The sequence below is a fragment of the Muscardinus avellanarius genome, assembly GCF_963383645.1.
Source record: "Muscardinus avellanarius genome assembly, chromosome: 3".
In the NCBI taxonomy this organism is placed as follows: domain Eukaryota; kingdom Metazoa; phylum Chordata; class Mammalia; order Rodentia; family Gliridae; genus Muscardinus; species Muscardinus avellanarius.
In genome coordinates this window covers 110,616,814-110,750,000 of record NC_137788.1, presented here as the reverse complement: position 1 = coordinate 110,750,000, position 133,187 = coordinate 110,616,814, and the positions used below count along the sequence as shown (strand labels likewise).

Genomic DNA, 133,187 nt, shown 5'->3' with positions numbered 1-133,187 from the left:
GCACATTAGAGTCCTTTAAAACACAATCCCCTCTGTAACAGGCAACGCCATCCCAGAGAGTTACACCAAGGGACAGGACACCCCAGAAGCGTAAGCGGGCAAAACTTAAAGACAGTGGTTGAAGTTGTTGCAGGCGGCCCGGCAACATAGCATGCCCGTCTCGACCGCCCAGACACCTAGAACAACAGGCTCACCTCACAAACTGGTCTCGCCCGCCCACCGCGAACTGGTGGGTGTTAGCGGGGTTCACGTAGATGGTGTATAGCCCCACCTTCTTCTCCTTCTCTTTGGTCACCACCAGTTTCCTGAAAGATCAGAAAAGACGTGTGTTCTGTTTATCTGAACATGGCAAGAAGAAAAGGCAAATAAACTGACCTTATGCCAAAACCCAGCAACTGTGAGGTCAAGTCATCTCCTCGTGTTCCCTAGACCATGTAGGGTAAAGGTACGTGAATGTACTGCCTCTCAGGAAGCCCGTCAGCTGCAGCCCAGCCAGGTACCAACCCACTGCTTTCTCTGTAAGTGGGAAGTGAACCGAGTGCACCTCCAGCTGCACTCCCAATGCTCTTTAAACCTCTGAAACAGTGTCTCATTAAACGCTGAGGATCTCACTCAGGTTGCTCAGACTGGCCTCAGTCTCCCAAGTCCTGGGAATACAGGCGTGTATGATCGCACAAAGCACAGCCTACCACTAAGAGACAACCCTGCCCACGTCTTCTCACCCTTTCTAAGTAGCGCACATCTTCCCTATCCCCTAGAAACAAGGAGAAGGTGGAGAATGAGTCGTGGGAACCATGAGCTACAAGACCTTTAGGTCAGTCTTCCTCACACACTCCAGAAAGCGTCACTTAAAACTGAGCGCCAGCCGGGCATGGCGCACGCTTGTCATCCCAGCATCTGGGAGGCTGAGATAGGAAGATCACAGTTCGCAGACAGCCTCAGCAACTCAGTGAGTCCCTCTGCAACTCAGTGAGGCCCTGTTTCAAAATAAAGAACAATTTCCTATTTATTGGGGGGTAAAGGACAGAGACAGAGTGCCCTTGGGTTTCATCTCCACTGGGGGGGAAAAAAAAAAGCTGCAGCAGTAGCTGTAGTTTTCTGGCACAGAAGCAATCCCAAAGCAAACAGCAAGCCGGGCAAGTGCGGCAGCGCACGCCTGCAGTCCTAGTACTCGGGAGGCTGAGGCAGAGCATTGCAGGTTTGCAGCTAGCCCCAGCTGCTCAGTGAGGTACTCTGCAACTTAGTGAGATCCTGTGTCAAAATGAATGAGTGAAATTGGGCTGGGGTGCAGCTTACAGGCAGAATGCCCTTGCCTTGGGGGCCCTAGCGCCAGGCAAAACAAAGTGGCATTCTTGCTTCGCGTGGCGGCGCATTCCCGCAACCCCAGTACTTAGGGAGACCTGGTTTAAAGTAAAATATAGAAATGGCTGGGGATGCAGCTCAGAGTAGAACACTCTTGGGTTCAATCTCCAGTTTTCCCCACTTCCCACCCAAAAAAGCAAGAAAAAAAAGCATTATTTCTCCCTTATCTGAAGAAGCAAATCAGAAGCGAGGGCTCTTATGAAGACAGCTGTTCATAAGCCTGAAAAAGGGTTTCTACATTCTCCTGGCTTAATGCTTCTTAGCAAGCCATAGGGCCCTGAGGAAACACCAAAAAAATAAAAAAAATTGAAGCTCAGCCTGAGAACTCTGGCTGAATAAGCACAATTTATGTAGCTTAAGACTTATCTCTCTACAAATAAATGGCGCTCATGCAACTGACCACCCCAAAGGACACTCTCCCTGGACCCGAGTGTTCGGCCACACTGACATCACGAGGACGAGCCAGGCGTGCAGAAACGTGAAGGCACCACAGAAGGGGAGGCTTGGCTTTGCTCTTTGAGGTCTTACTCACTGATGCTGCTATGGAAACAGAAGGAAGCTACAACAAGTTTCTTTATAAGGAAACAATTTTAGCATCCTCTCTGCTGGTCACTCTAGCCTGGAACTGCTCTAGGCCAAGTAGAAAGACGGTGATTTAAAGTCTCTGCAGATTTCCACAAAGAGAAAGGAGTACGAGGTCACTGAAAACAAATGTCCGTAGGGAGAAAGCCCACACGCTCACCTCAGGCACGTGCTGACAGAGCTGTGGCGGCCACCAACGCCAGGCTGGCCAGGCCGGCCAGCCGAGGGCTGGGACTGGCCCCGTGGGAGACGGCCGCCGGACTCAGGGACTGTCAGACGTGAAGCTCAGGGGTGGAAACAAATGGAGACCAAGGGGCGATCAGGAGGCGCTCAGCCTGCTGTGGCACAGCCTGGCAAGGAGCTCGCCTTCCGTGGCTCAAGGTGCTCCCCCAGAAGAACCGAGGGGCTGTCCGCTGAGCACCTGCCCAGAGCACTTGACCGTGGAGCACCAGAGTGCTGGCCAGCACGGGAAGCACCCGAAACCACGCCCTCACCAGACTGCGCCATCAAATCCCAAGTCAAACTCCTTCCCGTGAGCCTCAAATGCATATACAAACGAGCGCTGGCACAATAAGCCCTGCTACTGCTCTGACAGCGGCCAGTGCTCCTGTCCAGCACTTATCATTCGCTTGTGCCTATGTGTGACTGAAGATGCGCAGGGCCACGCCTCTGAGCTGGCTCGCAGAGAAACGCGCCTGTGCTAAGGGAAGGCACCTAAGTACCGGAGAGAGACTTAAAATCAAGCTACTGACTCCTGTGCAGAGAGCGGCCCGGGACACAGGCCTGGAATCCTAGTGCTTAGGAGGCAGAGGCAGGAAGAGCGCAGGTTCAAGGCCAGCCTCAGTGCTTAGCAATGCCCTATTTCTTTTTTTCTTTCTTGCTTTTTTTTTTTTTTGCAGGTCTGGGGATGGAACTCAGGGGCATTCAACCTCCGAACTACACCCCCAGCCCTATTTTTTATTCTTTATTTTGAAACAGGGTCTGAGTTGCAGAGGGCCTCACTAAGTAGCTGAGGCTGCTGCGAACCGCGATCCTTCGGTCTCAGCCTCCCGAATTGCTGGGATTACTTACAAACGAGCCCCACCACACCCAGCTTGCCCTATTTCAAAATAAAAAATAAAAAGGGCTGGGGGTATAGCTCAGAGGTAGTAGGCTCCTGAGTTCAATCCCCAGTACCACACCAAAACAAAAAAAACAACAACAAAAAAAACAACCCCCCCCCAAATCGACCTTGTTTGAGAAATGAAGGCAGACTGGTATTTCACCAACTGAGAAAGGCAGGGAAGTGGGGGAGCCCAGCACCTTCAAAGCCCTCACAGGCTCGAGCACAAGGTGCTGGGCCTGAGAGGTGGCCGCTCCCGAGGCCCAGGCCCAGGTGGAGCACTGAGGCCTGCGCTGCACTTACGAAGCTGGCCGGTCCTGTCTCAGGTCAATGGTGAAGACAACCGCATCTTCGCCTGCAGACAGGAACGTGCAGGGAGAGTCTGGTTCCAGAGCCAGCTGGAGAGAGACAGGGCACAGTGAACGCGGTCTAGGTCCTCCCCCGCCCCGCATGAAGGACTGCACCGAAATGTCTCAGCCAAAGAAAACGGCGACCTCTCTGTTGTAGAACCCCGGGAAGGGAAATGACTGAAGCCTCCGCTGATTCTGTGTGAACTATTCCTAGCCTAGCCTAGTCAGAACAGATGCTGTGCTCTTCTAAGTCCTGATGGGGTGTGGACAGAGACACTGCAGGAAAAACATGGCCCATTCAGCGATCGTTCTCAGCCAGGCAGTGGCCCACACCAATGACTCCAGTGCTTGGGGAGGCTGAGATGGGAGGAGCACACGTTCAAGAACAGCCTCAGCAACTGAGGAAGATTCTCCGCAACCTAGCAAAACCCTGTCTCAAAACAAATAAAAAAGGGGTGGGGGTGTAGAATGCCTCTGGGTTCAACTTCCAGTACTACTAAAACAAACAAGCAAACAAACAAACGCCAGAAAGCCAGGCCTGGTGATATAGGCTTATGATCCCAGCGCTTGGGAGTCTGGGACAGGAGGATCACAAAGGTTCAAAGCCACCCTCAGCTACTTAGTGAGGCTCTCAGCAACTTGGTGAGACCCTGTTTCCAAATAAAGTATAAAATAGGTCTGGGAGTGGAACCTAGAGGTCCATCCCCACTACAATTAAAAAAAAAAAAAGAAAAGAGAAAGTTTGTTCTCAAAAAAAATGGCCCCACGCTCCCGGGCACGGCGAGGCACCTCCTTGGCCTTGCTCCTGAGCCACAGTCCTGAGGCCTGGCTTACGAGTCAGAGGTGGGCTCACTTTCCCGAGCCACCAGGAAAGGGCACTGCCACTGTCCTAGGGCCTGGAGTGAGCGCCCTCCCCTGTGATGGCACGGAGACACAACATAGCACCTCCAGAGCCAGTGTGGCGGCGAGGCTGGCGCTCTCACATGGAAGAGATCCAGCCAGCAGCTCCTTGGACTGTGAGGCCACTCTAGAAACAATCAGAGGGCACTTCAGGGTTGGGAAGGTGTGGCAGGCACAGCTCCCTGGGCCAGCACAGCAGCTGACTCTGAGCACGTGACCTGGGTCCTCCCAAATACCAGGCTGCTGCCTGCATCTCTTTAACTACAAGTCTTAGGACTGAAAGAGGTGAGGCGGGTGGCCACAGCAAAGGGGACTCAACAGCCGGAGAGGGATGTGATGCTGGCTGAAGTCCATACAAACTGTTTTTGCTTTTATTGAGGTACCAGGGATGGAACCCTGGGCATTCTACCTCTGAGCTACACACCCAGTCCGATTTTTTTAAAAATTCTTTATTTTGAAACAGGGCCTACTAAGTAGCTAATGTTGGCTACAAACTTGCGCTCCTCCTGTCTCAACCTCTCAACTACTGGAATCCCGGGTATGTGCCACCCACCTGGCTTCCACAGAGGATTTAAACTCCAAACCATTGTGAGGTTCTTGTTGCTGTCTCTGCAGTGCTGAGGATAAAACCTAATAGCCAAGTGCTCTGCCCCTGAGCTGTGCCCCTCCTGTTTTATTTGGAGACAGGGCCTCGCTAGGCCGCGTACCTTGTGGGACGCGCCCTTATGCTGGGCCACCCGCTTGGTATTCTTGCAGCACTGCGTGGCAGACAGCTCCGCGACCCGCACCTGCCCGTCGCGGGCGCACATGGCGAGGGTGGAGTCACCGCTGTTGGGAAGGAACTTGGCCTGGTGCAGAGTGGACACAGAAGCACACAGCAAAGAGTGAGCGAGGCGAGAGCACAGCTGTGGATGGGGGCAACGAGGGGCGGAGAAGCAGCTCCTCTGATGGACAGAGGAGCCGGTGCTGCATGGCAGGGAGCTCGGCAGTGAGAACCGAGCCTCACGGGGAGAAAGTAAAGAGCAAAGGCTGACCTATTGTGACTCAGGAAGCAAACCCAGATTTCTCACAGAGGAAAAAACCAGGAGGAACGTTGGGGAAGGAAAGAGAACATGCCTAGGGACGACAATGTGCAGGACGGGGCCGAGGAGCAGCATCCCCCCGGAACCACAGCCCTGGCTGACTTCTATCAGATGGTAGGAAGCGCCGGCCATGGCTCTAAGTGCCCCGTGTCCCCTGGCTTGGCTGCCACTGTCTGTGCAGGGCTGGAGATGGAGCCCGAGGCTTACACAATGGAAGCCAGCACTCCACCATCACGCTGCACTCAGCCTATCCGGCTACTCAGTCCTCATAACTGTGTGTCCTAAGTCCTGTATTAGACACAGAAACGGAGAATACAGGGCATGTGACACACCAAGCTCCCTAAGCTACTAGGGTGCAGGATTTGATTGTAGACAGATTTGTCCAAGGGCCTGTGCTCCTGGTCGGGAGTGGGGCAAATACCTGTAATCCCAGCACTCAGGAGGCCGAGACAGGAAGACTGAAGGCAACCTCAAACCTTAGTGAGATGGTATTTCAAAACAAAGAATAAAAAGGACAAGAGCACAGCCATGGGCAGAAGGCCCGGCTCCGTCTCCAGCACCACAGAGAGGGAGACAGACAAGAGCCTATGCTAGCAGCTCTGCACCGTGCGCGGCAGGACAGCTACACCACCTCCCGGGCAGGTCCAGGCACTGTGTCCACGGTGAGCCTCCCAATGTGCTTATGTGCAAGGCAGCAGGCTGGCGGGTGCCTGAGCATGCCGCTGGGGCTGGGGGTCTCGCCTGGCGCCTGCTCGCCCACCCCCGGAGCCTCACCTGGAAGACGTTGCTCTTATGACCACTCTCAAAGTCCAGCACCGGCTGCCGCCGCACCCAGTCCCACACCACCACCTTGAGGTCGTCGCTGCCGCTGGCCAGCCAGGTGCCGCGCTGGTTGAAGTGCAGGGTGTTCACGCAGCCAGTGTGGCCCTCCAGCCCGTGCTGCAGGCGGAAGCGCTGAACGAAGACGCGGGCCCCGCAGGCCTCGTGCACAAAGCGTGTGCTCGAGCCCAGCTCCCGCTCCCGCAGCGCGGGCAGCGCCTGCCAGCGAGGCCGGGGCAAGGCTGTGGTCTCGGAGGACACCCAGTCCTCCAGGGCCCGCTCGTCGTCTGACGAGTCCTGCTCACGGTTGGCCCGCTTGCGCTGCACCCGACGGGCCCGGGGCTGCTGTTCCTCCTCGTCGTCCTCCTCGTCGTCGTCGTCGTCCTCCTCCTCCTCCGAGCGGTCATGCACGCGGCTCTCCTCATTGATCGAGTAATGGCCAGTGTCCTCCATGCTGTCTGAGTCCTTCTCTTCCCCAGAGCTTTCCGAGTCTGTGCCGCGACTCTCTGCGCTGGTGCGATTGGGGCCGCCGTCCTCGCCGGTCAAGCTCAGACTCAGGTCAGAGGCCTCCACCTCAATGCCCGAGGACGTCTCCCGCCCCTCCTCAGCTCCAGACATCTCCTCTGGACTGCTGGACAGGCTTCCTGCAACGAGTGGAGAAGGGGCAGGAGAGGAAATACGGAAATGGGATTCGGAGAGCAGCCCAACGGCAATTTCCCACCACAGCTAAGAGACGGTCACATCAGAAGACCCAGCAGCACATTTCCAAGTGCTTCTGAGAGGAAATCACGTACAGAACAAGAAATTGAAAAAGACCGAAGGCACACACAGTAAGTACACTTCAGTCACAATGAAGCCACCGGACAAGCGAGGGTTACGGGAAATTCTCAAAGGCTGGGCACTGGCTTGCTTCTGCTTGATGGACATCTTCTCACCGCAAGAAAATTTCTAGCAAGAGCCAGGTGTGGTAGCACATGCCCGTAATCCCAGGACTTGGGAGGCTGAGAGGGAAGGATCACAGGTTCAAGAACAGCCTCAGTAAGTAGTGAGACTCTTACCAACTCTTATCTAACAAGACCACTCTTATCAACTCTTATCTAACAAGACCTTATTTCAAAATAAAAAAATAAAATAGGGCCAGAGCCGAGCATAGTGGCACAGGCTTGTGATCCCAGCATTCGGGAGGCTGAGACAGGAGGATCATGGCTCGCAGGCAGCCTCAGCTACTTAGTGAGGCCCTTTGCAATTTAGTGAGACCCTATTTCAAAATAAAGAATAAGAAACTAGGACTGGGGATGGAGCTCGGAAGTAGAATGCCCCTGGGTTCCATCCCTACCAGAAAAAAAAAAAAAAATAGGGCTGTAATCGTAGCTTGGAAGTTGAACACCCCTGGGTTCAATCGGAAGAGAGGAAGGGAGGGTAGGAGCAAGGGATGGAGGAGTAAGGAAAAATAAAGAGGAAAGAGGAGGGAGGGGAGAAAAGGAAAACAGATGTGCGTGCCCTCTAACTACTACAGTCCTTCCCAAGTTCCCAAAATCCATTAAGAAAGGGAGCTAAGCCGGGTGTGATGGCGCACGCGCTTGGGAGGTGGAGACAGGAGGATCTCGGTTAGCGAACAGCCTCAGCTATTTAGTGAGGCCCTTTTCAACTCAGTGAGACCCGGTTTCAAAATAAAGAATAAAAAATAGGGCTGGGGGTGTAGCTTGGAGGTAGAATGCCCCTGGGTTCCATCCCCAGTACTGCAAAAGTAAATAAAATTAAAATAAAAAGTGTTAGGGATGTAGCTCAGTGGTAGAATACCCTTGGGTTCAATTCTCATAGAGTTCAATTCCCAGCACTGCAGAACAAAAATGAGGGAGGGAGGAAGGGAGGGAGAGAGACACGGAGGGAGGGAGGGAAAGGGAGGGATTGGAGGGGGGAAAGGAGGAGAAAATGAGAGAAAAGAAAGTCAACCTGCCTGAGCTTGGGTGGAAGATGGGATAAAAACACCACACCCAACAGGTCTGTGGGAGAAGAAATACAATGTAAAAACTGCTAGGAATTATTATTAAGATTCTGATTAAGCCGGGCGTGGTGCGCAAGCTTGTAATCCCTGCATTTGGGAGGCTGAGACAGGAGGATCATGATTCGCAGCCAGCCTCAGCTATTTAGTGAGGCCCTCTACAACTCAGTGAGACTGTTTCAAAATAAAGAATAAAAAGTAGGGCAGGGAGTGTAGCTCAGAGGTCTTATGCCCCTGGGTTCCAGCCCCAGGACCCCCCCCCCAAAAAAAAGATTCTGATGAACAAATTCAGACTTCAGAGGCCCTGCCACATTAACACCCAACAAGGATCAAGACCTGGCTCAGGGATGGGCCAGTGTTTTGAAGGGGCAGAGTAAGGCTTGGCAGACCACAGGCCACTCTCAGAACTATTCAGCCCATTAGAAGAGAAGCAAGCCAGACACTACATAAGTGAAAGTGTATCACTGTGCTCCAACTAAACTTTCAAACAGCGGGTGGCAGCCTGGTGTGCTGGTGCACGCCTGTAATCCAGCACTAGAGAGGCAGAGATAAGAGGATGCAGGTTCCAGGACAGCCTCAGCAAGTACTAAGAGTCTCCATCAACCTAGCAGAGGCCCTGTTTTAAAATAAAACAGGGCCGAGAGTGTAAGTCAGTAAAATGCCCCTGGATTCAACACCCCCATACAAGAAACAAACAAAAACAGGCTAGCAGGCTGGCTCTGGCTGGCAGGTTTTCTCTCTTAACCCTGATCTAAGCTAGGCCAGCCTCCAAGTTAACAGCGTATTTATGTTGCTCTAGAACTCTGTGCCTGTCTACCAAGCCCCATGAAAAGGAGAGGGGAGCTGGCGTGGGAGCACACGTGTAATCCCCGTGCTTGGGGGCAGAGACATGAGGATCGCGCAGGGTCGAAGCCAGCCTCAGCTACTGAGTGAGGCTCTCAGCAACTTAGTGAGACCCTGCTTCCAAACAAAGTATAAAATAGGTCTGGGAGTGTAGCCTAGAGGTAGAAAAGCCCCTGGGTTAAAAAAAAAAAAGTGTGCATGGCACTAGGGATGGACGTGCGGCTTCTCAGTGCTGAGCGTGTACCCCTGAACTGGGCTTTAACTAGCGGAGTCCCTTCATCTCTTACCTGCTATCTCCACCAAACTATTATCGAGCATGGAAACAGACCTTAGTCGACCTGGCTCACCATCTTCTCCCAAACGCCGTCCCCACCCCAACTGCATCTTCCTTTTCTTCCTGAATACAAGATATTTTCTAGGCTCAGCCACCTTAACATCCCTTCAGAGTCCCAGATGCCTGACTTCTCAGGAGAACATCTCTGCTAGTGACCTTCTGGACCTTCTGAGAATGGCAGAGGCATTGGAAGAGCACGAGGACCAGACAATCCTAGCCTGAAAATGCCGCAGCCCAGGCGTTCCTCCCCTAAGACCCAGCGCTGAGGGAGGGAGGGCCTCCGCGGATGAGGACAGCTTCGCAGAATTCCTGCCTTACCGTTGGCCAGGTCTGTCCTGCCATCTGTGCAGCTCCCTTTGCTGGACATCTTGAGGGATGTCTGCTACAGCCAGCCTGGATCTGGGAAAGAAAGAAAATGAGATCATTAAAAACAACCTTGGAACAATGGCAGAAGGACAAGAAGGTCAACAACGTGCGGCCCTGTCTTTCTGTAAAACAGTCTTTGGGCATCACTGACAGGGCTCCTCAGTCACTGGGAAGCACGGCAGACCTCTCCTCCCACCTTGAACTCCGCAAAGGGCACACCTGGGCGGACAACTGCCTCTCTACCTGGTTCTCCGAGTAGCTGGCAGCGGTCTTTGAGACGTCTGGAAAGGAGGAACACAACAGCGCTGGGACCACAGGCGCGCATCCAGAGACAGGACGGAAGCAGGGAGCCCTCCAGAAAGCGAGGAGCTGCAGGGCCGGCAGCACCTTTCCTCCCGCAGCCACACGCTCTACCAGATGTTTGCAACTCAGTGAGACCCTGTTTCAAAAATAAAGAATAAAAAGTAGGACTGTAACAAAGTGAGACTGCTGTTTCAAAATAAAAAGAATAAAAAATAGGGCCGGGCGTGTAACTTGGAGGTCGAATGCCCTGGGTTTCATCCCCAGACCCGCAAAAAAAAAAAAAAAAAAAAAAAAGAGAGAGAGAAAAAATAAAAAGATTGGAGGGCATTTTGGTGGTAGAACACCCTTAGGTTCAATCTTGAGTAACACATACACGAGCCAGACTCCAACTCTTGGTAATCACTGACCTTGGGCTTTCTGTCCACTCAGGTCCTAGCCTCATCACAGGCACATTCACTAAGAGCCTAGGAAGCAGAGCTGAGCTTGAACGCAAGAGCACAGAGCCCTAAGGAAGGACCTTCGGTCTCATTTCTCCCTCGGCCTCACTCTTAGGACTGAGAGTCAGCCAAGGGCCATTTCCATGAGAACGAGACGTCTCCGCTCACATTGTATAAGGGCAAACAGTATTTTACTGAACTGGGGTATCTAGCTTACTTCTTTTATGTCATAGAGCACCTTCACTAAGTTATTGATTTTTCAGAGCCCTCCCTGCCACCTCCAGCAAATTCCAAAGAGCACAGAATAATATTATTCAGACCAGAATTTTGTTAAGGCCTTTCACTCCGTGGACAAAGGCACTGGTGAAAGACAAAGTATGATTATGCGCCCTGTCCTCGCACCCGGGCACACTGGCCCCGGATCCCTCAAGGGCCCTTTCATTCCCACAACAATCATCCCAGGAGCAGCCCCACCCTTCCATTACCCTGCTCTCCTGCACAGAGTGCCCTCTGTCAGGAACCAGCTGCCCAAGACCCTGGGCCACGGTGGCAGAGCACACCCGGAGCAGGCTTGGTGGAGCGGAGCAGGGACGCCTGGAAGGGGCGACGCAAGACAAGAGCAGCGGAAAGCCATGAGTGAAACCACAGAAAGAAAAAGAGCCGGGCATGCGCTCCTAGTGCTTGGGAGGCTAGACGGGGCATGGCAGGTTCGAGGCCAACCTCAGCAAGTGCTGAGACTCCCCACAACCGAGGGAGACCTGTTTCAAAACAAAAATAAAATAGGGGCTGGGGTGCAGCTCAGAGGTAGACATCACCAGTGCCACAAAAATAGAGATGATGAGAGAGACAGACAGCAGCAAAGAGCTGCCCGAAAGCAGTCTGCTTCCCTCTCACTGCCATGCCGGAGGGGGGCACTTCTCTACAGCATCCCTCACACACCTGCTTTTCCCTGTTAAGAGTCCCTGCTGGCCGGGCGTGGGGGCGCACGCTTGTCACCCCAGCATTCAGGAGGCTGAGACCGGAGGATGGCGGTTCGCAGACAGCCTCAGCTACTTAGTGAGGCCTCTGCAACTCAGTGAGACCCTGTTTCAAAATAAAGAATAAAAAATAGGGCAGGGGTGTAGCTCAGAGGTAGAATGCCCCCTGGGTTCCATCCCCAGACCCGCCATAAAAAAAAAAAAGCCCCTACTTATATTCTTTAACATTTTAGCAATATCTTCCCCCTCGTGTAGGGATGTTAATTAATTATATTAGCTGCAAGATGATTGCACTACTTTGCTATTAAAACTAAAGTTATGTCTGGTGTGGTGGCACATGTTTGTAATCCCAGTACTTGGGAAGCTGAGTTAGGAGCATCGCAGGTTCACAGCCAGCCTCAGCTACTTAGTAAGGCCCTCTGCTACTTAGTGAGACCCTGTTTCAACATGAAGAATAAAAAATAGGGCAGGGTGTAGCCCAGAATGCTCCTGGGTTCACCCCCAGCCCTGAAATAAATAAATGAGTGCATACATACATACACAGGTCAGAAGCAGACCACTGTATCTGCTATTTCCCCACCTCCAGAATAGAAACTGCCTGCCTTACCGTACTTCTCACCCACTACCCACCCAGATAAGAACAGAAGCTCTGACAACCTTTCTCCAAATTACTATCAGCTGCGCCCGCCTGCACTCCACAAACCAGCGCTCTGCAACACTCATCTGTGCCTCCAGACCAGGACCAAAAGCCCGGGGACCAGCTCGGCACGGAAAAGGAGCCCGGGCCTCGGCTCATCCCTAGACCCCCAAGAGGAGTCTTTTGGGGAAACTGGCTTAAGGTCCCTTCAAAGGATCTTCTCTTTGAGGAAAACAGGTGACAGAATTTATTGCTAAATTTAGAAACAAAATCCTGGGAATGCTTATGTCAGCCTGTCTAGCCCTGAGTTAAGAGGCAGAAGCTTCCAGGTCATATGCGGAGACATGGGGCCTGGCAAAATCAGTCCTACACTGAAGACTACAAGCTCAGGGTCGTACGCCAAGCCACTGGCAGACTTCACCTCGGAGGAGCTACTTAACCTCTTGCAGCTTTATCTATAGAATAAAAGGCTTAACTGCTCCAGTATCTGAAACCTTCTGATCGTTGACATGTTCACAGCACTTCAGATGTTCCTATTAGAGATACTCAACCAGGAAAGCCTAAGCAAGTATCCCAAGAGGCAAAGAGCTCTTGACATGGAAGCTCTTCCGGCCCCAGGCCTTTCAGAAGAGACTCAAGCCGTACCAGGTGAGGAGCTGCAGCTTGTGCGGAAGGGCCCTCTGAGCAGTTGCCTCTGCGCTGATCACGAACCTCTCCGTGAAACACTGGCATAGACCTCCAATATTCATTGACTAACACATGTAACTGAGTCACATTAAATACTAATGCGTTCTGTGGTACTGGGGTTGAGCCCGGGGCATTCTGCCTCTGGGCTCCACCCTCAGCCCTATTTTTTTAATTTGAAACAGGGTCTCACTAAGTTGCAGAATGCCTCACTAAGCTGCGGGGGCCGGCTTCAAACCTGTGAACTCACAAGAACTGGGATTTCAGGGATGCACCACCATTCCCAGCATGGCGGGTACACACTTAAGAAGAGATTTCATCTGACTGAATGAGAAGTTAAAAGTTTAGATGGAGGTGCTGGGATGGAGCTCAGTGGTAGAGCCACAGTTTAGCATATCCCAGGCCCAGAACTCAATCCCCAGCACTATAAAAAACAAAACAACTTAGACACAGAAGGAGATCAAAGAGCCAGGCGCGGTGGCGCACCCTTGTCATCCCAGCATTGGGAGGCTGATATGGGAAGATCATGGTTTGCGACCAGCCTCAGCTACTTAGTGAGGCCCTCTGCAACTTAGTGAGACCCTGTTTCAAAATAAAGAATAAAAAATAGGGCAGGGATGTAGCTCAGAGGTAGAATGCTCCTGGGTTCCATCCCCAGTACCAGGAAAAAAAAAAAAAAAAGACCAATCACTCTTATGTGTGTGATACTAGGGACCGAACCCAGAGGCATTCTACCTCTAAGTTCCAGCCCTATTTTACTTATTTTGAAACAGGGTCCAAGTCGTGGAGTCTCAGGTAAATTGCTGATCCCTGAACCTGGGATCCTCTTGTCTCAACTTCCCAAGAGCTAGGATTACGGGTGCGCCCACCACACCCAGCTCCAAGCAACTTTAATCTTAAGATTTCTAGCCTTTAGAACTATGAGAAAATAGATTTCTGCTAAGACACTGATCCAGCTTAGCAGGTGGAGAGGCTAGGACTGTGCCCTACAGCTAGTCTAGATTCTCCTCCAGTCACCAACGAATACAATTTTATCTTATAATCTGAAATTACGAGTGTGACGCAAACCCAATCTATATGTATATATTTGGTACTGGGGAATAGTTCACAACCCTTGTTATTATAATTATTTATTTTATAGTGAGTATCAAACTCAAACCCAGAGACATTCTTTCATACCTCTATCTTGTTTTATTATTTTTATATTTATTATTACTTTTTGTGTGTGTGGTACTGGGGTTCCTGGAAACCCTTCTACCTCCAGGCTACACTCCCAGACACCTATTTTTTATATTTTTATTTGGAAACAGGGTCTCCTAAGCCAGCACGGCTGGCTTCGAACCTGCGTGACCCTCCTGTTTCTACCTCCCAAGTGTGGGGATTACAAGCGTGCGCCACCACGCCCGGCACTTATTATTACTATTGTGTGTGGTACTGGGGATGGGACCAAGGGGTCTTCTACCTCTGGGCTACACCCCCGACCTATTTTACATTTTATTGGCAAACAGGTCTCACTGAGTAGCTGAGGCTGGCTGTGAACCTGTGCATCCTCCTGTCTCAGCCTCCCAAGTGCTGGGTACAACATGGCACCAAGCTGGGGTGTGTTTGTTTTTTGGCAGTGCTGAGGACTGAGCCCAAGAGTGCTCTATCACTCAGCCCCATCCCTAGCCCTCTTAAATTTTATCTTGAAACAGAGTCTCCTTAAGTCGCCCAGCTGGCCTCACACTGGCAATCCTCCTGCCAGAGCCTCGCGTCTTTCTTCCAGGCACTGCATACCAACAAGCCCACTGTTTTGACTCTGATAAGCTCCCACAGAAGTGGAAGCACAGGCCAGAGGCGCCACGCTGGGATCAGGAGAGTGGTGGCTAGGGAGGGGATGGACCTAACCACAGCCCTGGCCCCTGCCTAACTGAAGGTAAAAGAGGGCAGGGAACCCAGGTCATCACTGCCACCCAAGAAACCCCAGGGACCCGCTTTAGGCCTAATTGTAGTCAACTATCTGATAAAAGAGTAACTAAAAGCCAACCCAAAGAGTTGAGAGGCTGGGATAGGACAACTCTGGAGAATAAGCACCAAGCATCTCTGGTTTCAAATCACCAGACTGGCCGGCCATGGTGACGCACGCTTGCAGTCCCAGCTCTTGGAAGGCTGAGACAGGAGGATTGCACAGGTTCCAAGCCAGCCTCAGCTACTCAGCGAGGATCTCAGCAACCTAGAGAGATCCTGTTTCCAAATCAAGTATAAAATAGGTCTGGAAGTGTAGCCTGGAGGTAGAAAGCCCCTGGGTTCCACCCCTAGTAACACACACACACACACACACACACACATCACCAGACTGGTTTTTTTTTTTCACCTAATACCGATGAAAGAGCTATACAAACTATGTATACTAGAAAACTGTCTATGCAAGCCGGGCGTGGTGGGCATGCTTGCAATCTCAGCATTCGGGAGGCTGAGACAGAGGATCGCTGTTCACTGACAGCCTCAGCTACTTAGTGAGGCCCTCTGCAACTCAGTGAGACCCTGTTTCAAAATAAAGAATAAAAAATAGGGCAGAGGGTGTAGCTCGGAGGTCAAATGCCCCTGGGTTCCATCCCCAGACCCCCCCCCCAAAAAAAAACTGTCTATGCCCAAACAAACTATTAGAATGATTAAAAATTTTAAATAACTAACATTTGCCTTATATCAAATGCTAACAACAACCAGAACTTCCATACCCTGCTGGCAGAGATGCAAAATGGTACAGTCTATTTGGGAAACATTTTGGCAGTTTTCTATTGAGTAAAATATCAACTTACCATACAACCCTGGAATCCCACCCCAGGTATACACCTCCCTCCCCCAGAAAAAGTAAATGTCCACCCACAAAATTAAAAAACAACAACAACAACAACAACAACAACTACTGGGCATGGTGGCGCACATTTGTTTTGTGGTACTGGGGATGGAACCCAGATAAGTTGCCAAGAGCCTCACTAAGTAGCTGAGGCTGGCTTCGAACCTGAGCGATCCTCCTGTCTCAGCCGCTTAGTGAGGCCCTTCAAAACTTAGAGCCTATTTCAAAACAGAGTTAAAAATAGGGAAAAGGGTACAGCTTGGACGTAGGATACTCCTGAGATCAAACCCAGGTATTACAAAAGAACAAAACAAAACTTATAGGCAAATATTTTGGTAGTTCTATTTAGACTGAATTAAAAACCGGAAAAAGCTGGGTGTGGTGGTCACACTTGTAATCCCAGCCTTTGGGAGGCTGAGACCTGAGGATCACGGTTCGCGGACAGCCTCAGCTGCTTAGTGAGGCCCTCTGCAACTTAGTGAGACCCTGTTTCAAAAAAGAAAAAATCGGGCAGGGGGTGTGGCTCAGAGGTCAAATGCCTCTGGGTTCCATCCCCAAACCCACACACACACACACAAAAAAAAAAAAACCACAGAAAAAGCCGGGCGTGGTGCTGCATGTGCTTGTCATCCCAGCATTTGGGAGGCTAAGACAGGAGGATCATGGTTCGAGGCCAGCCTCAGCTATTTAGTGAGACCCGGTTGCAGCTCAGTGAGACCCGGTTTCAAAATAAAGAACAAAAAATTGGGATGGGGTGGAGCTCTGAGGTAGAATGCCCCTGGGTTCCATCCCCAGTACTACAAAAAGAAAAAAAGAAAAAACAAAACAAAACTGGAAATAATCAAATATTCTCCAGCTGGGTCATAAATCAACACACAATGCCATTACAGTGCCATTGCACATAATGGAATACAACCAACTGATAAGAACGACTCACAAAGCTGGCGTGGTGGCGCAGGCTTGTAATCCCCGCGCTTGGGTACTGAGACAGGAGGATTTCAGGTTCGAAGCCAGCCTCAGCTACTTAGTGAGGCTCTCAGCAACTAGTGAGACCCTGTTTCCAAATAAAATATAAAATAGGTCTGGGAGTGTAGCCCGGAGGTAGAAAGCCCCTGGGTTCCACCCCCAATACCACAAAAGCAAAACAAAAAGAAGTTAGCCTCCAGCAGCTAGACAAGTGAGTCCAGTCCCCTTCAGCCCTCTGAAAGGCAGAGCCACAGGGCGGAGAGCAGGGTGGCTGCCTGCGGGGCTGTGGGTGGGGACGGAGCTGAAGGGCAGGGATCTGTCTTATCACAGTGATAGGTCTGTCTTAACACAGTGATAACGCTCAAAAGCCCACAGTTCTGGTGATCACTAAAACAGCAGCTTAAGGGAGCTCAAAGTATTCCTACCAAATCTACTATTGATTCGTATGTTTATTTACTGACTTATCTTTTGGTGCTGGAGATAAAACCCAGGGCCCTGCACATTGTAAACACATGTTCTAGCTGGGCTGTCTACTGTCACAGCATCTATGTGCTTATGACTTCTTAAAAAAGATTTCTCTCAAGTTTATTTGAAATCTTTTGCTGAATAGAGCCTATAAGAACTGGTCTGATCACTCCTGTCTTACCTTGCACCAGACAGAAACAGCAACATATAAGAAACAGGCTGTCCCGTCTTTATCCCTTTCCTGAGTCGCAGACTCGGGCTCCTGGCAGACCCGATCCCAGCGTCCCTCAGGCCGGCCTCTCAACCACCCAGGTCCCGGACACAAACACCCCTTGGAAACAAAACGAGGCTGTGGGGTCTCCTCTGGACCTGAAATGTGACTGCACACACAGTGCGACTCTAGCAAGCAGACGCTGAGCACCCGGAGCCGGTGCTCGGGGGCAGACGTCCTTCCCTCCCTCCCACTCAGCTGAGCAGCTGTCCGGGCTGACCAACCCAAGTGCAGATTTGCTCTTCTCTGCCACAGGCCATCTGCTGTCGACTCCGCCTACTTCCCTCAGGTCCAGTTTTTGTTTTCAAGCTGAAATGGCTGGGTTTAAACCAACATCCTTACCTCAGTACTTTCCTGCTTCACAGCAAACACTTCTCCAGGCCGACTTCCTACTCCACTGCCAGCATACCTAACAGTGCAGTGTCTACTAGTCAGACAGCTCTGGCCCTGGCGTTCGAGGGCTAGCCCTCGGAGGCTGGAACGCTACCGTGTAAAACACATTTATGGCAGGCAGGACTTTCGGCTGTTTCCTATGAAGTACTGCAGGGGTTAGATATCTGAAACTGTCTCTTCTGGTAGGCTGGATGGAGGAGAAACAAACTCTGGATATTTCTGGATCAGGGAACCTAATCTCCATTCCTACTGTGCAAAAGATTTGACAGCACAAGGCACCCTGATGGTCCAAAGGCTGAGATTGCCCAGACTGTAGCCTCTGGCGCCACCTAGTGGCTGGACACATACACGCCGGCACCAACTCCAAAACGGGGTACAAATACAATACAGCCACAGAGCTGCAGCAGCCAGTTGAACAATTAGAAAAGATGAGAATATAATGCCCGCCACGGCCACGACGCTTGGGAGGCTGGGACAGGAGGATCGCACAGGTTCGAAGCCAGCCTCAGCTACAGAGTGAGGCTCGGAGGTAGAAAGCCTCTGGGTCCCACCCCCAGTACCACCACCAACAACAACAAAAAGGTGACTTTATAGTTAGAATATAAGAGATATAAGCATCAAAAATTTTTAAAAAGATAAAAATGTTACAGTTGAACAGAGAAAATGATTGTTTATATTTAGTTTCAGGGAGAAATAAAACAAATGGAAAATTAGTGTGTTGTGCTTTTTCTTTTTTTTATACTAGGGATCGAGCCCTTGGGAGTTCTACTTCTGAGCTACACCCAAACCCTATTTGACTTTTTAATTTAAAAGAGGATCTCACTAAATTGCTGAAGGCCTCTCTAAACTGGGGAACCGAACCTCAAACCTGCAATCCCATTTCACAGCCTCCCAACTACTGGAATTACAGGCATGCACGATGTCTGGAAAAATCAGCTTTATTTATTTATTTATTTATTTTGGTGGTACTGGGGTTCCTGGAAACCCTTCTACCTCCGGGCTACACTCCCAGACCTATTTTTATACTTTTTTATTTGGAAATAGGGTCTCTTAAACCAGAGAGCCTGGCTTCGAACCTGCGCGATCCTCCTGTCTCTGCCTCCCAAGCGCGAGGATTACAAGCGTGCGCCACCATGCCCAGCTGGAAAAATCAGCTTTGAAAATGAGTTTTGGCTGGGTGTGGTGGTGCATGCCTTTAGTCTCAGTACTTAGGAGGGCTAGACAGGAGGATCACAGGTTCAAGGAAAGCCTCAGCAACCATTGATATGTGAGACCATTTCAAAAATTAAAAAAAACTGGGCATGGGGCGCACACTTGTCATCCCAGCATTCGGTAGGCTGAGACCTGAGGATCGCGGTTCACGGAGAGCCTCAGCTACTTAGTGAGACCTCTGCAACTTAGTGAGACTGAGACCGTTTCCAAATAAAATACAAAATAGGTCTGAGAGTATAGCCCACAGGTAAAAAGCCCCTGGCTTCCACCCCCCTGTACTACAAAAAAAAAAAAAAAAAAAGGGGGAGGAGGTGTAGCTCGGAGGTCAAACCCACGCCTCCCGTCTCAGAGGATCAGGCCAGTGTATGCAGGCTGCGGCTGCTGGTCATCTGTATCCTCGCGCATTCCATCTTTGTCGGTCTCTGCTAGCAGACCGTTTCTCAGAGGCCTGGGTTTCTTTGCACCTTGGCAACGCTCCTCCAAACACCTCACAACTTCGTGTATTTCCAAGTCTGTGAAACCTGCGTACGGCTTTCGCTGGCCTCTGCAGGAGCCAGAAAGCTCTGGTGGAAAGCTCTTTTGCGCATCTTATGTTTGTGAACAGCGACCCACAACATAAACCCCTCTCTTGAAGCTCCACCTCTCAGAGGTCCTGAGGATACCCAAGATGGGACTGTGAAGCAGTCAATAGCTACAGGTAAGGAAGTCCTCCCTCAACCCAACGAGACTTCATCGTCTTCAGATGAACGCCCCATGTTTACAGCTCACTGGCTTTAATTCTAGTGACAATATCTCAGAGTATGTTAGGAATGTACCCAGCCCTTGGATGCTGCTCTCCAGCAGCAGCTAGGGAGACTTCTATAACATGCAAGCCCACTCATCTCCACTTACATTTTCTAAGGATATCTATTTCCATTAGTTTCCATCACGATTTTCCTTTACCATCAGAATTCAGCCCCCACTGCCAGTTTGTGGCATTCATACTTCAAATTTTTCTTAAATCACTGGAAAGGGCCAGGCGTGGTGGCGCACACTTGTAATCTCAGCATTTGGGAGGCAGAGACGGGAGGTCGCAGACAGCCTCAGCTACTTAGTGAGGCCCTTTGCAACCCAGTGAGACCCTGTTTCAAAGGAATAAAAAATAGGGCTGTGGGTGTAGCTCGGGGGCAGAATGCCCCTGGGTTCCTCCCCCAGTACTGCAAAAAAAAAAAAAAAAAATCAAAAAACAAAAGACAAAACACTGTTTCATTAATCAGATGCTAGCTTTGTCATGTTAACCACTACCCAATGCCCTCAGCAAACTCAGGCTCAGTTCAACACTTTATGCGAACATATTCCTGGGGGGGGGGGGACGTAGTTCCTGAGAAACTAGGCTTCTGCCAGACACTGTGTCCCACAGTGACAGAGACAGTCAGAAGTGGGGATGGAGCTCCGCGGCAGGGTGCCGAGCATGCACAAAGCCGAGTCCAATCCCAAGAAACGAACAATCAAAACAGAGTAAGAAGTGAGCAATTCCTAAGACTCATCTCGCGCTCTCTTTGGAAAGGGCTAGGAACGGGTTCCGGGGGCCACACACCAACACACTTCAGCACTGAGCTGAGACACAGCCCCCACACTGGCTTCCGAGAGCGCTCCAGGACTTTCTTCTCACTCCGAGTATGGCTAACTAGCAGACCAGACGAGAGTAGGGAACCCTTTCCTGATGAGCTGTAATGGCAGCTGAGTTTCTTAGTTACATCAATTAAATGAAAGGTGAAGAGCCAAGCGTGGTGGCACACACCTGTCATCCCAGCACTTGGGAGGCTGAGACAGGAGGATCGTGCAGGTTCAAAGCCAGCTTCAGCTACTTAGTGAGACCCTGTTTCCAAATAAAGTATAAAATAGGTGTGGGTAGAAAGCCTCTGGGTTCCATCCGAGTAACACACACACACACACACACACACACACACACACACACACACACACACATCTGGCTGGGGTATAGCTTCGTGTAGAATGTGCCTGGGTTCATTCCTGGAACCACACACACAAGCCCCTTACTGCTCTATGATGTAACAGCTCGGCCTGGGACTGTCCCCTTTTCCCTGAGCTCGGCCTGGGACTGTCCCCTTTTCCCTGAGGAGTCCAGAATGCTCACCTCTCACTGGACTACCTGCAGCTACTCTCTGGCACATCTAAACTCCAACAGCACTGCTCGCACTTCGGGGCACTTCCTATATAAATGAGGATGCCAGAGATGGGCTCTGCGCTGCCATGGCAGACGTCAGGTAAGACATACCAACTACTCACAACTGTTACTTCTGAGTTTTTCCAGGGGAGCGGGGGGTGGGGGGTGGGGGGGATAAACATCAGGTTTTCCTGACTCACTGGTAATCAGCTTAAAAACAAAGCAACCCAGTGCAATGGTGCACACCTGCTATCCTAGTACTTGGGAGGTTGAGATAGGACTGCAGGTTTGAGGCCAACCACAGCAATTCATAAAGACCCTGTTTCAAAACAAAACAAAAAACCCCTGTGGAGACACACGCTTGTAATCCCAACACTTGGGAAGCAGACACAGGATTACAAGGTTAAAGGACAGCCTCTGCAGGTAGTGACTCTAGTCAACCTAGCGAGGCCCTGTTTTAAAGTAGAAATAAAATACAGTAGAGCTGGGGGTACAGCTCAGAAGTAGAATGCCTGTGGATTTGATCCCCAGTTCGTCCTCCCTCCCCGACCTTCTCCCCCCACCCCAACCAGGCATGAGGTGTGATGGCATGCACTTGTAATCCCAGTACTTGGGAGGCTGAGACAAAGGCTTACAGGTTTCAAGGCCAGACTCCAACAACTTAGCGAGACCCCCTTTCAAAATAAAATAGGGCTACATCAACTAGTGAGGCCCTGTTTCCAAATAAAATACAAAATAGGTCTGGGAGTATAGTCCAGAGGTAGAAAGCCTCTGGGTTCCACCCCCAGTACCACCAAAAAATAAATAAATAAATAAATAATAAATAAAATAGGGCTAGGGGTCTAGCTCAGTGGTAGAACATTCCTGAGTTCAAGCCACAATGCAAAAAAAAAAAAAAAAAAAAAAAAAGGAGGTAGGGGGCTGTAGGTATAGTTCCGAGGTAAAGTGCAACTGGGTTCAATCCCTAGTACCAAAGACACAAAAACACACACATGCCAGCCACACTGGCTTAAGAGACCCTGTTTCCAAATAAAGTATAAAAATAGGTCTGGGAGTGTAGCCTGGAGGTAGAAGGGGTTTCCAGGTACCCCAGTACCACCCCCCCCAAAAAAAGAAAAATCATAAAAAATAAAAATAAAAAATATAAAAAACCCCAGAAAAAAGTAAAAGTAATATAAATGTTAAAACAATGGGCCAGCGTGGTAAAATCCCAGCAACTGGGAGGCAGAGACCAGAGGATCAAGGTTCAACAGAGATCAAGGTTCAGGTTCAGCAGAGGATCAAGGTTTGTGGACAGCCTCAGCTATTTAGTGAGGTCCCTTGCAACTCAGTGAGATCCTGTTTCAAAATAAAGAATAAAAAATTAGGGCTGGGGGTGTCACTCAGAGGTAAAATGCCCTTGGGTTCCATCCCCAGGACTGCAAATAATAATAATAACAACAACAACAACAACAACAACAACAACAACAACAAAACAACCAAATAAATAAAATAAAATCAAAACAATGAACTTGCCAGGCTTGGTGGCGCAAGCTTTTAAATTCCAGTACTCAGGAGGCTGAGATAGGAGGATCGTGGGTTCGCAGCCAGCCTCAGCTTCTTAATGATGCCCTCCACAATTTAGTGAGACTCTGTTTCAAAATTTAAAAAAGTAAACTAGGTCTAGGGGTGTCACTCAGAGGTAAAATGTCCATGGGTTCAATCCCCAGTACCGCAAAATAAATAATAAAAACAAAAGAACTCTAACACACAGTAAGATTGAACCCAGGTCATTCTATCTCCAAGTTACGCCCCCAGCCCAATTTTATTTGTTTTTGAAACAGGGTATCACTAGGTTGCCAAGGCTGGTCTTGAACCTGCAATCCTCCTGTCTTAGCTTGCCAAGTACTGGGATTACAAGCATGAGCCACCATACTCGGCTTTGAAAGCAGAGTTTAATTAGTCACTTCATGGTCTTAAAAGCCTGTGTATCACCTGATAGGAAACAGGATTTCGAGCATAAAACTCCAAAGGGCTGTCTTCCACAGAGTTCTGCCCTACACAATGTCTCCCCTTACAGTCTGCTTCTGAATGCCAAGATGCTTCTAAACTGGCAACACATGGGCACTCCTCGAACTGTCTCTGAAGACTGGTCTCTGCCTTAGGCTGGTCCCAGTCAACACCAAGCCCACGTCAATGAGACCGATTCCCACCCACTTAAACAGTGTGTGCTACCAAAGGCCTGCCGGGGGGAAGGGGAAACCAAGAGGTCACAGGCCGACCCGCTCTCCCATCCCAGCCATCCTGGGAAATGCTTCCTGCTAAGATGTCACACTGCTTAGGGAATACCTAAGACCACAAAATGTAGAAACGTCTTCAGAAAGGTAAGTTCTACAGCTATGATTCACAGGCTAAGGATACTGATTCACTGCCTATCGGATGTCATCTAGAACATAAAACACGGAACCCTTCCTGAGGTTGGGCAGGGGATCCTATCCAGCGCACCTGGCAATAAACGACAAAATTAATCTTTTTGTAATGTGTTTCCTTTCCTCCTCCCATCCTCTCCTTCCCAAGAGAGGTCTCTAGATGTCTAAAAACAGTGTCATCAGGCACGGTGGCGCACACCTGTAATCCCAGTAATCCCAATCTCAGGGAGGCTGAGACATGAAGATCACAGGTTGCAGAACAGCCTCAGCAATTTAGCAAGCCCCTCTACAACTCAGCTAGACTCAGTTTCAAAATAAAAAAATAAAAAAGGCTGTGGGTGTTGCTTAGAGGTACAATGCCTTTGGGTTCAATCCTCAGTATCAAGAAATCAACAATAGCAAAAAAAAACTACATATGACAGGCCTGGCGGCACATGCTCGTAATCCTAGTACTGGGGAGGCTGAAACAGGAGGAGTGCAGGTTCAAGACCAGCCTCAGCAATTTAGTGAGACCATTTCAAAATTATAAAAGAATAATATAGGGCTGGGGTATAGCTCAGTGGTAGAATGCCCCAGTACTATTAAAAAAAAAAAGTGCCCATCTCATCCCCACCCCAAGAGTCTTTATCTTCCAGTGAGAATTCAGAACCTGAATGGTGATAATAAAAGCTGATCAACCCTAAAATGATCACTGGTCGGAATGATGTCGCCTTCATTACAAAGTTATCAATACACTTCAATTTTCATGTACCCTTGGCTCTTCTAAAAAACTGGAAGAGACAACAACAAAAGCTTTAAAATTCCTCACTTATGCTATCTTATAAAGGTGGTTCAGCCATGGAGGAAAAAAGAATTCAGCACTCCTAACCTCCTGGCCTGACTCACTTGGGAAAGAAAGGAGGCCTTCCTCACGATTTCCTTCTCTGACAATCTGCTGATAAAGATCGTCACAGAGCCAAAATGTTGGAGAAATGGTTCCCTCCGTGGCAAAAATGAAATGGTCTTGTTTCATTGTTTTTGTAGTACGGAGGATAGAACCCAGGGGCATTCTACTACTGAGCTACGCCCCCAGCCCTTTTATTTTTGATTGGAAACAGGTTCTCACCAAGTTGCTTAAAGCCTCATTAAGTTGCCAAGGCTGGCTTTAAACCTGCGATGCTCCTGTTTCAGCCCCCAGGACTGGGACTGCAAGCGTGCGCCACCACGCCCCGCTCAGAGCGAACGACCTAGGGGTAGATGCTGCGCAGGTGAGCGGCACTGCGGCGGAAGAGGGAGGAGTCACAGCACGGCAGCTCTGACCTCCTGTGCCGAGGCTGAGAACACGGTGAGGACGGCAGCAGTGAGCAAAGGCCATCACTGCTGGCTTCAGAGTACATTTTAACACACACACACACACACACACACACACACACACACACACACACACACACACACCATCTACACGGTGAGGACGGCAGCAGTGAGCAAAGGCCATCACTGCTGGCTTCAGAGTACATTTTAACACACACACACACACACACACACACACACACACACACACACACACACACACACACCATCTACTGCTCCTTCTATCTTCTGGTCACGAACCCGAACCAGACTGTCCTGAGTCAAGTTCAGAAGGCAACCCTAAGCCGGGCGTGGTGGCGCACCCTTGTAATCCCAGCATTCGGGAGGCCGAGACCAGGAGGATGGTGGTTCACGGACAGCCTCAGCTACATAGTGAGGACTTCCAAAACTTAGTGAGACCGTTTCAAAATAAAGAAAAAAAAAAAAAATAGGGCAGGAGGTGTAGCTTGGAGGTCGAATGCCGCTGGGTTCCATCCCCAGACCCGCAAAAATAAATAAATAAATAAATAAATAAATAAAATAAAAAGAAGGCAACCCTAAGTGAGCGCGCACAAAGCACGTATGTAAGCTAAATGATTCAAAATCAATTTGAAGCCAGACATGGTGGCGCACGCTTGTAATCCCAGCATTTGGGAGGCTGAGACAGGAGGATTGCAGGTTCGAGGCCAGCCTCAGGTACTTAGTGAGGCCCTTTGCAACTCAGTGAGAGCTGGTTTCAAAATAAAGACTAAAAAACAGGGCTGGAGGTGTAGTTCAGAGAAGAATGCCCCTGGGTTCTATCTCCAGTACCGCAAAATAAATAAACATAAAAAATTTAATTCATTAGAAGGGGGAATTAGCTCAATGATAACATACTTACTTAGCATACATGTGCAAGCCCCTAGGTTCAAACCCCAGTAGTGTAAAGAAAAAAAAAAAAACTTGAAATATACCCAGAAAAAATGTGTTCTAAAGCAAAATGCAGAGAATAAACAATGTAAAACTGTGTCAATGACACCCAAATAAAACAAAACACCTGAGTGTGTGTACCATGTTCGGAGCACAACCTGGGAACTTTACAGAGGCTCCCTCATGTGATGGTGACCAAGGTGGGAGGTAAGTCGTGTCATCCCACTTTGAAGGACGCGACAGTTAAGAGTGAGGTTTAGTACTGCCTAAGTCACTCCCCTAAGAAGTCTTACTATAGCGTTTAAACTCGGGCCTGTCGTCTCTAGAGACTGGACTTTGCCCTTTTCATGTACCATTATTATATAATTTCTTCCAGTCTAGTATGAACATATTCTAATCCGGGCACCATGTATAATAACAACAGTCACCGGGCGCAGTGGCGCATGCTCGTTAATCCCCGCGCTTGGGAGGCTGAGGCAGGAGGATCACAGGTTTGAAGCCAGCCTCAGCAGCTTAGTGAGACACTGTTTCCAAATAAAATATAAAATAGGTCTGGGAGTGTAGCCCGGAGGTAGAAGGCTCCTGGGTTCCACCCCCAGTACCACACACACACACACACACACACACACACACACACACACACACACACACAGAGTTACAAGGGTGTCAATCCCAGCTGATTCCCATCACAAATTATTAAACAGCTGGGATGTGGCTCATCGGTGGAGGGCTGTCCAAGCCCAGTACCGCAAGTCTTCATACTACTGAGAACTCGATTGTGCCTCACTCACCCCGGAGCCTCAACCATGCCAGTCTCTGCTGCCAGAGCGCAGAGCCTTCCCTTCCACACCTGCGTCCCCAAGGCTCCCCGGCCCCGTCGGCTGAACGCACAAGACCAGTCTGTAACCAAGAATTCTTCGGACCAACGACGGAGGAGCAGCCACTGTGTTTTTAAGCATTTCCCCACTATGCTCTCAAAGGCTGGCATTCCGACCTGGGCTGGATTCGGACACCATCAGCCCTCAGTGCTTGCTCCTGGTCACCAGTGGCTAAATCTCCTCACTACATGGCCAGGGTCAAGCTCTGAGTGGGCGAGAGGCTCCACCTGACAACGAAGTCTTCTTCGCTTTTAACAACCTAAGAAACATGATCCCCACGAAGGCGCAAGCCAGGCAAAAGAAAGAAAGCGGAGCCACAGCACGGGGACACACTCTCACTTCTAAGCTTAACTCACACAGCAGAGAAAAACAAAACCCTCCGCTGCTTAAACTTGTAAAAGTCATTTAACCAAAGCTGGAAAGCAGCCAAGAACAATCCCCAAACTCTTTGGGAATGACGGCAGGAATTTATGACCCTGGTGGTCAGCGCTGGGAGCCAGGGCAGGGTCTGCCTCGACTCACCTTTCCTCCTTTGATCCAGGGCGCAAGGCAGGCTGAGCTCCTGAGAACACAGGTCTGGAGGGTCACTGAGGGCCGAGAAAAGTGAAAGTTTACATGGCGAAGGTGTCTCCTCCACTGACATCATGAAAGCAGCTACATTTTCTGTGCCTCGGCCCTCCCCAGAACTCTTTTTTAATACCAGCCTAACTTATTTATGTAGTCACTACTGGAAAATAACACCACCCCCCCGCGGCGCGCGGGCGCGCACGGAAATAGAATAACACCGGGGCTCGAAAGCCAGGCGAGTGATGGCCAGCGCGGCTGACGCGGAAAGCCATTTCAGCGCAAAGCCGGGGCCGTTTTTAGACCCCGAGCCCTCGGCGCAGCGCCTGACTGCGGGCGGCGGGGGCGGATCTCCCGGGCGGGAGCCGGCGCGGGGCGCCCCGAGGGTCCGGCGGGAGGGCGCCCCGGGCTCGCGCTGAGCGGAGGCGGCGGCGGGCGCGCGCCCCGACCCAGCGGGCGGCGGGAGCGCGCACATGGCCGCGCAGGGCCGGGCCCGTCTCCGCGGGCGGCCCGGGGCCGAGCTCGGCGGCCTGCAGCGGTGACCCGGGCGGCGGCCAGCGCCCGGAGCTCGGGTGCCGGCCAGCGCGGGGGACAGGCCGAGCCCGGGCGAGACACCGACCGGAGAGGCCAAGGGGGTGTCCGGCCGGGGCAGCTACAAGCGCGGGAGCCGGCGGGGCCCAGCGGCCCGCTTCCCGTCTCGGGTCATCCTTCTGCCGGCGGCTGCTCCGACGGTTCCAGGCCCAGCCGCCCGGTCCACTGCCGCCGCCGCCATCTTACACTGGCCAGCGGCCGCTGCCGCCCGCTTCTGCGCCTGCGCCACCGCGCTTTACGTCCCCGTTTGCGACGCTGCGCTGGGGGGCGGGGGCAACGAGAGGCCGCGCGCGCGCCTGCGCCAACCCTCTGCGGGGGCGGGGCTGCGGGCAACGGACCGCGGCGCGCGCGTGCGCACTGCGAGCCGACCCGCCGCGGCCCCGCACGGAGAGCGCGCCGCTCTGGGCCTCGCGGGGCGCGCGCGGCGCCGAGGCTCATCCCGAGGGCCCGGTGGCCGCCAGCCTCGCCGGGGTCCTGGAGGACCGCGCATGCTTGCCAGTGGAGCCCCACTCGCCGTTTTTACACTTTTTAAAGGGGCTCGGAAACCGGGCTCGGTGCGCAGAGTGGCGCACGCTCATCCTCCCAGCACTCGGGAGGCTGAGACAGGACGATCGCTGCTGGTTCGCGGACAACCTCCGCTACTGAGCGAGGCCCTCTGCAACCCAGCGAGACCTTGTCTCAAAATAAAAAATAAAAAATAAAAAATAGAGCCGGGCGTGGTGGCGAACGCTTGTAATCCCAGCGCTTGGGAGGCTGCGACAGGAGGATCGCAGGTTCAAAGCCAGCCTCAGCTACTTAGGCTCTCAGCAACTTAGTGAGACCCTGTTTCCAAATAAAGTATGAAATCGGTCTGGGAGTGTAGGCCGGAGGTAGAAAGCCCCTGGCTTCCACCCCTAGAACTAACACACACACACACACACACACACACACACACACACACAAAAAAAAAAATAGAACTGGGGTGGGGGGGTGGAGCTCGGAGGTAGAATGTCCCTGGGTTACATCCCCAGTACAGCACAAAAAAAAAAGAAAGAAAGAAAGAAAGAAAAAGAAAAATCGGGCTGGGGGTGTAGCTTAGAGGTAGAATGCCCCTGGGTTCAATCCCCAGTACCATGAAATAAGTAATAAATACATATAAGTAAAAGTGAGTGGCAGCGGCTGCACCCTTTACCTGGAGGCTGGGCAGGCCTGCCTTGTTGGGGTGCCTCTTGATAGAGACCTGAAGAACGAGGCAGTGCGCACTCTAGGGAAGGGGGCTGGCAGGGAGGCGCCAGGGCAGACTGCAGTCCAGGGTGCCAGCGGCATGGCCCTGCTGCGATGGAGCGTGGAAGGGGAGTCATCACTTCGCAAGAACCAAGGAGGGGTGATTTCCGTCCCAAGTCGCTGGGAAGCCGTATAGGGTTCTGAGTAAAAGTGATTGAAGAGCTTCTCCTGGTTAATTTTGGTGGGTGGGTGGGGGGGTTGCTGGGGATGAACCCAGGGGCATTCGACCTCTGAGCTACACCCCCAGCCCTATTTTTTATTCTTTATTTGGAAACAGTCTCACTGAGCTGCAGAGGTCTCACTAAGTAGCTGAGGCTGTCCGCGCACCGCAATCCTCATCTCAGCTTCCCGAGTGCCGGGATGACAAGCTGCACGGCAGAGCCTGGCTCCTCCTGCCTTTTTCTGGCAAGGAACATGCCATGAATGGGAGCAGGGTTTTTTTTGGAAACTATGCACTTCTACTTTAGACATGTGACACTAGCGATGCCTGTTCCATTTCCGAATGGAGCTATTGAGTAAACCATTAGAAATGGGAATTTGGAGCTGAGTGTGCTGACGCACGCTTGTAATTCCAGTATTTGGGAGGCTGAGACAGGAAGATTGCAGGTTCAAAGCCAGCCTCAGCAGCGTAGTGAGGCTCTCAGCAACTTAGACCCTGTTTCCAAATAAAATATAAAATAGGTCTGGAGGTATAGCCTAGATGTAGAAGGCTTCTTAGTTTCATCCCCAGTACCACACATAAAAAAAGGAAAAAGTATGATTCTAAACTCACAGAAGGGAAAAAGACAAAAATTGGTGAGACATTATTAAATTATAAATGTTATAGACAGCTGTGGGATGGGGAGGGCTCAGTTAAAGTGGAAGAGAAGCAGTCTAATGATTGAGATCTCTAATTCTGAGGCACTGCAACTATTAGAAGTCCAGCAAAATTTATTAAAAAGAGTGATCATCCAGAGTCCGGCGTGGTGGGCTCGCTTGTCATCCCAGCATTCCGGAGGCTGAGACAGGAGGATCGTGGTTGGCGGCCAGCCTCAGCTACGTAGTGAGGCCCTCTGCAAGTCAGTGAGGCCCTGTTTCCACATAAAGAATAAAAAAATAGTGCAGGGGGTGAAGCTTGGAGGTAGAATGCCCCTGGGTTCCATCCCCAGTACCATAAATAAATAAATAAACAAATAAATAAAATAGAAGCAGGGATGTAGTTCAGAGGCATAATGACCCTGAGTTCAATCCCCAGGACAGTACACACACACGCACATCCCATACAGTAACTAGGAAACAGGAAGCAGAGTGAACAACCGTTCCAAGAAGCACAGAAACGGCGCCACTACTGTTCCAGAGGAGAGTGACTAAAAGTTGGCCACTGGATTTGGAAAAATGAAGGTTAAGACTAAATGAAACAGTTTTAGTGACATGTATGGATCACAAGCCTCCCCCATGACCGGGTTTCATGTGTATGTGTGTGTGTTTACTGGTGGTAGGATGCAGGGACATTGCATCTTGAAGCTATACCCCCAGCCCCATTTTATTTTTTATTTGAAATAGGGTCTTGCTAAGTTGCTAAGGGCCTCATGAAGCTTCTTCCTCAAACCTGTAGTCCTCCTGTCTCAGCCTCCCAAATCCTGGGATTACAGGTGTGCGCCACTACATCCAGCTGACGTAGTTTCTATTTTATTATTTATTGTGGCACTGAGGGTTGATTCCAGGTGCTGTACCACTGAGCTACACTCTAGCCCTTTTATATTTTATTTGGAGGCAGGGTATTGCTAAGTTGCCCAGGCTGGCCTTGAACTTGTGCTCCTCCTGCCTTAGCCTGGTGAATCACCGAGATTTCAGGCATGCAGCACCCAGCCTGGCTATGTACCGGTCTCTCCACCCATTCATTGAAGGGCAGGACTGCAGTTCCCCAGCTGCTTTATCACTACCTTTTCCCTTATTGGGAATTAATGAAGTCAGAACTACAAGAACGGGCCACCAGCTGGGTGTGGTAGCGCGTGCTCATTATCCTAGTACCCTTTTTTTTTTTTTTTCCAGTACTGGGGATGGAACCCAGGGGCATTCGGCCTCCAAGCCACACCTCCTGCCCTGTTTTTTATTCTTTATTTTGAAGCAGGATCTCACTGAGTTGCAGAGGGGCTCACTAACAAGCTGAGGCTGGCCGCAAACTATGAACTTCTGGTCTCAGCCTCCTGAATGCTGGGATGACAAACGTTCATTCAATGTTTAAACACTGAGGAGCTGCTAGACTGTTCATCCAAGTAGCTTAACTATTTCATATTCCCAGCAGCAACATATGAGAGTTCCAGTTTCTCCTTGTTCTGGTCAAAACCTGGAACCTGATTCTACTGTCGTCACCGAGAGGGTGTGAAGCGCAACCTGTGCAGTTCCGATTGTGATCCTGATGGCCAAGGCGTCATCTCTTCCTGTGCTTACTGATCCACTGGTGTATGTCTGGGGACTGAACCCAGGCATATTCTACCTCTGAGCCACATCCTGATTTTTTATTAATAGAGCCCCAGCCCTATTTTATTTTTTATATATTTTATTATTTTTTTGTGGTACTGGTGGTGGAACCCAGGGGCATTCTACCTCCAAGCTGCACCTCCAGCCCTATTTTTTATTCTTTATTTTGAAACAGGGTCTGAGTTGCAAAGGGCCTCACTAAGTAGCTGAGGCTGTCCTCGAATCCGGATCCTCCTGTCTCAGCCTCCTGAACGTTGGGATTACAAGCATGTATAACCACGCCCGGCTTATTTTTATTTAGAAACATGGTCTCACTAAGTTTTGAGAGCTCTGCTAAGTTACTGAGGCTGTCTTCAAACCTGCAATTCTCTTGTCCTAGCCTCCCAAGTTCTGGGATTACAGACAGGAGCCACCACGGCTGGCTCCTACTGATCACTTTATTTTTTAATGGTATTAAGGGTTGAACCCAGCGGTATTCTACCTCCAAGTTATTCCCTCACCATGCCCCCCTTTTATTTTTTGAAACAGGGTCTGACTGGGTTGCTGAGAGTCCTGCTGTTTCTAAGGCTGGTCTTGAACCTGCGATTCTCCTGTCTCAGCCTCCCAAGTGTTAGGATTACAGGCATGTGCTACTGTGCCCAGCTCTATTGGTCAGCTGATGTCTTCTTTAAAGAAATGTCTATTCAGATCTTTAGCCCATTTTCAAATTAGGTGGCTGGGCATGATGGCCCAGTCTTGTAATCTCAGCATTCGGGAGGCTGAGATAGGAAGTGTTTGTGGCCAGCCTCAGCTACTTAGTAAGGCCCTCCGCAACTTAGTGAGACCCTGTTTCGAAATAAAGAATAAATCAATCAGGCTGGGAGTGTAGCTTGGAGGTCGAATGCCCCTGGGTCCTACCCCCAGTACCACACACACACACACACACAAAAAGTCAAAATGAAAATAAAGATGTGTGTGCTGGGAGCACAGCTAGAGTGGACGAGGCATCCGGCCAACGTGAGTGGAGTGTGCAGGAGAGACCGCAGGCCTCTGGGGCCTCCCTCCCTTCTCGTCTGGCCCCATGGTCGGTCGCAGCTGGAGCTTGTGGGGAGCATCCTGCATTGGAGCCCCGTGGCCACCAGTACAGCCTGTGCTTCCAGCCCCCACAGTACCGGAGGCATGCATTCAGACGCGGCTACTGCCTGCTCTGCCAAGCACCCTGGAGCCCCCAGAAGCCCCCGCGATGCCGGCGAGTGTGTGACGTCTGAGCGCAGGGCAGTGACAGGGCAGGCACACAGAACATCTCCAACAACGACTGTGAGCTTATTCTAGCAAGAGTTGTCTCCCAAGTGGACCTGGACAGCCAGCAGGGCTGACCGAAGCGCCCAGCAAACCCACAGCCGGCAGGCCATGAAGGGGCTGGGGCAGCTCAAGGACAAGTGACTTAGAAGTCATGTTAACCATATATTACTGACATGCGTAAGAGTGGGGAGGCTAAAAGACACCAGCCCACCTGCTTTTTCCAATGGAAATGCCCAGGAGGAGCCGGGTGTGGTGGCGCACGCTTGTAATCCCTGCGCTTGGGAGGCGGAGACAGGAGGATCACGCAGGTTCGAAGCCAGCCGCGTGCGCTGGCTTAGGAGACCCTGTTTCCAAATAAAAAAGTATAAAAAAAAAAAAAAAAGAAATGCCCAGGAGGATATGAGGGAGGACGACTACCCAGGCTCCTTTGCCAGCCGAGACCCGGGCGGGGAAGGGCCAGCACGTTAGCAGAGGTGACCTCCCAACAGTCCCCGCCCTACGGCGTACAGGAGCCGAGGAAGGCCAGCAGCCTGAGGAAAGACAGGCCACACTGCTCGCTCAGAGTATTTATTCGACACTGCCCCGTGGAGCCTACAGGAAGGGGCCCAGGCCGCACCCCTTGCCCTTTCCCAAGCACCTTCTTCAACCAAAGACCTTGGGGAACCAGACATCTCAATGAGCCAGGGAGCCTCTGGGGCAGAGCGGCATTCGCCTGCTACACCTGACGCTGAGATGTGTTCCCAGGGAGGAGGCAGGAGCCAGTGAGCGTGGTGCATGGACTGGAAGAGAGGGACAGAGCGGGCTCTTCCCTGCCCCAGCGTGGTTGGCAGAAACAGGCATTTAACAAGATAGGAGAGAGAACAGGCGGGTGGCCAGGGATGGTCAGGGGCCAGGTCACCCAGATCACAAGTAGGAGGAACCCGGCTAGCAACTGGAGTTCTCAGGCTAGACCAGAGTTGAGGGCTCAGCACCTAGAGGGGGAAGCCAGGGCTCCTCATCCAGCCCTATTATGGCCAGGTGGAGAGCTCTTGCCCTTTGGAGAACTCAGAATGATCTAAGGGCGAGAGGGCCATGGCAGACCAACAGCTCCAGCCCAGTCTCAGTCTCTCCCCTTTCCTACAGACTCTGACCAAGAGAAGCAGAGATTCACAGAGTCCTAGGACTCTGCCCCGGATCCCTAGCTCCAAAAGAGTGAGTGGGACAGGCAAAAAGCGCCTGGATGAGCGCACACCAGTGTGGCTGTACCTGGCACTCCTCTGGGGAGGGAGAGGGGCGTTTTCCTTCACCTCGCCTGATAGGCAGTGGGCCACTGAACGCAGCACACCCTGCCCCGTGGAGGGATCCCAGAAATGGCCCGCACCACATCGCCTACTCCCAGGAGAGGAGCCTCCGCTGGTACGGCATGGTTTGGAACGAGCACAGAGGGCTGAGGCAGCCCACTCCCGCGGAGGACACTCCTTCCTCCTTCCCCATGGTCTGCCGACTCCGGCCTTCCCAGAGCTGGGACTGGGCAGGACTCATCTGGTGCTTCACATGATCAGGCACTGTTCTCCAGGGGCACCTGGCGGGCCCGACAGGTTGAGAGCATCCAGGTCAAAGTTGAGGCCAGGAGGCTGGAGAAGATGGGAGGGGCTCAGGGGATGCTCACCTGCAGGCCAGAGGCCATGAAGGTCCAGCCCAGCCACCGCGCTATCTCAGGTTACGGCATTCTGGACACAGGAAGACACACTCACCATCTCCCCAGCCAGCTCCTTTGGAGGATGACCCAAGTCCTGAAGCTGGAAAATATATAAAGACAAAAATATGAGAAAGGAAGGAAAAAAAATCCCGGAAAGCAAGAAAGGGGACTGCCAAGGCCTCTGCACGCCTCCCCGAGTCCTCCTGGGCCCGCCTCTACTCAGCATGGCAGCTTCACCTGCTGCATGAGGTCCAGCACCGCCTCGAAGCGCGCTTTCTGAGTGGCCTCGCTGTCCGTGGGCGTCTCCGCCTCGAAGTGCTCACAGATCTTCTCCATGACGCTGTGCTGCTCCTGATACTTCTCAAACTGCTCTGGGGGCAGAGACGCCCGGTGACTCTGCAGCCATTCTGGATACTAAGGAGGACAGTGGGCAGGAGAGAACGCACCACTTGTGAGGGGAGGGACACAGGAGGAGTGTGAGGAGCAGCGCGGCCGCGCCAGCTCATCTACCTCGTGAGCCCGCTCTGGGCACAGCAGCCTGCAGGGCTCATGAAGTTATAGACAGTGCACAGACAGGTCTTACGGCCCCATGGAGGTCTTATTGCATTTTCTTCTTTGCTGCTATTATTCTGACAACCTAACAAATGTAAACCACCATTCTCAGCTGGGGAGTGGGCTGTAGGTCGCCAAAGGTGGCTCTGCTGACGCCTGGTCCACACAGCTCGTCTTAGGCTTTACCATGCTGCCTGTGTAGCTGACACACTTCTACTCCTGGATTTTCTCTTTCTTTCTGATAAAATTAATAAACTCTTTGTGTGTGTGTGTGGTGCTGGGGATTGAACCCAGGGGAGAGGGGCTTTACCTCTGAGCTGAACCCCCAGCCCTATTTTGTTTTTTTATTTGGAAACAGGGTCTCACTAAGTTGCAGAGGGCCTCACGAGGTTGCTTAGTCTGGCCACAAACCTGCAATCCTCCTGCGTCAGCCTCCCAAAAACTGGGATGATAGGCATGTGCACTGGGCCCGGCTTTGTCAAGCTATGTGACCATCATTTAAGCCACTCTTAGGTTGTTCATAACATAAAGGCGATGAGTACTGTTGGAGAAATGAGTGGAGGCAGAAATACAAGAACGGGCCGTCAGCTGGGTGTGGCAGCGCACGCTCGTCATCCCAGTACTTGGGAGGCTGACACATGAGGATCCCAGGTTTTTGGGCCAGCCTCAGCTACTTAGGCCATGCGCAACTTAGACCCTGTTTTCAAATAAAAGAATAAAATATAAAATACGTCTGAGGATGTAGCTCAGAGGTAGAACACCTTTGGGTTCCATTCCGAGTGCCACCAAAACAAAACAAAACAAAAAAGAATGGGCTGATCAGACAACTCCAAAGTCTTGAATCAATTGACAAAAACTAGAATTGAAGCCAGGCGTGGTGGCCACACTTGTCATCCCAGCATTCGGTAGGATGAGAAAGGAGGATCATGGTCTGCGGACAGCCTCAGCTATTTAGTGAGGCCCTTTGCAACTCAGTGAGACCCTGTTTCCAAATAAAAAAATAGAGCTGGGGATGTATCTCGAAGGTAGAATGCCCCTGGTTTCCATTCCCAGTACCTCAAAAAGCAAAAAGAAAGAAGCCTTCGGATACAACTTGCCCACCCTCCAACCCTTCCCACACCGATAAACAGGCCAAGGAGGGGAGAAAGAGTGTGTACAGCCTCGTTACTCTCCGCTCCCTCCCGGGCGCAGAGCCGCAGCGAGCTGGCGGGAGGGCGGAGGCCGCAGGAGCACCTCCCGCGTACCTTTTCTGTGATCTCCTTCAGCGATGGGTACAGCACGTCCTTGGACAGCAGGTTCTGCATGATGCTCTGCATGATGGGGAGGAGGCTGCCCTCCCCGTCCCCTTCCTCCACGCCCAGCCCCTCCATGGCCTTGGTCAGCTCCTCTTCTGACATGCCAGAATTCTGGACGGGAGAGAGGGAGGTTGGTGGGTGTGCGCTTGCCTTGATCCCAACCGCCCCCCCCCCGCCCCCGCCGTAGGAAAGAACTAACTAAAGTTTCCTGGGCCAGCGAGGTAGGGCCAGACAGGAGAGCACGCAGGGCCAGCTGGGTCTCCAGAGTGCTCTGGAGGCCCGGGGCCTACCTTTTCCCCTCACCTGAAGGTCAGTGGCATTTTTGGCAAGCCCACTTAATGTCTCCTTCAGGCAAGAAGTGAATTCTTGCTGGGAGGTGGCGTCATTGCCTGGAAGACATCAAGACGAGCGGCATCACTCAGGGCTTCCCCTGCGCGCTGCACAGCCCCAGCCCCACGGCGATGTGCTAAGCCAGCACTGTCCCACAGGCACACCCGCTGCTCCAGGCCAGTTCCAGTCCTTGCAGGAGTCCCCGTGGCTGGGCCGTCAGCTGGGCCTCGCAAGACACCCACCATACAGTATCGTTTAAAATACTGCTTTTATGCTGGGCGCGGTGGTGTACGCTTGTCATCCCAGCATTCGGGAGGCTGAGACCTAAGGATCGCAGGTTTACAGCCAGCCTCAGCTACTTAGTGAGGCCCTCTGCAACTCAGGGAGACCCTGCCTCAAAATAAAGAAAAAAAAAAAATAGGCCTGAGAGTGTAGCTCGAAGGTAGAAACCCCCCCCCCCCGGGTTCCATCCCCAGTACGGCAAAAATAAATAAGTAAAAATGAAAAATAATGGCTGGTTTTGAACAATCTTTTCTTTTTCTTTATTTTTTTGGATCTGGGTATGGAACCCAGTGACATTCAACCTTCAACCTACATTCCCTGGCCTATTTTTTATTCTTCATTTTGAAACAAGGTCTCCCTGAGTTGCAAAGGGCCTCACTAAGTAGCAGAGGCTGGCCGTGAACTGTGATCCTCCTGTCTCAGCCTCCCAAATGCTGGGATTACAAGCGTGCAGCACCACGCCTGGTTCTTGGACAATCTTTTCTAATATTCTCCAACTCATCTCACGCCTTCCATTAACCACATTCCCAGACTCCTCTCTGACTCCAGGATTACTACCAACTTCTCTGAACCCTGTTCTCAAGTAGCAAAACATAAGTGGGTTGGCCCAGTTCCTGCTTACCCACTCTCCCGGCAGCCTCTGAGAGCTTTTGGAACTGCTCTACCAGGTGGGGCTCTTCCTCAGCCAACTCCTTCATCGCCTTCTCGAACTCTGCAGTGGCTTGGGAAGCCAGCTCGCTGTCAAAAAGCTCCTGGAAAAACTTCTCCTGGGAGGCGAAGAGGGCATCCTGCAGGGGAGGGGCCCAGATGCATCTCCCACAGCACTGAGCTGTGCCTGACCTCCAACAGAAGCCGGGGGTAGCTCTAGGAAGGCAGCACCTCCCTCCTGCCCACCTCCCTGGCACAGTTGATCTACCTCTCCTCAGGAGGACAGCAAGAAAAGCTTGTGGCCATTGAGAAAAAGGTAGGAGTTAACATGTCAATCCAACCACTCCAGCCTGCTCTTTCTCAAGCCTCCCTGAGATCCCACACTCCACCGCCAGGCCCTGGCTGCCGAGGCCTGAGGCCTGCAGCAGCTGTCAGCAGTGTGAGGCCAAGGCCCTCCCACCCGCCCTCTGGCCCACAGGGGCCTGCCCACCTCTGCCCAGAGCTGAGGCCGCTCCCTCCCTCTCCCGTGGGGGCGTGGGACTTATACTTTGGCAGTGTCTCCTGGTGATCTCTTCTGGGGCCCTGAGGCATCGGGGGCCGTGGTGGTAGGAGGGGGTGCCGGGGAGGGTTTGGCTTTATCGAAATCATCAAGGGCACCTTCAGAGACAAGAGACATGGCGGACGTGTTGGGGATGGATGAGGCTGTGTGCTTTCTGGACAAAGCACTAGGAAAACAGTCTTATAAAGCGCCAACTTTCCTCAAATTTTCTCCTGGCCCCCTGGATCCATATGCCTTCCACCTCCCTCAGAGTTACCTAATTTATTGAGATCAAATGGGGAAAAATTCCCTGATGGTGGAACAAGTGTCCATTTCAGAGCTGGAAGGGGCGAGTTAAAAGAAGTTCTGCAGAGACAGCGACAGCCATACACTAGGAATTCTCTAGAAATCTTTTCTGGCTTTTTTTTTTTTTTTTTTTTTTTTTTTTGCAGTACTGGGCCTGGAACCCAGGGGCATTCTACATGCAAGCGACACCCCCAGCCCTATTTTTATTCTTTATTTGGAAAGGGGGTCTCACTGAGTTGCAAAGGGCCTCGCTAAGTAGCCGAGGCTGGCCGAGAACCTGCCATCCTCCTGTCTCAGCCTCCCAAATCCTGGGATGACAAGCGTGCGCCACCACGCCCGGCTAAAGGGAATAATCTTTGGCAAACCGGAACAAGATGTCCCACCCAGACCCCCACCGTCCCTCCTACTAGTACAAACCACGGGTTTCCACGTTCTGTACTCCACAGGAGGGAAGTCAGCTGTCTTATGTTTCTCGTGCGCGTGTGGTACTGGGAATGGAACCTCCGGACTACACTCCAGACCTACTTTATATTTCTTATTTGGAACCCGCTACACTAAGTAGCCGCGTCTGTCTCCGCCCCCCAGGCAGTGGGATTGCTAGTTCTCTCTTCACATAACCCCGTGCCAGTCGGCGTAGCTTGGCACTCCTCGCCGCCCTGGCCACTTCTCGGCCTCTCACATGTCTGTGGCCGAGCACGAGATAAAGATTCACCTCTGCCCCGCAGAGCCCGAGCTGTGCGGCCCGCCCGGGGCCGGCCTGGGCGCGGCGCGGGCGCTCTGGGCAGCACGGCGACAGGACTGGAGGGCACGGCTGAGGGGAGCCCCGCGAGCGGCGGGGGCGCTGCCCCGTGAAGGAGCGGGCGAGCGGGTGCCGCGGGGAGCCCCAGAACTGGAGCGGGCGTGCGGGCTCGCGAGCGCCGCCGCGCCCCGCCGCGCCCCCGGCTGGCTCGGCCGCCCGGGCCTCCGCCCGCGCCCCCGCCGCCCTCGGCCCTCCCCGCGGCGGCTTACTTTCCAGGAGCTCCTCCAACTCCGGGTCCGCCTCGGCGCCGCCGCCACAGCCGTCCTCAGCGGCCGCCATCTTGCGACCTCCGGCTCGCCGTAGGGGGCGGGCCTCCGCCGGCCCCGCCCTGCCCCGCCCCCGCCGCGCCCAGCCAATGGGATCGCTCGCTGCGGAGCCGCCATTTTTAAAGGGACAGGAAGCCGTGGCACTCATTGTTTTTCTGCTTTCCTTTGGTACCTTGAATCCGGAGAAGCTAACTGTGATGGTCTTTCTGGTTTCTCACTGACTTTTCACTCAGCTTCTCACATCGCCTCGAGAAACTCTATCGCTTCTTCCTGAGCCCTGGATAGGCGCGCGCGCGCGCACACACACACACACACACACACACACACACGAGTGACATGCACAGGCCTGGCTCTGCAGCAGGTATCACACGTGCAGTTCATCCTGACACTTTCCCCACCCATACAATGTGTGTTCAGTTATTCGTTGCAGCAGTGTTAACAATTGGAAAAGAGTGGAGAGAACACATATAGCTCTAATAAGCAATTTCAGAACTTACAGTAAATTATATAATGTAGAAAATGCAGAGATGTAAAAAAAGGGTGAAACTCTCCACTGAAATGCATGTGTTAAATGAGAAAACAAGGTACAGAACTGTTAAATAGTAAGCTTCCAGTTGTGTACAAAAGGGAGGTGGGAAAGAGCACATTCACATCGGCTTTCAACAGTGTTTTCATGTTTGGGAGAAGACAGAAACTGGACAGCTCAGGAAAGATGGAAGAAACACTTGTCAGGGACAGCTGTGTGTGTGTCGCACTGGGGATTGAAACCAGGGGCATTTTACCTCTGAGCTAAACCCCTAGCCTGATTTTATTTGGAAACTGGGTCTGAGTTGCAAAGGGCCTAAGTGATTGAGGCTGGCTTTGAACGTGAGATCCTCCTGTCTCAGCCTCCCAAGTCCTAGGATTACAAGCATGTACAACCACGCCTGGCACAGGATAGTTTTTAACACTCACTGATTTTTTTTTTTTTTTTTTTTTTTTTGCAGTACCAGGGATGGAACTCAGGGGCTCCAGCTATACTCCCAGCCCTATTTTTTATTCTTTATTTTGAAACAGTCTCATTGAGTTGCAAAGGACCTAAGTAGTAGCTGAGGCTGATTACAAACCACAATCCTCCTGTCTCAGCCTCCCAAATGCTGGGATTACAAGTGTGCGCCACCACGCCCACCTGACACTGATTTTTGAGTGGTATATATTACTGAAAACATAAATTTGAAGTGCAAAAATGGCATAGTATATCATTCTACCAAGTTCGGTACCACTTTATTTTTGTAGTACCAAGAATGGAACCCGGGGCCTGACATGTGCTGAGCAAATGCTCTACCACTGAGCCACATCCCCAGGCCATCTACCCATTCTTGACACATGACAGCCAACATACTGCATTGCCAATGTAACCGTTGTAATTACATATGCGCGCACGCGTACACACACACACACACACACACACACACACACACACACACTTTCTCTTTTTTTCTTTGTAGTACTGGGTATTGAACCCACCCCAGCCCTACTTATTATTATATTTATTTATTTATTTATTTATTTATTTATTTATTTTGGTGGTACTGGGGTTCCTGGAAACCCTTCTACCTCCAGGGTACACTCCCAGACACCTATTTTTTTCTATTTTTATTTGAAACAGGGTCTCTTAAGCTAGCGAGGCTGGCATCAAACCTGCGCGATCCTCCTGTTTCCACCTCCCAAGCGTGGGGATTATAAGCGTGCGCCACCACGCCCAGCCCTACTTATTATTTTGAAATAGGGTCTCACTAAGTAGCTGAGGCTGACCTTGGGCCTGTGATCCTCCTGTCTCAGCCTCCCAAGGACTGGGATTACAAGAGTGCGCCACCATGCCTGACTGTTAATCTTACAGATGTACACTCTATGTAAAATGTCTAGCATGTGATAGATACATGGAAGATACTCAATGAATACTGGCTAGAACTGGTCATTGATGGAGGGCATCAGTGAAAACTGGAAAAGAAGCTGGGCGTGGTGGCACATGCTTGTCATCCCAGTACTTGAGAGGCGGAGACAGGAGGGTCACAGGTTTATTTTATTTTATTTTATATTTTTGGTGGTACTAGGGGTGGAACCCAGAGGCTTTTTACCTCCGGGTTATACTCCCAGACCTTTTTTTAAATATATTTTATTTGGAAACAGGGTCTCACTAAGTTGCTGAAAGCCTCACTCAGTAGCTGAGGCTGGCTTCGAACCCATGCAATCCTCCTGTTTCAGCCTCCCAAGCGCAGGGATCACAAGAGTGCGCCACCACTCCCGGCTAGGATCGCAGGTTTAAAGCCAGCTTCAGCAACTTAGTGAGACTGTTTCCAAATAAAAATTTTAAAAAAAGGTCTAGAGGTGTAGCCTGGAGGTAGAATGTCCTTAGATTCTATACCCAGTACCACCACCACCACCACCACCACAACAACAACAACAAAAAAAAACGAAAGAAAAGAAAAAAGGAAAAGGGAGCTACTTGCTTCAGATAGTCGTAGAACAGTTCAGGTTTATGCCTCACAAATAACCTATGAAAAAGATATTTTACCCCAACAATGGGTACTGCTTCAGTAATTTAAAAATAACTATTAGCTGGGTGTGGTGACACACACTTTTGATCCCAGCATTTGGGAGACTGAGACGGGAGGATCACAGTTCGCAGACAGCCTCAGCTACTTAGTGAGGACCTCTGCAACTCAGTGAGACCCTGTTTCAAAATAAAGAATACAAAACAGGGCTGAGCCGGGCGTGGTGGTGCACGCTTGTAATCCCAGCACTTGGGAGGCTGAGACAGGAGGGTCACACAGGTTCAAAGCCAGCCTCAGCTACTTAGTGAAGCTCTTAGCAACTTAGTGAGGCCCTGTTTCCAAATAAAGTATAAAACAGGTCTGGGAGTATAACCCAGAGGTAGAAAGGCCCCTGGGTTCCACCCCCTAGTACCACACACACACACACACACACACACAATAAATAAATAATAGGGCTGGGGTGTAGTTCAGAGGTAGAATGTCCCTGGGTTCCATCCTCAGTACCGCAAAAACCCCAAAACACCAAACCAAACCAAACCAAAACACAAAAGTACTGACGGAAGGACGCCTGCCTCGGCGGGCAGCTACAGAGCCAACAGAGACAGGAACACGTGCGGGACACATGGCACACCAAGATGCCCTCGCAGAAGCTTTATTTGGTGTGAGAAACAACAGAGGAGAACAATGGTAAAGGACAGTCGACGCGAAGTGCACACTGGAAAACCAAAAGGTCTCTTCTCAGACCTAAGTTTCTGGGCACCGAGGGTGCCTGCCTAAGAGTTTAAATGCCTGAGGAAAGGGGGGCGTGGGCGAGTACAAAACTGTCTTATTTACTGCGTCGTATTCCTTTCTAGCACAAAGAGAGAAAGGTGGTTGGGAGCTAAGGAGCCAGCAGGACTGGCGGGGGCCTGGGGCTGGAGGTGGGGGAGGAGATGGGGCACTCTCTCAAGGAGGATTATGTGACTGGTCCCCCCATGCACACAAAAACGGGGTCTTAGCGAAACTGAAGAGGACTGATCCTTAGACCAATCACATCTTTGCCAATCTCTGTGACCTGTGGGAAGGCGAGAGAAGAGCCAGTTAGGGATTTGGGAGGCTGAGACCTGACGAGCCCGTCGCCCAGGCCCCTGATGAGCACAGATGGCATCGTCCGTGAGGAGGGGGCGTGGGGGAAGCCCCTGCTCGCTCTCCTAGCTCCACCCCAGGGAGCTGGAACAAACAACAAAGACCGGCGTGCTCGGCTCCTCGAGGACAGCGCTTACCGTGGTGACCCTGCAGATCTGACCCTTGAACTCGGGGGTGTAGCAGGCCCCGCTGAGCGGGCACTTCTCCACCGGCTTGCCACGGTAGATGGGCCGGTAGGACGCAGCACAGATGTCGAAGGGGTTGTGCATGTCGTAGTTGAGCTGGTGGGCGTCCGTGGGGTTCTTCTCGCAGGCAGACATGATTTTTCGGGTCTAGGAGAGTCAGGAAGGTGCATTTAAGAGGACAGCAAGATGCCCCAACTCCTGCTAAATGTCATGGTGTCCTTGATGCAGCCCCACCCTTTGCACAGGATGTACGTGAACCGTGTTCCTGTCATAGCAGGACTGCCCCTTCCTAATTCCAACTGGCCCCAGGGACCTAGACCCACAGTCCTGCTCCAGGTCTGGGCACTGTCAGGGCTGGGCCCTGGAAGGGTTAACCAGGCTGCCGCTGCCCAGGAAGTACTTCTGGAGGGCATAGATAATAGATGCATATGCCACATAGAGCAGCTGGAATGGAGTACCTGGAACTGAGGCCCAAGCTGGGCTTCCCTGAGGGGCACTGGGCTATTCTAGCCTGTAGGTAACTCTCGCACTGATGTCGGAACAAGCGGCAGCGAGTCAGTAAGCAAACAGGGGCAGCGTCCCGTTGCCTTTTGGACTGAATGCTGTTCCACGTTTTATTTCAGGCAAAGACCTTGGCCTTCTGTTTTTCCCACTGAAGAGCAGATCCGGCCCTCTGCGGCCAGCCAAGGAGTTCCCGCCTACCTGCTGAGCCACCTCAGGCTTGGGCCCAAGCTCCAGGAGGCGGCGAGCAAAGGTGGCAGCTGTTTTGAAGTTCTTGAGCTTGAAGAAGAGGTTGAGGGCAGTCCGCAGCACCAGAATCATGTGCACAGGCTGCAGGTTGGAGTGGGTGAAATACGCTGCCATCTAGTGGACAGAGGAAGGAACACAGACCTTACTACACAGGTGGGCACTGCAGGCCGGCGGGGCGGCTCAAGACCAAGCCACAGGACGGGCTGTGAAAGAGAGGCATACTGCCTGGCCGTGGCAGGCTGATGAGCTGAGGGAGCAGGAGAAATGTCTCCTCTCCCCAGAGAAATGGACCCAGGTCTCTCTTGTTCCCAGAGCCACACGGGGGCTGAAATCACAGGCTTGAGGACTAGTGGAGGGAAAGGAGAGCCCTCACCTCGCAGATGCGCTTCTGCTGGTCCAGTGTCTCTTTGGGCAGCTTCTTCCTCTCTATCTCCATGGACAAGCCCACGATATACTCCCGACAGATGGTGACAAGCTGCTGGGCCTGGGGACGTGCAGGGGAGGGTCGTGGTGTGTGCGCACAGGCCGGCCAGGACAGCCTCGTGCAGCGCCCCGCCCACCTCTGCAACCCACCGCCTCTGCACCCGCTTACCTCTGCAATCTCCTGCTTATTGTCTACCACAAGAAGAGGTACACTGAGTAAGATGGACCGAAACTTCTCTACTGCCTCCTCGAACTTGCCGACGGTGGTGAGCTGGTAGCACAGCTGCAGCCGCTGGATGAGGTCGTTTAGCTTCAGGCCCACGGCCGGCACGCCATTCTTCAGCCCCGCGTCCCTCCTGGAGGGAAGCAGACTCAGGTCAGCAGCCAGGTTAGACTCGACTTCTCTTTCAACACGATGCCCACAGGGGTAAACCTGACCCCGCGGAGCAGTAAGCCAGAGATGGCTGCCTACTCTAACACCCTCACTCTGGGCCAGTCCTGATGGTCGCGGGCTGACATCTGGAGTATCCCCCCGGCTGGGGGCACGAGAAGCCAGGAGCCGGGCTTACCAGTTGCGGTTGGGGTAGCCATACATGGAAGGCAGGCAGGGCAGAGCTTGGAAGGTAGTGCGGCCACGGGCGAAGGTCTGGAGGAACAGCTGCTTGTAGGGTCCGAACTGGACTACTCCTACTTGGTCATGGAGAAGCTGGAACACAGGAAGGAAAACCTGTCAGCCTTGGGCAGGCACTTACTTCTCTCCTTAGTAAAATACTCAATTATAGGACCTGTTTTGTTACTTTTTAATTATTTTTGGTACTAAGCATTGAACCCTGTGGAGTTCACCTCGGAGCTACACACCTAGCCCTTTTACTTTTTATTTTGAAACAGGGTTTCATTAAGTTGCTGAGGCTGGCCTTGAACCTATGATCCTCCTGGCTCAGCCTCCCAAGGACTGGGGTTACAGGTCTGAGCCACCATGCCTGGCTCGGGACCTACTTTGTTTCACAACATCTGCCAAGTATTCCTGATAGCACTTGGCACGTAGTAAACACTGAATAAATGTTAGTGGCTATTGCCATTATTATGGTAACACATGGCTTCAAAACATACACTTGTTCAAGAAAGGGTTCTGATCTCACTAAGGTGAGCTAGAAGACAGGGTACATATGGCTTGGCAAAGGCCGGATGACCTGCCTTGCGAGGTCATGAGGCCCAGTGTAGAGCAGGGGAGGCAGGCTGCCCGGGGGCGAGCTCCTCAGGCAAGCACAAGCGCTTCCCTGGTAAATAACATACCCCGCCCTCGTGGGCAGACCACTTCTGTACGGTTAAAAAGATGAGCCAGCCGGGCGTGGTGGCGCACGCTTGTCATCCCAGAGCTTGGGGGGCTGAGACAGGAGGATGGCACAGGTTCGAAGCCAGCCTCAGCTACTGAGTGAGGCTCTCAGCAACTTAGTGAGACCCTGTTTCCAAATAAAGTATGAAATAGGTCTGAGAGTATAGCCCGGAGGTAGAAAGCCCCTGGGTTCCACAGCCAGTACCACCAAAAAAAAAAAAAAAAAAAAGAAGGGCTGAGATTCCTTCAGGAACTTACCCGCATGGCTGTTTCAAAAGAGCCTGCCAGGATGTGATCAACCGGAAGCTGAGAGTTGTTGCACCAGATCTGATGAGAAGCAGAAAACCCAATCCAAGTGAAACTTGCCCTTTCCCTTCCCAAACTGTCCTATTAATAGAAAAGTATCTGCTCCTTTCGACACACCAGTCGAGATTAACCAGCTCAGAAACACGCCTCCCCCGCGCTGTGCTCCTCTGCTTACTTGAGCTGGGCTTGTTCCCTTCGTTGGGGGCACAAAGAACCCGTCTTCAGCCCCACCAGCTGCACCCGGGGGGACGTCCTAGAAAAAAACCGAAAACGAAGTCCTTTGTCAAAGCCAACTGAGCTCTCTGTTCTGATGGACCTGATACACAGCCGTTATCTTGCTTCCTGCCTCTGTACGGGGGAGGCCCCGCTTCAGGAGCGGCCTCGCCAGCAACAGAGGGGCACACATTTCCAGCTTCCACACTCAGAGCTGCTGCCTTCCCAGCTGCCTGCCCTGGCTTTCTCCTCTCTCTTTCAAATGGGAGAGAAGTAGCAGGAGAGGTAGGTCCTAGATCGCCTCCTCTTTGGCTCCATCAGGACAAACGGAAGTGCTCACAGCACTAACTCAGAGCCTCTCCAATCCCCAAGGCACGATCAGCAGTAGGTTAGGGGAAGGCCTGCCCAGGCCTCTGGAGAGCTCAGTACATGTGTGCGGGCGATACGGCCACTGGGGGCGTGGAGGGAAGCACTGCACATACCAGCTCAGGCGGGAGCTCCAGGTCCTCTTCTACATCCCAGCCACCACCTTCTTCCTGACCCTTGCTAAGAACATCTTCGCCCAAACCTTCTGCAGCCTCCACAAACCCATCTGTAAGGAAAATCCGGATCAAAGTAGACCCCGGGGCGGCTCAGGCTTAGGCAAAGGAAAGCTCCATGCTGGGCTCCTGGCTGCCCCAGGTCAAGCTCTGGCCACAAGGCCAGCCCACCAGGGAGTGCGCCTCCCCAGGAGCCCTCCAACGCGCTCACCTTCATCCAGCTGCAGTTCCGCATCCTCTCCCCAGCCCTCGGTGCCCACGGTGTCGATGTCGATGTCAGCAGCCAGTGCTCCTCCCTTCCCTGTGGGGCAGAGAGCAGACAGTGGCCGGTGAGGTCTGAGCAACTGGACGGGCCTCTCTGTAGGCAGGTGCACACTCCTAACGCAGGCTAGGTCCCATCCACCTCTCATCTTAGGTGTTACCTATTTCTGTGGCATATTACATGGTGCTAACTTCGGAAAAAGGGCACAAACGAGAGGTAACTGGGCTCCCACTGCCAGAACCGGCTCTCAGGAACATTTGCTCTTTACCAGCTCCTGGAGTGGTGCGCGGCCCTCACTCAGGGCCCTCGCCAGCCAGGGTGGGGCGACGGCTGCACAGAGCACGTTGGGGTGGCCAGGCACGGCACAGCATCGACACTGGGCAGGGACAGGACAAGGGCAGCACTCCCTCCCTCCCCATGCCCTCTCCATGCCTCAGAGCGCGGACCCTCAGTTTCTAATACTGCTGCGGCTCTAACTGGCATTCCAGTGCTCCCTGCGGTACCACATAGAAGGAAAGACAGACGGACCCAGCGCAGAGAGCACTCCATGGCAGGTCTCAACAAACAGCACTGTGCTGCAGGGACGTGGGCACTGACCCTTGCTGGCGATGGAGCCTTCAAAGAATCCCTTGGACACCGTCAATAAGGGCCAATTGGTGTCCAGCGGCATGATGGGCGCAGGAGGCTGGAGCAACTTGGCATCAGGGTCGATGTCTGGAATCTGAGAGGTGGACACGAGAGGTCAGACATGACCGGCCCTCAGGGCCAGGCTGGGAAGGTTCCGAAGTGTCCTTGGGGCTCCTACTTCTCAGCCTCTCTGCACCCAGGTGGTGAATGAAATTCAGTTTTTCTTGATATGTGGTACTGGGGGTGGAACCCAGGGGCATTCGACCTCCGAGCCACACCCCCTGCCCTATTTTTAATTCTTTATTTTGAAACTGGGTCTTACTGAGTTGCAGAGGGCCTCACTAAGTTGCTGAGGCTGGTCATGAGCCGTGATCCTCCTGTCCCAGCCTCCCGAATGCTGGAATTACAAGCGTGCCCACCTCGCCCGGCTGTAAATTCAGTTTGGAATGGTCCCAAGACCTGAGCTAAGCCTGTAGTGAGAGGCGCATGTGGACAGACTCACTGTCTCCTTCTCAGGGTCGAACGTCTCCTTGAGGCTTTCAGCTTCTTCATCCAAGCCGTGGGTAGCAGCCGTGAGGTAGGCCAGGGACTCTGCACAGAGCACAGACATGGTGGCACGGGCACGTTTCCAAGTGAACGCTGGCCGGGCGGGGGGACTGCGAGTGACCCTCAAGAGATCCCCGCCCCAGTGCATGTGCTACATGCACCTAGTGAGGGCTGGGCTGATGACCTAACTTCTAACACACACAGCACAGTGGAGGGGAAGGATGTCACTTCCAAGACTGGCTCCCGAGTGCCCTCTAGTACCATGGCTCCGCGGGGCCTCGGCTGCCACGCTGTGAACGGCCCTGTGCAGAAGCCAATATGGCAGACAGCAGATCATAGGACCCGGGGAAGTGGCCACACCCACGCGGGCCAGTGTGGAGGTGGATTCTACCAGCCCGGGAGCTGGGGAGCTGGGGAGCTAGGGAGCTGGGGCCAGAGCTAAGCCATGCTGCGAATTGCAAGACAAAAGAATTTTTTTATTTTTGCAGTGCTGGGGATGGAACCCGGGGGCATTCTACCTCTGAATGCCCCATTTTTTATTCTATATTTTGAAACAGGGCCTCACTAAGTAGCTGAGACTGGCCTTAAACCTGGATCCTCCTGTCTCAGCCTCCCAAGCACAAGTGCAGGGATGACAAGCGTGTGCCATCACGCCGACTCCATTTTCACCATTCTTCTCTACAGCGTCTCATGTGTCTAGAGTGAATCCTCAAAACAACAGCAACAACCAACCTTGTGTGTGTGCATGAACAAGGGCGGAGAGCAAGAGCCTGGAGGCCAGGGCACTGTGCTGGCGCCTGGCCAGTCAGCCACACTCGCTGGGTGCCCACCTCGGGCCTGCCAGCCTCCTGAGCCCTCGCGGCTGCTTATGGTGTCTTCCTAAGGAGCTGGCCAGACTGAATGTTCTGGCTGCGTCTCCACCTGCCTTTGGAAACAAGCTTCCTGAGCACCGCATCAACATGCCGTTTCTCTTTAAAAACTGCACAAGAGCCGGGCGTGGTGGGCACGCTTGTAATCCCCGCGCTTGGGAGGCGGAGACAGGAGGATCGTGCAGGTTCAAAGCCAGCTGCGCTGGCTTAAGAGACCCTGTTTCCAAATAAAAATATAAAAAAATAGGTCTGGGAGTGTAGCCCAGAGGTAGAAGGGGTTTCAAGGAACCCCAGTACCACCAAAAAAAAAAAAAAAAAAAAAAAGCACAGTAATGGGCATTTGCACTTAGCGCTGTGAGTGCAAACTCATTATGAAGAGAAACCACGTCGGCATGGCGGCACACACTTGTAATGCCAGTACATGGGAGGCTGATCAGGAGGATCGCAGGTTCGAGGACAGCCTCAGCAAGTTGGGCGATTCTCAGCAACCCAGTGAGACCCTCTTTCCAAATAAGAATAAAACAGAGCTGGAGATGTAGCTTGGAGGTAGAATGCCCCTGGGTTCAATCCCTAGGAACACACACATGGGAATTAGGGCTGGGCATGGTGGTACACGCTTGTAACCCTAGTATTTGGGAGGCTGAGCCAGAAGGATCGCAGGTTCGAGGACAGCCTCAGCAAGTAGTGAGACTCATCAACCTAGTGAGACCGTTTCCAAATAAGAAATAAAATGGGTCTGGGGTAAACCTCGGATGTAGAATGCCTCTGGGTTCAATTCTCAGTAACACACACACACACACACACACACACACACACACACACACACACACACAAGGGATACTATTTCCTAAGGCCCAGTGGAGCGGGGAGACTGTGGACACACTCACTCTGCCCGCAGTTCTTCAGGATCCGCACTCGCTCCGACACGTCGCCCAGGTACAGGGCGTTCTGATAATGGCCGCTCATGTCCTTCCGGATCTCAGCTACTCCGCCACCAGCAAGAGAGGCACATTTTGTCTTCTCTCTCCTCTCCTCCCAGAACCCCCCCGACCCTGGGCCCGCGGCCTTACCGATCTTCATCATCTTCCGGAGCTTCTCCAGGTTACCAGTGATAAGGTAGAGAAAGGAGAGCTTGTCAAAGTTCTTGGTGCGCTGATAGCACATCTCCACAATCTGGTGGTTCCCCTGAAGCAGGGCCACTTCGCCCAGCTTCTCCCAGCAGTTCTTGTCATCCAGTGCTTTGGCGGCTTCCAGCGCAATCTAAGGGGATTGCCAGCAGTCGGTGTTAAGAGGACGCCTTGGGCCTGCTAAGCCCCGAGCCACTAGGTGCAGTCAGAGCAGACGCTTCCAAGCAACGGTCCCGGAGAAGCCCTACCCTGCGGCCACCCTAAGTCTCCAGGCCTCCTTTACTACCCACACACGGGCCCTCTGGACCAGGAACGGGACAGCCACCGCACATCCGCTCTCGTCCTCAGGAGCCCAGTCTGCGAGGCTCCCAGAGCTGCGCCCACAGGCCCAGCTCTTGCTTAGCTAGCTTGCCTCCTGCCTGCCGGGCGGAACAGCCACATGGCCTTTAGGAAAGGCACAAGGAATACAGAAGCAGCAGCGGGGCGTGTGGTGCTCACTGTAACCCCAGTGCTTGGGAGGTTGAGACAGGAGGATCGCAGTTTGTGGACAGCCTCAGCTACTGCTTAGGCCCTTTGCAACTCAGTGACACCCTGTTTCAAAATAAACAACAAAAATAGGGCTGGGGGTGTGGCTCAGAGGTAGAATGCCCCTGGGTTCATCCCTAGTACTGCAAAAAAAAAAAAAGTAAATAAATAAAATAAAATAAAATAGAGCTGAGTGTGGCTCAGAGGTAGAATGCCCTGGGTTCCATCCTGAGTACCACACAAAGAAAAAAAGAAAAACAGTAACAAAAGAAGGAAGTTCAGAACTGGAGAAACAGTTGTCCTAAGTTCATTCCCTCTGGAAATACTGCGGGCGGCCCTTTGGGCTGCAACCGTTAAGAAGTACTCTTCCACGGAGGAGGACAGTGTCAGGACTAACACGAGGCCTACAACTCCCTGTGCCCTGCTTCTACCCCAGAAGTCAGCCTGACGGGACGCAGCAATGGTGGGAATCCTGGGCAGGGGCAGAGGCAGGAAACGGCAGGCGCAGGCCAAGAGCAGCAGAAGGTGCTCAAGAGGACAGCTGACGGCCGCGCTGCCTGCCCGGCCCTGGCAGAAGCGGCGCCCTGGCCTGCCCATACCTCGATGTTGCCACACTCCAGAGCCAAGCTGAAGCGGGTTTTCTCGTCCTTGACGAAGTGCAGTGCCACCTCAGGATAGCCCTTCTTCTGGAGGTAGGCAATGATGGACTGGCCCACGAGCTTGGCGTTGCGCACCATGTGCAGCACCTGGGCGCGGAGGCGGAGGGCGGTGAGCTGGGGAGGGCAGCTGCGCCCCACCCACCCACCCGCCTGCCTGTCGTCCAGCGTGTACCTCGTCGTACTTCCTGTTGACCAGGGCCAGCTTGAACTTGAACTCGGTGGGATCAATGGTGAGCACCCGCGGGCGGCACTCGCGGTCCAGGCAGTACACGTTGCTGCCCTTCACGCGCGTCACGTAGATGGGCAAATCCAGCGTCCGGATGATCCCGTGGTCCCTGAGGGGCGGGGCAGAAGCCATGTGTGAGTGAGCAAGCTGGGGCAGGGCCTCTGCCCTCCATCACCCAGCGGGGGCTCTCCTCGGCCTGCTAGGGGCAGGTGGCTCCACCCTCAGAAGCTCTAAGTGAGGCAGAAGAGGCCGGTAGGTAGAGCTCTGACACACAAGGAGCAGCGGAGGCCACATTCTCAATGAGTGGCAGTAAGAAGACACAGACTCAAGCAAGCTGGGGGCGCACGCTTAGAACCCAGCACTGGGGAGGCTGAGACAGGAGGATAGCAGTTCACCGCAGCCTCAGCTACTTAGTGAGGCCCTCTGCAACTCAGTGAGACCCCACTTCAAAATAAAGAAGCAAAAATAGGGCCGGGGGTGTAGCTTGGGAGGTAGAATGCCCCTGGGTTCCATCTACTGTACCACAAAATAATAATAATAATAAAAAGGATATAGCCAGGCGTAGTGGCGCACGCTTGTAATCCCCGCGCTTGGGAGGCGGAGACAGAAGGATTGCGCAGGTTCGAAGCCAGCCATGCTGGCTTAAGAGACCCTGTTTCCAAATAAAAATGTATAAAAAAATACGTCTGGGAATGTAGCCCAGAGGTAGAAGGGCTTCCAGGAACCCCAGCACCACCACACACAAAAAAGATACAGATTAAAGCTTGTCCCTACAGTAATGCAACACTGAAAGGATAATGTATAGCCTTTGAAAGCATGTACTGCTTTAGAAGAAAACTGAAAAGAAAACGGCTCTATAAGAATGTAGTAGAGAGAAAAAAATTAAGGAGCCCCTATCTCAAAAGTTAAACCAAGCTGGACATGGTGGCTCACGCCTAGAATCCCAGTACTCAGGAGGCTGAGACAGGAGGACTGTGGGTTCGCGGCCAGGCTCGGCAACTTTCCACTCCCCTGCAACTTAGTAAGATGACTGTACTTCAAAAATAAAGTAAAGTAAAACAGGGCTGGGGGTTTAGGTAAAACAGGGCTGGGGGTTTAGCTCAGAGACAGAATGTCCCCGCGTTCAATCCCCAGTACCACAAACAGAAAAAAAAAAAGAAGAAAGGAAGGAAGGAAATGTTAGAAAATTAAATGGATACTATTCATTAGCAAAAAGCATTAAAAGCTATCAACTGCCTAATAACTATTATATTATGTGGTACTGGGGATGGAACCCAGGGGCATTCTACCTCAAGTTACATTCACAGCACTATTTTATCTTTTATTTTGAGACAAAGTCTCACTAAGTTGCAGAGGGCCTCACTTAAATAGATGAGGTCCTGGCTGAGAACCTGTGATCCTCCTGCCCCAGTCTCCCAAGTACTAGGATTACAACTGTGTGCCACCAGGCATGGCTTAGTGCCTAATAAATCTTTTTTTTGCGGGCTGGGGATGGAACCCAGGGGCATTCTACCTCTGAACTACACCCCCTGCCCTATGTTTTATTCTTTATTTTGAAACACGGTCTCACTAAGTTGTAGAGGGCCTAAGTAGCTGAGGCTGTCCGCAAACCGTGATCCTCCTGTCTCAGCCTCCCAAATGCTGGGATGACAAGCGTGCGCCACCACACCCGGCTTGCGCTTAATAAATCTAATCAAAGAAGTATAAGATCTCTTTAGAGAAAACTATAAAAATTTATTCAAAGACACTTCAGAAGACCTAAATAAATGAAGAGCTACTACATCACATTCACAGATATGGAAATTCAATATTGTAAAGATGAGGTGTCCTCAAATAGACATACAAGCTGAGTGTGGTGGTGTACACTTGTAATCCCAGTACTTGGGAGGCTGAGACAGAGAATTGCAGGTTCAAGGGCAGCCACAGCAAGTAGTGAGACACTTATCAACCTAGAGAGACCCTGTTTCTAAATAAAAGTAAAATAGGGCTGGCGCTACAGCTTGGAGGTAGAATGCCCTTGGATTCAATCCCAATAAACACACACACACACACACACACACACACACACACACACACACACACGGAAAGAGGGACGGAGGGGACTGGGGAGTAGCTTAAAGGAAGACTGCTCCTGGGTTCAGTCCCCAGTAAGAAATACAGATTCAAAACAATCTCAACTGAAATAAAAGGATTTTGATCTGTCTTATTATGGGTGGAATGTCATAGGCTGATTAATAAATGTGAAAAGGCAAACTTATTTGAAAATAGTCTAGCAATGTTTGATAAGGAAATAAAATGGGAAAGATTAGGCCAGGCGTGGTGGCGCACGCTTCTAATCCCAGTACTTGGGAGGCTGAGACAGGAGGATCGCTCAGGTTCGAAGTCAGCCTCAGCTACTCAGTGAGGCTCTCAGCAACTTGATGAGACTGTTTCCAAATAAAATATAAAGAACAGGTCTGGAAGTGTAGCTCAGAGGTAGAGGGTCCCTGGGTTCCATCCCCAGTATCACACACACAAAAAAGGGAAAATTAAGAAGAGCCATTTTACTAGATGTGAAGATTTAGCATAAAGCTACAAAAGTTAAGAAAGTTTGTGATTTACTGACTTATTTATTTTGCAGTACTGGGGATGGAACCCAGGAGCATTCTACCTCTAAGCTAAACCCCCAGCCCTATTTTTCATTTTTTATTTGGAAGGGGGTCTCGCTAAGTGGCAGAGGGCCCAAGTTGCTGGGGTTGGTCAGGAACCAGGATCCTCCTGTCTCAGCATCCTGGGTACAGGAATTACAGGCGTGTTCCACCATTTCCTACCTGGGTTATATTTCACACTTGCTTTTTGTTTTTGTCTTTGAGACAGGATCTCACTGGTTGCCCAGGCTGGCGTCCAACTTGAGAAGCTCCTGCCTCAGCCTTTCAGGTAGCTGGGACGACAAGCGTGCACCACCGTACTTGGTGTTGTAATTTTGAGAGATGAACAAAGACCATCCTGATGCCTCTAGCACGTCCACTGCAGACCAGGGACCTGGGGAGGCTGTGAAGGCAGCAGGCGACCCCACAGCTAGCTCCTCCCGCCCAGCCGCCGGACTCACCCCGTGGTGACGGCGTATTTGATGTGGTTGCTCGTGGTATAGATGAACACCCCGCTCTCATCCCAGGCCCCACTCTTGACACGGATGTTCTCGTGAATGTTGCACAAAGCATCCAGCTTGCGATTACAGATCACGATGGCTGGAGGAGGAGAGGGCATGAGCGCTGTGCTGGCAGGTGGTGGGAAGAGAGTGGCAGTGGGGCAGGGCTGTACCGCGGGATGGGGTCTACCGTGGGGCGGGGCTCACCAGGGCAAGGCTCTGCCTTAGGCCGGGGCTGTGTCACCAGGAGGGGTCTACTGCGGGGCAGGGCTCACCAAGACTCACCGTGTTTGGCCAGCAGTGCCACGTGAGACATGTCTGCTGACCAGATGACATATTTCACTTTGGAAATCTTCACAGACGCCAGGGTCCTGGCACGGAGGGAAGGGCAAACATGAATAGAACTGGTTCCCTTGGCCAGGGCCAAGACCCTCACCCTTCTCATCCACAAGAGTAAGCCCCAGCTTTTCAATGCAATACAAAACAGTCCCGAAAATGTGGCCACAGATTTATTTTTTTTGCAGTACTGGGGATGAAACCCAGGGGCACTGTACCTCCGAGCTCCACCCCCAGCCCTATTTTTTATTCTTTATTTTGAAACAGGGTCTCACTGAGTTGCAAAGAGCCTCACTAAGTAGTGGAGGCTGTCTGCAAACTGTGATCCTCCTGTCTCAGCCTCCCAAGTCCTTGGATGACAAGTGTGCGAGCCACGCCTGGCTTGGCTCACAGATTTAAACACTGGCTCACACCTGCCTTCTCCTCCTCTTTTGCTCCTTGTCCCTCATCCCTTGAGCAGCTAGGCTTTGGCCTCCATCTGTTTTGGCCTCTGGGCTGTGAGATCTCTGTTCAGGTAAGTACTACACAAGAGGAATATACGGCCGGACATGGTGGCACTCGCCTATAATCCCAGTACTTCGGAGGCCGAGAAAGCAAGATCAGGGGTTTGCAGCCAGCCTCGGAAATGTAGGCCCTGAGCAACTTAGAAAGACTGTTTCAAAATAAGAAATTAAGTCCGGCATGGTGGCGCATGGTTATAATGCCAGTACTTGGGAGGCTGAGACAGGGGGATTACAGGTTTGCAGCCAGCCTCAGTTACTTGGTGAGGCCCTCTGCAACTTAGTGAGACTGTTTCAAAAACTAAAGAATAAGCCAGGTGTGGGGGTGCACACTTGTAATCCCTGCTCTTAGGAGGTTGAGACAGGAGGATTGCACAGGTTCAAAGCCAGCCCCAGCTACTCAGCAAGGCTCTCAGCAACTTAGTGACACCGTGTTTCAAAATAAAATATGAAATAGGTCTGGGAGTGTAGCCCGGAGATAGAAAAACCCCTGGGTTCCACCTCCAGTAGCACCAAATTAAAAAAAAAAAAAAAAAAAGGAAATTAAATAGGGCTGGGGGTATAGTTCAAAGGTAGAATGCGCCTGAGTTTAATCACCAGTACCACAAAAATAAGAAAATAAATACACAAACTGTGTATGATGGAGCATGCTTACATCTCCAGTACTTGGGAGACTAAAATAGAAGGATCACCGCGATGAGGCCAGTCTCAGGAATTTAAGAGAGATGCTGTTTCAACATAAAAAATACAAAGGGCTTGGGTGTAGCTTGGAGGTAAAAGGATTCTGGGTTCCATCTCCAGTGCCAAAACAATAATGACATTAAATGTAAACAAGCCCTTGCTATAAGGAGGCTCGGGCAGAGGAGCAGAGCCCCCGCGCCTGCCCGGCCCGCGCCTGCACACTGACCGCTTCTGCTGCACGTCGAAGAGCGTCACAGAGTCGGAATCCCGCAGCAGGAGGTTGCCTGTGCCGGCGTAGAAGATCTCGTCGCAGTTGGGCACCTGCACCTTTTTGGTAATCTCATTCTTCAAATTCTTGATGAGAAGCTGCAACACATAGCACAGACGGATGAGAAGTGTCACGAGAGGAGAGCCGGCAGCTCCTCAGCTTAATAAGCTAGGCCAAGTTAATCATGCCAGGGAGGCCATTTATTTATTTTTGGTTGTAGGGATTGAACCCAGAGGCATTCTACCTCCTAGCCACAGCCCTGGCCCTATTTTATTTTTTAATGTTGAAACAGAGTCTCATTAAGTTGCTAAGACAGTCCTTGAACCCGTGATCCTCCTGTCTCAGCCTCCGAAGTACTGGGATTATAAGCAACCATGCCTAGCTCCTTTATACCATTAAAAAGAAATTTAAAAAACCACACTGATAGCACCAACCGAAGTCTGAGTTTCTCAATCAATCAGAGAGAAAAAACAGTACTTCTAGGGATGAAATTTTTTCTAAATATTTTCTTAAGCACTTTGCTTATTTTATATTAGATCTATTACTTTTTTTTTTTTTGCAGTAACTGGGGATGAAACTCAGGAGCATTCTACCTCTGAGTTATTCTCCCAACCCCTATATTTTATCCTTTATTTTGAAACAGGGTCTCACTGAGTTGCAAAGGGCCTCACTAAGTATTAGCTGAGGCTGTCTGCGAACCACGATCCTCCTGTCTCAGCCGCCCAAGTGCTGGGACTGAACTATTACATTTCAGGGACTACAGGGATAGCAGGACAAGGAAGGACAGACATCTCCTCACCCAGGCCGCCCACTCAGATTTGATGTTGCTTTTAGGATAGTCAAGAGTGTCTTAGCTTGGTTCCGAGGCCCAGAGCCACAGTAGTGTCAACCTAATAAGATACACTTTAAGCCCTGTTCCCCACAGGGACGGTGTGGGGCTCAGGACACAGGAGGCGCCCAGGGCTGCCCAGGGCAGAGAGGAAGCATGCCGCCGTCTCCCACCGCCGCTGCTCCCCGCTGCCGGCCTCACTCACCGAGTGCATCCGATCGAGCACGGCAAAGCGGTTCCGAGCCACCCACACAGCCGTCAGGCCTGAGGACCGTTTCCCTTCGGGGGCTGAGGAGAACAAAACCAAGGGGCTGGAGCATGTGGGGCGCCGCTGGCAGGTGGCAGAGTCAGGTGCCACGTGCAGCCAGCCTCGCCGGCCCCATCTTGGCTTCGCCAGTTCAGCTGCCTCCTAACGAATTCAGCCGTAACCTGAGGCTACTGTGGAGCGACTCTCCCACCCCACCCGCCAGCCCTCACCCTGCCAAGCCACCTCCTCCCAGGCCAAGTGCCTGCACAGCAGCCAGCACCATGTCCTGGCAGAAGGGCTGCCCATCCTGGGAGACAGCCACTCTATCAAGCTAACGAGCAGGCCCCCAGGGCCCCCGGCCAAGCTGTGTGTGGCAGCGGCTGTCACTGCCGAGGACCTCCTATCAGAACCAGCGGGAGCAGAGGCGGCCCTCCCCAGGACCCAGGGCGCAGCTGCTCTGCTGCCTTTAACATGCAAAAGCAGGCCTTGGGAGGGTGGGCAGAGTGGGGCAGAGCACCCCAACTCCAGTGCCAGCAGTTAGCACCCAGCTGCTACAGGGAAGTGTCCACTGGCCATCCTGTTACCCTGGAGAAAAGCTGGAACCCTTCAGAAGTTGGAAACAGACACTCCCCCCGCTTAGAGACGCTTGTAAAGGATGCAGAGAAATACTTTTATCTCTTATGCTAGCAGAAAACTGGTCTGTATCATGCCAGCCTTGCCTGGTCCTCCTCTGGTGCCTGGAGTGGTAGGCAATTTACCAGTGTCAGGACATCCTAAGAGGCACCTCCGCCCTGGAGTCTAGGTGCCCACCAACCTCTGCTTCCCTCCCTCCTCTGTCGCTCCTCATCAACACCTCTAATTATCATCCCTCTCAGAGAGCAGCAAACGGCAAAGGGAGAAGCTGTTAGTGGGAAACAGTTGGGAAAAAAGAATGGGTGGGTTGGGAAGGACCCAACCACAAGACATACTTGGAAATGACCTGACTAATTTATAAAGGAGAGGCTGACTTATGGGTACCAAATACATATAGGTTTTTCTTTTTCTATGAGCACATTTATTTTATTCTACTTATTTATTTATTTGTAGTACTGGGACTAAACCCAGGAGTGTTCTACTTCTGGTCTATACCCCCAGCCTTTTCATTTATTTGGAAGCAGGGTCTCACTAACTTGCTGAGGCCGGCCTCAAACCTGTGATGCTGGCTCAGTCCCCCAAGCACCGTTCCTACTGGCCTGTGCCACCGTACCGGCTGTGAGCATCATCTAAAGATGAGTGAGTTATACTAGCAATCATAATGACCTGGTGGCCCTTAGGAAGGGCAGAGCTGGCCAAGTATTGCTGCGGGTGTGCTGAGGGCCCAGAATGTCACCAAAGCCCAAAGTGTGCTGGTGAAGGCAGGACCTGCTGGGGAGTCCCTGACATGCTGACGCCCCGGTCCGTGGCGCGTCAGCCAGACTCGCTCTGTGAGCTCGTCCTGGCGGGAAGGACATCAGCGAGGGATGCTGGTGATGAAAGACCCAGGCAGGGGTCTCAGCTGGATCTGGGGTCCCAGGTGGGGTGCGGGGCTGTGAGCAGCCTCATCTTTTTGACATGCAAAAGGAAGCAAATCGGATCTGGACGTGGATGGGAGAGTATAAATCTCTAGTCCCAGGATGAGACATTGCAAGATTGGAACCACATTTTTAGATAAATGAAACCACCAGGGCGAGAGTCATATTGGCTGACAATAAACGAGGATAACATGCTGCGCCGAAAGAGAAAACGGAGAGTGTCTAATAACCAAATTATAAAATATATATATCTAGCTGGGGTAATCAAATGGAGGGAACATGAATATTTCACACCCTGGTCGCCTCTGAGTCAGCCGTCAGCAGCACCTGCCAAGGGAGCTGAGTGATGCAGCCCGGCTGGGGCAGGCGTGCGGGAGGGGCCGGCGCAGGGGGCAGCGGGCACCCACCGTCAGGGTTCTGGGAGTCCGCGTCCTTGGGGATCGCGTACAGATCATAGGTGCTGTTCTCTAAATTGCTGGCTCTCTGTGAGGAAATGGGAAATTACACTTTTAGCAAGGCGCACCCTAGGTACCAGTTTATCCTTCCGGAGGAAACAGTTCCATTACACGGATAACAGTGTCAAACGACTCCTCGCGCCCTTCACCCACAGCATATCCCAATGTCTCCTCATCCAAGAACCACAGGGCTTAGCCAAACGATTCAGCACGCTCTCCACGTTCCTCTGTCCTCTAAAGATGCAGAGCACATCGGGATGGGAAACGGGATTAAGCACTTTCTGACTCACAAATTAAAAGCCTCAGATCCCTAAGATCCTGGGGTCCCACGTGGGGATGCATGCTTGTCAAAAGTTTGCAAGAAAAAAGAAAAAGACACTGAAGAAAATTGCCAGGAGAGTATGGGACTGCTAGCTATCAGGTACCAGAAGGGTTTCAACCTTTTAAATTTGGCCAGAGAACTAAACTTAGAATGTTAGCATGATGCCCCCCCCACCTCCTCTCTCCAGATTGTGTGGCAACAAAAGTGGAAGCTATGACTCCTCTGAAGGCGAATTCACTGAGAACTCCCTTTCAAAATCTTCTGTTTTACCCAAAGGGAAGGATCCGGATGAGCGCTTCCTTTGCATAGGCCACAGCTGTAAATACTGCCCCATCACTTGTGGGGATCTCTCTCTTTTTATTTTTATTTTTATTTTTTTTGTGTGTGGGTCTGGGGATGGAACCCAGAGGCATTTGACCTCTGAGCTATAGCCCCTGCCCAATTTTTTATTCTTTATTTTGAAACAGGGTCTCACTGAGTTGTGAAGGGCCTCACTAAGTAGCTGAGGCTGTCCACGAACCCTGATCTTCAGGTCTCAGCCTCCCGAATGCTGGGATTACAAGTGTGCGCCACTACGCCCGGCTTTGGGTCATTCATCTTGACGCTACATGACGTTTAGATGCTGCTACCTTAGCTCTGTGTTCACAGACCCTCAGGATGCTGATGCCTGCTGAAGTTTACCAGGCTTAAGAATATTCACTGTGCTGTCTCTTGCAAAATGGCCATTAAATAGCTTCTAAGAAGCCACTGCAGACTCCGCAGAGCAAGCACTTAGGAGGACTCCACGGTCACTTACTGTGCACAGTAGGACTGCATTTTCTGCTGGATTGTACGACATATTGAACACTGGGAACTTGGAACCACTAAAGATAAACAGAGAAAGAAGAAAGGGGGGAACAGGTATAAGAACAGGAGGAGGAAAGAAACTACCTCTTTATTTTCTTCTTGTCTAATCTGTAAACACATACTCATCACTTTTATACTTGAAATAAAAATAAGGTAGTACATTTTTTCTTTTTTCTTCAAAGCTTGGGGACTTTGTTTAAAAAAGCAAGCCTGAGTACAAAACCAATTTTTCCATAAAATGAGGGTTAGCAATCACTATAGCAAGTGGGGTTGGTTCTGCTTGGGCACAAATTCCTACACATGACTGCAGTGGCCACCAGAGGAGCGTGGTTTGTCCCTGGCAGGTTTCTCCTGTCCCTGGACTGCTCGCATAAACCATCTTTTGATGGGAGTGGAGCTGGAGGGTGGTGATCAAACCCACACGCCAGTGTGTGCCACCATGAATGTTTTAGCATGCTGATGCAGCTGGCTTTCCAAAAGGACAGCTCCTTTTGCCAGGCTTTCCAGAGGTTATCATATCTTCAGAGTTAAGAGTTTCCGGAGACATATATTCTGGTTTAGGGTTGTGTGCATTCTGCTGGAAAGCAAAGGAAGAGTTCCGGGAACCCATAACTCTTGCACAAACCTCTGTCCTAGCACTTCTGGCCCCGCACTGCGACTATTCAGACCCCTCGCTCCGCTACCTGAGTTCCCTGGCGGAAGTGCCACAGGAAGGCAAAGCTCTTGCCAAGCCAGGACTCTACCCGGGACCCCTCTGGTTGGCAGGAGACCTAGCAAGAGACAGCCAGATCTACCTTCGCAACTGCATCACGGCCACGTCTTTGGAGCTATTGAAATCCAGCTGGCGTAAGAACCGGTCCTTGACGTAATGTAGCATGTTGCCGTGGACCGCGTAGGCGGGCCGCTCCCGCTCCAGCTTAAACACGATCATGCCACCATCATGGCCTGGAGGAGGGCAGAGAGAAGTGAGCTGAGGGCAAGAGAGCTGGAAACAGGAGGACAGGAGGCGGATTGTACATGTGGGTGAAAACCAGAGGGACCGGCTATTCTACTTCCCTTTGTAACCCTACTGCACATTTACTGTAGACCAAGCCAATGAAGGATCTCCTCCTTCCCCCCTCCCTCCCTCCCTCCCCTCCCTTTTGTGGTACTAGGGATTGGACCCAGAGTCAATCTACCTCCAAGCTACACCCCTATCCCTATTTTATTTTATTTATTTATTTTGTGTGGTACTGGGGATGGAACCCAGGGGCCTTCTACCTCCAGGCTGCACTCCCAGACCTATTTTTTATTTTTATTTGGAATCTGGGTCTAAGTTGCTGAGAGCCTCACTAAGTAGCTGAGGCTGGCTTTGAACCTGTGCGATCCTTCTATCTCAGCCTCCCAAGTACTGGGATGACAAGCGTTCGCTACCACATCCGGCTCCTTATTTTATTTTTGATTTTGAAGCAGAGTCTCGCTAAGTTGCTGAGGCTGGCTGCAAATTTGTGAGCCTCCTGTCTCAGCCCCCAAAGTGCTAGGATTACAAGCCTGAGCCACCATGCCAGGCCAAAGAATCACTAATTTTTTGTGTGTGGTACTGAAGATGGAACCCAGGGGCATTCTACCTTTGAGCTACACCCCCAACCCTGTTCTTTATTCTTTCTTTCTTTTGTTTGTTTGTTTGTTTTGGTGATACTGGGGATGAAACCCAGGGGCCTTCTACGTCCGGGGTACACTACCAGACCTATTTTATATTTTTATTTGGAAACAGGGTCTCTTAAGCAAGGCTGGCTTCGAACCTGGGCTATCCTCCTGTCTCTGCCTCCCAAGAGTGGGGAATACAAGCATGGGCCACCACGCCCGGCTTTATTTTTATTTTGAAACAGGATCTCACTGAGTTACAAAAGGGCTCACTCAGTAATAGCTGAGGCTGTCCTTGAACCACGACCCTCCTGTCTCAGCCTTCTAAATGCTGGGATTACAAGTGGGCGCCACCACACCTGGCTCAAAGAATCAGTTGATATCTTATAAACTCTGAACTAAGGCAAGGGGGAAAAAAAAAGAGAAAATAGTCCTTACCTGCGGCAAAGAGGTTGAGGTTGGGGTGGGCAGCTAGGACCCAGAAACGATCATGGTCCCTGCGGAAGGTCTGAACCCCAGTTCTGGGAAGGCAAAAGAAAAATACACCAAAAAAGATGTTAATTCCCTAGAAGCCTTCAGCCTGCCATATTCAAGAACACTGGATGGTAAACCTACAAGCTAATTTAAAAAGCAAGTAGCACATGGTAAGTAAAGGTATATATCGAAAAAGTCTACCAAGGGCAGAAAGAGACTTCAAACGGACCTTATTTTTTTTAATATTCAATTTCCCCTATAATCAGAGTTTTCTACTGTATTCCTTTCATTCCATATTTACTTCTGCAGCTAAACTGAGGCAAGGGGACAGAAGAACATGCTTCGACTTGGAAAAGAAGAAGAGTACAAAAGGAAATTTCGATTTGATAAATATTTATTTACTTATTTACTTACTTACTTATTTCGTGGCACTGGGGATTGAACCCAGGAGCATTGGACCTCCGAGCTACACATCCAGCCCTATTTTATTTTTATTCGGAAATGTTTTAGACAGTTAATGAGAGTCTATTTGCTGAGGCTGCCCTCAAACCTGCAGTCCTCCTGTCTCAGCCTCCCAGGGATTACAGTGGTGGCCTTCACACCCGCCTTCTATTTGACTGAAAATCAGCAAGTGTTGGTGATTTTTAGGTTCCCTCAAGCTTCCGTAATACGTGATTTGCCTCGTGTTGAAGGTGAGCACAGTTCTGAAAAGAGCGAGCAGACGAGAAAGGGCTTCTCCTGGGCTGCTCGCTTACCGCTTGGACATGTCCCAGACACGGATGCTCTTGTCCTCGGAGTTGCTGAGGATCAGCTCCTGGCGAGGGTGGAAGACGGCACAGGAGACGTTGTTGTAATGGCCTCGGCACGTGTCCACCTCCCACGCCTTGGACTCTGAGGACAGAAGGGGTGCACCGTCACAATCCTCACCACCGTGACTGGCCACCAGACCCAAGCACCTGACGACCTGCAGCCCCGACATGCTCTTACTCCAGTGCTAGGTCCTACTTCAAAAGACTAGACTAGCCGGGCGTGGTGGGCAGCTCGTCATCCCCGCTTGGGAGGCAGAGACAGGAGGATCGCGCAGGTTCGAAGCCAGCCGCACTGGCTTAGGAGACCCTGTTTCCAAATAAAAATATAAAAATAGGTCTGGGAGTGTAGCCTGGAGGTAGAAGGGTTTCCAGGAACCCCAGTACCACCAAAAAAAAAAAAAAAAAAAAAAAAAAAAAAGGACTAGACTAGGAACTTTGATTTTGTGGTACTAAGGATTGAACCCAGGGACATTCTACCTCTGAGCTACACCCCCAATCCTTTGTGGTTTTTTTGTTTGTTTTTTTGTGGGTCTGGGGATGGGACCCAGGGGCATTCGACCTCTGAGCTACAGCCCTGCCCTATTTTTTATTCTTTATTATGAAACAGGGTCTCACTGATTTGCAGAGGGCCTCATTAAGTAGCTGAGGCTGCCCACGAACCGCGATCCTCTAGTCTCAGCCCCCCCGAATGCTGGGATTACAAGCATGTACCATGACACCTGGCCCCTCAATCCTATTTTATTTGTTTGTTTTTACACTACTGGGCTTTTCTACCTCTGGGCTATACTCCCAGCCCTATTTTATATTTTATTTGGAAACAGGGACTCACTAAGTAGTAGCTGAGGCTGTCCTTGAACCCAGTCCTCCTGTCTCAGCCTCCCAAATGCTGGGATTACAAATGTACGCCATCACACCTGGCCCCCAGCCCTATTTTCACTCTTTATTTCAAAACAGGGCTTCACTAAGTACCTGAGGCTGGCTGCGAACCTACGATCCTCCTGCCTCAGCCTCCCAAATACTAGGATTACAAGTGTACACTCCCAGGCCCAGCTTCTAACTTAGCAACCTAATAGGGTAATTCTCCTCCCCGCTCATTCTCGCTCTGCTCTGTCTGCGGTGTCCTGTGATGGAACCCAGGGCCCGGCACATGTGGCACACACTCTCCCACAGGCTCTGCCCAGCCCTGTGATAGGGCACTGTCTTCCTGTGTGCCTGCCCCTTTCTTTCATCTGCACTCTGGCAATGATACCACATCTGCTCCATCATTCCTTAGGCTTCTAGCCTGTTGTATTCATCCTGCTAGCATGCACCCCTGACTGCCATTTTAGGACAAATACAAACTCCGTAGGACGGAGGATGCTTTCGTGGGCTCAGCTGGGCCTGGACCCACAGCCTGCTCAGACCAAGCGAGCACTAGCCCACGAGCCGCCCTCAGCCCAAGACAGGCTGTGCTGCTTCAGCCGGCCGCCGCTAGAGCCTGAGCAGCATCGAGCACAGGGATGTCCGTGAATGCTTGTCAACTGCACAGACGGAGTCTCACGCTTAACTGCGTCCGCATTCCTCAGTCACGGTATCCACACGGGAACGGGGCAACGTCTACGCTCACAGGATCGGCGTTGGGGAGGAAAACAGCACAGCGGAGCCGGCTAGCCTACGATGCGGTCAGAAGACACCTTCCCGACACCTGACCTGCTCACCGTTCATGCGCCAGATCTTCACCTGCCGGTCATCTGCCCCTGACACGATGAGGGGCATCGTTGGGTGAAAGGCAGCCCAGTTCACGCCACGGTCATGACCCTGGAGAGGAAAGAATTTTTTCCAAAACAGCTTCATAACCATTACTTAAAGCAAAGGAATGAACCACACTAATCAATAAAAATATATCTGATTTCTGTTCATGTGAAAAAGACCTAGGGATTATGCCAGTTTAGAACATTAGAATTAGAATATCAATCTACCCAATACTATTGCAAATATCCATGGGAACTTCCGGATGTTTCTACCCCAAATTCAGCTTCATTCACACTAGGCTGTTCTGCCTTGGGTTCTGTGTGTGTGTGTGTGTGTGTGGGGGAACCAGGGGCTTTTCTACCTCCAGGCTCTACTCCCAGACCTATTTTTATACTTTATTTGGAAACAGGGTCTCACTAAGTTGCTGAGAGCCTCACTAAGTAGCTAAGACTGGCTTCGAACCTGCACAATCCTCCTGTCTCAGCCTCCCTAGTGCTGGGATTACAAGCGTCCGCCACCATGCCCAGCTACTGTGCCTTGTTTTGTTTTGTTTTTTTGGTGGTACTGAGGATGGAACCCTCTACCTCTGGGCTACACTCCCAGACCTATTTTATATTTTTATTTGGAAACAAGGTCTCCTAAAGTCAGCCCTGCTGGCTTCAAACCTGTGTGATCCTCCTGTCTCTGCCTCCCAAACACGGGGATTATAAGCGTGTGCCACCACACCTGGCTTCTGCCTTGTTTTTTTGTTTGTTTGTTTGTTGACATATACCTTATTTCCCCAACTATTCTAGTTAGGTTGATGGAGTGTGCTTATAACCCCGGCTACTGGGAGGCTAAAATAGGAGGATTGAAAGTTCAAAGCCAACCGGCACAAATTAGTGAGACCTTGCATCAAAATAAAAAATAATGAGAAAAGAGGATCACAGTTCATGGACAGCCTTAGCTAAACTTAGCGAGGCCCTTCGCAACTCAGTGAGACCCTATTTTAAAAGTAAAAAAAGACTAAAAAAATAGGGCCGGGATGTAGCTTGGAGGTACAATGCCCCTAAGTTCCATCCCCAGTACTGCACATAAATAAACAAATAAACAAACAAACAATCAAATGGCTGGGAATATAACTCAGAGGTAGAATGCCTCTGGGTTCAACCTCCAGTATCAAAATAAGTAAATAAACTTAAGACTGTGTCTCAAATTCAAATTTATAAAGGGGGGGGGGGTCCTGGGGATGAAGCTTAGTGCTAGAATACACTTGGTATTAATCTCTAGTACCACCAAAAAAAGTAACTCTCGAAGCTGGGTGTGGTGGCGCACGCTTGTAATCTCAGTACTTGGGAGGCTGAGACAGGAGGATAACACAGGTTTGAAGCCAGCCTCAGCTACTTAGTGAGGCTCTCAGCAACTTAATGAGACCTGTTTCCAAACTTAAAAAATATAAAATAGGTCTGGGAGTGTAGCCCAGAGGTAGAAGGCCCCTGGGTTCCATCCTCAGCACCGCAAAAAAAAACAAAAACAAAAACAAAAACAAAAAAACCCACAAAACTTAACAACTGCAAATTTTAGGATATCCTATACTCCGTTTAGATAGTTGTATTCTGTACTGTGACAGAATCATACATAAAGCTGTTGTGACTTAAAAGTATTCTAAGTGGTTAAAAGTAGCTGGGTTTTTAGAGTCAGGCCCAAATTAAAATCCTAGTTTTTTCATTTACTATATACATGTGAGCTGGGGTAAACCACTCAATTTTTCTAAATCTCATTTTTTGATCTATAAAATGAGGTTCATAATACCTCCGCAGTCAACAGCCTGGAGGATTAAACTAGCTATTTTTTATTTTAGGAAAACTAGTGTCCTTCTGGGCTTGGCCTCTCCCCGCTCGCGCACGGTGTACTTCGCAGCTCTGAGCTTCTTCCTGGTGCCCTTGCGAGGGACCGCGGGCCCTGTGCTAGCTTTCCTCCTGGCTCCCCGCTGAGTCTGCCGGGAGGCCTGCACTCCCAGAGGACAGAGTAGAAGGTGAGAGTCAGCTCACCCGCACCTCCTTCCTGTGCCTCGGACAGTGCCTGGCTGGCACATCAGAAGTGTTTGTTGAATGAATAAAAATATGCAGAGCATGCTGCGACCTGCCCGCGACAGTCCCGGCAGCCCGGCCCGTGTGCAGAGACGAGTACCTCCAGGACATGCTTCACCACCGCGTCCGTGGTCCCGAACAGGTCGACCCCCGTTATTCCTCTCACGTCCGACTCCACCGCGCCAGGGGACAAGTTCTTTTTCCTTAGACCTTTGAAGGGGCAGGGAGAGGATGAAATCTGCAAACATCATGTCCTCAACAAAGATGCAAAGGCAGGGGCACAGAAGGAACAGCAGCAGACGAGCATCAGGAAGGGAGCGGAGACTCGGGCTGAAGACAGGAGAGCCCTACGGAGCACCTGCCTATTTCTAGGAATGCGCAAAGCTCTACATCCACCCAGTTCTCTTGTACTCCCCCAACTGGGATCTCCTCTGAGCAGGCTCTCGACTCCCAAAGCAGCCCACTTGCACCTGCCCACGTCCCATTCTTCTGTGTTCTTGACATGCGGCCTTGAGGGCAAACACCAATGCATGGTCAACTGCACAAAGCCCGTGACAACATTCTTCCTCCTCTCAAAAATATTTTGAAGAAAAGACACCTGGGGAGGCCACAGCTCAATGTGTCTCAAACTAGAAGCTTTGAGGCCATAATGGGGAAGTTACAGTGGCTTCTAGGAACAGACCTGGCCTATGAAGGACAAAACAGCTATCTGTCCAGAGGATAGTATGGAGCATCCTCTGCAGAAGAGCCTTAACAAGAAGCCAGGAAGAGCTGTACTTACGCTCTCTACTTGACTCTGGAACAGAGCTTGGGATAGTTAAAACTTTCACATCCTTTTAAGTTTTTGCTTAAAAAGGCTGATTCTAGATCTGAAAATGTATTTTGTATGTATTTTGCCATCTTAGGACAACACCTTACATTTGAGAAGCACTTTGTGGTTTTCAAAGCACTTTGATTCTGATAACAACCCTTTGAGGAAGACAAGCAGGTATAATTATACCAGTTTATAATTGGGACTAAACTCCCACCTCTTGAAGTATTTTTTTGGGGGAGTAGAAGATGAAATTACTTAGCACTTATAAAAATAAGACAACAATCCAGAATTCGGGGAAAATAAAACCTGAGTAGTTTTAAGCCTAAATCTTGGCATCTATAGGAAACCATGAAAACTTAAGTTTAATGAGTGTATCCTTACTTATTATTTTAAAAATGTATCTTTAGCCAGGCGTGGTGACGTACACCTGTAATCTCACTACTTGGGAGGCTGAGGACAGGATCACAGGTTTGAAGCCGGCCTCAGAAACAGTGAGGCCCTCGGCAACTTAGTGAGACCTAGCTTCAAGGTGAAAAAAAAGGTAAAAAACAGTGCTAGGGTGCAGCTTGGAGGTCGAATGCCTCTGGGCTCCATCTCCAGCACAAGCTCCACAACAAACAAGTATCTCCCCTGCTACAGTGGCACCTCAGCTCCAGCCCTAGGGAAGCAAGAACTCGAGGGCCGTGAGGACTGGAATCCTCTGCCCATGTGCACGAGCACCTTTGGACCACAGTGCCAAGACATCCAGACGATGTTGTACAGATGCGCGCCCGCGAAGCTCCCACCACGACTGCGGAGCCCCTTCCGCCTGCCTCACATGTCCCTTTAATGGGATCTGTCAACTTTTTCTAATGAGCCTGGTGTATGAGACAGATTGAAGGAAAGACAGAGACAGCGGCGAGGAACTTCACCTCCAATCAGCTTCAACAAACACGCTGGAGCAAAGCTGGGTGACAGAATGGGAGCCGTCGCACTGTGTGATGGCCCGGGAGAGGGGAGGGCCAAGGAGACAGATGAACAGTGACAGGCAGCGAAAGGACAGGCAGAGAAGAGCCCGTCGCACCCTCGAGGAGCCACTCACTGGGACTGAACGACAGATGGAAAATTTCTACAGCAGCTACCCAAATCCAGAGGGAGACGAGAACACTTGCAGAGTGGACCAGTTCTGCACGCCGCCCAGTGGGACCGGGGGAGCAGCAAAGACAGAAGGATGAGGACAGGACTTGGCAGCTTGGTAATAGCTTTTTAGTAGTCATTTCAAAGATTGAGCTGAATTACATGGGTTTGACATGCAAAGGCGTAAACACATTAGAAGAATTGAACTGTCAGTTTACTTGGAAGCGCAAGCTAAAAAGTGACCTATCTTCACACGTGGGCTGCAGAATATTCCCTTTTAAACATAGTTTCTGCCAGGCTAATACAAAAGACCCAGCTACACTGGGCCCGTGGAGCTCAGCCTTCATGGAAGCGGTACCAAGGGACAGCTTTCCCTTTTGAGACTTCTTCATTTTCTTGGCGCCTATCTAGGAGCTCAGAGTGTCCCTTCAAAAGCCGGTCACAGTAATCAGAACTGTCACCGGGTCTTTAAATTTGGGGGTATGTATTGTCTGGATTCAGAACTAACTTTTTCCTCCTGGCAATACCAGCCCCAGCCCCTAACAGCTCTGAAAGCTAATTCCTCTTCCTGCGTTCAGAATTATTTCAACCAAAGCAAAGAAGAATCCCTTGAAAGAGGATGCTGCTTTCTAGAAAGCAAAGTGTGAGTGCCAGAGTCCAACCCCAAAGCCCGGTCCACTCGGTTAAGCACCAGAGCATCTCCTTCTAGTGTGGTAACGGGTTATAAAGTCAAGAGGATTGGGGGAGAGAAAAACACTCCAAAAGGGTGAGGAAGGCACGAACATTATTAGTACAGCAGGTTAGCACGAGGTCCTCTCTCGCAAACGCAAAGTGCAGCACCTGCAGTGTGACCGTGCAGAGCCGTGCGGTCCACACAAGAGCAAGTGGAGAGCCCGCCTGGGCTCGCAGGCCCCCTCTCTGCGCTCATCTAGGGCCCTTGGTTTCCAGGCAATCATGATTTTTCCTTGGTCAGGACTATTTCATGGTCACCAATGAGAAGCCGACCCCCCGGCTGCCCCGACCTGTGTGCGGGAGAGCAGAGGGAAGAGGCTGCTGGGGCAGGAGGCCGTGTGCTGAGTGGAGCAGTGACCTGCCCGCCTCAACCCCGTGTTCTGGAAAAAATGAAGCCCTTAGGCCTAAAAGCATCCATCTAGCTGTGGAAACAATGAACTTCTTTATGATCTGCAATGGTATTAGTGGCAGCAATCCCGGAAGAACTGAGATACAGTCACTCCAAGGACCCTGTGAAGCCCTTCATCTTTTCAGTCTGGGCTGGGAGACACTACTGTACATCGCCCTGAGGACTGCGGCTGCGGCAGCCGGCACTCAGCCTGTATCTCGAGCCAGAGAGGGTGCAGAACGCGTGCGGTGACAGGCATGGAGGCCATGGCTGGGTTACTGGCAGAGCTGAAGCGAAGCCCCCGGCTCTGGCAGGAGGAGAGGGCACGGGCTCAGAGCCCATGCCACCCGCCTCCCACCGGCATGGCTGGTCACGTCTGGGTGTACTCCAAAGGGCTCCATCGGTCAGGAGAAAAACTGCAATGGCAAAGCCCCAGAGAGGGCACGAGCACCCTGCCTCCAATACCCTCTCGTTGACACCGCTCCTTCTGTTCCTAGTCCTTCAGTTTCGGCAAACATGGCGAGACCTGGCTTCTACTCTCCGAGCCCTGCCTCCTGGCTTGCTCCTGGGCTCCATGAACCCTAAATAAGGGCTACTGCAACGGGCCAAAGCCGTGTCCGGGAACCAAATGTCTGACTTGCTGTTCAATAACGGCTGGTAAGAAGAGCGAGTACCACCCTGCCCCACCCAGCAGGCCACAGAGGAGCCGGGTAAGTGACGCCTCGGCAGGACAGTGCAGGCGACTGCCACAGAAGCCAGCAAGACCTGGGGGCCTTCCTGGCACACAAGGAAACGCTACCTCGCAGCCCAGACACTGGCTTTGCATAGAACTCAACCTCTAGGAATTTTAAGGTAACGCAAACAATACAGCCAGGGAACAGTACAGTAAGTGTTCCCCGGCAGAGAAGCACAGGCTTCAGTCTCACTCCCTAACACAAAGCTCTTCTGCCTCATAGCTTAGTCCTCTCGGACCACTTAAATTCTCTGGTCAGCAACTTCTTAAATCTCTGTACAGCACCAAACATTTAAATCTTATCTCAAAAAATACAAGCTATGAAAGGATGAATTATCCCCAACAGTCAAAATCTACAAATTATTTAATTTCTTGTCCTAAAAGTATACCTACTAAAAAGTGTGCTAGACAAAAAGAATCACAACTTCTTTTCTGCCCCCTGCTCTTTACACTCAGAGAAATCTGATAGAGGGGCTTCCCTATTTCTAAATAAGGCAGCAGGACCTAAGAGTCCTGTTTCCCTGCATGTAATCTATTTTCAAAATGTCCTCTTGCTAAATATGTACTCTTTCTTGTCTGAGTGGAAAGACTGATTCATAACCAAATACCCCAAAGATAATGTATTTCAACTAAAAACTGATGTAACAAAAAAAGTTAAAATTCACTCGAATCGAATCAAATGAATTTTCTCAACTAACCAGTTCTCATAGACACTACGTCTACCATGAAGATCCACCAATACAGATTCAATACTCTCAGAAATAAAGATGCTATTATGGGGGACAGGATATTCTAACATTTCCTTCTCCAAGCTAACTCCCCTCATCTTGAAGCGATTGCAGTTTTGCACCAGACACAACGAGGTTGTCCCCTGAACTTGGGTAGCTCACCGGAAATATCCCAAACGCGCACAGTCTGGTCCAGGCTGGCTGAGACAACCAGGTCTTCCGAGGGGTGGAACTGCGCGCACATCACGTAGTGATTGTGCCCCGTCAACACACTGCAACGTAACAGAGACAAGCTACGTTAGAGGCGGAATCAACAGACCCCTGAACTAAGCATCCTTCTTCATATTCAAGAGGTACTTATCCAATTGTGCTTTGATGACGACAAAAGTAGGTCGTCCTAATAGTTCTGAACTAATATCAGAAAGTGAGGTCAAGGTCACTTGTTTCAATAGCTCTCTTCCTCACTCCAATGCTTTAGTACTTAAATATTATTAATCTCAGCCAGGTGAGGTGACACATGCTTGTAACTGGGGAGCATTCCTCAGCATTAGGGAGGCTGAGGCAGGAGGATCACGGTTCATGGCCAGCCTCAGCTACTTAGCGAGGCCTCTGCAACTCAGTGAGACCCTGTTTCAAAATAAAGAATAAAATAAAGGGCTGAAGGTGTAGCTCAGAGGTAGAATGCTCCTGGGTTCCATCCCCAGTACTGCAAAATAATAATAATAATAATAATTAATTTCTACAAAACTGAGATTATACAGCTTTTCTCTCAGGTCAAAAACTTTTGTGTATGTGTGTGTGCGGTGCTAGGGAATGAGTCCAGGGGCGTCTACCTCAAAGCTATACCCATCCCTTTTTATTTCTTATTTGGAAACAGGGCTTCGTCACATTACTGAGAGCCTCACAAAGTCACTAAGGCTAGCTCTGAACCTCCTGTTTAAGCCTCCCAAGTACTGGGATTACAGGCATGCGCCACCGTGCCTGGCCTAAAAGCATTCTAAGACAATGGAAATGAATGGGATCTTAGTCATTTATGCTAAATATTATCTGATAACTTTAGCAGGGTTTTCCTAAAGATGTCATTTGAAATGGTCCTCCCTCTTCACAGAGTTCTATTTGCGCTCAGGCTCCAACCACAAAGTAAGACTCATGCAGAGCCTGACTGGGACCGGCCGTGCCTCAGTGTTAGGAAACAGCACTGAAGAGCAGCTCAAAGTGCTCGAAGCCCGCCTCTACCACCTCTTCTTCCTGGTAAGAAGTTACCAGGACAGACCCAGACCTGACTCTGGGCTTATTACTTGAAACTTAAAACTAAGCATCCACAACATAATGGGTTTCATGGGCAGACAGGCAGCTGCCAGGGAGGCTCATTCTTCTGAAGCTGCTGTGGGGACCAGGGAAGGGCGAGGACTCTTTCAGAGGCTTCTGCCTCCTGCTTTACCAGACGCAGGTTCTGGATTGCCAGTTCCACACCCGGATGGTCTGATCGTCGGAGGCACTCAGAATCCAAGGGTACTCCTGAAAGATATTTCAGACAAACGCTGTGAACATCCAGCAAAGTGTGACTGTTGTCCGCTTTGGGGGCGCACGGTACCACCTATACCCAGCTGTCTTAGCGGGGGGCTGCTTCTGATATCAGTCAGCTGTCTTCCTACTCCAACTCTACCAGCTTTTCCCAACCTGGGCACTTTCTCCAAAAAGATTTAGGAATGGAAGGAGGACAGAGACAAGAGCCACCTGCATAGGCAGGTGGTATAAAACCCATTTATATTTACTTTGGTGTGTTTACATGTGTATTTCTATTTATACACGGTTAATCTTCTAAATAAAGACCCAGTGGCAGGCTCCTCTCCTCTTTAATTCTAGAATAGAAAGACTGTTTCAGTCTGACATCTCCCTGTCAGGTCAGACACTTTCAAAAATTCCCATGACTCAGTAGGCAAAAGAACAAGTAGATTACAGGCAACTTAACCTATTTGGAGTCTATAAGATTGTATTTTTTATTCGCAGTTATTTTTCCAGTGTAAAGCACCAGGCATGGCAAACATAAGACTCATCAATATTTATTGAACCAAGCCAGGCGTGGTGGGCACGCTTGTCATCCCAGCATTCAGAAGGCCGAGACAGGAGGATCGCAGTTCACGGACAGCCTCAGCTACTTAGTGAGACCCTCTGCAACTCAGACAGATCCTGTTTCAAAATAAAGAATACAAAATAGGGCAGGGGATATAACTCAGAGGGCGAATGCCTATAGGTTCCAATCCCCAGCTCACAAAAAAACAACAACAAAAAATACTGAACCAAAACCAAAAAATATTGAACCAAAAACACAGCAGCTTGTTGTAGGCAAAGGTCTTTAGCAAGTGCGTTACTACACTGGCAAATAGTTCTACCAAATACACTGTCTTGCTGAACAGCTATCATTCACAAATGTGTCAGTTGTAATTTTCCCTTCTTTCTCTTTTGTTTTTGGTATTGGGGATTGGACCCAGAGATATCTGACCTCTCCGTTATGTGCGTGCCAGCCCTTTTGATATTTTGAAACAAAGTTGTGCTAAATTGATGAGGGTCTTGATAAGTTGCTAAGGGCCTCATTAAGTTGGTGAGACTGGCCTTGAAGCTGTAATACTCTTGTCTCAGCCTCCCAAGTACTAAGATTACAGGTGTGCATCACTGTGCCTGGCTCAGTTATAATTTTCTCTGTCATTCTCTCCTATCTATTATAAAATTCTTAAATTTTTAAAAAAGAAAACAAAGTATATTCAATCAGCAAATACTAGTTTATTTCATTATATCATTCATTTATTTTTTTTAATTTTTATTTATTTTTATTTTTTTTTTTAATTTTGAGGTGCTGGGGGTGGAACCCAGGGGCATTCTACCTCTGAGCTCCACCCCAGCCCTATTTTTTATTCTTTATTTTGAAACAGGGTCTCACTGAGTTGCAGAGAGCCTCACTAAGTAGCTGAGACTGTCCGTGAACCATGATCCTCCTGTCTCAGCCTCCCAAATGCAGGGATTACAAGTGTGCGCCACCATACCCGGCTCATTATATCCTTCCTTTCTTTCTTTCTTTCTTTCTTTCTTTCTTTCTTTCTTTCTTTCTTTCTTTTTTTTTTTTTTTTTGTGGTACTGGGGGTGGAACCCAGGGGCTTTCTACCTCTGGGCTATACTCCCAGATCTATTTTATACTTTATTTGGAAACAGGGTCTCACTAAGTTGCTGAGAGCCTCACTAAGTAGCTGAGGCTGGCTTTGAACCTGTGCGATCCTCCTGTCTAAGCCTCCCAAGCACTGGGATTACAAGCGTGTGCCACCACACTCGGCTTATATCCTTTCTAACTAATTCAAGAGATATAGTTTACTGGAGTCAAAGAGTAGAAGAACATAATTGTTTTCTGTTTATTCATTTATTTACATATTCATTTATTTATTTGTGCTAGGGGTTGAATCCAGGGGCATTCAACCTCTGAGCTACACCCTCAGCCCTACTTTTTCTTCTTTATTTTGAAACAGGGTCTCACTAAGTTGCAGAGGGCCTCACTAAGTAGCTGAGGCTGGCCATGAACCTATGATTTTCCTGTCTCAGCCTCCCACGTACTGGGATTACAAGCATGTGCCACCATGTCTGGTGAAATAATTTTAATTACATAGAATTATAGAAAGATCAGCCAGGTCGAGAGTAGATTAAAACATTAGGAGTCTCTAGTCTGTAAATCACTGACTAAACATACCATGATACGTGACAGATTAAAGAAGCCAACATCCTAAGTGAATAAGCTCCAAGACCCCAAAATCCTACAATAGAGCTGGGCGTGGTGGCGCACGCTTGTAATCCCCGTGCTTGGGAGGCTGAGACAGGAGGATAGCGGAGGTTCGAAGCCAGCCTCAGCTACTTAGTGAGGCTCTCAGCAACTTAGTGAGACCCTGTTTCCAAATAAAATATAAAATAGGTCTGGGAGTATAGCCTGGAGGTAGAAAGCCTCTGGGTTCCACCCCTAGTACCACCAAAAAAAAAAAAAAAGAAAAAAAAAACCTACAATAGAGGAACATGATTATAAATAGTTCAAAGCTTTATTAGCTCATCAAAATGGCATCTTAGCCAGGCATGGTAGCCCACACTTGTAATCCCAGTACCTGGAAGGCTGAGACTGGAGGATCGCAGGTTCATAGGTTCCAGTACAGCCTCAGCAATTTAGTGAACCTCTTAGCAACCTAGTGAGACCCTGTTCCCAAATAAGAAATGAAATCAGTTTTGGGATGTAGCTCGGTGGTAGAATGCCTCTAGGTTCAATTCCCAGTACCACAAAAAAATAAACAACAACAACAATAAAAAGAAAAACAGCGTCTGCACTTGACTTTCTGCCAGGCATACCCACTACTTGCTAATAACACCCAGCGTGGGATCAGCCTGCACACTTTTGTTTGCGAGCCATACAACAAACCTAAAATAAAATCCCTACTTTTCCTGACCAAAGACACAAAACACAAAACTTCCTCATAAAGTCCATTAAACCCAACTAAATTAAATTTAACCTCAAGTGCTTCCATTACAGAAGCAAGCAAGCAAAAAAGTCCATACTCCACAGATTCTAGAAGAGCCACAGCAATAATGTAAAACTTTTATCAGTACGTGGAACCAAGTAGATTACTACGGACAAACCACAGAATGTTGCCTAGGGACATCCATCACGGCTACTCACATGGTGGAAAAATGTCGTGCGGATATAATCCAAGTGGCCAAGCAACGTGAAGAGACAGCGCCGCAGCTTGTAATTCCAAACCTGCAACAACAGAAATCCCACTAAGGAAGAGGACACGGGGTCTTAAGGCTGAACGTGGTGCACGCTGGCAATCCTCACTACGACCCGCCTCGCTGAGACAGCAGGATCGTAGTGGAAGGTCAGCCTGGGTAGTTAATCAGACTCTGTCTCAACATAAGAATAAAAAGGGCTGGGATGTGGAGTGTTGGCCCAGCACATGTAAGAGCACAGATGAAAATATAGGTCAGCTAAACACTGTGGGGTGGAGGGACGAGGAGGTGCAGGTTAGGGGAAAACTAAAGGCCGGGCGTGGTAGTGCACACTTGTAATCCCAGCATTCAGGAGGCTGAGACCTGAGGATCACGGTTCGAGAACAGCCTCAGCTACTTGGTGAGGCCCTCTGCAACTTAGTGAGACCCTGTTTCAAAATAAAGAATAAAAAATAGGACAGAGGGTGTAGCTCGGAGGTAGAATGCCCCTGGGTCTCATCCCCAGATCTGCAAAAAGAACTAAAGTTATAAAAAGGGAGCCAGGGACTTAACTCAAGTGTTTAAGCACTTGCCTAGCATGTGTAAGGCAGTGGATCCAAGCCCCAGCACCATGAAAACAAACAGATTAGGAAAAGGTCATTTCTTTTCTTTCCTTTTTTGGTGTGGTTCTGGGGAGTAAACCCAGGGGCATTCTACCTCTGAGCTATACTTCCAGCTCTATTTTATTATTTATTTATTTATTTATTTATTTATTTATTTATTTGTTTATTTTTGTGTGGTGCTGGGGATTAAACCCAGGGGCATTCAACCTCCTAGCTACACCCCCTGCCCTATTTTTTATTCTTTATTTTGAAACAGGGTCTCACTAAGTTACGAAGGGCCTAAGTAGCTGAGGCTGTCCGTGAACCACGATCCTCCTGTCTCAGCTTCACGAATGCTGGGATTACAAGTGTGTGCCACCACGTCCAGCTATTTATTTATTTATTTTGGTGGTACTGGGGGTGGAACCCAAGGGCTTTCTACCTCCGGGCTATACTCCCAGACCTATTTTATATATTTTGTCTGGAAACAGGGTCTCACTAAGTTGCTGAGAGCTTAAGTAGCTGAGGCTGGCTTTGAACCTGTGTGATCCTCCTGTCTCAGCCTCCCAAGCACTGGGATTACAAGCATGCGCCACCACGCCCAGCTTTTATTCTTTATTTTGAAACAGAGTCTCACTAAGAGACTAGGCTAGTAGCTGGGGCTGGCTGTGATCCCAGATCCTCCTGTCTCAGCCTCCCAAGTGCTGGGATAACAACACGCACTGCGGTCTTGCTAAGTTGCTGAGGGCCTCACCGGATTGACAAGCTGCTCCTGAACTCTTAAACTCCCTGCCTCAGAATCCTGGGTCGCTGGGATCAGGGGCGCATGGCGCTGCACTCTGATGGGGTCTTCTGGCTGAACCCTCACCCTGAGCACCATCTCCCACGCCTACGTTGGCCCCCTCTTCCCAATGCTAGCTCCAGAGCAGCCACACCTCCTCCCGACTGGCCCAGGCACCCTGAACTCAGCAGAGCAGGACACAGCTCCCGATCCACCCCCCAAATCCAGACAACTGCACCCTCTTACTGTCCCTTTCCCAGCTAACGATGTGCCCTTTAGCCAGTGACCTGCACTCGGCACCCGCAGGCCACCTCACTTGTTTCCTCTTATCACTCTCCATGATCCAGCCGACAGAATCGCTTCACCTCCGCAAGCTCTTGCCTCCTTCTCCCTCCAGTTCTTTTTTCTTTTTCTTTTTTCTTGGCTGTACTGGGGATGGAACCCAGGGGCATTCTACATCTGAGCTACACCCCCAGTTCTATTTTTATTCTTTATTTTGAAACAGGATCTCACTGAGTTGCAGAGGCCTCACCAAGTTGCTACGGCTGGCTTTGAACCTGCAAGCTTCCGTCTCAGCCTTCCATCTTTCTTTTTAATTTTTGAGTTTGAAATAGAGTCTGGCGAAGTTTGTGAGGCTGGTCTAGAACCATGATCCTCCTGTCTCAGTCTCTCAAGTACTGGGATGACAGGCATGCACCACTACACTCGGCTTATTTATTTTTGAATTCCCAAAACGGAAAAGTATCTGGCCCACAGTAAGCAGTCAGTGTTTGTGGGTGAGTGCTCAAGACAGCGCTTAAGCCTAGCTCTGAGTGAGCGATCCTGTCCTCTATCCCCTCCCGTAATTCCCAAGGCTTCCCCAGCCTGGTCAGGACAGACCCTCTGTACCTTAATCTTATAGTCGTCTCCTCCAGAGACGAACAGCGGCTGCTGCTTATGGAAGTCGATGCCGCGCACTGGACCTAGGAGCGAAGACAATGGTGGACATCAGAGTTACTCCTTCTCCTCTCTATGGTGACTGCTATTCAGAATTTTGTAGTTCTATCCTTTCTACTTTGGTTACCCCTAGAGGAACCATATCAAATAGGTCTAAACTACCCTGAGGACAAGGCACACTCCTCCGTGTTAACGCGCTCCTAGGATCCATCTTACCATCGTGCTCGTCAAACTTGTCGATGAGGGTGCACATCCGATAGTCCCACAGCTGGATGACCCCATTGTGCAAGCTGGTCAGGATCCAGGGTCTTTTGGGGTGAAAACTGAGCCCTAGGGGAAGAGGACACACAATACAGTGAGTTAGGTGAGGCCTGTGCCATGCTCTTCTTCCAGTCCTGAAGAGGAAAAGGGAGCAGGAAGTTTGCTATGAGGTTCTTTTATTCAACATGACTTGTGCTGGGCTTCTGTTATGTCCTTTAAAGATGGCTGGGCTTTGTTCTAGGATGGAGTTAAGTTGCTTGGAATCAGCTAATGGTCTGAGGCTTGCTTTAACATTTTATTACAAGGGGTCCACAGCCTTTAGTCTAGGTGTAATTTAGAGCCACTCTTAAGATAATACCTACCTGAGGGCTCCACGATGCTCTCTGACATCAGAAAGTCTTTGCATGCTGGCTAGGAGGGACACACATTCTTCCCGGTTCTCACTTTTTCTTTCCAATGGTTCCTAAAGTTTTGTTTGTTTGGTTTTTGTGGTACTGAGGATGGAACCCAGGGGCGTTCTATCTCCAAGCGACACCCCCAGCCCTATTTTTATATTCTTTATTTTGAAATAGGGTCTCACTGAGTTGCAGAGGGCCTCAGTAAGTAGTTGAGGCTGTTTGTGAACCGCCATCTTCCTGTCTCAGCCTCCCGAATGCCGGGATTACAAGTGTGTGCCACCATGCCCAGCGGTGGTTCCTAAATTTTGGATAATTTTCTCACATGCACAAACCGATCGTGACTCCCAATTCTAGAAGGACCCCCTGCAGATCTCCAGAGCTCAGTGTAGCTCTCGCTTCTCTGGTTTTTGCCCAGAAAATTTTCACCATCTTGGCCCTCCCAAATTCTCAAGTGTGTCTCCTCAGCTAGTTCATAGGACTCGTCCCCATTCCTCCGCTGCGGCCTGGAAACTCACCTTAGGTCCGAGCCAAAACAATAAGGACTCTCCATATTTATTTCCACTCTCTCAAGAACCACTCTCCTGCCTGGCCTGTTTCCCAAAATCTGAAAACCTCTGTTTCGTATGCTTTGTTCAGTTGTGTAGCACTTAAAAGTGGGAAGGTAGATCTGGTCCTTGTTACTCCATCATATCTACAAATGGAAGTTCCCAAAGGTAACAACTGTGACAGTGTGATGTGTACCTTTCAGATTATTAGTGTAGTTATGCTTAAATACAGGCCTCACTATTGTGTGAAAGTGGAAATTATAGCTGGGCGTGGTGGCGCACGCTTGTCATCCCAGCATTTGGGAGGCTGAGACCAGAGGATCACGGTTCACAGACAGCCTCAGCTACTTAGTGAGGCCCTCCACAACTTAGGGAGACCTTGTTTCAAAATAAAGAATAAAAATAGGGCTGGAGGTATAGCTCAGAGGTAGAAGGCTCCTGGGTTCCATCCCAGTACCACAAAATGTATATATACACATAAGTATGTATGATATATATATATATATATATATATATATACACACACATACATACATACACACAAATACATATGATTCAGATCTTTTTACACTTACACACACATAACATTACCTTGTTCTTTTTTAACACCAACAAGGAACAAATGCACCACGCTTTTATTTATTGAGCACTGGGGATTAAACCCAAGGGCCTTCTACCTCCAAGCTACATCCCCAGCGCTTTTTCACTTTTTATTTTGAAACAAGGTCTCACTAGGTTGCTGAGAGCCTCACTCTGTTGCTGAGGCTGACCGTGAACCTGTGATCCTCTTGTCTCGGCCTCCCAAGTACTGCTATTACAGGCATGAGCCTGTACACCCAGTTGTGCCACACTTTTAAATTATCCTGAAAAGATGTTTAAAACTTTCCCTAGTTTCTTTTTGTTTTGGGTAGTACTTACAGAAACTCCACAATCAATATATAGTCTCATCAAGTATACTAAGGCACCCATTTTGCATGCGTTGGCTAACACAAAATGCTATCAATTATTTGCTGTTTTTGTCTGTTTTACTAATCCAAATATTATCTAACCTTTTGTTTCTTTAATTACTAGTAAGATGAAAAAAATGGTTTTGTTTTTTTCCATACTGAGGATGAAACCCAGGGGCATTCTACCTCCAAGCTACACCCCTAGCCCTATTTTTTTTTTTTTTTTGAAACAGGGTCTCACTGAGTTGCAAAGAGCCTCACTAAGTAGCTGAGGCTGTGCTCAAATCACAATCCTCCTGTCTCAGCCTCCCAAATGCTGAGATTACAAGCATGAACCACCACACCTGTTAGAACTATTTTCATTCTTTTTTTTGTGTGTGTGTGGTATTGGGGATTGATTGATCCCAGGAATATTCTACCTCCAAATTACCCTCCCAGCCCTTTATGTTTTTGTTTTAAAACAGGGTCTCCATAGGATAGGTTGCTTGAGAGTCTCACTAAATTGCTGATACTGTCCTAAGACCTATAATCCTCCTGTTTTAAAAGAAAACCTAAAAGCTGGGCGTGGTGGTGCACCTTGTAATCCCTGGGAGGCTGAGACAGGAGGATCGCAGGTTCCCGGCCAGCCTCAGCAACTTGTGAGGCCTTCCGCATCTCAGTGAGACCCTGTTTCAAAATAAAGAAAAATAGGGCTAGGGGTGTAACTCGGAGGTAGAATGTCTTGGGTTCCACCCCAACCACACACACACACACACACAAAAAAAAAAAAAAAAAAAAAAAAAAAAAAAAAAACATAAGAAGGGCTTGGGGTGTAGCTGGGAGGCAGAGTGCCTGAGTTCAATCCCCAGTCCCACAATAATACTTCCAGTGGAAGAAGCACTCGATGTTGACATCGTGCAGAGTGGCCGCTCCCTATGAGAAGCAGCCAGGGCTCCTCTTCGGAAAAGCTACTGTGACCATCCCTGGGGCCACTCCATGTAACAAAAGGCTAACGGGTCACAGCCCTTGGGAGCAGAAGAACATCGGGGGCACAGCCCCCAGGAAGGAGGAGAGGTTCGGGGCAGGAAGCAGGACTAAGGGACCCCCAGGGTTCCACAGGTGGATCAGAGCTTCAGGACACACAGAAGACTCAGCGACTGCAAAGCCGCCCGCCAGGCTGAAGTCCCTCCGGGCTCCCACCTCCGGGCGGGCCCGCTGTCCACCCATCCCCCTTGGCAGTGCCACCCAGCCCATGTCCTCCCTTCCCTCCGCTTCCCTTCCCTACTACCTTTGACCCGCGCGCTCTTGGTCTCGAATTTGGTGAGCATCCTTCAGGCCTCGGACTCCGCCGTGCGATCGCCCAGCGCTCACCGCCGCCCTCCGGCCGCCTCCACGTCAGCTCCCGGGCCCCGGCTCCCGGAAGCGCCGCCGAGCGCGCACTTCCGGCTTCCGGCGGCGGACCACCGAGACGGCGGCGCCGGCGCCTAGAGAGGCCGCTCCCTGGCTGGGGCCGCTTCCGCTGGGCGGAGAGGCAAGATGGCCACGGCTGGCCGGGGAGGCCCGGGGCTTCTCCGCCTTCTGTTTGTCTCCGTCCTGCTGGCAGGTGAGGCCTCCCCGCCCCCGAGCTCCGGCAGGGGGCCTGCGGGCCCGGCCTCCGCCGGCGCCGGCGCTTCCGCGCTGGTCCCGCGGCCCTCCGTCCCCCCGCCCCGCGAAACCTCCTACTCTTTCGTTCCCACGACAGAAGTTCCCCCCGGCCGGGACCTTCAGCTCTGGGCCGCCGAGCCCCGCTCCCAAGCCCCTTCCCGCGGTTCCAGCCGGCTTCGCTTACACTTTGACCCCCTGGCTGCGGCCTCCCAGCCACTCCGCCCGCCATGAAAAGGGACAGGGGCCGGAGCGCAGCGCTGTTTCCTCCCCTTGGGGAGACTTTGTGAGACCCAAGCAGCCCTGGTCTCGGGTGCTGTGCGGCGCTGCGAAGGCAGATCCGCCTGTCTTCCCCTGTGGAGCACCCCATAGACTCATGACCTTGCGTCTTGCCTCAGTTTCATCAGGAAAGTGAAACTGAGGTCGGTGACGGGTGCTCTTAACTGTCAGGACTCTGAAAAAAAAAAAAAAAGATCCAAGGAACTGTAGACTTTTATCATTTAAAGTACGTGTTTGCTTACAAGCATTTGTTTTCTGGTATATGGCTTTCTACTTGGTGGCGCTCCCAAGTGCAAACGTACCTATACGTCAATTCACTTTTTTTTTTTAAAGACACTCCCCCAAAGGAGAAACGAGTTGCCCTGCGCACTAAATACTTACTAGCGACTGACTGTTTTTAGATTAACTGGACAGGTGCATGGCATCAAGTTTCTCGCAGTTCTGTTCAGACTCCTAGAAAAAGTCTCAGAAAGATGGATGTTGTTGTTAATATTCTATATTCTTAGACCAGTACTCTTTTTTTTTAACTAATTAATAATGTATGTGTAGGATAGATAAGCAGAAGTATGGTCACCCATGCAACCAGAAAGGCACACCTCAGGCCAAACACCTTTTCTTTGACATACCGAGTTTTCTCTTAAGTTTCACCGCCATTGCTCTTCCTGGAGTTTGTAATAACCTTTTGCGACACAGAGCTGGGTGCTTTGTAGTGCATTTATCTGGTCCAGTAATGACCCAAGAAATTAGTAGAATAAGCCGAGCGTGGTGGCACACGATTGTAATCCCAGTACTGGGGAGGATGAGACAGGAGGATCGCAGGTTCGAGGCCAGCCTCAGCAACTTAGTAAGGCCTTCCGCAACTTGGTGAGACCTTCTGTAACTTCACAATAAAAAATAAGATAGGTCTGAGGAATGTAGCTCAGAGGCAGAATACCCCTGGTTTCAGTCCCCAGTAACACACACACACACACACACACACACACACACAGTGCGAAGAATGTCCCTTTTTTTTTTTTCGGTACTGGGGATGCAACCTAGGGGCATTCTACCTCCGAGCTACACCCCTATTCTTTATTCTTTCTTTTATTATTATTATTATTATTATTATTATTATTATTATTATTATTTTGGTGGTACTGGGGTTTCTGGAAGCCCTTCTACCTCCAGGCTACACTCCCAGACCTATTTTTACATTTTTATTTGGAAACAGGGTCTCCTAAGCCAGCGCACGCTGTTGGCTTCGAACCTGTGTGATCCTCCTGTCTCTGCCTCCCAAGCGCGGGGATTACAAGCGTGCGCCACCACGCCCGGCTTTATTCTTTATTTTGAAACGATCTCCCTGAGTTGCAAAGGGCCTCAGTAAGTAGCTGAGGCTGGCTGCGAACCCCAATCCTCCGGTCTCAGCCTCCCCAGTGCTGGGATGACAAGCATGCGCCACCACGCCTGGCTCCGTTATCCCATTTTTAAAAGTATAATAAAGAATGATTAACCCGGGCCAGGAGTCAATCTAATGACATGCTAAAGGCTACTACTAGAGTCTCTCAATTTCTTCTAACACATTTTATCTTCCTATCAGGTTTGTGCAAGGGAAACTCGGTGGAGAGGAAGATCTACATTCCTTTAAATAAAACAGCTCCCTGCGTCCGCCTGCTCAATGCCACCCATCAGATTGGCTGCCAGTGTAAGTTGACATTGGGACTTGTGTTTGTGGGCACCGGTCTTTCAGTTTGCGACCTGGATACTCAGAAAAACCCACGGCCTGCTTAGGAGTCTTGGCACTTAGATGCCGTGGGCATGATGTTAGAGAGTCATCTGTCAAACCAAGCAGCATAATCAGTGAGACCTAACACATGGCGAGTGCTGCTCTCCAGACTCTTTACACGTGCGTTTCATTTGATCTATTATTATTATTTTATTTATTTATTTTTGCAGACTGGGGATGGAATCCAGGGGCATTCTACTTCCGAGCTATATCCGCAGCCCTATTTTTTATTTTGAAACAGGGTCTCACTGAGTTGCAGAGGGCCTCACTAAGTAGCTGAGGCTGGCCGTGAACCGCAATACTCTTGCGTAAAGCTGAAAATCAGGCCGGGTTTGGTGGCGCATGCTTGTAATCCCAGCATTTGGGAGCTGAGACAGGAGGATCGCGGTTCACAGACGGCCTCAGCTACTACTTAATGAGGCCCTTTGCGACTCAGTGAGACCCTGTTTCAAAATAAAGAATAAAAAATTGGCCGGGGGGGGGGGGGATAGCTTAGAGGTAGAATGCCCCTGGGTTCCATCTCCAGTACTGAAAAAAAAATCAAAATTGTCCACTGCGGGAGCATTCATTTGACCCCTTCTGTTCTGGCAGCTTCAATTAGTGGAGACACAGGGGTTATCCACGTTGTAGAGAAAGAGGAGGACCTGCAGTGGGTGTTGACCGACGGCCCTAACCCCCCATACATGGTCTTGCTGGAGGGCCAGCTCTTCACCAGGTAAGATCCGGACTTGGCTGCTGGGAAGAGGTATCCAGAGAGAGGAAGTTCGTGGTGACAGGCCTCGCTGGTATTGTGGGGCCGCCCTGGTCTGGGCGCGGGGGCGGTTTTTGGAAGGGAAGAGGGACCAGCTAAGGGAGCCACCTTGATGGTCCTCGCTCCCTAGAGCAGAGGGCAAGGACCCGGGGAGGAAGGGCTCCCAGGAGGACTCTGGGACGAGGTCGACGCCATGGGCTTGGCACTCAGATTGGGCCTGACTGAGAGCTGGGGGGCGAGACTGAGCGGACGGTGTGGTTCCCTCAGCCCTCGTGCTGGTCTCCAGCCCAGAGGGCCGGGTCCCGGGCTGTTTATTCATGGCAACCCTCCCTGTTCCAGGGACGTGATGGAGAAGCTGAAGGGGAGAAGCAGCCGGATCGCTGGGCTCGCGGTGACCATGGCCAAGCCCAGCCCCCGCTCGGGCTTCTCCCCGAGCGTGCAGTGTCCAAACGATGGTTTTGGTAAGTGCCCCAGGGACGAGGAGGGCCCCTGGGCTGGCACCTGGCTGGCACCCGAGGCACGTAGCTGCTGCAGGCTCCTGGTGGGCCGTGTGCACGTCGTCTCGGTTGTGAGCCCGACTCCCAGACAGAGGCCGGCACCCTCTTGCCTTCTGTCATCCCTCTCTGCCAGGTGCTCAGGTTCCTAATCTGTCTCCTGGCATCTCTATGGCAGTGCGGGTGGGGATGGATTCCTGCCTGCCTCTTTGAGCCACTGTCAGCTTTTTGTTTTTTTTATTTTTTGTTTTTGTCGTACTGGGAATAGAACCCAGTGGCATTCTACCTCCAAGCAACACACCTGGCCTTATTTTTTTATTCTTTATTTTTTGAAACAGGGTCTCACTGAGTTGCAAAGGGCCTTACTAAATAGTAGCTCAGGCTGTCTGCGAACCACGATCCTCCTGTCTCAGCCTCCCAAACACTGGGATTGCCACGCCTGGCTTCACTGCCTGTGTTTGAACTCTTTTTTTTTTTTTTTTTTTTTTTGTGGATCTGGAGATGGAGCCCAGGGGCATTTGACCTCCGAGCTACACCCCCTGCCCTGTTTTTTATTCTTTACTTTTAAACAGGGTCTCCGTGAGTTGCAAAGAGCCTCACTAAGTAGCAGAGGCTATCCGCGAACCACGATCCTCCTGTCTCAGCCTCCTGAATGCTGGGATTACAAGCCTGTGCCACCATGCCCAGCTGCCAGGCCTATTTTTGATTCTTTATTCTGAAACAGGGTCTCACTGAGTTGCAAAGGGCCTCACCAAGTAGCTGAGGCTGTCTGCAAACCCAGATCCTCCTGTCTCAGCCTCTCAAATGCCGGGATTACGAGCGTGCACCACCATGCCCAGCTGGGCTGCCTGTGTTTGAACTCTTAATCTCAACTCTGCGATATCCTCCCTCACCTGGCCCCTAAGTCCCTGGCTCCCCAGCTCCCTCCTTTCCCCCTCCAGGTGTGTACTCCAGCTCCTATGGGCCTGAGTTTGCTCACTGCAAGGAGGTGCTGTGGAACTCTCTAGGCAACGGCCTGGCTTACGAAGACTTTAGTTTCCCCATCTTTCTTCTTGAGGATGAAAATGAAACCAAGGTGATCAAGCAGGTAATGGCCGCGCCAATTCCCAGCAGATCTGATGAGGAGGAAGGGCTCATCATTGCTGCCAAAAAAGAACCAATGGGTTTCTTTTTTTTTTTTTTTTTTTTTTTTTTTGGCAGGTCTGGGGATGGAACCCAGGGGCATTCGACTTCCGAGCTACACTCCCAGCCCTATTTTTTATATTTTATTTTGAAAGAGGGTCTCACTGAGTTGCAAAGGGCCTCACTAAGTAGCTGAGCCTTTCCACAAACTGCGATCCTCCTGTCGCATCCTCCTAAATGCTGGGATTACAAGTGTGCGCCACCACACCCCCCCACTAGTCTTAGAATCTTTTTTTTTTCCCCCAGTACTGGGAATGGAACCCAGGGAGGATTTTACCTCCTATCTACACCCCCAGAACTATATTTTATTCCTTTTTGTGTGTGTGTGTGGTACTGGGGATGGAACCCAGGGGCATTCTACCTTCAAACTAGACCCCCCAGCCCTATTTTTTATTGTTTATTTTGAAACAGAGTCTCACTGAGTTGCAAAGGGCCTCACTAAGTAGTAGCTGAGGCTGTTTTCGAACTCAGATCCTCCTATCTCAGCATCCCGAATGCTGGGATTACAAGTGTGCTCCATAATGCCTGGCTCAAGAAGAATATTTGAAAGAATCACATGAAACAAGTTGTTCAGTCCTGGTAAGAACCAGATAAAGCCAGACGCGGTGGCTCAAGTCTGTTTATCCCAGTACTTGGGAGGCTGAGAAAAACAGAAATGCAGGTTGGAGGCCAGCCTCAGCAAGTTAGTGAGACCCTGTTTTAAAATAAAAAAAATAAAGCCAGGTGTGGTAACACACACTTGCAATCCCAGTACTTGGGAGGCTGAGACAGGAGGATTGCAGGTTCAAAGCCAGCCTTGACAACATAGTGAGGCTCTCTGCAACTTAGTGAGACCCTGTTTCCAAATAAGAAATAAAATCGGCCTGGGGGTTTACCACAGAGGTAAAAAGCTTGGTGTCTCTTACACACACACACACACACACACACACACACACACACACAATACATATATGTATATATACACACACACATATAAAAAAGCCTGGGGATATAGCTCAGAGGTAGAATCCTTTTAGGTCCAATTTCCAGCACCAATAAATAAATTAATGCCAAATAATAAGAGCTCTGTTAGAGCTGGGCGTAGTTGGACACACTTCTAATCCCGGCATTTGGGAGGCTGAGTTAGGAGGATCGTGGTTTTGTGGACAGCCTCAGCTACTTAGTGAGGCCCTCTGCAACTCAGTGAGACCCTGTTTCAAAATAAAAAAAAAATAGTGCTGAGGGTGTAGCTCGGAGATCGAATACCGCTGGGTTCCATCACCAGTGCTGCAAAAACAAAACAAAACAAAAGAGCTGTGGTCTAAGAGTTGAGGATTCAGTTCAGTAATATCCAGGTCTTCTTTAGTTCTGATAGGCTCTATTTGCCTTTCCATTTTACACCCAGAACAGTTAAAAGATGTGTCCGCAGCTGCAGGGAGAGTTGTGTCTGAGCGGCCTCCATCTTGATCTTGCTGTGCAAGGTGGCGCACGCTTGTAATTCCAGCATTTGGGAGGCTGAGACAGAAGGATCCGGTTTTGCGGCCAGCCTCAGCTACTTAGTTAGGCTTTCCTCAGCTTAGTGAGACCCTGTTTCAAAATAAAGAATAAAATGGGGCTGGGGACGTGCCTCAGAGGTAATATGCTTCTGGTTCAATCGTTCAATCTTCAGTACCGCAAAAAATAAACGACTCTTCTCTATCTGCAAGTCACTCTTAGTTCCGGATGGGGCCGGGCCGATGGGACGGGCAGAGTCTGTCACTGAGTCTGTGCCGCCTTGCGCCTCTCAAGGCGCTTTTCTCTGTGACCTTCTATGTCATGGTTGTACCAGGACACCCATAGCTCTTCTCTGTGACCTTCTGGGTCTTGTGGCTGTACCAGGACACCTGTAGCTCAGGGGCAGGTGTTTCCCATGGGGGCGTGGCTTGGGACGGAGCAGGCCTTCCGCCTTGGGGGAGGCGAGGGCCCCAGGCCGGCTCTAAGTGGGTCTGTCGTCCCCCCCCCCCCCCGCAGTGCTATCAAGATCACAACCTGGGTAAGAACGGCTCGGCGCCCGCCTTCCCACTGTGCGCGATGCAGCTCTTCTCACACATGCACGCTGTCGTCAGCACGGCCACCTGCATGCGGCGCAACTTCATCCAGAGCACCTTCAGCATCAATCCAGGTAGAGCAGCCGGGAGGCAGGACGAGGGAGGGAGGCGGGACGGGCGGCCATGTGAACCGTGTGAGCCGCTGGCGCCTCGGGATGGCGGCAGAGAAGCCATCCTGGGACAGTCAGAGGTGGGGATGCCTCAGAGCCCGCTGGCCCTGGTCACAGAGGTCTCAGGTCCTTTTTCTAGCCTCACCTCCCCAGGCCTATTGACTTTTGTTTATGTTTTTGTTTTTTCAGTACTCAAGATGGAAGCCAGGGCATTCTACCTCTGAGCTACATTCCCAGCCCATTTTTTATTTAGTTATTTATGTTTTTATTTTTTTTATTTTTGCACTACTGGGGATGGAACCCAGGGGCATTCTACCTCTGAGCTACATCCCCAGCCCAATTTTTTTATTCCTAATTTTAAAACAGGGCCTCACTGAGTTGCAAAGGGCTTCACTAAGTAGCTGAGGTTGGCCTTGAACTGCAATCCTCCTGTCTCAGCCTCCCAAATGCTGGGATTACAAGTGTGCGCCACCACGCCTGTCCCTATTTTTTATTCTTTTTTTTTTTTTTTTTTTTTTTTTGGTGGTACTGGGGTTCCTGGAAGCCCTTCTACCTCCGGGCTACACTCCCAGACCTATTTTTACATTTTTTAAATTTTTATTTGGAAACGGTCTCCTAAGCTAGTGCGTGCGGCTGGCTTCGAACCTGCGCGATCCTCCTCTCTCTGCCTCCCAAGTGCAGGGATTACAAGCATGCGCCACCACGACCGGCTTATTCTTAATTTTGAAACTGGGTCTCACTGAGTTGCACAGGGCCTCACTAAGTAGCTGAGGCTGTCTGCGAACAGCGATCCTCCTGTCTCAGCCTTCCAGATGCTGAGATTCCAAGCGGATGCTGGGATTCCAAGTGGGCGCCCCCCACGCCTGGCTTGCCTGTTGACCTCTTAACTGTTTGTGTCTTGCTCAGAAATCGTCTGCGACCCCCTCTCCGACTACAACGTGTGGAGCATGCTTAAGCCCATCAACACGTCTGGGACCTTGGGGCCTGAAGACAGGGTGGTGGTTGCCGCTACCCGGGTGAGTGTTGGCCCAGCGTGTGGGCAGGGCTGGCAGGTAAAGAGCCGGCAGCTTCCTTCTCAGCTTCCCCAACTTCAGCATTGCCACTTTGGGGAGCCTGGGATGGAGAGGGAGGTGGGGTCCTCCATTGCTCCCCCCATGTATTCTCGGCCCTGACTTCCCATTTAAAGCGTGCCTCCCGCCCTGCTGCTCGCAGCTGGACAGCCGGTCCTTCTTCTGGAACGTGGCCCCAGGAGCCGAGAGCGCCGTGGCCTCCTTCGTCACTCAGCTGGCTGCCGCTGAAGCTTTACAGAAGGCACCTGATGTGGCCACCCTGCCTCGAAACGTCATGTTCGTCTTCTTCCAGGGGGTGAGGGCATTTCACGGGGGCGGGGAAGGGGCGACATTTGGCGGGAGCGGCTGCTGGTCTGGAAAGCCTGGGCATGCGCGGCTCTGTGGAGCAGCACTGGGCTTTCAGATGTGTCTCCTTGTAGTCTCCCTTTGTAGTCTCCTTGCTGAAGACGTCTCCCTGCCCTGCACCCCCACTAACAGGACTGTTCAGAGCCTCGTTCTTTCCTATCTGCTGTCCTCACCCAGCCCTCACAGGAGGGAGCGGCAGCCAGGGCCAGCCAGAGGAGGGGGAGTGTCTGTCGGCTGATGTTCTCCCGGGACCCTTGGCCAGCTGCTTCCTGTGCTTCTGGGCGTCAGAAGTCCTGTGAGGGGCACCGTAGGCATCGTCCCAGCTGGCAGGAGATGAGACTGGAGGCACCCAGTGGCGGACACACCCCAGACAGTAGCCCTTTTGTGTGTGTGTGTGTGTGTGTGTGTGTGTGTGTGTGTGTGGTACCAAGGATGAAACCCAGGAGCATGCTACCTCCAGGCTACACCCCCAGCCCAATTTTTTTTCTTTATTTTGAAACAGGGTCTCACTGAGTTGCAAAGGGCCTCACTAAGTAGCTGAGGCTGTCTGAGAACCGCCATCCTCCCGTCTCAGCCTCCCGAATGCTGGGATTCCAAGCAGGCGCCGCCACGCCCGGCTCCACCATAGCCTTCCTGCCTCTGGCCCTGGTGAGCTGAGCTTTCCCCACTGTGTCCGCCCCTCAGGAAACCTTCGACTACATCGGCAGCTCCAGAATGGTCTACGACATGGAGAGGGGCAAGTTCCCCGTGCGGTTGGAGAACATCGACTCCTTCCTGGAGCTGGGACAGGTGTGTGGCCCCGTCCGTCTGTCCTCCGCCTACTCTTTTCCTACTCAGATTGTCCCGCTCTAGGATTCTGGGCTCCCTGCTGTGGGTGCTGCCCTCCCCTTCCTTTCTCTGGACTGCTCTCCCTGCGCGTCCAGAACCAGAGACCGTTCTATAAACGCTGCCTCTCCCTCCTCCCCGCAGGTGGCCTTGAGAACGTCCCCAGAGCTCTGGATGCACACTGATCCCATGTCTCAGAAAAATGAGTCTGTGCGGACTCAGGTAACCCAGCCACAGGGATCATGACCCCACACCCTAACCTCTGCCCAGGGCCCCCCAACCCCAGGACCCTGACATGAGCAAGAGACTAGAGAGGGTGGGTGTTGGCTAAGGAGTGGCCACCACGGCCCTTGGTGCTCCTACCACAAGAGGTGGAGGATTGCTGTCTACTTGACTTTTGGCATATGGGCTTTTTTTTTTTTTTTTTTTTTTTTTTTGCACTACTGGGGATGGAACCCAGGGGCATCCTACCTCCGACCTACATCCCAAGCCCTATTTTTTATTCTTTATTTTGAAACTCAGTCTCGCTGAGTTGTAAAGGGCCTCACTAAGTAGCTGAGGGTGTCCTCGAACCGCGATCCTCCTGTCTCAGCCTCTGAAATGCTCGGCTTGCGTACTGGCTTTTTATTATTCTCTGCGCCTTCCGATTCTGTACGACACATAGTGCCACCCTTACTGGGTGGAGAGCTGAGTCCTGCGGGCAGTGAAGTTTGCCTGTAAACAAAAAAGCACATACCTCTTCCTCATGCCTTGGTTTCTTCACTCAAAAGAGTCGTGGGAAGCCAGGTGTGGTGGCGCAGGCTTGTAATCCCAGCATTTAGGAGGCTGAGACAGGAGGACCACGGTTCGCAAACAGCCTCAGATATTCAGCAAAGCCCTTCACAACTCGGTGAGATCCTGTTTCAAAATAAAGAATAAAATATAGGGCTGGGGGTGTGGCTCGGAGGTACTATGCCTCTGGGTTCCATCTCCAGTACCGCCAAAAAGAAAAAAAGAATAAGCCAGGTGTGTTGGCGCACGCTTACAATCTCAGTACTTGGGAGGCTGAGACAGTAGGGTGGCACAGATTCACAGCCAGCGTCAGCTACTTACTGAGACTCTCAGCAACTTAGTGAAACCCTTCTTCCAAATAAAATAGGTCTGGGGGTTTAGCCCAAGGGTAAAAGGCCCCTGGGTTCCATCCCCAGTACCACAAAGAAAGAAAAATAAAGAAAGAAAGAATAAAAAAAAAAAAATAGGGCTGGAGGTGTAGCTCAGGTAGAATGCACCTGAGTTCCATCCACAGTACCCCAAGATTAACAACATCAAAAATTGGTGGGAGCTACAGGAGACCCCGAGAGTCTGGGCCTCCAAAAGTCAGAGGATTGTGAGTCCGGGCAGGCAGGGCGTCCTGCCCCTGCATGCACCCACGGTCCCCTGCCCGCCGCAGGTGGAGGAGCTCCTGGCCACACTGGAGCACAGCGGTGCCAGCGTCCCTGAAGTCGACCTCAGGCGGCCCAACCAGTCCCAGCCCCTCCCGCCATCCTCTCTGCAGCGTTTTCTGAGAGCTCGAAACATCTCTGGCGTCGTTCTGGCCGACCACGCTGGAGTCTTCCTTAACCAGTAAGCATTGTCGGCCCCAGACCTCGGGCCCTTTGTTTGACAGCTTGCGCACATCAGACCTGGTCCCCATGACCGTCCGTCCAGGGAGTCGCCCTGGCCCTCAGCCCTTGCCTCACAGTTCTGCTCCTTCCAGGTCCTCCAGGGGCCCAGCTCCCCAGGGCTCTGCCAGCAGAGGGCATCGTTTCAAACCAAAGCATAGGGCGGGTGGGGCTCCTCGGCTGGAGGACGGGACCACCGGGGCGCTCCTCGGTCCACTTGGCAGCTGGTGCACAAGGTCACTGTCCAGGGCCTCCGAGGATAGGCGAGTGCTGTCAATAGGGCTGGGGGTGTAGCTCAGAGGGAGAATACCCCTGGGTTCACTCTCCAGCACCAAAAAAGAAAACTCCTGTGGCTGGAGGAGCTTCAGGCTAGACCCTCTTCTGCCTCACCCAGCAGGAGGCTCCCTCCCTAGCCCCCCCACCTCCTCCCACCTCCCCATCCCCACTGCTTCAGTAGTGGATCCGAATCCTCTCCTCTTGCTGGACCTGAGCGGGAAGGGGCCCTGGCCCCAAGCGGCCAGAGCTCACGCGGGCTTTCCCGACAGCTATTACCAGAGCATTTACGACACCGCGGAGAACATCAACATGAGGTACCCGGAGTCCCTGAGCCCCGAGGAGGACCTGAACTATGTCACAGACACCGCCCAGGTAGCCAGCCCAAGCTGGGCGGGGGCCGGTGGGCGGCAAACCAAGCACAGGCGGCCAGGAAGGGCCCGGGCAGGGCGCAGAGACCAGCCCCTCAGCCCTGTCCCCGCCTGCCACAGGCCCTGGCACAGGTGGCCACCGTGCTGGGACGGGCCCTGTACGAGCTCGCAGGTGGGACCAACTTCAGCAACACGATTGAGGCGGATGCCCACACGGTAAGAGCATGCGGGCCCCTCCGCGCTCGCCGTGTAGCCCGCGGGCTGCCCTGTCCTTCGCGCCCTCCCGCCTCAGGATTCAGCATGCCTGTTTGTGCCGTGGGGGGCAGGTCCCCAGAGCAGCCTGGGGCTTCCTATGCAGCACGAGCGCTGGCCCTCTCCAGCCCCGAGCCAGGCACGCAGCACTCGCTGTCTCCAAGTTTTCTCTCTTGCTGTCCCAATGGCAGGTCACCCGCCTGCTCTACGGGTTCCTGGTGAGAGCCAACAACTCATGGTTCCAGTCCATCCTGAGGCAGGACCTCAGGTCCTACTTGGGTAAGCACCGCGCTGGCCGGCCGGCGGGAGGAGGGGCGATGGGGAAGGCGGGTCTTCGCGTAGCCCCCTCTCTACCCCTGGCCCTCCTGGTGTTTGTGGGTGTCTCCCTCCTGACCATCTGCCTCCCACCACCCACCGTCCACCGTGACCTCCGGCTGTCTGTGTCCCTCCTGCCACCCTCCCTCCGTCCCCCGTCTGCACGCAGGCGACGGGCCCCTCCAGCACTACATCGCAGTGTCCAGCCCCACCAACACCACCTACGTCGTGCAGTACGCCTTGGCAAACCTGACCGGGCAGGTGACGGGCCTCACCCGTGAGCAGTGCCAGGACCCCGGCAGAGTCCCCCAGGAGAGCAAGGATGTGAGTGGCACTTGGACGCCGGGGTGGGCTGTGACCTTGAACCGGGGGACCCCAGACTGCCCAGAGTGGGCTGTGAGGGGTGGGCTCAAGGTGACCCGCCCGTTGTCCTGTGCAGCTGTATGAGTACGCATGGGTTCAGGGCCCGCTGAGTCCCAACGAGACAGAACGGCTGCCCCGCTGCGTGCGCTCCACCGCGCGGCTGGCCAGGGCCCTGTCCCCTGCCTTCGAGCTGAGTCAATGGGGCTCCGCTGAGTATTCCACGTGGACCGAGAGCCGCTGGAAAGACATCCGTGCCCGGATATTCCTCGTTGCCAGCAAGGAGCTCGAGGTGAGGGGAGCTAGAGACCCACCGGCCTTTGTTCTTCCATTTGCCCCAGATGTGCAGGGAAAAAAAAGAAACTGAAGCCGGGCGTGGTGGTGCACTCCTGTAGTCCCAGTACTCGGGGCTGAGACAGGAGGATCGCGGTTCATGGACATCCTCAGCTACTTAGTGAGGCCCTTTGCAACGCAGTGAGACCCTCTTTCAAAATAAAGAATAAAAAAATAGGCTGGGGGTGGAGCTTGGAGGTAGAATGCCCCTGTGTTCCATCCCCAGTACTGCAAAAAAAGATAAGAAAGAAAGAGAGAGAGAGAAAGATGGATGCACATCTCGCCATGGCACGCCAGCAAGTCCCTCTCGAGGTTCCCCTTGCTTGTGGAGCGGCCATTTGCTCATTCTGAGGCCGGCCTCGAACCTGCAACCCTGTCTAGTCCTCCCAAGTCCTGAGATCACGGGCCTGCGCCACTGAGCCCGGCCGGCTGCGTGTTCATTCTGGAGAGCCCCAGAAGTTCTCCCGTGGCCCCTCTTCTGCCTGGCGCAGTGGGGAGGAGTCAGGCCCGTGTTTACAGAGCTCCTGTCTCTAGTAGTCAGGAACACAGGTGCCAGAGAGAATTGGAGCCCTCCAGCCTACCTCCGAGATGCTCCAAATCCGAGTCACGCCAGGTGGAGCCGCACAGATGCCTCTTGAGAGGGGAGAGCCACGTCTGCAGACTGCGGTGTTGCCTAGGATGGCACCCGCGTTCTCGGGCCCATCTTCTCTTTTTTTTGCGGTACTGGGGATGGAACCCTGGGGCATTCTACCTCTGAGCTCTACCCCCAGCCCTTTTTTAAATCTATTTTGAAACAGGGTCTCACTGATTTGCAAAGGCCTCCCTCACTAAGTAGCTGAGGCTGGCCATGAACCCAGATCCTCCTGTCTCAGCCTCCCAAGTACTGGGATTCCAAGCGTGCGCCACCACGCCCGGCTCCCATGTCCCATCTTCTAATCCCCGTTCCCCGAGACGGCCCTGAGGCTGAGAACACCTTTCCCCCGCAGTTCATCACCCTGATGGTGGGCCTCGGCATCCTGCTCTTCTCCCTCATCGTCACCTACTGCATCAACGCCAAAGCCGATGTCCTCTTCGTCACTCCGCGGGAGCCGGGCGCCGTGTCCTACTGAGGCCCCCGGCCCTGCCTCCCGCTGTACTTCCTGCACCATTTGCCCTGCTGGGAACAAACCACTAGTTTGTCACTAGAACTTCTCTGAGCCTGTCTCAGCCTGGGACTCCCTGTCCAGAAGACACAGAGATGAAGAGCTGCCTCCCACCCCGGCTCCCCCTTCCCGCGTCCTCCTCCTCCTCCCTGCAGGATTCTGGGTTATAATTGAACTTCCTGTTCCCCTTGAATTCCCAGTTACCCTCTGTCGCCCCAGCCCCGTCCCCATGCCCGACCCCCTCTGGACCAGGAAGAAGGACTCGAAGGGTGGAGCTTCAGGATCCAGCTGCAAGGACCCAAGCAGGAGGTCAGGGCTCCTGTCCCTTCTCCAGGTCCACAGATGGCCGCCGGGGTGGGTGTGCTGCCGGGTGGTATTCCGCCTCCCGCCCACAGTGCTCTGTTGTACTTTTTATTAAGCCGTAATATCTATTTTTGTTGGAAATTTTTTCTTTTTGTAAATATATAAATAGTGAATTTCATTAAACTAGGTTATCCCACACAGCTTGCGCTGTTCCCGGGCCTTCTTCCCAGACCACAGTGTTCATGGCCTTGGGCTGGAAGCAGCGACCTTCGCTGCCTCCACCTTGGTGTCCAGGCCGAGGGCTCAGGCCGCACCAGGCGTAGTCAAGAAGGCTCTTTGTAGCTGGGCGTGGTGGCTCACACTTGTCATCCCAGCATTTGGGAGGCTGAGATGGGATCACGTTTCACAGACAGCCTCAGCTACTTAGTGAGGCCCTTTGCAACTTAGTGAGATCCTGTTTCCAAATAATAAAAAATAGGGCTGGGGGTGTATCTCGGAGGTACAGTACCCTTGGGTTCCATCCCCAGTACTGGAAAAATAAAAAATAAAAGAAGAAGGCGGCTCTTTGTGGGGTTGCGCTTCTCACAGCGACGTTGGCCCGTTTCTCCAGACTTGGCTCCATCTGAGACCTGGCTGGGTACGGAGGTGACATGGCCACAGCCCTTGCCCTTCAGCACGCCACAGCGGGCAGCCACGTGCCTGTAACCCCACAAAATGAGCACGGGGCGATGTGCAGGCCATGGGGTCACCTTCAGGTGGGGGCACAGCTGAGCAGAGGCCCAAGCCACGTTAGGGAACAGGAGTTGCTCACAGTAGCTGAGCCATGCGTGTCCACAGGAGGTAGGCTGGGGCCAGACCACAGGCTCTGGGTGGCACAGGAAGACCTTTGGGCCTTCTGCCGGTGCTGGGCTTCTGCTGCTGCCTCCTCCCCTCCTCTTCCTCTTCCTCCTCTTTTTCTCCCTCTTTCTTCCTCTTCCTCCTTCAGCTTCCTTCTTTGTCCTCCTTTTTTTTCTGTGATACCAGGGATTGAACCTGAGGGCACTGTACATCCTGAGCCCCTTTTGAATTGTATTTTTGGGGCAGGGTCTCGATAAGTTGCTGAGGCTGGCCTTGAACCTGCAGCCCCCCTCCCTCAGCTTCCCAAGTCACTGGGATGACGAGGGTACCGTCATGCCCTGCGAGGATGGGCTTTTTGTAGACCAAAACGAGGGTGGCTTGGGGCTGCTTCAGAAAGACTCACAGTTCCCAGCGGAGGCTGTCATTCCCCAAGCCTCGCAGAAGCTGAATTCTGGAGGACAAGGGACCTGCTAAGCAATCGTCGTCGTCGGCACTGGCTGGGTCAGCCGACCAGAGAGCCTAAGGCCTGGACTTCTATCCACACTGCCTGCCACCTAGAGGCTGTTTTTTTGTTTTTGTTTTTGTTTTTGTTTTTTCAGGTCTGAGGATGGAACCCAGGGGCATTCAGGCATTCAACCTCTGAGCTACACCCCAGCCCTATTTTTTATTCTTTATTTTGAAACAGGGCCTAAGTAGCTGCAGCTGACCTCGAACCGTGATCCTCCAGTCTCAGCCTCCAGAATGCTGGGCTTACACGCTCATGCCACCATGCCTGGCTGAGAGGCTATTTCTGATGTGCCTGAAGACCATTCTGGGAAGAGCGGTCTTGCTAGAGGCACATTTCCACAGGGCTCTCTCCATATTTCCCAGATGGGGCTATTTGCGTTTTCAAATCCCACTAAGAAGAGGTGTTGTTTCTTCAGGGTTCTCTCCAGGTTCCCTGGGGCGGGCGGGAGGTGTGTGCACGTTTGGGGTTCTGAGGCAGGGAACACACCCTGCTGCTCCACGCCCGCCCTGGCGTTGCCACAGGCCGAACTAGAGAAGCGGGTGGCGCAGGCGCAGGCGCTGGCGGGAGCGGGCGCAGCTGCCTCCACTAGGCCTCCCCCAGCCAACAGGTCTCCCAGCGGGCAGAGCAGTAAACTCCCTCAGCCTGCTGGCAGCTTCAGGAAGCGGGACGTGGCTGGGTACCAGGAAGGGGGCTAAGCGGGGAGGCGGAGGCTTGGGCAGAAGCCGGGATGCTCGAGGCTGGGTGCGGGGATTTTCTACCCCTGTCTCCTGTGCCTGGGAAGAATCCTGCGCACACAGGGGCCTGCTCTCCTGCCGTGGCTCTGGGTGGCTCTCTATGGCTTCCAGGCTTCCAGACGCACTCTCTAAGGCCATGCCGCCGGTGTCTGATGTCTCCAGCGCTGTACGCTATACATGAGGAGCCGCCAGCAGCCTGCAGACCATCACTCTCTGGTTTCCTTCCTCCTCCACCGAGGCCCTTCTCTTTCCCTAAGACTACCCTTTCCCTTCCAACCCACGTGGCATGCTGAGAACCAAGTCCTCCAACCCAGCCCGCCCTCCTACCGTGATGCCTCATCCCTCCAGACTAACACTGAAGGCTGGCTTGCTTTTTTTCTTTTTTCTCTGAGCTACATCTCCCGCCCTATTTTTTATTTCTTTTCTTTTCTTTTCCTTTTGTGTGTGGTGCTGGGGGTGGAACCCAGGGGCTTTCTACCTCCGGGCTATACTCCCAGACCTATTTTTTATATTTTATTTGGAAACAGGGTCTCACTAAGTTGCTGAGAGCCTCACCAAGTAGCCAAGGCTGGCCATGAACCTGTGATCCTCCGGTCTCAACCTCCCAAGTACGAGGATTACAAGTGTGTGCCACCACGCCCGGCTAATGAGCAGTTCTCCCTGCAGCCCATCTGAGTAAAGTATAACACTTTCTATTTCCAATTTAAGGGTCACTGTTCCCTAAGACACAGGCCAGCAGAATGTTTTGTGGTGGGAGTAGTACTGGAGGTTCAATCCACGAGTGCTTTATCTCTGAGCTACGTGCCCATCCTTTTTTTTTTTAAACAAGGACTCAGCTGGGCATGGTGGCACACACCTATAATCCTAGTTCTTGGGAGGCTGAGACAGGAAGATTGCAGTTTTGAGGACATCCTCAGCAAATAGTGAGATTCTCATTAACCTAGCAAGACCCTGTTTCAAAATAAAAAATAAAATAGGGCTAGGGGTGTAGCTAGGAGGTAGAATGCCCCTGGGTTCAATCCCCAATGCCACAAAAAAAAAAAAAAAGATGGAAGGAAGGAAGGAAGGAAGGAAGGAAGGAAGGAAGGAAGAAAGGAATGAATCTGGGCTTAATGGCACATACCTATAATCTCAGTACTTGGGAGACTGAGACAGGAGGAGTACAGATTCAAGGACAACCTTAGCAGCTTAGCAAGGCTCTCAGCAACCTAGTGAGACTTTGTTTCCAAATAAATAAAAAACTGAGCTGGAGATGTAGCTTGGAGGAAGAATACCTCGGGTTCAATCCAAGCACAAAAAAAGAAAGAAACAAAGAAAGAGAGCGAGAAAGGAGGGAGGAAAAATGCCTCGGGTTCAATCCAAGCACAAAAAAAGAAAGAAACAAAGAAAGAGAGCGAGAAAGGAGGGAGGAAAAGGAACGGATTCCCTAGGTCCTGAGGCTGGCCTCAAACCTGCAATCCTCCTCTCTCAGCTTCCCAAGTACTGGATTACAAGTACCACCATGCCCCACTGATTTTTTTTTTTTTAAGTCTAGATTCTGGCATTCTCTACCTTGATCTCACCTTGGTCAGTAGGACTTTGTTTCTTAGAAGGATTTTTTTTTTTTTTTTTTTTTTTTGCAGTACTGGGGATAGAACCCAGGGGTGTTTACCTCTGAGCTACACCCTCAGCCCTATTTTTTATCCTTTATTTTTGAAACAGGGTCTCATTGAGTTGCAAAGGGCCTCACTAAGTAGCTGAGGCTGGCTGCAAACCTGTGATCCTCCTGTCAGCCTCCCAAATGCTGGGATTATGAGCGTGCACCACCATGCCCAGCTCTAGAGGGAACTTTTTTATAAAAGACCTTGGAGATTGTGTAAGTTCTAACTCATTAGATAGGGGTGGAGGAGGAGCCAGCCCAGAGGAGAGAGGAGGCCAGTCTGGGTTCACACAGTAAATAAAAGGCAGAACTGGGACTCTGTCTTCTTTCTGCACAGGTGGCCACAGCAGTAATAAACATGTCTCCAGCATGGCGGTAGGCAAGGCGCTCTGTTGCAGCACTGTTGAAGGGTGAGAGGACCGTCTTTCCTTAGAGACTTCAAATCTGGAGCCTAGGTGGTGGGGGGGGGCAGTAAGTAACCAATAGGGCCATGTGTGACCAGTGCCCGAGACGCTTGTACCCACATCCAGCAGACGGAGGGTTCACTGATGCCAGGCGAACAGTGAGGAAGAGCCCCGTGTTGTAAAAGAGCTCAGATTTTCCAGCCTGCCGCAGATGCAATATCCCCCTCTCTCTGGGCCTGTGTTGTCGTATTATTATTATTATTATTATTTATTATTTTGGTGGTACTGGGGTTTCTGGAAGCCCTTCTATCTCCGGGCTACACTCCCAGACCTATTTTATATATTTTTATTTGGAAACAGGGTCTCTTAAGCCAGCACTTCTGGCTTCGAACCTGCGTGACCCTCCTGTCTCCGCCCCCCAAGCGCTGGGATTACAAGCGTGCGCCACCACCCCAAGCGTGCGCCACCACGCCCGGCCTAATGTTGCCACCTTTAAAAGTGTGGGCTCAGCTGGGTGTGGTGGCACACACTTGTAATTCCAGGATTCGGGAAGCTGAGACAGGAGGATCTCGGTTCATGGACAGCCTCAGCTACTTAGGCCCTTTGCAACTCAGTGAGACTCAGTTTCAAAATAAAGAATAAAAATAGGGCTGGGGGTGTAGCTCTGAGGTGGAATGCCCCTGGGTTCCTTCCCCAGTAAGTCAATAAAAAAAATTAAGTGTGGGCTCACGTGAGGCTGCTGCCTGAGGTTCGCCTAGCTGTCTGTGTGTTTCTGTAGGGGACAGCTGGAGTTGTGGCCTCACACTACCCCCTCCCTTCACCCTCAGCTCCTCGGGGCAGGCCATTTGAAAGGCTGATCAATTCATGAACTCTCTAAAGCAGCGCTGGGTCAATTTGAGGGAGGGACGCGTGAGGGACAGGAGGGATTTGGAAAGGCGTGATGTAAGGAGGTGAAGTACCGGGTCCTGCATTCAGCATCCCATCCTTAAAAGGGAAGAAAAAGCTGGGCAGGAGTTGAGCTGGGCGGGCGTGGTGGCGCACACCTGTAATCCCAGGACGTAGGAGGCTGAGAAGGGAGGATCTCAGGTATGATCCTTCACTCATAGGAAGTCTCATCAACCTAGTGAGACCCTTTTTCTTTTTCTTGGTACTAAGATTGAACCCAGAGGCATTCTACCTCCAAATTATACCTCCAGGCTGATTTTATTGCTTTTTTTTTTTTAGAAACAAGGTCTCACTAAGTTGGTGAGGCTGGCTTTGAATCTGTGATCCTCCTGTCTCAGCCTCCCAAGTGCTGGGAATACAAGGGTGCACCACACCTGGTTTGAGGCCTTGTTTCAAAATAAGAAAATAAAATAGGGCTGGGGGTGGAGCGCAGAGGTAGGATGCCCTGTGTTCAACCCCCAGTACTGCAAAAGAAGTTGAGCTGAGGACAGGGAGGCAGAGACTCCTGGAAGGCTGGGGTCACAGAAGTCCTCTAGAGGGATTTTGATTCCTTCCTGAATTCAAACTCAGAAGGTACGGGAGCAGCTGGGCGTGGTGGTGCACGCTTGTAATCCCAGCATTTGGGAGCCTCGGCTACTTAGTGAAGCCCTCCACAACTCAGTGAGACCCTGTTTCAAAATAAAGAATAAAAGATAGGGCTGGGGGTTCAGCTTGGAGGTAGAATGCCCTGGGTTCCATCCCCAGTACCATAAAAAAAAAAAAAACCAGGTACAGCAGTTCCACACTGGGGGGGGGAGGGGGGACTGTCACCTGTGCCAACCAAGGGGACCAGGAACGGGGTGGAGGCCCCTCAGGAGGCCCCAGGAGCAGCCATCCCACTTAAATGATGCAATCGCATGCCAGTGTTACAGCCTGCCGCTGGGGCTGGTGATTTCTCAGGGGTGGGGGGTTTGGACCCCAGAGGCCCTTCTCTCTTTCTCTACTCACAATTGAGGGGGACGAGGGGAGCTAAGGAGAAGGCAACCCTAAGACACCTAAGAAGGTATCCAGCGAATACCTTCTTGGGCCCCAGAGGAGGAGGAGGACTTTGGTGAGCAGTGGAGATGCAGAGGTGGGGAGAGGGCCGCGAGGAGGAGTCCGAGGGGAGAAGGGCGGGCGTGGCGAGGAGGGGAGTGGGCCCCGGTGGTGGGAACAGATGGGTGGACACAAAGAGGGGAGCTTCAGGGAAGACAGATGGGCGGGGGAGGGGCGCGCAGTGGTCGGGGCCCTAATGAGATTGGAGATGGGCTGGGAGCTGAGGAGGAGGAGAGGGGAGGCCACCCTGGGAGACAAAGGCCATCAGGCCCGCAGGGGCTCAGGGACCTGCCCTGCCGGGGGAGCAGCCTGGCTGGCGGCAGACAGAGTGACAGATTGTGTGGATAGTCAGAGCGGAGACCCGCTGTCCCCTTCCACGGGAGAGGTAGAGAAAGACAGACAGACAGACCCACGGAGCCTGGGTAGCTACGGTTAAGGAAACCCCTTAACGAGTTGGGGCCTGCTCCAAGACGCGCCTGCGACTTCCCTGCATCACAACGGCCCTGCCCAGGCTCCTCCGGCCGGCCCCCTTCATCCAGGGACCCCCCAGATACCACCAGCATCTTCCAGAACACCACCCCAGCCACGGGCCACTCCTGGGGAAGGGTCAGGCAGTGTGGCGCGGAAAGGGTTAATGCAGTCTGCTCCCTCTGCCAGCCGCTCGCCTGGTTGGGTCCCCAGGGCTCCCTACATATGTCACCCCTCTCCTGCCAAACCCGCTGCTTCCCGGCTCCTCCAGGCCCTCCCCCACCAAGGCCTGGCCCGGGTCTTCACTGCCCCAGCCCGACAGCAGCCCACCTCCGCACGAGAGGAGGACATCTGTGAAGTGCAGGCTGAATGAAGATTCATGCTAAGCATAAACCACGAAGGCGTAACTGTCCTCCCCAGCCCCGAGCCAAGCCGTGCTCCTCCTTACAGTGAAGACCCCCCACACACACACATGCGCACGCGGGACACCCAGCAAGCCGAGCTGGCCCCACAGCCCAGCCCAGTCATCCTGCTTGGACACTGGGACGTGTGAGACTTCTCGCCACCTGTAAATCAAGGCACCAATGTGAGGGTCTCAGATGAGCCCTTTACAGTTTGCATACGTTGTACCTGGACATCACAACAGCACTGTAAAGGCAGCGTGTAGAAGCTGGGCACGGTGGCGCATGCTTGTAATCCCAGTACTTGGGAGGCTGAGACAGGAGGATCACTGCTCGTGGACAGCAACTGAGTGAGGCCCTTTGCAAATCAGTGAGACTCTGTTTCAAAACAAAGAATAAAATATAGGGCTGGGGGTGTAACTCAGAGGTAGAATGACCCTGGGTTCCACACACACACACACAAAAAAGACAGCAATGTAATCTTCATTTCACTGGTGAAGTAAGGCTCAGTCCAGGCTAGTCACCGGGACTTGGACCAGGATCAGTAGAGGTAGCTGTCCGTCCGCTATTTCATGCTTTGAGCTAGTCTTTATCAACCATGAGTACATTCCTTTTTTGGGAGGGGGGGTTGAACTCAGGAGCATTCTATCTCTGAGTTACACCCCAGCCCTATTTTTAAAAATTTTGAAATAGGGCCTCACTAAGTTGCTGAGGCTGGTAGTAAACCTCTGATCCTCCTGTCTCAGCCTCCTAAGCACTGAGATTACAGGCATGCACCACAATGCCCAGCAGAGTTCAATATATATATTTGCGTATGTGTGTGTAGTACTGGGGGTGGAACCCAGGGGCTTTTCTACCTCCGGGCTACATGCCCAGACCTATTTTATATTTATTTGGAAACAGGGTCTCACTAAGTTCCTGAGAGCCTCACTCAGTAGCTGAGGCTGGCTTCGAACCTGTGCGTCCTCCTGTCTCAGCCTCCCAAGCGCTGGGATTAAAAGCATGCGCCACCACGCCCGGCAGTATATTATTATTATTTTATTATATTTTATTTTTCGTTCTGAGAATTCAAATCAGGGATGTTCTATGTCCAAGCTACCGTTTGATTTTTAATTTTTTTTTTTGAAACAGGATCTTGCTAAATTGCCGAGGGTCTTGCTAAGCTGCCAAGGCTGGCCTTGAGCCTGCAATCCTCCAGACTCAGCCTCTCAAGTACTGGGATTCCATGTACGCGTCACTGCACCCAGCTGAGAACGTCCTTCTTAGCTGCTCCCCTAAGGAGCAGAACCTGAGCCCCAGAGTGAAGCTGGGGGCCCAGGATCCATCTTGACAGGTGCAGAGGAGGAGGAGGAAGGGGTCCCCTGCGCCTGTTCTCTCTCCCCTCTGCCATCAGATGCAGGGCTCTGGGGGTGGGCGGCTGTGGGGCTGAAGCGTCTGGCCTACTGGTCTACCAGAAGGGGCTAGCCACTGGGGTTGGCTCCTCCCACAGCCATTCCCCTGTGGCTCCTCTCTGCTTCAAGGCTCTTTCTCAGTTCCTGCATCCCTCCAGGCCTGTCTCCCTTCTGCTCTGGGCTCTCCCTGGGACACCTCCGAACCAGATCTCCACTGGAAAGGTTTCTGCACTGGCACTTCCCCTGCGTCCCTGACAGTCTCCTGCTCTGTTCTGGTCTCTCCCGACATCTCTCGTATCCCTGAGTCTTGGCAACCTGGCCATCCTGCCTCCATCCTTCCCCCTCTTTTTTTTCCTTTTCTTTTTAAATCTGTCTCCCGGGGACCGCACCTCCCATCTCTCTGTGCCCCCCCCCCCTTAACAGTTACCCAGTGACTCGGGTTTCTCTCTTTTTCTTTCCCCTCATCCCTCATGGTTTCTCCCTCCAGCAGCCTGACGGAGAGAGCTCTCTCCCGAGGAGTCCCTGGATGGGCTCCGGGGCAGGGGGGTGGGGGTGGAGCTGTTGTTGCCGGGGGCTCATTAGGTGGAGATTGGTTTTTAATCGGCACCATGGCAATGGTGACGTAATATCGAAGATGCCACCTGATCCCCTGCCTCCCTCCGGCCCCCCTCCCCAAGTCTCCATTCCCCTCCAGCTCAGCCCATCTGCTGGAGCCTGGGCACCTGTCTGGGCCTGCCCAGGTGGGAGTTGGCACCTCCCAGACCTGGGGGCAGGGAGCAGAGGGGGAGCTCTGGGAGGAATTATGGGATTCCCCTAAGGGAATGCTTCAACTTGGAGAAAGCTCAGAAGAAATTGACCAGCCACGGCAAAGGACCAGATCCCTTCTCTGACCTGAGGGTCCCGCTGGGCCTGGAAGGGGGCACGGGTCTTCACACTTGATCACCACAGCAACCTAGGAAGCTGCCACACTTAACCCTGCTTTCCAGAAAAAGACACTGAGGGTCGGGCATCAGCGCACACACCTAGAATGTCAGAGGCTGAGGTGGGAGGATCACCAGTTCAAGGACAGCCACAACAACTCCAAATATCGAAAAATCAAAAGGGGGTGTGGGGGTGTGGCTCAGATGTAGTGTGACCCTGAGTTCCGTCCCCAGTACCACGCAGTCACACGACAAACACAGAAGCTCCGGGGGCAGCGGGCACGGACTGGACCTTTCTGGCTGCAGCACCTTGCCCCAAGTCCTCACTGGTGGTCTGGGTTCATTCTAGAGACTCACAGAGATTCCAACAAGAAGCCAGGCATGGTGGCACACGCTTGTAGTCCCAGCCTTTGGGAGGCTGAGACGGGACGATCATGGTTCTCAGACAATCTCAGCTACTTAGTGAGGCCCTTTGCACCTCAGGGAGACCCTGGGTCAAAATAAAAAATACAAAATAGGGCTGGGGGTATAGCTCAGGGGTAGAATGACCCTAGGTTCCATTCCCAGTACTATAAAAAAAAAAAAAAAAGATTCTAGCAAGACATTGCATTGCACAGCTGAGGAGGGAGAGAACTGACCCACTGAGAGCTGGCCCACCGCCTCCTGGCTTCCTTCGGCCCCAGCGCCAGCTCCCCTCTCTCCCACCCTGACTCCATGCGCTGGAGTGGCCAAGCTCCTGACGTGAACTTGGTCCGTGAGCATCTGCACAAAACATTGGATCTGTTTTCCTCGCTGTTCACTTGAAGCGCTGCCTGCTGGGAACCAGCCTGGGCTATCCTGCCGTCCTTTCCCGGGCCCTGCCCTCGTCCCTCCTCTCGTCTCCGCCCTTGCCCCTTTCCCCCTCAGTGCCCCAAGTTCCCAATGGGTGACATTGGGCTGACCAGCCTAGAGGAATTCCTTGTGGGGTCTGCTTCCTGAATCTGACCCGCCCCTGGGCTGGGAAAGGGCGTGCTGGGTAAGAAGGGGTCGGAGCTGGAGGCGCCCTGGGTCCCCGCTTTACTGAGGGCATAGTTAGGGCAAGGACTCTGGGTCCTCCTCTGACTTACAGTGCCCCCCATTTTCTCCTTGCTACCTCTCCCTGTTCTGTGTGTGTGTGGGGGTACTGGGCATTCTACCTCTGAGTGACACCCCAGACCTATTTTTTTTATTATATATTTTGTGGTACTGGGGATGGAACCCAGGGGCATTCTACCTCCAAGCTACACCCCCCAGCCCTATTTTTTATTCTTTTTTTGAAACAGGGTCTCACTAAGTCGCAGAGGACCTCACTAAGTAGCTGAGGCTGGCCACGAACCTTGATCCTCTCGTCTCAGCCTCCTGAATGCTGGGATTGCAAGTGTGCGCCACCACACCGGGCTCCCTGTTGGTTCTTTAAAGACCCTTCTCAGAGAAAAGGAGATATGGGGAAAGAGCCCTGAGACCCTCAGACTGGGACCCCTGGCCCTTAGCCCCAGCTCTCCGTTTGGGAGCCCGAGGGGTTGTCGGTGGTCCTGCCCTGGCTCACGCCCCAGCCCCACCCCTTCCCCTGCTCTCTAGTCCTTGCTTATGAAATATGCATGAAGAACAGATGTCCCTGCCCCCCCCCACCGCCCCCCCAGGGCCAGCCTCCGCCCCAGCTCCCGGGGGGGTTCCCAGATCCCTCTGCCAATGGCTGCCTGGCCTGGTTATTTAATATTGATGAGGGGGGTGCCTGGGCCAGCCAATAGAGAGCCAGGGGTGTGTGTGTCTCCATATATATGCACAGGACCAGGCCCCGCTCAGGTGTGCCTGTGTCTCTAAGTGCCTGTGAGCCTGGCCGGCCCATCCCTTCCACCTGGCCCTAGAACATCACCATGTCTACTTCTTTTATCAGCCCCGAAGCCTGTACAGCCACGTCACGCTGCCCCCAAGGGCTCTAGGAAGCTGGGCGCTAACTTTGCAGACGGATGAGCCCCGACTGGCCAGAGGAGACTGGGGCTCTCGACGCCAACCCCCGCCCTGCCGGCTCGGATCCCTCGACAGGGTCCTCCTAGGTAAAGAGGGAACCTCTCGCGTCCATCGCAGCCTCCCTGTGTCTCCCAGTCCTCTTTGATTCTTTGTGACTGTCTGTCCTCCGTTCGGTTGCGGGCAGCAGAAGTAGCTTGTGAAGTGGCCTCTGCCACGCCCCAGCCTCTGAGTCCCGGGACTCCAGGAGCAGCCACGCAGCGGTCGGGCTGAGGGCTGGACAGCAAAGTGGAAGCTGCTGCGGGGGCTGGACTGGGGATGGTGGGGCCGGGTGGGGCGCGCAGAGTGGGAAGGGGCAGGTCAAGTGTTCAGGGATGAAAGAACATGGGGACCATCAGAGAACTGGGCTTTGATCGTGTGCTGGGAACCCGCGCTGGACGCCCAGTCCCCACCCTCCACGCTGTGGGGAGCTGGGGCACTAGGCTGCACTGTGAGACGTCCCCACACAAGCTCACCCTGTTGCTACCCCTTGATGTTCTGAAACCCGAGAATATGGTGTATTTTTTCTTTCCTTTTTCTTTTCTTTTGGTACTGGGGCTTGAACCCGGGGGCACATTGCCTTGAAGCCACACCCCTGCTGGCCCTTTTTCAAAATTTTAAACCAGAGTCTCCCTAAGTTTCTGAGGATCTCACTAAGTTGCTAAAACTGGTCTCAAACCTTCAATCCCCCTGTCCCAGCCTCCCAAGTCCTGGAATTACAGGTGTGAGCCTTCATATCTGGCTTGGAATATAAGGGTATTAGGGATTGAACTCAGGGGCATTCCACCTCTGAGCTACACCCCTAACCCTATTTTATTTCTTTAATTTTGAAAAAGGGTCTAAGTTGTGGAAGGCCTTGCTAAGATACTGAGTCTCGCCTCAAACCTGCGATTCTCCTGTGTCAGCCTTCCAGGGACTAGGGTTACAGGTGTGTGCCGCCATGCCTGGCTTGGAGTACGCTCTTAATTTCAGCACTGAGCACCTCTGGTGCCATGCCTCGGTTCTGTGTACCCATCTTGCCTGCCCGCCGACGACCCAGCACCCCCAGAGCTTAGGAGCATTTCATTTGAACCTGTTTTCTGGAGAGTGGGGCAGGGTGAGTTTTGCAGATACTGTGAAGGAGCCAGCCGTCTTGCTTCTGTTTCTGACTCTTATCTGAGGTGGTGAGCAGCGCCCTGTCCCCCCAACACTTCCCCCGAGCAAAGCCCTTTCCCAGCTGTTCCGGGGCCGTGTTTCAGCTAGCTTTGCCCGATCCGGGGACAAGCAAACCTTAGCCAGACCTTGTAAGGGCAGCAGCCCCAAGAAGCTGTGCATGCCCTGGTCGGCAGGTCAGGGCCGCTCTGCCTTGGGCTAGGGCAGGGCGTGTGGTAGAAGAAGGCTGAGTGTGTCTCTTTCCCTGAACTTTCTTGCAGGGCCTCCAAAAGGATCAGGGAAGGGCTGATCTCAGGGTGCAGAGGGCAGAGCTAGAGGAAGGTGCAGCCCTGTGCAGGGAGCTGGGCAGCTATCTTCCCCTGGTCCTCATGGGCAGGGTGTTAGGACCTGCTGTCTAGGGTCGGGGGGACCGGGAGGACTGAGCAAGGCTAACCGGGTCCATATGTCAGTTTGTGTGTTTACCTCCTCCACCCCAAGCAAGGGTGCACAGCCCAGACTTGGCAGTTCTTCCCTCACAACTGGGGGAGGTCTAGAGTCGCAGGGCCAACCTCCCTGGAGCTCTCCCTCCAGTCTGGCTCCGCTGCCCCACCCTTGTTTATTATTATGGAGAAAAGGTGGAGCACAAAGTCTACCCATATGTAGGGGCACAGCTCAGCGGCGCTCAGGGCGCTAACTACTGTGGACCAGAGCTCCAGAACTTCCTCGTGGTGTAACTGTGAAGCTGTCTGCAGGCAGTAAACGATCCCTCCCCGCCCTCCCTCCAGCCCCTGGCCGCCACCATTCCATTTGCGTTCTCTGTGAATTAGACGACTTTCCACGGGTCATCTGTCCTTTGTGACTGGCGCACTGCACTTAGCATAATGTCCTCAAGGTCCATCTACGTTAGCGGTTAACGCGTGAGATGGGACTCTTCTCCTTTTAAGACCAACAGCCTGGGACACATGTGCAGACCTTGTGACGTTTATCTATTCTGCCGGATGAGCAGGTGAGCTGCTGTGGAGGGTGCTTCTGAGAGAATGCAATGTGCACAGATCTGAGACCCTGCTTTATCTGGATAGATACCCAGAGACGAGAGCCAGCGCTGCATCTATTTTTTTTTTTTTTTTTGCAGTACTTGGATGGCACCCAGGGGCATTCTACCTCCGAGCCACACACCCCTATTTTTTTTAATTCTTTATTTACAGGGTCTCTCTGAGTTGCAGAGGGCCTCACTAAGCAGCTGAAGCTGTCCTCAAACCATGATCCTCCCGTCTCAGCCTCCCAAATGCTGGGATTACAAATGTGCACCACCACGCCTGGCTTTGCATCATTTTTAATTTGGGAGGAACATTCACTCCGTTTTCCCATATAGCAATTGCATGGATGATAGTCCCACTGACAGGACAGGGGGAGCTCATTTCTTTACACCTGTGGAACACTGGTTTTTGTCCTGGGTGTGATTTTTAACTTCAGAGTCGGCATCCCTACTGGGTGTGAGCTGGTGATCCCCGTGGCTTTCATTTGCATGTCTGCGATTAGTGACATCAGCGTCTCGCCGCGTGTGCTTGCTGGCCCTCTATACGTTATCTTTGGAGGAAGGTCTCTTTGAGTCACCAGCCCCTTTCTCGTGGGGTTATTTGATATTTTTGAGCCTAGCTTGTGGGGATTCTTAGGTGTTCTGGGTATCAGTTCTCAGTCAGATGTCTGGTTTGCAAGTGTTTGCTCTGTTCCTGAGGTTGGGCTTTCACTCTGGTGATCGCATCCTTCAAGGCACTGAAGTTAACTTCCATGTGGTCTCATCTTTGTGTGTGTGTTTTGTTGCATTTACATTGGGTATCAAATCCAAGAAACCATTGCTAAGTCCAATGTCATGAAGCTTTCCCCCGGGTTTTTATTTTTTTTTAGGGATTTCATAGTTTTGCGTCTCTAATTCGTGTGTGTGTGTGTGTGTGTGTGTGTGTGTGTGTGTGTGTTACTGGAGATTGAACCCAAGGATATTTACCTTGGAGCCCTATTTTACACCCCAGTCCTAATTTATTTTATTTTTTGCTTTTTTATTTTTGGTACTGGGGGTGGAACCTAGGGGCTTTCTACCTCCAGGCTATACTCCTAGACCTATTTTGTATTTTATTTTTTGCGGGTCTGGGGATGAAACCCAGGGGCATTTGACCTCTGAGCTACACCCCCTGCTCTAATTTTTATTCTTTATTTTGAAACAGGGTCTCACTAAGTTGCAAAGGGCCTTACTAAGTAGCTGAGGCTGTCTGCAAATCAAGATCTTCCGGTCTCCACCTCCCAGAAGCTGGGATTCAAGGGTGCGCCACCACGCCTGGCTTTTATATTTCATTTGGAAACAGGGTCTCACTAAACTTCTGAGAACCTCACTAAGTAGCTGAGGCTGGCTTGTAACCTGCGTGATCCTCCTGCCTCAGCCTCCTAAGTACTGGGATTATAATCATGGGCCAGCACACTGGGCTGTATCTGGCCTCAAACCTACCATCCTCCTGTCCCAGTCTCCCAAGTACTGGCCACCGGGACCGTTGATATCAAGCCTCTGACTCAGTTTTATACCATCCTCTTTCCTCTGCCTGTTACTTTCCGCTTCCTTTCCTTCTCACTATTTTCCCTCTGCCTTCTTCCAGGAGCCCCCCACTCTGGGTTCCAGGCCGACCGCACTTCCCCAGCCCGCAGCCGCCAGCTCCTCCCTCCCTCCCTCCCTCTGCCCCTCATAATTAATTATCCTTTCTTTTTTAGGCTTGTCTGAGCTCCTGACCATGGAACCCTGAGTGGCTGGGCTTCCCGGAGCTCCGCGGCAGACCCCAGCCCTTCCTGCCCCTCCCGCAGCCAGAGCTCCAGCTCCAGAGGGAGGGGTGGGGAGGGCGCCCCCACCGCCCGGGGCGGGGCGGCTTACACCACGATGCTCAGCTCGGACCCCATGGAGCTGGATCTGCCTCCCAGCCACTCGGAGACCGAGTCTGGCTTCAGCGACTGCGGGGGCGGGGCGGGCGCGGGGCCCGGGGGTCCCGGCGCGGGCCAGGCCCGGGGCTCGGAGCCGGGGGAGCCAGGCCGAAAGGACCTGCAGCACCTGAGCCGCGAGGAGCGCAGGCGCCGGCGCAGGGCCACCGCCAAGTACCGCACGGCGCACGCCACGCGGGAGCGCATCCGCGTGGAGGCCTTCAACGTGGCCTTCGCTGAGCTCCGCAAGCTGCTGCCCACGCTGCCCCCCGACAAGAAGCTGTCCAAGATCGAGATCCTGCGCCTGGCCATCTGCTACATCTCCTACCTGAACCATGTGCTGGACGTGTGACCCGCAGCCCCTCTCCGTAGCCCTGGCCCCCAGCAGCCCGCCAGCCTCCCGTTGCTAATGACAACCGCATCGGCACCCAGGCCCGCCTGAGCCCGGGCCCAGTCAGAGTGGCCCCTGGCCTCAAGGGTCACCTTCTTTACCACCCTAACGCTGCCCCCAAGGGGACGTCCTCTAGCAGGGCGGCGCTGGCCACATCTGGGATGGAGTCCTTGTCTGGCCTACCTAGCACCTGCCTCTTCCTCCCCGAGCCCACATTTGCAGAGCTCCCAGGCCTGGGGGAGCCCTCCCCTCGGTCCCAGCTTGCCCGTGGTGGGGATGGGTCTCAGACCAGAGAGTGGAGGGAGAGACAGCTGGGGCTTCTCCCAAATCTGCAGGCTTGAGAGGCTGGAGGTCCTGAGCTATGTAGACCCCCCACCCCTCCTCCACCCCCATCACAATGTTCTCCTGGTTTGTTTCAAGAGAAAGGCAAGCCTCCACCCGGGGACAGTGGAGGATATCTCCAAACAGCACGGGGGTGGGGGGTGGGGGGGACCTTCTGAACTGTGCCCTCCTCACTGAAGAACCCGCGGGTCAGATGCAAAGGGAGCCCTAGAATAGCCCGCGGAGGGGCGGCCGTTGGCTCTCGTGGCCTGGAAGGGGACCTAGTCATTACACCTTTTCCACCCTTGAGCAGGGGAGACGCCCCCAGCCCCCGCCTGCTCTGGTGGGGATGAGTGTAGACAAGCCTAGAAACCCTACAAGGATTGGGCTTCCTTCCTGCCTGCCTTCTTCCTTGGGTCCCTGCACCCCACCCGGCCTCCCAGCTCTGCACGGTTATTTATTTATGTATGTATTTATTTATCTATTTATTTATTTATAAATATTGCTATTTATTGCCGAGTTGTGCACTTTGGGGAGTGTGAGCCCCCCTTCCCCAGCAGCTCCCGCAGGCTCTCTCTGGCTCTCTCCCGGTTAAGTTCTTCTCTTTTCTGGCTTCTCCAATTCCAGGAGTAGACTTGGAGAAGCCAATTGGGACCCCCTGGGCCCCACACACCCCATGATCCTTCCTCTGTCCATCCGCCCCTTGGGCAGTGCCCTACTCCTCCAGCTCTGGGGTAGCAGAATGTCCTCCTAGAATCCCTCCATTCTCCGGTCCCAGCTACCTCTTCTCTCTCTCCAGCCTTCCCCCTGACCCTCACTCCCCCTGACCCTCACTCCTGCCTAGTTCAGCAAAAAGCAAGCTCCCAGGGTCCGTGTCCTGTGTCCGGGTGCGATCCTCTCTTCTTGCCGTCCCAATTTCATACAAAAAGAAAAATTAAAGTGACCTCGTTCTAGCACCAGACCTGACTGTGGCTCAGTGGACGGGTCGAGGAGCTGGCCAGCCCACATCGAGGGGCATAGAGTTCAGTCTGGGGGATAAGTGAAGAGAAAGAGAAGGGGCCGCAGGGTAAAGGTGAGGGGAAGGTGTAACCTGGAGGTCCCCGCCTCCCACCCGATGGCCCCATCTGGGCATGCATCAGTGACACATCTCACTCCCTGCTTTCTTGGGGCTGAGGAGAGGCTCAGTGTCCCAGCAGCACCCAGGTTAAACACGTGTCTGTGGCCACTGGCTGCGGGGCAAAGCCACAGCAGCATGCAACGAGGCACCGCTCTCTCCTGCCTCTAGGAGAGGCCAAAATCCGTCCAAGCCTCAGCCCTTGATCTGTTTTGCATCTCCGAACCTTGGATACTGGGGAGAGGATGATGGAGCAGCTGGGACTGAATGAGAAATGGTTAAAAAAAAAAAAAAAAAAAAAAAGAAAAGAAAAAGAAAAAAAAAAAGGGCCATGCAGACAGCAAAGTCATTTTGGAAGACAGCCTAGAGTCAAGTTCCAGACACAAAAGCTATAGACCAGAGGGAGCAAAGGCCTGGCCCAAGGTCTCACAGGGAATTGGGGGCCTGGCTAAGAATCAGACCCAGTTTTTTGTTTTGTTTTGTTTTGTTTTTCAGTACTGGGGATGGAACCCAGGGGCATTCTACCTCCGAGCTATACCCCCAGCCCTATTTTTTATTCTTTATTTTGAAACCGGGTCTCACTGAGTTGCAAAGGGCCTCACTAAGTAGATGAGGCTGTCTGCAAACTGCGATCCTCCAGTCTCAGCCTACCGAGTGCAGGGAGAGACTGGGCATCTTCTCTTCCCTGTGAGTGTTAAATGAAATATATTCAGCCCAGAGCCTGGCAAGACATGGGGGGGGGGTCCCAAGACCTGGGTCCCATGCTGAAGAGGGCAAGAGTTGGGAGGGAGAATGGAAATCACTGAGTCACACACCTGTTTTGTGCATGTGTGGAACCCAGGACCTCATGCATGCTAGGTAAGTGCCACTGAGCTATGCCCCAGCCCTTATTTATTTATATATTTATTTTTGTGTGTGTGGTACTGGGGATGGAACCTAGGGGCTTTCTACCTTCGGGCTACACTCTCAATCCTATTTTATATTTTAAAATTAATTAATTGATTTATTTATTAATTTATGTGGTACTGGGGATGGAATCCAGGGACTTTCTACCCAGAAGCTGAGACAGGAGGATGGTGCAGGTTTAAAGCCAGCCTCAGCAACTTAGTGAGACCGTGTTGCCAAATAAAATATAAAATAGAATGGGGTGGGAATTGGGTAGGGGATAAATGGGTGATGTGTACCTGTATGTCCACACAAGTTTTTTTTTACTCCATTATGATGTATGAATATGCCACCATACCTGGCGTATGAATATAATTCCCCAATAAAAAAAAAATAGATCCCGGCATGGTGGCACATGCTTGTAATCCCTGTATTTGGGAGGCTGAGATAGGGAGATCGTGGTTCCTGGCCAGCCTCAGCTACTTAGTGAGGCCCTGTGCAACTCAGTGAGACCCTGTTTCAAATAAAAAATAAAAAATAGGGCTGGACGTGCAGCTCAGAAGTAGAATGCCCCTGGGTTCCATCCCCAGTATCACACACAAAACTACCTGGGTACCAGGCGTGATGGCGCACGCTTGTAATCCCAGTACTTGGGAGGCTGAGACAGGAGGTTCTCAAGTTTAAAGCCAACCTCAGCAACATAGTGAGGCTCTTACCAATTTAGCAAGACCCTGTTTTAAAAATAAATAAATAAATAAATAAATAAATAAATAAAATGGGCTGGGGGTGTAGTTTGGAGACAGAAGGCCCCTGGATTCAATCCCTAGCACCATGCACACACACAACATTTTGTTTTAATAAGTCAATAAAAGCTGGGCATGGTGGTAATCCCAGTACTGGGATTACCTGCGTGCGGAACCACACCTGGTGCCCAGATCGTTTTAAACTTTTGAAATAGGGTCTCCCTGAGTTGCCAGGGCTAGCCTTGAACTTGGGGTTCTTCTGAATCAACCTCCCAGTCTCTGGGAATATAGATGTGCAGCCAGGATGGTGTCGGGGCTCCCTGATGAAGGACTGGGGCCGAGCCCAGCCCTCTGCGTGGCCCCCGGGGCTTTGTGCTGATGGTCATGGTGCTGACCCGCCCACCCGCCTCTGCTGGGGAGCTGGTGTCCCTCAGGGCCAGGGTGGTGAGTGGGGCAGCTGCCGCGGGTTCCTTCTACCTCCGAATTTCTTCAGATAATCAATTGGCCTCGGCTTCCCGCTCGGCTCTGCAGGACAGGGACGAGGTGGGGGAGGGAGCGCACGGGCCCTGCAGCAGCAGCAGTGTTCTGGGGAGATGTCTGGAGCTGAGGGGACCCTGAAGGCTCGGACAGTCTTGGCCAGGCTCCTGGGCGCGGGGCGGGAGGGGCGTCTGGGCCAGGTGGCTGAGCCTCCTCCCCTCTCCTCCCTCCTGGAGCTCCTGTCATGGGGGTGGGGGGCGGCCAGCTGTCCATGCCTCCTCCCTCTGACCTCTGGGTCTTGTCCTTCATAATTGCCCTCTAACTCAGCACCCCTCACTGCCAATGGGGGAGCCCCGAGGGTCAGAGTGGGGGGGGGTCTCTGAGCTAACACACACACACACACATACACACACACACACACACACTGTTGCTGGCTGCAGGCATATGGCCCCTTTGTGGCTACACAATGCCGGGCCTGTCCGCCCCTTCCCAGGCTGGGGTGTCTCCCCTTCTGCCAAGCCTCTCCCTCCTCCTCCCTGTACCCCAGGCCCACAGCCTTTTCTGTTTTTCTTTTTCTTCCTCTTTTTTTTTTTTTTTTTAATTTTTATTACTGGGTATGGAACCCAGGGGCATTCTGCCTCAGAGCTCCACCTCCAGCCCTATTTTTTATTCTTTATTTTGAAACTGGGTCTCACTGAATTGCAAAGGACCTCACTGAGTAGCTGAGGCTGGTCACAAACTGTGATCCTCCTGTCTCAGCCTCCCAAATGCTGGGATTACAAGTGTGTGCTACCAGGCCCGGCTACTCTTTAATTAATTAATTAATTTTTGCAGTACTGGGGATAGAACTCAGGGGCATTCTATCTCCTAGCTACACCCCCAGCCCTATTTTTTAATCTTTATTTTTGAAACAGGGTCTCACTGAGTTGCAGAGGGCCTCACTAAGTAGCTGAGGCTGTCCGCGAACGGCAATCCTTCTGTCTCAGCCTCCCGAATGCTGGGATTACAAGCGTGCCCACCACGCCCACCCAGCTGCTCTTTATTTTGAAACAGGGTCTCACTAAATTGCAAAGGCCTCGGTAAGTAGCGGAAGCTGTTTGCCAACCTGCAATCTTCCTGTATCAGCCTCCTAAGTACTAGGATTACAAGCATGCACCATGGCACCTGGCTCGAAAATTATGCTTTTTTTTTTTTTTTTTGCGGTACTGGGAGGGCATCCTACCTCTGAGCTACACCCCCAGCCCTATTTTTTATTCTTTATTTTTGAAACAGGGTCTCACTAAGTTGCGGAGGGCCTCACTAAGTAGCTGAGGCTGTCCTCGAACCCAGATCCTCGGGTCTCAGCCTCCTGAATGCTGAGATTACAAGTGTGTGCCACCACGCCTGGCTTATCTTGGTTTTGAAACAGGATCTCACTAAGTAGCTGAGTAGCTGAGGCTGTCCTTGAACCTTGGATCCTCCTGTCTCAGCCTCCCAAGTACTAGGTTTACAAGCATGCACCACCACGCCTGAGTAAAAAATTATGCTTTTTATGAGAGGACCAGTGCCCCGGCTGCAAACTCACCCTTTCTGTTCATGCCACAATGAGCAAAACCTAAGCTCCCTCTGAGTGTCAGCTTCCTCGTAGGTAAGACCACGGGAGCCTGGCTGTGAAGGTGGTGTACACCAGTCATCCCAGTCCTTGAGAGCCGGAGACAGGAGGATCGCAGATTTGAGGTTATCCTCAGTGACTTAGTGAGACCCTGCTTTCAAATAAAAATAAAGCTGGGCATGGTGGTGCATCCCTGTAATCCCAGCATTGGGAGGCTGAGACAGGAGGATCGCAGTTTGTGGACAGCCTCAGCTACTTAGCGAGGCCCTCTGCAACTTAGTGAGACCCTGTTTCAAAATAAAGAATAAAAAATAGGGCAGGGGGGTGTAGCTCAAAGGTCAAATGCCCCTGGGTTCCATCCCCAAACCCGCAAAAAAAAAAAAAAAAAAAAAAAAAAAAAGAATAAAAAATAGGGCTGGGGGTGTAGCTCGGAGGTAGAATGCCCCTGGGTTCCATCCCCAGTACTTGGAAAAAAAGGTGTGGGGTGTATCCTGCAAGAACAACGCCCTGGGTTCGATTTGAGGGAAGAGAGAGAGGGAGAGAGAGAGAAAATAATGAATGTAGCCCTTTCCAGGGTTTCTGTCCTGTTTCATATGGGCTGACAGGAGGCTGAAAGAAAATTATTTGTTGTTGAACAGTGCCCCCTGGTGGCCACTTCTCCCTGTCTAAGAAGGTAAGTTGGGTGTGACTGTGGCTTCCAGAATTCTGTTCTCTGAGGCAGAGCTTCCTGGGATGTGAGGAGGGTTGGTTGCTGACTAAGGATAAAGCGATACTGGGATTTATCAGTGCTTCATTTACAAACAAGAATGGTCTCCAATGTGCTGACTGTTTTGTTTTTCCTGTCCGGGCCTGTGCCTATTTCATTTGTTGTGTGTATTCCTGAGTGTTTGTGTGTGTGTGTGTTTGCGTTGTGTGTATGTGTGAGTTCTGAATTTGGGGATGCTTCCCTCATTCCGGGGTTTTTGCACATGGCTGCATCTGGTGTTGTTGTTGTTGTTGTTGTTGTTGTTGTTGTTATTATTATTATTATTATTATTATTATTATTATTTATGCTGAGGATTGAACCCAGGGGCATTCTACCTCTGAGCTACACCCCAGCCCCATTTTATTATTTTATTTTGAAGCGATCTCACTAAGTAGCAGAGGACCTCACTAAGTTGCTGAGGCTGGCTACGTACTTGCCGTGCTCTTGCCTCAGCCTCCCAGGTATATATATAAGCATGTACCTTATATATATAGGCCCTGCTGTGCTTGTTTATTTATTTATTTACTTTTTTGTAGTATTCAGGATTGAATCCAGGGGCATTCTACCTTTGAGTTACACCCACAGCCCTGTTTTTTTTTTTTTTATTCTTTATTTTAAAACAGGGTCTCACTCAGTTGTGGAGGGCCTCACTAAGTAGCTGAGGCTGGCCACAAACCCGGATGCTCCTGCCTCAGCCTCCCTAGTACTGGGATTCCAAGCATGCCCACCACGCCCAGCTACTTACTTACTTACCTTTCGTGTCCTTCTTTCATGTAGGAACCTGAGTGACAGCTGTCAGGGAGGAAGACAACAGGGGACAGGAGGCTGTTTAGTTCCTTCTTCCCCCGCAGGTCTTTTAAATTTTTTTTTTTTATGCGGGTCTGGGGATGGAACCCAGGCATTTGACCTCCGAGCTACACCCCCTGCCCTATTTTTTATTCTTTATTTTGAAACAGGGTCTCACTGAGTTGCAGAGGGCCTCATTAAGTAGCTGAGGCTGTCCGTGAACCGTGATCCTCCAGTCTCAGCCTCCCGAATGCTGGGATTGCAAGCGTGCGCACCACACCACGCCTGGCTGTCTTTTCTTCCCTTTAGTTTTTCCTGCTGCCTTTCTGCCTCATCAGCCACAGGGTTGTTTGCAGGTTACAGTTTTTGTCCAGCTTCTGCCCCACTTTAGCCGCCCAAAGCTTAGAGACGTGGTCCTCTCTAACCTGTGTCTGGGGCCTCCCAGGTGAAGAGGGAAGAGGGCCCTGAGATCATGGTCCAGCGTTAAGGCCCAGCCTCCCCGCTCATCGCCGTTTTGCTTTCTGCTTCGGTGATGGACTCCACTTTACTTGGTGTACTATGCACTTACTGAATAGCCAGGGTGCCCCAGCCACTGTTTTGGGTTCTGAAATGCAGGCTCAGCCCCATCCCCACCTGCCTGGGAACAGGGTAGGAAGAAAGACATGCCCAAAACATGGACTCCCCAACAGTGATTGTGCAGGAAATAGGTGGCGTGGGGAGGGCTGTGGCTAACCCGCAGGGTGCTGGGCAGGGAGGGAGGCGGCGGGCAGGATCAGCATCCACGCTGGGCTTTGAAGGCCAGCGGAGGCTCTCCAGGTCTGCGAGGGTGCTGCCAAGAGGCCTCTTCAGAGACCCCACACCCTGTGCTGAGTAAGACTCTCCTTTCCTCGCCGTGGGATTGTTGGCTCACAGGTGAGTCCCTCTCCAGGCCTTGCTTTTGAGGGAGAAAGCTCTCTCCCTAGGGCTGTGTGCATGCAAGGCTGGGTGGTGTGGGTTGCAAAGTCCCAGTGCAGGGACAGGACGGGTCCTTCCATTATGAAACCCTGTGGAACCACCGATGGGACCAGACAGCTCTGCGGCCACCGCACTGTGTCGTGGCTTCAGTCTGTCTAGCCCAGCCTCTCTCACACCTAAGCGTGCTCCCATGGCTGCTCCTGGCAAGTCTTTCTGTCCAGGGCAAAGAGTAGACTCCCCTTCCCCGGGAAGCCTGCCCAACACAGTGGCACCCCAGTAGAGGGCGCTGTAGATATGCGAACATGGAGCCAGGGCAGGTTGCCGGAGCAGTTTAAAACTGTTGGGACAGAAATGCCAAGGAACCACTACTGAGTATCTTTCCAAAGACAGCAATAAACGCATACCCACGTTCACAATAGCCAAACTATGCAACCAACCTAGGTCTCCATCAACAGCCGAACGGATCATAACGCTACGGGAAAGACACACGATGGAATTCTACTCAGCTATAAAAGAAAATAAAATTACATCATTTGCAAGAAAATGGAAGGACCCGGAGAAGATTATGTTAGGTGAGGTTCGCTGATCACAGAGAGTGAAGGGTCATATGTTTTCTTTAATATGTGCAGGACAGGAGTAACTGGGATACAAGAGGGACTCCGGATGATGAGGAGAAACCTCAGGGGAGCCAGGGAGGAGATCTAAGGGTGGGGAGGAGGAAGACTGAGGTTCATTAATAGAAATACGACCATAGACACCAGGCGTGGTGGCGCATGCTTGTAACCCCAGCATTCGGGAGGCTGAGACCGGAGGATTGCGGTTCGCAGCCAGCCTCAGCTTTTACTTAGTGAGGCCCTTTGCAACTCAGTGAGACCCTGTTTCAAAATTAAAGAATAAAAAATAGGGCTGGGGGGTAGCTCAGAGAATGCATGCCATGAGCTCAATATCCATGTGTCTCTGTCTGTCTGTCTGTCTGTCTGTCTCTCTCACACACACACACAATAAACAAATGAATGAATGAATGAATGAATGGAGGCAAGAAAGGATGGGGCTATCCTGGATTATTAGTTCTGGAGGGCTTGGTCCTACACAAGGGAGATGGGGAGGCATTTATTCTTTCCACAAAAGAGAAAGAAAAAAAAAATTTAATTCAGCAATTCTTTTTTTTTTTTTTTCTTTCCCTTATAGTACTGGGGCTTGAACTCAGGGACAGGCTCCTACTGAGGAGCCTTTTTTTTTTTTTATTTGGAGACAAGGAGCCCTTTTTGTTTTATTTGGAGGCAAGGTCTGATGAAGTGGTCCAGGCTGGCCTGAAACTTGTGATCTTTCTTCCTGACTCTCCCAGGATGCTGGGATTCCAGGCCTGTATCACTGGGCCCAGCTTAATTCAGCGATTCTTACACTAAAATTGCTAAGGTAACTTAAAAACCATACCAAGCCAGGCATGGTGGTGCACACCAGTAATCCCAGTACTCGAGAGGCTGAGACAGGAGGATCGCAGGTTTGAGGACAGCCTCAGCAACCTAATGAAACCCTTAGTGAGACTCTATTTCAAACTAAAACAAAACAAAACAAAAAAACAAAAAAAAGAAAGGGTAGGACTTGGGGTGTAACTCAGAGGTAGAATGTGTCTGGGTTCAATACCCAGTCTCTCTCTCTCTCTCTCTCTCTCTCTCTCTCACACACACACACACACACACACACACACACACACACACACCAAAACAAACAAAAATAACAATAAATAATAAATAAATAAATAAAATCGATGCCCATAGTTGGGACACACCTTGGAAGTTCCTGGCTTGCTTGGTCTGGGCTGGGTCCTGGGCATTTGTATATTTCAAAGCTTCCCAGCTGATTAAAATCTGCGGCTGACTTGGAGAAGTACTGGCTTAATTTGCAGGTAACTCTTTAGATTGGTGATAATGGGACTGCATTTAGGGAAACACACACTAAATAAAGGGTGGATGAACAGAGGGTGGTGAACCTTTGGGACAGATGAGAAAGAGAAGGAAGTCAGAAGGAAAGAGAAATAATACCAGCCTCGTGACTTTTAAGTTGCTGCTGTTGTTGTACCGGGGGTTGGACCTGGGACATTCTACCACTGAGCTTCACACCTTTTCCTTTTTATTTTATTTTTGCTTTTATTTTTAGTGGTACTGGGGATGCAACCCAGGGGCATTCTACCTCCTAGTGAAACCCCCAGCACTATTTTTTATTCTTTATTTGGAAACAGGGTCTCACTGGGTTGCAAAGGGCCTCACTAAGTAGCTGAGACTGTCCACGAATGCTGGGATTACAAGCATGTGTCACCACGCCTGCCTTATTTTTTAATTTTGAAACAGGGTCTTGCTAAGTTGCAAAGGACGTCGTTAAGTTGCTGAGGTTGGCGGTGAACCTGCGATCTTCCTGTCTCAGCCTCCCACGTCCTGAGATTACAGGTGTGCACCACCACGCCGGCCGTATGGATATACTTTTGTAAACCATGAGAGTGACTTTTCTAAGGAAGGTGGGTGCTGGATGGAGCTCCAATGATCACCATGGATGGAACCATCCCCAGGTTCATTAGCAGAGCTGCAGAAAACTGGTGACTGGCCTGGCTTGTGGGTACATCACTGTGGATACCACATGTGAGGGGGGCTGTGCTGGCTAGTCCTGAAGCTGGCTGGGTGCAGTGGCTCACTCACCCCTATAATCCCAGTTGTGAGGGGCTGAGACAGGAGGATCACAGGTTCGAGGCTAGCCTCAGCAACCTAGTGAGACCTACTTCAAAATAAAAAATAAAAAGGGCTCGGGATGTAGTCGGAGGTAGAGTGTCTCTGCATTTAATAAAAAGGGGAAAAAATACTTCATGAAGCTTTTGTGTTTTGGTGTGTGTGTGTGTGTGTGTGTGTGTGTGTGTGTGTGTGATACTGGTGATTGAACTCAGGCATTCTACCTCCAAGATACAATTTCAGCCTTGTTTGTTTGTTTGTTTGTTTATTTATTTATTTATTTATTTATTGTACTGGGGATGAAACCCAGGGCATTCTACTTCCGAGCTGCACCTCCAGGCCTATTTTAATTCTCTTTCTTCTTTCCTTCTTTCTTTATTCCTTCCTTTCTTACCTTCTTTCTTTTTTTTTTTTTTTTTTTTTTTGTGGTACTAGGGGTGGAACCCAGGGACATTCTACCTCCCAGCTCCACCTCCAGCCCTATTTTTTATTCTTTACTTTGAAACAGAGTCTCACTGAGTTGCAAAGGACCTCACTAAAGTAGTCGAGGCTGTCCTCCAACTGCAATCCTCCTGTTTCAGCCTCCCAAATGCTGGGATTACAAGCATGTGCCACCATGCCTGGCTTTTTTATTTTGAAATAGGGTCTCACTAAGTAGCTGAGGCTGACCTTGAACCTGCAATCCTCCTGACTCAGCTTCCCAAGTACTGGGATTACAAGCGTGCATCACCACACCTGGTTAAAGTGTTTGTGTTTGAGCAGAGGTACTAAGGCTTCCCTGTTCTCAAAACAGGGTTGTAAAAAAGGCCCTACTTAGCTGGGTGTGGTGGAACATTCCCGGGAAAGCTGGACAGGTTCGAGGACAGTCTCAGCAAGCAGTGAAGTCCAACTCCTTCCCAGGGCAGCAGACCTAACGTCTGCCTTTCTTTCCTGGGATTGATCTCCAGTGTGGCTTCTCTGGAGCTGTGGTGAGAGCCCTCTGCCCAGTCTTCCCCACCCCCAGGGCTCCTGAATGTGGCTTCCTTCCCTGCTGCCATGAGCTGGCAACATTTGAAAGAACTTTGACTAGCCCGGGTGTGGTAGCACATGCTTGTAAATCCCAGCATTCCAGAGGCTGAGACAGGAGGGTCGTGGTTCACAGACAGCCTCAGTTACTACTTAGTGAGGCCCTTTGGAACTCAGTGAGACCTTGTTTCAAAATAAAGAATAAAAGCCGGGCGTGGTGGCGCACACTTGTAATCCCAGTACCTGGGAGGCTGAAACGGGAAGATGGCAGGTTTGCGGGCAACTTCAGCTCCTTAGTGAGGTCCTCTCTGCAACTTTGTGAGGCCCTGTTTCAAAAGAAAGAATAAAAACTGGCTGGAGATGTAGCTCGGAGGTTGAATGCCCCTGGGTTCCATTCCTGGTATGGCAAAAAAAAAAAAAAAAAAAAAAAAGAAACTTTGAGTGAAGACTGATTTTGGCTCAGAAATTCCTTCCCTGGGTAAGACTTCTGAAAGAACTGGGAGTTCCCTAAGCACCAGAAAGGGGGAGCTGGGACTAGGAGTTGGCTGTGGGGTGTTAGGGTCACCTCATGAATCCTGTTTATACAGATGGACTTCTGAGGGCTTCTGCGTAAGGCACACTGCCACCACCAGGTGAAATGCTGGGCATCTTGCAACCTGGTTTTCTCACTGAGAAGGTGAAACAGAAGCCCCCACTCATCTTGGAACAGAGAACAAGGAACCAAGCTCTTTCCCTTCCCCTGCCTGGTATTTGTTACTCTTTTATTTTATTTTATTTTATTTTACTTTTTGCAGTACTGGGGATGGAACCCAGGGGCATTAGACCTCCGAGCGACACCCCTTGTCCTATTTTTTATTCTTTATTTAGAAACAGGGTCTCACTGAGTTGCAAAGGGCCTCACTAAGTAGCTGAGGCTGGCGGAGAACCACAATCTTCCTGTGTCAGCCTCCCGAATGCGGGGATTACAAGTGTGCGGCACCTCGCCCAGCTCGATATCTGTTAGTCTTGAAGACTCAGCTGCTGGCATCCCGACTTAGATTTCAAGCTTGGAGGTGAGGGGAGGTAGGGGGTCCAATGTATAGAATTATTCTACTTCTGACCTCAGAAGCTTTTTTTCCCCACTTCTTTGGGCCCTTCTAAGGTCTGTGAAACAGGCACATAACTCAGAGGAAACCTCTGTAGTCAGACATCTCTCAGGGCAGGCCACGGACACTCCTGCCCTCCCAGGTCCCTTACCTACCGCAGCTCTGTGAAACAGGCACATAACTCAGAGGAAACCTCTGTAGTCAGACATCTCTCAGGGCAGGCCACGGACACTCCTGCCCTCCCAGGTCCCTTACCTACCGCAGCTCTCCTGCCTCTATCCCTTATCCGCCTGGTTGAAGTGTTCCCAGTGCTCCCAAATGCTCCCAGTACCTAAGTGTTCCCAAGTGCTCCCGGTACTGGCTCCAGATAGGCACAATTGATTGGGGTCCCTGAGAGGATGAGTCTGGATTTCCTGTGGTCTTGGCGCTAAGTCACTGCCTGCCCACAGATGGGGAAAAGGCCTGCGGAGTGAGCAGCAAGGGTGTGGGCTCAGGGAAGAGGAAGCACTTGTGATCCCAGCACTCGGGAGGCTGAGTCAGGAAGATCCTGGTTCACAGCCAGCCTCAGCTACTTAGTGAGGCCGTCTGCAACTCAGTGAGACCCTGTTTAAAAAAATAAAGAGTAAAAAATAGGGCTGGGGGTGTAGCTCGGAGGTAGAATGCCCCTGGGTTCCATACCCAGAACTGCCAAAAAAAAAAAAAAATGAATAATTTTTTTTTTGGAATAGGCACTTGCAGGCAGAGAACACCGGTGTGTCCTCGTCTTGGGGTGGGTTAGAGAGCACACAACCAAAAGATTGAGACTGACTCTGGGAGGGGTAAATATTCATCAGGGGGGGAAGCACACTTTCCCAAGCAAGTGAGGGACAGGGGCTGGAAGTCTGAGTCTGTCCCATCCCAGGGATTTCTTAATCACAGGGTTGGGAGGGCAGGCATCCCAGTGGGAAGCTGGATGGGCCGGGGTTGGGAGGGCCTTGCCTGGCTTGGGAACTTTTGAAGTGGTACTGTTCTAGGTAAGTGCAGGTTAGACAGCAATAATACTAGCGCAGTACACTAGCCCGGCGGCTCTCCCACAGGGAACCGGCTCCCCACAGCCAACCCTGGGGTGGGCGGCGTCATTCTCGGTGGGCCCAGATCTCTGCCCACTTCATAAACCCTACAGGCTTCTTGGTGCACTCAGGCTGAAATGCACCCCAAAGTGTGAGGTATTCGGAGATAACCCACAGTCCTTGTATAGTACAGTACCCTCAGCTCTAAATTATGGGGAACTCCTCCAGTGGAGACTCCTGTCTGCTTGGGCTTAGGCACCTGACTGGCCAAGGTATATTTACTGCCGCAGGTTTTCCAGGCACAGACCCTCTCTCCCGCACTATCCAGGCTCGCCAGCACCCTCGCGGGCCCCCTCCCTCCTACCTCCTCCAGGGCAGGGCCTCTTCTGTAATTAATCCCCACACTCAAACCAGGCGGGAGAAAAACGTGCTAATGAGGGAGGTCCCAGGCTGACTGGGAGGTCGCTGCTCGCAGCTAGAACACAGAGTAATTAAATTATTTCTGAAGGGGGGTGGGATATGGTGATATACTGTCTGGGAAATCCCCGACTGCACGGGAAACGGGGCAAGTCGCTTGCCACTAATTAAAATCAGGGCTTACCCGTCCTTCTTACAGCTTGGGGGCTGCGGTGATGGTGATGGTGGTGGTGGTGGTGGTGGTGTGTGTGGGAGGGTGGGAGTGGGAATCAGTCCTCCCAGGTTTCAAATTCTGGAGGATTTCAGTCAGGTTTGGGGTCCTAAAGAAGAGAAGACAGCCAGCCCTGGGGGTCTGGAGGCACTGTCTTCCCCAGGACCATGGAGGAGGCAGTATGGGGTGTGGAGAGGGTCCAGGGTTGTGTGCTGGCCAGGTTGCTGCCCGCAGCGGGTGCCCAGCCTTACCGAGTATCCTGGGCACAGGGCCAGGTTGGTGGCCTCGCTGTGCACTCCCAAGATCACCGGGCATCCCAGGGCGCAGGGCCACCGGGGTCCCAGCTTTGCCATGCATCCCAGGGTGCAGGGCCTGGGTCTCCCTCTCCTTGCATCCCAGGGTGCAGGGTCTGGGTCTCCCTCTCCTTTGATCCCGGGGCACAGGGTCAGGGTCCCAGTCTCACCATGCACCCCGGGGCAAAGGGCCTGGGTCTCAGCCTAACCTTGCATCTCCGGGCTCAGGGCTGGGGTCTCAGTTTTGGCATGCATCCCGGGGCTCAGGGCCTGGATCCCAGCCTCGTCATGCATCCCGGGGTGCAGGGCCAGGGTCCCAGCCTTTCCATGCATCCAGGAGCGCAGCGCCAGGGTTCCAGCCTCGCCATGAATCCCGGGGCTCAGAACCGGGGCCCTAGCCTCGCCATGAATCCCGGGGCTCAGAACCGGGGCCCCAGCCTCGCCATGCATCCCGAGGCGCAGGGTCGGGGTCCCAGCCTCGCCCTGCAACCCGGGGTGCAGGGTCAGGGCCCCAGCCTCGCCATGCATCCCGGGGCGCAGGGCCGGGGCCCCAGCCTCGCCATGCATCCCGAGGCACAGGGTCGGGGTCCCAGCCTCGCCATGCATCCCGGGGCGCAGGGTCAGGGCCCCAGCCTCGCCATGAATCCCGGGGCGCAGGGCCGGGGTCGCGGCCTCGCCCTGCATCCCGGGGCACAGGGCCAGGATCCCAGCCTCGCCATGCATCCCGGGGCGCAGGGTCAGGGCCCCAGCCTCGCCATGCATCCCGGGGCGCAGGGCCGGGGCCCCAGCCTCGCCATGCATCCCGAGGCACAGGGTCGGGGTCCCAGCCTCGCCATGCATCCCGGGGCGCAGGGTCAGGGCCCCAGCCTCGTCATGAATCCCGGGGCTCAGAGCAGGGGGCCTCAGCCTCGCCATGCATCCCGGGGCGCAGGGCCGGGGTCCCAGCCTCGCCATGCACCCCGGGGCGCAGGGCCGGGGTCGTGGCCGGTCGGGGCCTCCTGGCGCATCCCAGGGCGCAGCGCCGGGGGAGCGGCGGTTCCGGGAAGAGCGCGGCCGCAGACAATGGGCGACGGCGGGAGGGGCGGCGGCCGCGGAACAGCCGGGAGGCGGCGCCGGGAGCGCGCTCCCGCCCCCGCCCCCCTCCGAGAGCCTGCCCCGCGCCCCCTCCCCCCGGCGGCGGCTCGGATCTGGTTCCCGATCCCGATCGCCGGATCCCGGTCCCGCCATGGGAGCCTGAGCGCGGCGCCTGCGCCCGGGCCTCCGGGGGACGCGGCGAGCAGCCTGGGCGGAGCGGTGGCCGGCCGCCGAGCCCCTCGACGCCCCCCGCCGCCGCCGGGAGCGCGGAGTCCGAGGACCCGGCGCTGCGGATACAAAGGCGCTGGGCCGAGCCCACCCGGCGGCTCGCAGCGGCGGTGAGTGCCGGGCCCAAAGTTTGGAAAAAAAAGAAAAAGAAAAAAGAAATAAAGAAAGAAAGGAAGGAAGGGAGGAAGGATGATCTTGAAAGGGCCAGGGGTACCCGGCCCTGGAGCTGGCGGGCAGGCGGACGGAGGAAAAGGGTAGCCTCCTTCCGGCCGGGCTCCCACCGCACCGCGGGGTACCCCCAACTTTGGGGAGGGGAAGGGGCGCGTGGGGAGGGGGCGGAGCCCAGGCCTGGAGAGCCGGGGACTTTCCTGGGCCCGGGCCCGGGCGGGGGCCTCTGATCCCTGGGGAGCCGGTGGAAGCTGGAGCCCGGGACGGAGCTGGGGTTGGCGCTGGGAGGGGCAGTGGTGGGCTGGGACTGTGCGGGTCTTGGATGCAGGGGTGCGGGGAGGGCCGGGCAGGTATGCGTGGGTCCGGGTGTAGAGTGCAGCGGAGAGCGGCCGAGGCACTAGAGGGGGTGTGTGTGCGGCTGGGGATGGGGCTGGCTGCGGGAGAGCGGCCCGGAGTACCGACCTGTGTGTGTATCCTCCTCCAGACCCGTGTACCCGCCCAGGGAGCTCTGCCTTAGTGAGTTGTAAAGGGTCAGTGGAGGAGCAGTGTGCATGATTCTTTGTGCATGATTCTTTGTGTGTGTGTACACACACACACACACTCACGCATGCACACACGCAGGGATGTGCTGCGTTCCTGCAGGTGGGCCCCAGGGTTTGGATGTGTAGGTGTTTTTCTGTGCTTGACCATGAATCCATTGTGTTTTGATAGAAATTGGTGTGTTTACACAGGGGAAGGTGTGTGTGTGTGTGTGTGTGTGTATGTGTGTGTGTGTGTGTGATAGGTGTGTGCACCTTGGTACCGCATGCTTGGGAGCTAGGAGATCTGTGTCGTCTTGTGTGGCCTGTGTTGAGGATAGGTGGGTCTCCGTGTGCCTGCGGAGCTGGATGTGTGTTTCTGAGTGTGTGTTGGGGGACCTCTGGTCTCTGCAGGCTGGTTTTCCTGGTGGAAAGCCCACAGGAAGGTTCTGTCTGCCCGATCCTGAGGCTTTCCTAATGGCCCTGCCAGAGACGGGGTAGAACCCTGAGTGTCTGGTGTTGATGGCAGAGGGAGCAGGCTGTTTTATGGGGGAGATGTTTTTTTTCTCAAAGAGGGCGTGTGTTGTGAGGACAGTGGGTGGGGTTCTGGTGGTAGTTCTGGCTGAATCTGGGGGTCAGAGGAATCAGGAAAAAGAATTAAGAGGAATGCTATCCCCAGGGTTCTCCAACCTTGTGTCGTGAAGAGGACACAGGCTTGGCTCCACTCTTGAGGAGTCTGGATTTGGGTCTGGGATGGACCAAGACAGGAGGCACTCCGGGAGGGGTGAGAACTTGCTGGGAACCACCTGGGGCCCCTCCTTGGGGTTGGGAAGGCTGCAGAGAGAGGCTCCTTCAGGGGTTCCTTCAAGGGTGTCTGTGGTTATCACCTGCTCCCTCTCCCTAATCCCCACCTAGGGCCAACACAGAAGCAGGCCAGATGAAGCTGCCTGCAGAGCCTGGGAGAGGGGAAGGGTCTGGACTCATCCCCACTATAGTCCCCTGAAAGCGGATGCCCCTCTCCTTTCTGTCCTTTTAATGTTTTCTCTTTGGGGTGGAGGGGAGAGGGCCAGGCATCTTCTTTAGGATGCAAGCCTGGATCCCTCAGCAAATTCCTTCTTGCTGTCAGAGGTCAGGTCAAGACACCCAGCTTTTTTCTCCCCATCTTGGTGGGGATGGAACCCAAGGGCGTGCTACCTCTGAGCTTCACCCCCAGCCCTGTTTATTTTTAACTTTGAGATAGCATCCTGTGAAGTGGCCCGGCTGACCCCGAACTTGCGATCTTCCCGCCTCAGCCTCCTCAGTTGCTGGGGTTACAGGCCTGCACCATCGCACTTGGCGGGACACAGTGTTAAGGACTGAGGCTGTGTTGGCCTGGGCCCAGCAGCGTCTCTGGGCAGCTGGAGCGTCAGAGTCTCTGCTGAATACGTGCAATGGGAATGCACTCTCTTCAGCCCTGAAGGTCTGGGGACCAGGGGACCTAAAATTGGACATGTTGGGACGAGTGTTAGGACGAGTGACAAGACAACCAAGGAGGAAGACTCTCTCTCTCTCTCTCTCTCTCTCTCTCTCTCTCTCTCTTCGGTACTGGGGAACTGGGGATGGAACCTAGGGGCAGTCTACCTCTGAGCTACACCCCCAGCCCTGTTTTTTATTCTTTATTTTGAAATAGGGTCTCACTGAGTTGTAGAGGGCCTCACTAAGTAGCTGAGGCTGGCTGCAAACCAGGATCCTCCTGTATCAGCCTCCTGAATGCTGGGATTACAAGCATGCGCCACCACGCCCAGACAAAGCGGCCTTTTAGAAAGGCCTCCAGCCTAGGGGCCTGTGGCCACCTGCCCCTCCTGCCCCACTGTCTTTTTTCCTTCTTCTCTTTCCTATGATCTCCCCAGCAGGCCTCTGCTGCCCCCGCCCCGTGCGCCATCTGATTCTTTTGTGTCTGGGGAAGGGGTGCTGCTCTGGGTCCTGAAGCAGCACCCCCTTGTCAGGGCTGGGATCTGGGCCTTCCTTGCCCCTGAGTTTTGGGGGCTCCAGTCTCCTCTCTTGCTTGTCTGTTCCTCCAGGGCTTCCCAGGCTCTGTGGCCCAAGGGAGGAGCTAGACAGTTGGTTGGAATTAGAACTTAATAGCAGTGTCTCCTTGGGGGAGTTATTAAGCCCCATTCCTCAGCCTCTTAGGTGCCTTTTCTTTTCTTTTCTTTTTTTTTTTTTTGATAGTACTAGGGATTAAACCCAGGGGCATTCTATCTTCAAGCGACTCCCCTAACCCTATCTTATTTTTATTTTAATTTTTGCAGTACTGGGGATGGAACTCAGGGCATGCTACTTCCGAGCTGCACCCCCAGCCCTATTTTTTATTCTTTATTTGGAAACAGGGTCTCACTGAATTGCAAAGGGCCTCACTAAGTAGCTGAGGCTGGCCGTGAACTGCGATCCTCCTGTCTCGGCCTCCCAGATGCTGGGATGACAGGCTGCACCACCACAGCTGCTCTCTAAGCTGACTTAAGTTACCATCGCTCAAGTCCAGATTCATCCTGTCCACAAGGAGTCCCAGGAGCCCCCCCCCCCCCCGCATAACTTTCGGAAGCCTAATCTGTTAAATGGAGTTAAAGATGGGTCCCATCTTTTAGGGTTATGAGGACAAAATAAAATATTCTAGAAAAGCTGGGCGTGGTGGCGCACACTTGTAATCCCAGCATCCGGGAGGCTGAGACGGGAGGATTGCAGGTTTGATGCCAGCTCAGGTACTTAGTGAGGCCCTCTGCAACTTAGTGAGACCTTGGAGGTAGAATGCCCCTGGGTTCCATCCCCAGTACCACAGGGGAAAAAAAAAATACTCCAGAGAGAGCCCCTTGGTGGTGCCCAGGACACAGAAGGCTTTCCGTAAATGCGAGGTGAGTGGGTTGGGTCCGATGGGTGGATGTTGCGAGTGGGGTAGGTCTGGGGGGTGAGGCAGGAGACCGAGGGGGACCATACCAGGCACTGTCTGCTCTCTGTCAGGCATGCTTAGAAGCTTGGGGCCGAAGGGGTGAACAAGACAGGCTTTTACAGGGGAGACATGCAGCAACATGTTGGTTCTCCATGACCCAGCGGGTGCTGTGTGGGAGTGTGTTCCGGAGGCCACTGGAGCACGGAGGAAGAGTGCTTGGCCTTGGGGTGGGTTGCCAGGGAGGATTCATGGAGCAGATGTGTCCTTAGCTGGGTCCCCCCAAAAAATATTGGAGGTGAAATTCACATAACATACAATTAGCCATTTGGAAGTAATTCAGCCGGGTATGTTGGTGTACGCCTGTAATCAGTACGTGGGAGGCTGAGATGGGAGGCCAGCCTCAGCAACTTAGCAAGAGGCTGCTTCAAAATAATAATAATAACGCCGGGCGTGGTGGCGCACGCTTGTAATCCCAGCATTTGGGAGGCTGAGACCAGAGGATCGCGGTTCGCAGACAGCCTCCGCTACTTAGTGAGACCTCTGCAACTCAGTGAGACCCTGTTTCAAAATAAAGAATAATAAAAAAAAAAATAGGGCAGGGGGTGTAGCTCGGAGGTCGAATGCCCCTGGGTTCCATCCCCAGACCTGCCCCCCCCAAAATAATAATAATAAAAAAGGTGTAAGGGTGCAGCTGAGAGGTAGAATGCTACTGGGTTCAATCCCCGGTGCCAGGAATAATTAATAATAATAATAATAATAATAATAATAATAATAGTAATTTGGTGATACTTAGTGCATCCACAGCGTTGCACAATTATTACCCCTATTCTAGTTCTAGAATTCACCATCCCAGAAGGAGTCCCAGAGCCACTGAGCTGTTGCTTCCAGCTCCCCCATCCCTGGCAACCGCTGATTTGCGTTCTGTATCTGAATATTCATATTCATAGAGTCACAGTGTGTGACCTTTACGTGGCACGGTCCTTTCAAGGTTCATCCACATTGTAAAAAGTAGCAGGAGCCGGTGTGGTGATGGCGCACACTTGTGAATCCCAGTTCTTGGGAGGCTGAGACAGAGGATTCTATTTTGTGGACAGCCTTAGCTACGTAGTGAGGTCCTTTGCAACTCGGTGAGACCCTGTTTCAAAATAAAGAATAAGCCAGGCATGGTGGCGCACGCTTGTCATCCCAGTATTTGGGAGGCTGAGACAGAAGGATCTTGGTTCGCGGACAGCCTCAGCTACTTAGTGAGGCCCTCTGCAACTCAGTGAGACCCT

At 51.9% G+C, this 133,187-nt stretch overlaps 5 protein-coding genes across 10 annotated transcripts in view; 2 read left to right on the top strand and 3 right to left on the bottom strand.

The window, feature by feature from the left end:
* Positions 1-9,767, bottom strand: part of DCAF8 (DDB1 and CUL4 associated factor 8) — a gene marked incomplete at its 3' end in the record, with an annotated part of 17,180 nt that extends 7,413 nt beyond the window's left edge. For 2 of the 3 annotated variants that reach the window (XM_080693066.1, XM_080693065.1), the window contains exons 1-5: positions 9,695-9,716; positions 6,153-6,841; positions 5,004-5,144; positions 3,350-3,444; positions 195-305 (exon numbers count right to left, since the gene is read on the bottom strand). In XM_080693066.1, the coding sequence (XP_080549192.1) occupies positions 195-305; positions 3,350-3,444; positions 5,004-5,144; positions 6,153-6,815 (1,010 nt within the window). In that variant the 5' untranslated portion in view covers positions 6,816-6,841; positions 9,695-9,716. Of the gene's footprint in view, positions 1-194; positions 306-3,349; positions 3,445-5,003; positions 5,145-6,152; positions 6,842-9,694 lie in introns of all 3 variants that reach the window. The other variant, XM_080693064.1, reaches the window with a different exon arrangement.
* A 24,535-nt stretch (positions 9,768-34,302) lies between these two features.
* On the bottom strand, positions 34,303-39,480 carry PEX19 (peroxisomal biogenesis factor 19; the record flags this gene model as incomplete). Of its 3 annotated transcripts, XM_080693115.1 has the most annotated exons (8): positions 34,303-34,386; positions 34,507-34,551; positions 34,689-34,865; positions 36,248-36,409; positions 36,602-36,687; positions 37,533-37,698; positions 38,106-38,215; positions 39,411-39,480. In XM_080693115.1, the coding sequence occupies 8 exons, from the start codon at positions 39,478-39,480 to the stop codon at positions 34,303-34,305; spliced, it is 900 nt and encodes a 299-aa protein (XP_080549241.1). The 3 variants fall into 3 exon arrangements, with proteins under 3 accessions (XP_080549241.1, XP_080549242.1, XP_080549243.1); XM_080693116.1 differs by lacking the exon at positions 34,507-34,551; XM_080693117.1 differs by lacking the exons at positions 37,533-37,698; positions 38,106-38,215.
* Positions 39,481-42,995: 3,515 nt separating this feature from the next.
* On the bottom strand, positions 42,996-82,602 carry COPA (COPI coat complex subunit alpha; the record flags this gene model as incomplete). 2 transcript variants are annotated; one of them, XM_080691934.1, is made up of 33 exons in its annotated part: positions 42,996-43,055; positions 43,264-43,458; positions 44,014-44,175; positions 44,435-44,545; positions 44,654-44,840; positions 45,054-45,190; positions 46,076-46,144; positions 46,299-46,376; positions 46,819-46,928; positions 47,087-47,176; positions 47,735-47,858; positions 48,267-48,355; positions 50,067-50,162; positions 50,250-50,439; positions 51,431-51,577; positions 51,663-51,825; positions 54,805-54,972; positions 55,119-55,214; positions 56,587-56,726; positions 57,663-57,745; positions 59,662-59,737; positions 60,828-60,894; positions 61,672-61,822; positions 62,939-63,021; positions 63,730-63,865; positions 65,481-65,580; positions 67,684-67,793; positions 72,257-72,366; positions 73,536-73,612; positions 76,797-76,877; positions 79,097-79,170; positions 79,361-79,474; positions 82,563-82,602. In XM_080691934.1, 33 exons carry the CDS (start codon positions 82,600-82,602, stop codon positions 42,996-42,998), a joined length of 3,714 nt encoding a protein of 1,237 aa, XP_080548060.1. The 2 variants fall into 2 exon arrangements, with proteins under 2 accessions (XP_080548060.1, XP_080548061.1); XM_080691935.1 differs by having other exon boundaries at positions 54,805-54,943; positions 55,129-55,214.
* A 208-nt stretch (positions 82,603-82,810) lies between these two features.
* NCSTN (nicastrin) lies at positions 82,811-96,452 on the top strand (the record flags this gene model as incomplete). The annotated part of the gene is made up of 17 exons (XM_080691539.1): positions 82,811-82,877; positions 84,771-84,875; positions 85,548-85,671; positions 86,047-86,168; positions 87,143-87,288; positions 89,373-89,523; positions 90,466-90,575; positions 90,772-90,924; positions 91,659-91,763; positions 91,944-92,021; positions 93,229-93,401; positions 93,985-94,087; positions 94,204-94,299; positions 94,527-94,614; positions 94,820-94,974; positions 95,090-95,302; positions 96,330-96,452. 17 exons carry the CDS (start codon positions 82,811-82,813, stop codon positions 96,450-96,452), a joined length of 2,112 nt encoding a protein of 703 aa, XP_080547665.1.
* A 9,345-nt stretch (positions 96,453-105,797) lies between these two features.
* Positions 105,798-112,569, top strand: NHLH1 (nescient helix-loop-helix 1; the record flags this gene model as incomplete). The annotated part of the gene is made up of 4 exons (XM_080691538.1): positions 105,798-105,806; positions 107,016-107,069; positions 110,207-110,268; positions 112,107-112,569. The coding sequence occupies 4 exons, from the start codon at positions 105,798-105,800 to the stop codon at positions 112,567-112,569; spliced, it is 588 nt and encodes a 195-aa protein (XP_080547664.1).
* Positions 112,570-133,187: the final 20,618 nt, after the last annotated feature.